The sequence below is a fragment of the Chaetodon trifascialis genome, chromosome 12 (genome assembly GCF_039877785.1).
Source record: "Chaetodon trifascialis isolate fChaTrf1 chromosome 12, fChaTrf1.hap1, whole genome shotgun sequence".
Classification (NCBI taxonomy): domain Eukaryota; kingdom Metazoa; phylum Chordata; class Actinopteri; order Chaetodontiformes; family Chaetodontidae; genus Chaetodon; species Chaetodon trifascialis.
The window spans coordinates 4,792,293-4,906,713 of record NC_092067.1 but is presented as its reverse complement, the minus strand read 5'-3'; the positions used below and the strand labels follow the sequence as shown (position 1 = coordinate 4,906,713).

At 41.4% G+C, this 114,421-nt stretch overlaps 3 protein-coding genes across 5 annotated transcripts; 2 read left to right on the top strand and 1 right to left on the bottom strand.

Annotated features, from left to right (window-relative positions):
* Positions 1–29,217: 29,217 nt before the first annotated feature.
* ndufa10 (NADH:ubiquinone oxidoreductase subunit A10) lies at positions 29,218–36,728 on the bottom strand. The gene is made up of 10 exons (XM_070976636.1): positions 36,572–36,728; positions 34,312–34,480; positions 33,971–34,186; positions 33,641–33,727; positions 33,362–33,483; positions 33,039–33,118; positions 32,866–32,920; positions 32,696–32,781; positions 32,336–32,444; positions 29,218–30,356 (listed from the first exon to the last, which is right to left on the bottom strand). The coding sequence occupies exons 1-10, from the start codon at positions 36,644–36,646 to the stop codon at positions 30,288–30,290; spliced, it is 1,068 nt and encodes a 355-aa protein (XP_070832737.1). The 5' UTR covers positions 36,647–36,728; the 3' UTR covers positions 29,218–30,287.
* Positions 36,729–45,013: 8,285 nt separating this feature from the next.
* On the top strand, positions 45,014–73,246 carry LOC139340107 (aryl hydrocarbon receptor-like). 3 transcript variants are annotated; one of them, XM_070975725.1, is made up of 11 exons: positions 45,014–45,444; positions 52,126–52,316; positions 64,619–64,725; positions 66,029–66,118; positions 66,624–66,738; positions 66,905–67,032; positions 67,238–67,440; positions 67,576–67,685; positions 68,297–68,438; positions 68,643–70,377; positions 71,039–73,246. In XM_070975725.1, the coding sequence occupies exons 1-11, from the start codon at positions 45,386–45,388 to the stop codon at positions 71,039–71,041; spliced, it is 2,883 nt and encodes a 960-aa protein (XP_070831826.1). In that variant the 5' UTR covers positions 45,014–45,385; the 3' UTR covers positions 71,042–73,246. The 3 variants fall into 3 exon arrangements, with proteins under 3 accessions (XP_070831826.1, XP_070831825.1, XP_070831824.1); XM_070975724.1 differs by having other exon boundaries at positions 66,905–67,029; positions 67,235–67,440; positions 71,042–71,264; XM_070975723.1 differs by having other exon boundaries at positions 71,042–71,264.
* A 6,020-nt stretch (positions 73,247–79,266) lies between these two features.
* Positions 79,267–114,202, top strand: LOC139340021 (aryl hydrocarbon receptor-like). The gene is made up of 11 exons (XM_070975573.1): positions 79,267–79,423; positions 82,672–82,859; positions 97,668–97,777; positions 101,382–101,471; positions 103,361–103,493; positions 104,699–104,832; positions 107,795–107,997; positions 108,277–108,386; positions 109,769–109,910; positions 110,291–111,902; positions 113,920–114,202. Exons 1-11 carry the CDS (start codon positions 79,383–79,385, stop codon positions 114,067–114,069), a joined length of 2,913 nt encoding a protein of 970 aa, XP_070831674.1. The 5' UTR covers positions 79,267–79,382; the 3' UTR covers positions 114,070–114,202.
* The last annotated feature ends 219 nt before the right edge of the window (positions 114,203–114,421 follow it).

Genomic DNA, 114,421 nt, shown 5'->3' with positions numbered 1-114,421 from the left:
GACCCTCCTCCTAATGTATTATCATTCATCATCTATGCTCTCCTCCATCCATAATCCATATCAAACCATTCTAAATCTGTATCTTATCGGAACAGAAGTTTTATAACTAACTTTAGGACAAAGACCTTGGCTCGAAACCATCCCACTTCCACACAAGTATTTAAGATCACCTGATTCATTAATTTCCTCTTCCATTCTTGACACCCCTCCCCCCCAACAACTTTTTCTTTCTTCTCTCCCCTGTCTCTCACTTGAAGACAGGAACCACTGTCTAAAAATCCAGGAACATTCGAAGAGACGACCCCACCTTGAGCCTCAACTCCCCCAGTTCCATCCCGTCTCTACAACGGCAACTCACACTGGTCCATCATCACACTTCATCCATCTATGGCCTGGATCTCTCCTTTCATCCTTTCATCTTCTCATCCCTAATCCCTCGCTTCCCATGTCATCAGTCCTTCATCCGTGGACCCTCATCCGTTCATCCCCTCGACCCTCATCCCTTCATCCCCTCATCCCTCACTCCATGCTCTCATCTCTTCATCCCCTCATCCCTCACCCCTTATTCCCTCATCCCTCACCCCTCATCCATTCATCCCCCTCTCTCCTCATCCCTTCATCCCTCCTTCCCAACACCCTGCCTTCCTAATGTATTATCAGTCATCATCTATGCTCTCTTCCATCCATAAAATGCATTAAACCATTGGAAATCTGTATCTCATCGGCCTGTTCTTTGTTAGTGAACTGCTCTTCTTACAATGTAGGCTACTGCTTTGAAGTTGTCTATGTTTCAAGACCGTAGCCTTAAGTTTGTAGGCTGCAGGGTGTGTTTTTATGGCATCCCGAATGGTTTTGACCTGCATTGTTAAATAAGAAAATTGTGACACTCCCACAGACTGAAGATTAAGATCAGCATCATAAATGTAGATGGTCATGGTAAAAGAAAGTAGAACTGCACAGAGCTAATTACTTAATGTTTTTTTATGTTAAAGAGCTGACATGTGAGACCATGGGAGGCTGACGTTGATGAGCCAGATATCTCCAAAGGATCCAAAGAGGTATGTAATTGTCAGAAAAAGCACTCGGAGTTGAATCAATAACGAATGAAGAGAGGATTTAGTGCAGGACTGTCAGACTGCATTAGTTTTATCTTGGTTTACCTAATAAACTGGAAACTGTATATATGCTTATAGCCCTCATAGAGACATGCCAACATTATGTATTTTAAAGAGAAGTGGAGTGCAAATACCATATCCCACCAACAATAACCCAGACAAGCTCGCCTCTACATTTGCAACAAACAACCATTTTGATAATTGGTTAATCTGTTGATTATTACTTTGATTAAACAATTATTATTCATATAAAAAGAAAAAAGCTGCATTTTAATATTTCCAGCATTTCTGAAAATAAAACTAATTTCTTGTCTTATTGTACAATGGTCTTTCAAACAGCTTGGCCAGGCAAGTACAGACAAGGCCACAGTTGCCAACTGTTTGTTGCCAACTGTTTTTAGAATCTATTTGACTGGTTGCAGCCCTAAAGAAGTGTACATGGGACATACAATTAATTTGAGCTGCAGAGGCATTTACACATCCTTACTATCAGCCATCGGTCGACACTTGCATGTGTATGTGTGTCTAGGGACAGTCCTAATGCAGTGGAAGAGATAGAAGTCTTGTCCAAAGCCTGCACAGCCTTGTGTTGGGACCAGGTCTAAGGACTTGTCACTGGAAACGATCAAGGCACATAGAATTGTATTCACTGTCTCCTACGCTCAAAACAGTCTTGTAGTCCATCTGCTTCTACATGCTTATGGTTCCCAGTGATTAAAAATAGTAAAAATGACATTTTTTTCCCAGAAAATATGGCTTCTAGACGTGTGAATGTCACAGAAACAAGAGAAAGATTTCATGCTGATTCCAACTCTCTCTGAAAGAAGCTGCTTAGGAGACATTTTGAACATTCAGAGTCACCAGCATGAGATCTCTCTCTCAGTCGTCAGTCCCTTGTGTGTAAAGAAATGTAGACACCTGAAACTAGAATATCTCTTGGTAAATAGGGCAATTCTACAGTGGAGTTTGGATTGAGGCCCAACTTTGATTAGACTGATGAAAACAATGATGACACAGTTATATATGAACATAAAGATTTTGTCGAGTGTTTGTGGAACTAAAATCTCCTTGGTTTTTGGGGTGACATTTAATTTTACACTTCTGTTCTCCCTCTCTTTTTGGACACACTTGATAGAGACACGTTTAACAGCTCTGCAATTAATTCTTGTTTATGGAGTTGGAAATTTGTTAATTCAATTATATGTTTATCACCGAGCTCATAGTTAATGGTGGTGTTGTGCTGCACTACATTACATTGACAGATGTTTCATTTTTCAGGGGGCAGAATATTAGAAACACCCCTGGATATATTGCAGCTCAGTATGATACCAACACTAACTATGAGCTTGATGCTAAAACACAAAGGCAACATAAAAGTAGAATTTATGGCTGAGCTGGTATATTGGATTACATTAGATTGTACTGTAATCTAATGTAATACAAGTCTACCTAATAAAGTGGCCACTGAGTGCATATCCCTGCACCTCAAGTCAAGGATTCCTCCCTATGCTCCTCCTTCTCTGTTATGTCTTTTGTTAGTAGGGAGACTTCTTGTCACCAGACCCATCTCAATAGTGTTGCCTAGCAGTGTTTGCGTGTGTTGGGCTAGCCTTTAGGTGTTTGGGTGGTTTGGGTTTATGCAGGTAGATCAATATGTATTTGGACAATGACACAATTTTTGGTTATTTTGGCTCTGTCCTTCAGTACATTGGATTTGAAATGAAACAATGATCAGGAGTTTAAAGTGCCGACTATCAGTTCCAGTATGAGGATATTCATTATTTGTTCATTAAATCAAAAAAATCTGAAACCAAGTACTAAACATTTCGTTTGTTTTTGTCAGAACTGTCTAATAACTTGTGTTCCTCAGAAATTAGCAGTCTGTCAAATGACAATTACTACTTCTTGATGCATCTGAAAACACCCACAAATTTAAGATGAGTTCACACTTGAAGTCCGTCGTCATTATTTCATTTCAGATTATGTGCTGGAGAACAGAGCCAAGATAACACAAATCATTCCACTGTCCAAATATGTATGGAGCAAACTGTAGGCGTGCGCTCTCACTTCTGTACTCTTTAACCTCATGAAAATGTTTGAGAAACACTGACTTTCCATGTGTATTTATGTCTTCAGTGAACACTGTTTCATCTCTCTTGACCTCTCCCGGTTCTCTCAGCAGTGACAGGATCAACTTGACTCCTGACTGGTCTCCTCTGCTGTCTATGACATTCATTAATATTTACTCATTATGTACATTTATGTGAATGTCTTAACATTAGAATGTGAGTAATTATGATCACAAAAATATTAATGCATACATACTGTAAATTACTGGTGGAAGAAGTACTCAGATCTTCTTCTTAAGTAAATGTAACAATATCATGGTGTCGAACTACTCTGTGGTAGGGGTGAGTTGTCCAATTTCATCACCATCACCTGTGTGACGTTCAGCCACGATGTGGTTTTCATCGTGTGTGTGTCTGTCAGTGTTTGGCAGTAGTGGCATTATTATTCTAACTACATTTCAGCTCTGAGAATGAATTCCATTTTGTATCATCTTTTCTTTCCTGAGATGTCCTCCATTTAAAGTACAAAAGTATTGGAATCAAAATATACTTACAGTACAAAAACTAAAAGCACTCATGCAGAATGGCCCATTTCACAACAATGCATATTATGTTACTGAATTGTAATTATTGATGTATTAATACATACATTACTGCAGCTGGTAAAGGTGGAGCCATTTTCTTTTACTAGCTATACAGTACTGCTGGGTAACTTTTGAATTTCACCTTGAGGATCATCTTATTCTATCAATAATAATACAACATAGTGTACTTGTTTATTCTATGTTGTATTATTAAAATCAGAATCTGCAAAGTAACTTAAGTTATCAAATAAATGAAGTAGAGAAAAGTATATTATTTGCTTCTGAACTGTAAGGAAAAACTCAAGTAAAGTACAAATACCTGGAAATTGTACTTAAGCACTTGATTAGTTACTTTCCAGGCGGCACGGTGGCGCAGCAGGTAGTGCACGTGCCTCACAGCAAGAAGGTTGCCAGTTCGATCCCCGGATCAGGCAGGGCAGAGTTTGCATGTTCTTCCCATGCATGCGTGGGTTCTCTCCGGGCACTCCGGCTTCCTCCCACAGACCAAAAACATGCTCATTAGGTTAATTGGTGACTCTAAAATTGTCCTTAGGTGTGAGTGTGAGTGTGAATGGTTGTTCGTCTGTATATGTTGCCCTGCGATCAACTGGCGACCAGTCCAGGGTGTACCCCACCTCTCACCCGTTGACAGCTGGGATAGGCTCCAGCCCCCCTGCAACCCCGAAAGGGATAGTCGGGTATAGAAGATGGATGGATGGATAGTTACTTTCCGTCAGTGTTGTAAATTAAATGTATTCTACATTATGAAGCAGTCCTTCTTCCCTCCAAAATTAAAAACAGAAAAACTCTCAGCCACTCCTCAGGAAAAAATGCTATACTGAATGAACATCAACAATACAACAACATGTAGTAATCGATGCAAAATTGACCAAAAATTGCTGCAAATATAGTTGCTGCTGCTGTCCATCCCGCTTGAAACCAGTCAAACAAGTGGACAGCGTGGATTTGTCACCCCACTTGACCAAAGAGTGAGATCAAAGAGTGTTACAACTCTCTTATTTAACAGCTCTGGTTCTGGTAATGGATGGTTTCTTGTCATGGAATGATTTGCTTCTGTTTCCTTGGTGAAATCTACCATAGGCTCAGTAAATCCATTGATGTCATCAGGGAAAATGAGTGGTGTCCCTGACCTCTCGTGTCACCGGACACATGCATCATAGTTTGCTTGCATACTTTGACCTGAGAAAGATGGCCGCATGGCTGCGCTCCCCAAACGGGGGTAGCGATTCCGCTCAGTAGCCATTTTTAAATGGGATGTAGTCATGATCCAGAGTGTTTATTCCCCTTATGACAAAGTCAATATGTTGATGGAAGTCAGAAATAACTTTCTTAAGGTTAGCCTGAGTCTCCATCAACAATGAGCACAGCATCAGAATTCCACGTCTGTGAGCAGTTCTTTGCAAAGTTTCGACGTTGCAGCCTCTGCACTCATGTGTGCTTGGATATAGACCGCTCAGGTAATGGCTGGTGTAAGTTCCCTTGGTAGAAAGTGTGGTTTGCATTTGATTAACAATAACTCCAGAGCAAGTGAGCAGAAACAGGGTAGCATTTTGATATTCCCACTGTGACACCATCCTGATTCACCATAAAACACACCTCCCTCCTTCTCTGTTCGGTCAGATTGGTGGACAGAAAGTCACTTGGTTGGATGGCGCTGTCCAGGATTTAGCCTTCAGCCTACACTGTGACAGGACATAAAATCAGTCAATTTGCCTCATCATAAAAAAGCTTTTCAACTTACTTTACTCCAGCACAATGATGAACAGCACTGTGTCAATCCACATGAACCTGTGCGATCTCAGGCTTCCCTTCTACTGTAAGTAGACCTAATTTACCATGTAGACAGTAAGATATCATCCACAATGTTCCCTTTCCCTGGACCTGTTTGTTCCAAAGTAAAAACAAAAATGTACCCTCTAGTTATTTAGGAAATATGTAGTCTGTCTACCCTCATTATCATCTGTATCCTTTCAGTATAGGTAAGTAGGATATGATAATTTTGAAATAAATTACAGCAGATTTATAAAATGCTACAAAGGACTCTTTATCCCATCTTCTTTTTTCCAATTTGCTATGGATACTTCTTCAAAACACACCACTGCTTTCTGCATTCTCTGGTCAAATGATATTCTGCATACTTGCCGTTTGTGACCAAGTCTTCTGCTTACATCAGAGTTAAACCCAGCACATCCTTTGGTCTGATGTCGTTCCAGTCTGCTACTGCTGCTACATGCGTCTATCAGTACATACTATGGTGGTACACCATAATTACAAAAAATTACCTGCAAAATTGCATGTGATATGAAAGGTACTTTCTTACTAAGCAGAAGTGAAAGCAACTACAAATCCTAGCTTTTCATTTTTATACCATTAGTGCAATATACAGTAGAACCCACCTGTTCCCTCTGAGTGCACATGAGGGACTGACAACTAATCTAATGGCCTTTTTGAAAGCAGCTCCCATAACTATTTCTTACATACTGTACATCTCATGCTGCCACAGGCTGCTAGGGGAATAACATGCAGAATGACACATTTATTTATTTATTGTTGTATGTTGTTGCATGTGTTCTTCTATATGTATATCACTTCAATTTTACACATTTTCCCAAAAACTCTCGACAATTATATTTGGGGATGTCAGTGGTTAACCATTAATCGGTGCATGTCAACCTATAGGTTCATTTGCATACCCACATACAGTGTGACACAAAGGCATCAACCAGTTGGTGTGCAGAATAATTGGACCCATATGCTGCAAATTGGTGTAGGAGAGAGCGAGGGATTCAAAGAGCTAGTTCAGTAACTAGAGCCCAAGCACTGGGCTATCAAGAGGTACTGTCAGGGCAGACAAGCTAGCTCTGAGTCTGACCACTGACTGCTGGACAGCTCTCACAAATGAAAGCTACATCACAACTACTGTTTTGCAATGAGAAAATAGTGTTCTGTAGATGGAGTCTGGTGGTTTTGGCGAGAATGATACAGTGGCTGTTTCTGGTTAAACAACATGAAACTTACTTATGTACAAAAAGGTCTGTTTCTGTAAGGATCTTTTCCATAATGTTGTCAGACACTTAGAATAACAGCCTGAGCCTGTCAGTGGCAAAAGTAAACACTTTCAGTAGATGTACATTGATGATGTGCAAACACACAGAGGGATTACATTGCAACCTGTTCAGTGTCTGACCAGCATCACTTAGTCACAAAACAATGAGAAAATAGGGTCAATAAACACAGATCATTTTTGACAGTAACTGACTGGGAGATGCAGTACAACATGCCAGTTCATAGCTGCCAGGCAATCATAAGCAAAATTAACTGAAAACTGATATCCTTAACTTTTCTTATGTTTAAGTAGTCAGTGGCGGTGCACAGACATTCATTTCTATTGCTGCTAATAGAAATAGAAATACGTTGACGCATAATTCACTGGCTTATAGTGTATATGAGTGTATATCAAGGACAGACAAATACCTGAATGGCCTTTTGATATTAGGCTCATATAACATTTTTACATATCATATTTATTTATTTTTATTTATTTATTTATGGGGGGGGGGGGGCAGCTTTGAAAAGTGTCCCTGTTCCCATCATTGTTTCAGATTTTTTGCGCTCCTGGACCAACCAAACAATGGTTTGCAATAAGATGTGGGTTCACTGGATAAAGTGTGCTGTGTGCATTGCCTACATGACAAAACACTCAAATGTATTACATAAAATATTATGTAAACATTGCATGCACATTCCTGCCACATTATGAATTATTCAGGCTGCAAATGGCAAAACTATGCTCATCATACAATCTTTCAATACTATTTATTGATCCAAGGTCAAGTGTCCTCAGCTTTTTGCCCTCCACACAAGTTAATTCTTCAAGTCTCAAGGCAGTAGAGTCTCAGTCAAGCTGCAAGTCCTAATATTCACAACTCTCAAGTCTCAGCGCTTCAGCTCTTCATCACTGAAATAAAAGGTAAAGGATAACTACTGGACACAATGTTTTTGAAAATACATATATAATGATATCAGACCAGTGCTTTGTGAACCTGCATACAAGTGTGTGCATATAGGCAGACATAACAAGTTCTACATACAAAGACAAAGATGGTAACAATGAAGGTAAGTTCTGTTGTGCAAATATTATAGCACAGATCTGTATGCCAGAGTCAATGCTGTTTGCAGAATGCAGTACATATTCTAAAGTTACTCTGGTGACAAAAAACGTAGCCCATGTGTGGCACTACATAACATGCAATTATACATGTCAAGTCTTTCATTCTATAACAGCTTTTTTTATTAAACAGGCCAGTACACTGTAGGAGTGATTTGCTGCGTGCTTTCAATCTGACCCTCTGCTGTGCTTTTCACCTTATGCACCACACAAGTGTTGATGCCATGGGTGTACCGTCAGGTACCAGTCTCATTGTGCCTATTACAATGCTGTGTGGATACAGAGCACCCTGTTCCCTATGAATTGCACGTGTATGCAGCTATTATGCATAGCATTGTAGGTCATAGTATGCATTAGCAATTATATTCAATGTGGTAACATCTGGCAGTGTGTGAAAGTCTGAGTGAGGAATGGTCACTAAGTGTTTGTGTCCAGCACTGGTGCAGCAGCTTAACATCCAATCACAAAGAGTCACTAATTATCATTTCACCCTGGCCCTCATCTTTCCCTGACCTTGACCAAGAGGTTTAAGTATTCTATCCAAATCAACTATACGTAAGAACATCCAGTTGACCATCTCATTTTCACTTTCATACTTTTATTTTAGATGTCTACTAGAATAGGTTTACATGCTTTAATGTTCGTTTTAGCTCCAGCCTTCCTCAAAGCCTTTGTCATTGCCCTAAATGAGGAGCTGCCTGAACTGAAAAGCACATGTCACAGTGATTGGGGATTGATTAGGGTTAGGAATACCCATCGGTCAGGCATTGGTATCTGACCTATGCACACACACTACTTGGATCAGGCAGCGACTCAGCCGCCCTCCTGAAAAGCTCAGTCTGCTCTGATTGGTCAGCTCACACAGGCTTGAGCATGCAACACTCACCATGTTTTCCATTAGCTCTGCTGGTGTTTTTAGCTTCCAGCTAGCTAATCTTCTACTGTGAATATCACCACAATAACTGCTTCTAAAATAAAAACATAATCACCGCAATTTTGAGCAGGAATCTGATCCATGCTAGCCTCTGCCTCACTGCCCAGGGGGCCACTGATGTTATGATTCGTAACAGTCTTTGTATGGTCTGCAAGTCAGCTGCTAGGTACCAATCAAAGTTCTACAATGTAGGCAAGCAAATTCATTGCTGCGCCATTTCTTTTTCACATGTAGCTATATCAACACCTTCAGGGCACATCTATCAAGTAAATTTACATACAGGAGCAAAATACACACACATACCAGTGAGGGTCCAGGAGCAGAACGGGCTTCATGTAACCGCAAAGCCAATGCTAGCTGAGATTTCATTGCAGTGTAAACACAAATCAACATGAAACAGTTACTGGCATCAAACCTAGCACTCTCCATATTCAGTTGACTTCAAAAGAGGCTTGACATTCACACAGTTTCTCATGTCCCTCAGTATTACAACCAGTGGCGGCTGGCCAATAGAGGGCGCTCGGGCGCCGTGCCCATGGTGTTTTTGATTTTTCATGTGTAAAATAAATATTAATAAATTAATTAATTAATTATTAATATAATAATAAACAATAATCACTTATTTTGAGCAACATGTGTGTTTAAATTCGCAATGACGTCATATACAAAATATAAATTGTAATTTTCGGGGAAAATAGTTTCCTGCTCATCTCTGCTGAGTTGCTGGGGCGATAGAAAAATCTCCCTGCCAGTGCGGCAGAACAGCCAATTACCGACAAGAGATTCGACGTAGCAACAGGAATTTATCCAGTCAGCATCATCGAATCTGATGCCCAAAGGGCGATAAATATATCGGCCCAATCCAAGTGTGCCTGTGAGAGTACGTTGGATATCTGTGATGACAATGACAATGATGGATGACGCGGACAGTGAAAGTATGCAGTCTCTTCTCCTAAATCCATTTGAGAGGAGAGCATTGGTGGAAAAACTCAAAGTAAAACAGCGAGGCTCAGATCAGCCTAACATCAAAATAAGCCAACAAGCCAGCAAGAAAGGTAAAGTTTATACAAGAGGCTTCTCTCATAACTGGTACAGCAGGAAGGCTTGGCTAGCTGGATGCAGTCATGTAAATGCTTTATATTGCTTCCCGTGTTAGCTCTTCAAAACGGCTAGTGTGTGTTTGCTTATATTATTGTATGTGTAATCTGCTCATCATTTTCTGGATTGTTCACTCAAATGTTGAAATTATCAAAATTGTTGCAGATTGTATTTTTCTTGATCTGCTAATTTAAAAAATCATTTAATTGTTGCAGTTCTGATCATATTAGTAACATTTAGCTTTAGCATAAATTACTGTACAGTATTTTTCTATTCCAGTATTAATTTCTTAATATGCGTAAACCATAATACTTGCGTTGTTGATTTACCACTAATGCACTGTTTCATGTGCTCAGCTGTATATAAAAAAGGTAAAAATGTGTCATAAGTAAAGTAATTCATTGCCGAAATTGTGGTTGTGCAATACGTTGTTTATGTTTTGTGCAAAAATGTCTCAAGTTATTAATATTGGCATTTAATAATTATTATTTCACAGAGCACTGATATCCTGCCGTTTCTGTTCAGTTGTATCGGGATGGTTACTGAAACTGACTTGATATGGCACAGCCCCACTGAGAATATTTTTCACCAGCTGCCACTGATTACAACGTTAGTGCAACATCACTCTCAATCTGTGGGAGTAGCTACATTAGTCACAAAACATGCTAACATCAAGTCTGATAGGCCATCTAACAAAATTAACAATGAAACAATATGGAACATTGCAAAACTTAAGCTTCCAAGTTTGAAGTCAGGTCTTGGACAGCCAAAATCAATTCATGCTTTGAGGGAAAACCCCAAAAGCATAATATGGCCTTTAAACAGAAGAGGCAGTTAAAAACGGCTTTTCAGCTGTTGGCCGAAATGACAACCGTCAGATTGAGAGGGACTGGTATATTTCATCAGCTGTAGCTTGGAAGCTACAGTAATTAACATTAATTCTGCATGTTAGTTAAAGCTGTGTCCTGCTAATTTTTTCATGTTCCTGGTTGTTCCTGGTATCAAATTGAGAACCCAGTAAAATGGTCGGTAACATGTATTTGATGGTTACATGCATGGTAATATGATATAATGATGTTTAGTACCATGTTATGATGGAAACAAGAGTGAGGGCTAAAGCATACATCTGATCCATAGAAGCATGGACTGACAGCAGCAGATAGATAGCAGCTGATAATCAGGAAAAAATGTAAGACCACATTTAGTTATTTCTTTTCAACAGCGCTCGTTTGGATGCTTTACGTTCTACATCATGTTTAGATTTGGATGTTCTATTGTTGCAAGGCTTAATGAGGATTTATCAGCGTGTTCTGTAAAGGTTTCTCAGATACAGCTTTCAAATCCAACAACGAGCAGGACAGCATCATTAATGTGACACTGAACTCTGATATAGAATCACAGTGAATGTTCAGGTCCTGAACAAGCCTGACGTGTGACATCACCTAACCAACAAAATAATGCAGTTAGCAGTGGTGGAAAGCAAGTTTTATACTTTATATAGTACATTCATTTAACAGCTTTAGTGATTTTTCAGATTAAGTTTTTACATAAAAACACATATTTATGAAATAGAATTGAATGTTAAAGACTAAACCAATGGTTTCAAGCATTTTTGGCTTGTGAGCCAGAGTCTGGTTAAGGCCTCTTCTGATTTTCTAGATGTCCCAGAAGTTATACCACAGACATTTCCCCTCTAAGCTTCTCAGATGCTTTCATTGAGATGGCTTTAGAAGGCCTAAAGAGTTAAAACTCTCCAATATTTGACCAAAAAAGTAAAGATTAGAGAAAAGTCCAGAAAACAGATCTGCGTGGCAAAAATGTGCCACATAATAAAATGCTACTTGTGCATCGATGCATCAGTATTAACAATCTAATAAAGTCACATGTAATTTCTCAGTCACATATCAGTCTATGAGATTGCTCCATCTGTGTTTATCGAGATTACCATAATTATCCATACCAATCATGCTAAATTGGGCAGAAAATATATAGTACCAGACAGAAGTTGTGATAAGTGAACCTCTATCAGTTTGATGCAATGAAATGATACAAGTAAAGTAATGACTCCATGTTGGTAACAGCCTCACAGCTGGTACTCATTTTATATCACCCCAGATGGATTTACATGTATCCCATTCACCAACTGTTGCCCTCCATGTATTGAATTCCTCCCTCCTTTGTCCCCAAGATGCTCACACACACACACACACACACACACACACACACACACTTGTTATACAACCAGAGAAATGGGATGTGTGGTTAGAATCACCTCCACTGCTTATTCATTAGTTTCAGTAGGCCTACTTTCTGTTTTGACTTCAGGACCACCTACACAAACTCCTGCACAGGTACTGTTTTCAGCATTAAGAAATGTTGGAGACAGAGTTTCTTTCCATCAAACTTCTAAGTTAATGAGCTGCAGTGTATGAGATTCTCTTTTAAGCATACTTTCAATTCTTACCTGAACTTTTAACTGAGTTTGCAGACTCATATTACAATACCCAATGTAAATATGCGTATAATGACAGCAATGCTGCTGTATTTTCATAGCATGAACCTCTCCGTGAACCGACACACATATAATGCAGCAGCGCTGTATATGCAAGAGCCAAGCAGTGTGTCTGCTGTTCAACAATTATTTCAGATACTTATTGTACGTCTAATGACAGCCTGCAGACAGTGAGCCAACAGAATGAGAGTGGGGCAGACATTTGCAACTAATTAGAGTACATTAAAAACACGCCAGAAGAAGTATAGCTAATTCTGTCTTATCTAGGTTTCTAAAACATCAAATACTGGACACAGATAGGTAGAAAACCAAACACATTTATTTCAGCTTTTCAGGAAGAATGACAAAGATACCCTCTATGCGATGATGCAGGCGGAGCTGAGTCGAGTCTAGTGACAGGGTGGGACTTGAGTACTTTTCAACAGAGGCTGCCTGCAGACATCCACTGATGAAATGCTTCCTCTGGATGCTCCATGCTCAGGGTAGAAATACACAGAATGCTGCAAGGCCACCACGAATGTCTGAAAACTCCCACACTTGGCTGCTTGTGGGGAGATCCGTCGAGCTGTCAATCCAAATGCAGCTCACTGCTACCTCCACTGCCGTTTTTTCAGCTCTCGGTGAAAACAGATTAATGCAGGAGATGCATCTGATTGGATTTCTTTCAGGAGCAGAATACTAAGCTGTAAATTACATTTATTTAAATCAAAGTACTGTATATGAGAATCTTTTGCCCTCATTATGTGCGTAGGTGCTAAAGATGAGATACCAACAAGAGTTAGATGAATGATATTGTAAAATTGAATTAGAACATAAACGAGGGAAGTGGATCTTCCAAAAAATATACTAACTGTCAAATTACATGCATTATCCCTCATGCCAAGGAGAAACAAAATATCACCACTAGGGGTGGGTGAATTTTATCACCAAAATCTTATTAGCACAGTATATGTAATTTTCTATCATGGTAACACAATGCAAAGGCATATTTAATGTTTGACTTCATCAGCTTCATCTTCATTTGTAAATATCTGCTTATTCTGAATTTGGAGCAACTAAAGACTGGGAAAGATGTGGAATGCTCCAAAAACACCAGTTTGGAACATTCCACAGGTAAACAGGTTTATTGGTGACAGGTGATAGTATCATGATGGAGTGTGAAAAGGGCATCCTGGGGAGGCTTGCTATCAAGTGCAGTTTTATTTACAAAACGGTGGAGTAAAAAATTGCTGCTGTGCTGAAGAAGTTGGCTGACGAGAATGGGATCTCCATCTTGAATCTGGGAAAGTTTCATAATATCTAATGGTCTGCATGGAGATATGAAACACTGTTAAAAATATCAGGATCATTGCCAACCATTCATATGCAACTGTCCACGAGGGATAACAGTGACCTGCAGCACATCTGCACAGACATGCTTCACAGTGGCAACATTTTGAAGACTGTGACCACTAGGTAAGTTGACCATTAGAGAACGGGGCAGCTGTGGCTCAGGAGGTAGAATGGTCATCCACCAATCAGGAGGTTGGTGGTTCGATGCCTGGCCTTGGCAGTCCACATGCGAAAGCATCCTTGAGAAAGATACTGAACCTGAAAACTGCCCCCGATGCTGAGCCATCTGTGTGGGAATTCATATGTATGTTGCTTTGGATAAAAGCATCTGCCAAATGACTAATTGTAATTGTAATTGTAGAACATAAAGATGCACTCATGATCGTTGGACAGGTCACACTTCTGTTTGATGGTGAGGGCCACAGGACACACACTGTCTTTCACTCTGATGCTGACAGGGACAAGACGCATTTCCTCACGGATTGAATTGAAAGGTTTCAATCAGATATGACTTCCTAAAGTCATGTGATCATTTTTTAGTTTTTGATCCTTCAATTTGGCCTTAGGCAATGCAAGTTCTCTCCTGTCTTTGCACAAAATGAAGTGTGCCATTCTTCAGAGGTATGAGGCCACCTTGCAACTTGACAGAGACTCCACTGTGAGAGAACAGATAAGCTTAAAGAAAGCAGGAAAATGCTCGACAGCATCCTCTGAGTACAACGTGGTCCAAATGTTAAGTACAAGCAATCCAGAATGCTTCTCCAACATCAACAAGGTGGTTAAATTGTCTCTTATGCTGCCTTTGAGCAATAAACACGTGAGAGGGGATCCTCACGTCTCAACATAATGAAACCAATTCCAGATCTCATCTCTCGGCCATGATGCACATTCACCTGTCAATGATGACCACACACACGTTTGACCCAAAGCCAGCTGTTGACCTGTGGATTGAGACAGCTAATCTGAAACTCAACCAGGGCCTGGGAGGAGCATCTTCATCACCTGTCATGCAGGAAGCTGAAGTGGAGGACAGTGAGGGAGACACCAAAAAGGACAGTGATTTTTAGTTTATTAGCACTTTGTATAAGGTGAGGACCAAACACAATCTCCTGGCACTCAGCTGAGTACCTGACTAAAAAAAGTTTCATGCACTGTATAGGGCCTCTAGGACTGTTTATAAAGTCTGATCAAAGGTGTAGGCTGTACTACACATTAATCATGCAAAGTGATTAATAGTAAGAATTACTGAACACCAGAAAAGAAAGGAAGTTGAAATCCAAATTTTATTCATTCTCCTTTAGTGTGTGCACTCCTCCAAGTAAGAATGGGGTGAAACTTTTTTTTGATTCATTTATTGATCTTATTACATGAAAGCCTTTTATGTAACCTCAAATTGTGTTTCTTCAAAAACTGGGAATTAAAGCAGCAATTCAGGGTCAGAGTGGGCTGCAAAGCTAGAACTATAAATGCTTGAGAAGACTGATCATATTTACAATACAATCTGTGAATGGTGTTAATGGTTCTGGCTCTCTAACCTGCCATTCACATCAACCCCTCATCAACTCCATCACCATAATGATAGTGATTACAAGCACAGAGTTCACAACAATAATGAGCATATTCTCAAAGGCAAATGCTAATGACTCTAGTATGCATTTTGTGTGTGTGTGTGTGTGTGTGTGTGTGTGTGTGTGTGTGTGTGTGTGTGTGTGTGTGTGTGTGTGTGTGTGTGTGTGTGTGTGTGTGTGTGTGTTTGGGTGCCCTATCCTTGTCACAAGCCTGCATGTCTCTTTTGCTGGCCAAGGAAAAAAAAATTCCAATTAACCAACAGCTTACAGTCGAGTGGAAGTGAGAGATTGAGAAACTCAGACAAAAGCACAGGCACAGAGCAGACTGGAATAACAATACAGATCACTGAAGAAAAAAACGTAGCAGCTACATCACATTTCTTTAACAACTAACACTGTTTACCTAGGACGAACTAAAAATAACCTAAGCTGTACTTACAATGGTAATGGTTACACGTGCAAACTGAGCAATCATTACAGTCATCAACCTTTATTTTACCTCCAAACACTGTTGAGGAGGTATCCTCATTAACAATGGTGTTAAAATGTGAAACAATGCTTGCAAAGAAAACAGCCAACAATAAAAACAACAATGTATGATAGCTAAATGTTAAAATACAGGATAAGAAAGATGAACCAAATAATAAATTAGTATAATGTAGAAAAAACTAATAAAAAGAAGACTAATAAAAAGACACATTTACAGTATAGTTATAGGCATTTACAATCAAAACAAGATCTGGAATGGGGCATTTGAACAGCTGTAGTGGCAGCAGACTGTCCAAGTTTAAGGCCTTGTGCAGATTATTCCATGGATAATGTGGAAGCATCTGTATTAGAGCTTTATTGATTAATTAATCTATAATTAGATTAGATTATAATCTATAATTAGATTAGAATATAATTCATCTATAAATTGGTGGCACAGTGGAACAAGTGGTAACACTGTCGCCTCACAGCTAGAAGGTCCCGGGTTCGATTCTTGCCTGGAGCGCTGTGGGCGCTGGTGGCGTGTCCTCCACCATGCCATCAGTGCCTGCTGCTCGAGGAAAAGGGGCCTTTCTGTGTGGAGTTTGCATGTTCTCCCTGTGTTCACCCGGGGTATCCTCCATAAAAAAAAATATACCCCCAATAAAAACATGCAAGAAGATCACCACCTGACCAGTGGTGACAAAGAGAGTTGGGTCCCCGGGTGCCAGTTGGCTGGCAGCCCACCATTCCTGGTCTGCCGCAGAGGAAAATGGACCAAGGATGGATTAAATGCGGAGAAAGAATTTCACTTGTATGGCGTGTGCAGTCCTGTCCTGTCTATGTGCTGTGACAAATGAAGGTGATTTCTTCTTCTTCTTCTTCTTCTTCTTCTTCTTCTTCTTCTTCTTCTTCTTCTTCTTCTTCTTCTTCTTAAAAACCAGAGTTGGTCCCAGCTCAGAGCCAAAGACGGCTAGCAGGTCTTTTGGCAAAGATGGCAGTGGTGGGTGCTGAAGGTATCGCCAGTAACAAACATTAGGACTGAGTGAGGGAAAAAACAGGAAAGTCAACAGTGGTCAATACTATCAGATGCTCTAGATAAGGCTATAAACAGAGCAGCAAGGCTAGTTCAATTTCATTTAAAACCATTTAGAAATGGTACTATGTATAGGCCTCAATGCAGACTGATAGGGAATGAGTACAGAAAACAAAGAGAGATAGGACCTGAGCCCATTATTTACCAGGGATTGCAAGATTTTAGCCATGCAATACAGTTTGGAAAGAGGCTGACAATTATTTTAATTTATTTTGTCACCACCTTTATATCAAGGAAGGACATAAGCTGTTTTCCAGGCTGTGGGAATTATTCCAGTGGAAGGTGTCAAGATGAAAATATTGTTATACACTGTGCAATCAGTGGCACTGAGACTTTAAGAAAAAGGGCATCCAAATGATCAACACCATTTGATATCCTCGTATCAATCACAAGAACAGCATCAATAGCTTTCCTAAGACTAAAGGAGGACATGCTGAAGCTTGGTGGAGACAGAGTACCATGTGGTTCAGCCTGTGGTTTGAGGCTATGATTCATTTCACTCATAGTGTTATCAAAAAGATGCCCCCAGGCAGTAAAATGACTGTTACAAGCAGAGCAAATTTCTTTACGGTCTGTTAATAGACTGTGCCCATAGCTAATGTGAGTTGGAAAGGCGCTATTATTGATATCAAAATGATTTAACAACCTTCCAAAATTTACTCAGATCATGAAAGGAGCTGGTGAAAGAGTGGAGGTGGTAGTCAGAGTTGCTTTCTTGCAGTGCAGCAGTGCAGAAGTTCCTAAGTTGAATGAACTCATGAGAATGGTAGGGGGTTTGACCATCTAGTTTGAGCCCATGCGTTGTTTCTAGAATTAAAAAGGGCAGCTAATTCAGCTGAAAACCATGGACTGGCCCTAAATGTAGCTCTCAAATCCAAAGTTTTGAGCTCTACATTGAGGCTGAAGCCTCTCATGTAGACTGAACAGCCTGCTCAAACACCCAGCCTCCCAACCCTGTGTTGGAAGGGGGCCTGAAATGGAAATTTTCATACCAGAGTCTTCAAAAAGATCACAAAGTGCAGTAAAATCCATTTCCACATTTCCATCAGCTCAGATTGTTGCCAGACAGTGTTATTTGTGCCAACATGAACAACAACCTTCTTAACAGAGGGGTGTTCTGTAAGCAGGCTGGAGATGACACACTGTAGGTCAGAGACTTAAGCACCAGACTGACCCCTCCCCCGAACAGCAACTGTCCAATCAGAACTCAGTAACTGTAGCTTGGCAGCAGCAGGCTTGTCAGGCTTTGCATTTCTCTACATGTTGTGATGTGCATGAGGCTCTGAGAAGAGTGATACTGTGTATCTCAAGAATTTGGAGGGGTTTGTTTGTCGTCTTTCACAAACCTAAAACAGCGTGAGGAATGGATGAAACTTTGCTTTTATCTGCTCTAAGGTAAGATACAAATGTTAGCATGTCTGGCTAACTAGCTTCCTGTACAGTAGTAACCCTGTTACCAGAGGAAGGGGGCATGTTATTAGCTCTCTATATTATATTGGTGACTTACAGGTTACAGAAAACAAAAATATCCGTTCAGGACTGACACATCCACTGTCTGCGGATATGTCAGTCTGTGAGCCAAGATGCAACTATATCAGAATTTAGAGTACTGATAGCAGCTCAGTGCTGCTCTTTGTTCGTTATGAAGATGTTCACGCTTAAGCAACTGCAACCAAGCTTGTGTTGGAAACCATTACCATCTCTTATTCCTCATATCCTTATAAAAGTGAAGCACATGGTTTGAAAATGTGAACAATGAAGCAGAGCCTAAATCTAACCACTGTAAGTACACATCCAAACAATTCAGGGAATGCAATTGACAAACAGCGCTGCTGGCTTGTATACATGACATGAATTAACAGCTGCTCAGATGCAGATGTTACGGCTGGGACATGAAGCTTTTATGAACTCTCCCCTTTTGTTGAGCTCTGACATTTAAAGGTCGCTTAAAAAAAACAAATATTGAATAAACAGCAATACTAGATTGCATTTTTTAAGTACTTGTGTCTTTATTCATACACATGTAGTACAGTACACACACACACACACACACACACACACACAGAGAGAGAGAGAGCTGGGTTCTAAGGCTGGATTTGTCATAATTGTGAACATGGTTTTCTTACTTCTGTACCAGAAGTTTAGTTTCACTGCAGCTCTTCATGGTTGTGTCCACAATCACTCCTCCTTACTGTGTCATGCACTGTATGTTCTGCCCACCCCATCTGAATTCTGAGTGTCAAAATGTATTCACCATATAGTGTTCTGAAAAATTCCACAATGTAACAGAAAAGGTTGCGTCCATGGCATATACTGTAGCCTACTTTGTGCTAACAATGGCACCACAGTGCATGCATTGTATGCGATCTGCTGCATTTTACAGATGTGAAAATTATGATTGTGTGACTGCCATTATATCAGCAGTGGTGAATGAGTGAGCAGGGTTTTTTGTTTGTTTGTTTGTTTGTTTGTTTGTTTGTTTGTTTGTTTGTTTGTTTGTTTGTTTGTTTGTTTTCCAGACACAGCCTATGTTTGTAGAAGTGATTTCTACATTCTCACAGAACATTATACCATTGATGGCTTGTCACAGCAGGAAAAGCTCAGGTGTTACTAAGAATGTTTTCAATTGCTCCATTCTATTCAAGTCAGTAAGCCATGACAGTGTGACAGTGAGCCAGCAAGACTATTGGCAACAATACTAAGACTTGGAAACTGAATGATGGCTGAATTCCATTCAGCCATCATTCAGCTTATTACAAATCAAATGAAAAGCCTTTTTATTCATTAGTGTAGTTTGACATCTGTTTCTCATTTATGTAATATGTATTTAGAATGTACACTCTGGATCCAGGATAGGTGAATCATTAATTTGGTTAATTCAGGATATTTTCATTTAATTATTTGTTTGCTTTTATTCTGAGTTAGTATCCATGGTGTTTAGCAGGTAGCTTCATTCCAGCTCCAAGCTGGAGACTTGTAGGTGCAGCAGTTGTTTATTTGTGTGGAATTCCCACAAGAAAGTCATTTTGTTTGCGCAACAAAGTTTCTGACCTGAGATAAGAGAAGAATTATTCTGTGACCAACACAACACGCTGTCCAGCAGTTTTTCCTGATCATGAAATCATCATTTTGTTAACTCAAAGTGAAACCAGACTGTTTTCCTGTGATCATGACACAGCAAGTGGACAGAAGACCACATTACACAACCTGGAGCATGGACAGACTAGAGCTGGGTGACACTGACAAAATAAAAGATTTTTAATGAAAATAACCAGTGCCATCATACAGTCATGCAAATGAATAATAATCAAGTAGGTATCATGGACAAACAGAAACATTACTGTTAATTTCACTTTGCTGGAAGTGTCTTATTTGAGAAAATGAAAGCATGAAGGAACATGAAAAAACACATTTAAAAGAATAGATTGACATTTTGGGGAAAACACCTGTAGGGAAGGCAACTGGCTAGATGGCTGTGGGAGATTGTCAGGATGCAGGCTCAGAGACATTGTCAAACATCCTTCTCTCCTGAAAACTTTAAATATCGCTCATCGTCTGCCAAGGAACAATCATCATCAAAAAAAATATTCTAGTCAACATTTAACCCAATACAGTTCCTCCATATTGATGTCAGCAAGATGGCCTTAAAAGCACCACATTTCAACCCCTGACAGCATGGCAAGCATGAGTAAGTTTGTCTAATTTGGTCTTTCTTTCACTTTGCGATATTTCAAAATGTGCATAAAAACACCTTGATGGAAGCACTTCTATTGTGAGAGTTAGAATAGACGATCAGGACCCCTCATTTGGAAACCTAAGGTAGGTAATCGTCTCCTGGCTGTAGCTTCATACTGTGCAGACATCACAGTGGTGTCAATATTCTCATGTAACTCTCTGCACAAAAGCACAAAAGCAAACTATTCCTTTGATTGTAAAATGTTGAATTTTTCAATCAATGTTGACCGACTTTCATAATTCAAGTTATTTGTTGTGTTTGGGTTCGCTGACTGAAGATGCAGTGTGCTGATCAGCCTCTTTTTTACTCCTTTTACATAGCCAGCAGTTCATTCGTCAGGTCCTCAGGTTTCACATTTGCTTGAAGGCCTCTGCTTTCCACTCCAATCTACCCTCGAAAGCTGTTATCCCTTCCCCTTTACCTAACTTTATTGTCACATTGTGGTTTAAATCGAGATTGAATGAAATTCTAAGTAAATTCAGCCTAACTTTGTTATTTAGACGGATGAGATTTCACCTAAAATTCTTCCCTTGTGCAGTTTAAACAAGATGAAGCACGTCCTTGTGCTGTCTAATTCCCAAACTTGACTTCTCATTCTTAGTGAAAGGGCAGTAGGTCCAGCAAGATAATTCCAGCACTCACAGGGGAACATTAACAACTCCACGGAAGGCTCGGCTGTTGCTTGTCAATCAGGAAACTCACTGCTCCTTTTCACTGCTTTGTTCTTTGAGCTGATGCAAAGGGTACCTTCTCATTTCAGTCACTTGCAACTCCCCCAGAATATCTTTGCTGAAGTGCTCCAAGAAAAAGAATTGAGAATGAAAAAAAAAAAACACCAGCACAATTGTAAGACGAAACAAAAGGATAGTTGTCATTCATCTCATGATCTTAATGCTCCACAAGTATGAGAAGCAATGCTTTAATAAGGGAAAGCAAGCCAAAGATAAGGAAATGGCGTGGAAATACCATTTTCTATACAACCATTTGTACCAGTCACAAGATAACGATGGGAATTTCTATTCACATTATCGTCCTCTGCAGACTTATCAAGAACCAATTGCAAATTTATTCTGCAAGCCTATATCATGCACATTAATTAGCAGAAGATTCCGAGACAGGGAGTACGTGTATAGTATCATTTGTTGCTGTGCAACCAATGTGATTTTCTCCGCTTCAACTGTCAACACCTCTGAAAAATCTTGAGAAAGAGTGAAAGAAAGAATTAAGTCTTCGCTTGAGCCCAGTCTTCTTTGAAAACACCCAGATGACGCATTGTGTTATGTTACGACACAAATGTTGGCGTGTTTGTACAATTAAAAACTGCACATCAGTCAGCGTGCTCCAGTTTCATTTTTTCCATGGATGTTTGCCGTCCTTCAGCTGAGAAGCACCTGATTCAGTTGTATTTTGCTGGAGGATGAGCAGAAAACCTTTCATTATGTGTCAAAAAAGCTTCACAGTGCACTGACTGAAGCAGCTCAGTGACAGACAGCACAAAAGACTGCCGGACAATTACAGTTTGAAAATGGCAGACATGGTGGTGTTTTGCACAAAGAACTCGTAACATTTAGCCCATTCTTCCCATGTACTGTACATCCTGTAGAGCCACTTGGGCGCCCTGCTCCTTTCTTGCCGCTTCATGTTCACTGTTACACACCAGGCAGGAAGTCAACAACAGTGACAGACACAGAAAGAAAAGTGTTGTAACACTTATTAATTTATGGTGTTGGTTTAAATGTGGCTGCACGGTGGCACAGCAGGTAGTGCGCGTGCCTCACAGCAAGAAGGCTGCCAGTTCGATCCCCGGGCAGGGCCTTTCTGTGTGAAGTTTGCGTGTTCTTCACGTGTATGCATGGGTTCTTTCAGGGCACTCCGGCTTCCTCCCACAGATCAAAAACATGCTCATTAGGTTAATTAAAATTGCCTTTAGGTGTGAGTGTGAGCGTGAATAGTTGTTTGTCATGTCTGTTGCCCTGCAATCAGCTGGCGACCGATCCAGCGTGTACCCCGCCTCTCGCCCATTGATAGCTGGGATAGACTCCAGCCCCCCCGCAACCCTGAAAGGGATAGGTGGTATAGAAAATGGATGGATGGATGGATGGATGGATGGATGGATGGTTTAAATGTTTTTACCCAGGAACTGGCAGCAGATGCTCAGAAGGGAAAATATCATTTCATTTCAATATCACTTCGTCAATAGACGCTGCATGTTTTGACATAGAGATAATAAAACCAAGAATATGGAACACAACAGTTTCTTTCTTTTTTGTCAAATTGAAAAGCAAAGAAAGTTGCTTGAAACTAAAAGCTGTTGGCTGTGCATCTTCAGTGCATCCTCCCATAGTCAGTCCATATCTGGTTAAGGTTAAGGTTGCACTTTGCTCCTATTCAACATTTTGTTTATGTTGCCTGACCCTGAGTAGCTGAGTAGCTGGCCTTGTTTTTACATATCAGTAGTAAGCCCACACATCTCTTCAGGCTCGTATATTCTGGAGAAAAATACTGGTAACACTTTGGGGAATCAGCCAGGATCAAAATAGCAGGTCAGATCAATGGTGCGCGGCATCAATAAAGTGTACAGTAGAATGCCGGTGGAAACATGCATTAGTACTAGAGGCCCTTTCACTGAAATATCATACTTGAACCACAGCAACACATAAAGTACCAGAGGCGGCAGGTTATCAATAACTCTGTTACATGACTTGTCAGGAGATATGACAGACAACTCTGCCAAACAGAAGGATCGTGTTCACATATTCACACATATGCGTTAGCTGCCTATGTGAACTTTTAATTAATTAACTGTGCTTTCTGTGATGACAAGGTGCGATGTGAAGGTCTTAACTAGGTGCAGCCACCTTCACACATTTCTCAAAAATGAGCCCAAATAGAGATGTGGAGGGGTGTTATTTGGGGCATCATCTGGAAATAGAAGTTTCATTCATTTTCTGCAGAGATGATGGTCGGTGCCTGACTTGTCAGAGCACTCCCAAGGCTTGGACGAAAATTAAACTCATCAATACAAAAGATAGAGAGACAATGATAGAGAACTTCTTGTATGATAAGATGTCAAAGGCACAGGCCTATGGACAGCAAAATTTACAGGAAAGGCTGGCAAGTGCCTGCAACGTGAGTCAGGCTGATAGAGCTTATTCCTCTGTGTCACAGACCCCATTGTTGTCCAAAAACCATTAAAAACACATCAATAAGTTACACTGTTACTTTGGGTGACACAGTCTTTCATAACCATGAACACGGGCAATGTAATTTATGTTTTAGTCAATCTAACATACACCAACCGGCTGCTCACTAGTGCAACAAATACACATTCTTGTTATATTCTCAAGCTGAAAATAGTCCCCAACAAATACACTATTCACTCTTGTTCGAGTGCTGTAGTTTAGCAAATCACTACAGCGCCCTGCTGTTTTGGGAAAGAACAGCTTGACGTGTAGGTATACCTTTAATCTTTTCCTTAAACATGACACTATATCTTTGTATGGTCTCTTTCTATCTTTGTAACCCTTTTTAAAGATTTACATCTTCAGTGGGAAATAATGGGCACCACAGACAGAGTGGGGAGGTTGGAAAGCACTGACATAGATTTTGTTTTTTGTCTTTTAATGAGATTTTTTGACAATAGGTAAAATATAGAAAAACACCAGCTGCAACCTTTAAGGAGAGAAGTCGGCTTTAACTCCAGGGTGCATTTTGGTGAGAAAGAAAATCACCAATTCAGTTGCGCTAACAGCACGTGGCAGGCTTACTCTTTGTAGAAACCAGATACAGCATTAAGTAGTTTAAATCAATTAACTTTCAGATACTGGGTCAGTTTTGGATGAAGTCAGCAGCTATGGTGCAGTGTTTTGTTACCAACTGAAACAATGAAGCTTACTGAAATGCTGCACCTGAACTCACCAATGACTGGCTATAACAGCAGCTGCTAAGGTCAATGTATTATGATCTAGTATATTTTAGTTGTAGTATGTAATGTATTGCAGTTGAAATGATTTAGCCTGATAACATACACCTATAGTGTTGTTAATAATTCAGGACACCACCTGTGCTTCTGTCTATCCAATCATCCCATTTCTATACCCACTTATCTTGTGTTTCTATGTTGATGAAAACTTTACACTGGGAATATGCAGTGGGGGAAATATATCAGTAGCCAGCGGATACTCTCATTTCGAAGCCCTGCACACCTATCTTGCAGCCAAAGTAAGGAGAGGAAGGCGTTCACACAAATTTCACACTCATGTATCAGAGGCACATATACCCAGGGCTACTGTCAAAACAATACCCTTTCTTAGACGCTGCCTTCTGACTGCAGGGATCCAGATAGCAACACTGCCATCTGCTGTCTCCAGACTCACGTCTAATGGGTTATCATCAGAGTAGCTCCCTTTCACAGTGCCTTTCACAAGCACCCTGAAAAGGACATGAAGGGATGATTTTAATAAGCTGTTATGTCAAGGTGCTTAATGAATGGTAATAAGCCTCGTTGATTACAGCGACCTCCCCTTCCTTTACGCTCCTGCTCTGGTTTTCTGTTCCAGGCTCAGGGGCTCCGCTGATACAGAGCAGCGGCCACAGCTCACTGCAGCTGAGACACCAACTCTAGCACCAATAATCTTCCCTCAGCTTCATCACTGAGTCACTGCAAGGCTTCCCAAGGCATTTCTATGGAACAAAATTTGCTTTTTGGTGCAACGTGTTCAATATCAGTCTGCTGGATAGCGTTAAATTAGTTTTAATCCTGGAAGCTGTGACTTTTAGATGAAAGTTTAAAGTCGGCTTTTAGTGAAGTGCTCTGCAGGGATGTCAATTCACCAAATCCCTAACACATGACAAAGCTTTTTGTATTCATTTGCCTCCAAAATCCAGAAAGCCATTCAGTTTCGTGATTTGTCCTCAGGCTACTGATTAATGACAGGATTTTTAAAATCTCCAAAACACTAATCTTCATTTATATTTAACTGTACGTTACTGAATCTCTAAGGCCAAGGCAGGGTGGGATTAGATGAAGCAGGCCTACAATATGAGTGAATATGTGCAGTTTGGTATTAATTGTCCTGTCAGTGTCCTACAAGGAATGTCTGGCAGCTACGGGTATAGAGTAGATATGGCAACAGCGAGCGAACCAACAGCAATGGCGCCTCCTAAAGAGGTTAGCACAGATGCTGCTGTAGCATCAGTTATATCAGAACTGGAGAGCATCTATTCATTGCACAGCACTGACGGAAAAGATGTTTTCACTCCTCTCCCAACTGGCTTAAGCAAGACTTTTGCTCCCTTACTACATCATATGGTTTGTTGATCTGACTGGTTGACGTTAGCCTGTGATAGACTGTGATAGACAGATGGTTCATCAAATCACCTGCCAAGTATCTTTTCAAAGTGCCTGCTCTTTCCCAAACAGTTTCCATGGACGACTTCCCAGATGGTTCTGTGTAACAAACCATCTGCCGCGTCAGGTCATGGCACACCACCATGATCTGAAAATGAAACCAAAAAATAATCACTGTTCCATTATGTAAATTTTACAGGTTAATCTTACTCTATTACACGTTGCTGGTTGCCTGTCCCCAGGGGTGTAGGATGGGGGGACTGAGTATACAGGGCCCTCAAATATACAGGAATGAATAGCCTTGGATGTGGGGAGGGGCCGATGGAGAACGCCTTTGTACAGGGTGCAGGACTTTATGCTACGCCCCTGCCTGTCCCACTCAGGCCCTCACACAAACTTAAAGTGACGTGCTGCCTTTATTTTCTCTTCAGTCTGTGGGTTTCAATACCAATAAGTGCCAATAAGATGTTTCTGCTTCCAGGTCAGTTCTACTTCTGAAATGTCTCTACAGTTACAGCTCCATTCCACAAAAAATTCCACCGTTCCCCTGCCTGATAAGACCTCTGTGTTACATTATACCAGACAGGACAGTGTGCCAACTTGCCTCCTCTCGAGTTCATGTTTTCCATCCTCCATTAGCTCACTGTGACTGCACTAGGCTGCCGCACTGTCAATTATTCACACTCCTTTTGTCTGAGTAGCCCTGATGCTCTGGCACTGGGAGTGCAAGTAGACAGCCTCTTTTCAGCTCCTGGCAGGCATCTGGCCTCCGTTGTCTGTTGACTGTCCAGGCCAACTAAGGGTGGATTTCTTACTTTGTTACACTTTGAGTGACCTGTGAAGTACTTGCTTTGTTTTGTTCACACTGAACTCGCAACGTTGTTGTTGATGGAACTGTCAGATTGCAAGTGAGAGAACGGTGTTCACACAAATACAATACAGTCATGTGGATTTTTAGATACATGCTGGTTTTGGATATTTTGTAAGTTGGGAAACTTTGTAACTAGCAACTTCTTTGTTTTTCTTCTTCTTCTGCCTTTAGGTTACTTTTCCTTCGCTATGATTTCTTGAGTCGTCAGTTGCAAGGGAAGTGTGAGCTTGTTATAAGAGACGTAACATTCTCCCAGACCGGATCTATTGCAACTGCTCAGCCAGAAATGTCTCCACTGCTCTCAGCAACTTCCCATTCAGCACAGAGTATCTGGATCTGTCCAGGGACCGTCTGACAGTGCTCCCCTGTGACACCTTTGGGGCATTTTGGGGTCTGAAGTGTTGCAGAGAGAATAACATCATTTCTGTGGGAGGCAGAACTTTCATCAACCTCCAAGCTGCACAGAGGCTGAGGGAGCGGTCTGTCCCGGGGAGACTTCTCTCTGGCACTGGACTTCCTCACAGTACTTGTCCTAGCTCAAAACTACTCGACCTCGCTGTTGTGGAAAGCAGAACTTTCAAGAACCTGGGCCATCTTGTGAAGCTGGACTTAAGTGTCTGCGTCATCCAGCATGTCAAGTCCAGGCATGCTGTGATAATAGTGAGCCAGTCACTTATATGACAGGATAATGAAGGGATTGATAATCACCACTTATTTTCACACTCCAAGACTGCCCTTTGATATTTCTAGGCCCATTATTATTATTACAAATAGCAGAACCCTGCTTTATTTTGTTGAGGACTCATTTATGGTGAGATAATAGATCTAATTTTAAATTAAATGTGGGTGACAGAGTTTTCTTTTACACTGCAATCAGCATAGCAGACTGGTCAGGGAGTCCTGTCACTACATTGTGCAGTAATTCAGGGGAATGGGTTGCTTTCAGCACAATACAAATGGGTGACAGCGACAGCAGCTTTAATACCTTCTCTCTTCCCCCAGGCAGCCATGCTGGAGAAAATCTGGGTTCTGGATTCAGACAAGAGCAGCTTGGTTTGGTTCATCAAAGGCTGCAGCATCATGGTCGGGAACACTTTATGTTACATGAATGAATCCATGCCCTTCAAATAAAGTGGTGACCTGAACCATCTTCAATGCTGATAAATAGCACATGATTAATGGGGGCATGAAATTAAATGTATCAAGCATAAATGGAGTGCTTTGGCAAAATGATACTAAGGTCACAGAGTTTACACAAAATGCACTGGAGTTCACAATAGCGAAGAATGGCCAAAAGTAGGATATTTAGTTTAGTCAAAAGTACGACATATAAAAGAAAATCATTAATCATATTTTATTTATGAGTGTTCCAGACAGACATGGTCACCACTTTATTTGACAGGCCACAACCACAACACAGTCTGTAATTTCTGCTGCCAGAGGTCAAAACAATGATTACAATACTTGGAATTCAGCAGAATGCAAGCGCACTGCTGGCGCTGCTGAGTTTTTTTGGCCAGTGCCTGTAACTGCAGTTACCTCTGAAGAAGAACATCATCATAACTCAGAGAAATCATGCTGATTGAAATATCTTAGTTGTTGCATTAATGTATTGCTCTTGCATCAAGTCCTCTGTGCCACACTGTTGATTTATGCTGACTTAATTCATGCTTTTTCATGCATGAAGCCATGATAATTAATGTACCCTTGCAATAAAATATTACCAGCACCCCTGAAAGGCCCAGAGGCCCAGCACAGGATGTTCTTCCTCTGCCAGCTCAGGAAGTTCAACCTGCCTTCGAGGCTGCTGATCCAGTTCTACACTGCAATAATCCAGCCTGTTCTCTGTTCATCCGTCACTGTCTGATTTGGACCGGCCACCAAACAGGACAGGAATAGACTACAGTGGACAGTCAGAGAAAATCATTAGTGCCAACGTGCCCTCCAGTCAAGACTTACGCAGCTCCAGTCAGGAAGCAGGCAGGAAACATCACTGCAGACCCATCACACCCTGAACACAACCTGTTCTGACTTCTCTCCTCTGGTAGATGCTGCAGAGCTTTGTGTGCCAAAACCAAGACACAAGAACACTTTCTTCCCACAGACCATCACTCTGATGACAGTTCAGTCAGTCAGTGTTAATAACCCTGTAACACCACAACATCCACGACAGCCAACAAATTCTACAGCTGCAGTTTAAAATGCACACTGTGCTTTAACAGGTGCACACAGTATGTCCACCACTGCATGCACTGTGTACTGTACAGAGACACATGCACATACTGTACATAATGTGTAAGTAATCTATTAATCAATAATTTAATTTTTATTCCAGCACTCTTTGCACATATTCTTGATTACTTTACAGAAAGCTCCACTTGTACACAGACATTGTTTACTTTTGCTTTTCTTAGTTTTTTTCATTTTCATTTATACACTCACTCATGTCACCCATTTGCATGTATCTAAGATATCTTTGTTATTTTGCATAACAAATACTGTGAAGCAGTCACTGGCAATCACATTTGTTCTCAGGCTCACACTCGAACAATGCTCACACAAAACGCATAAAACTAAAATCATGCGAGTAAAGAAAATGAGTGTAACACTGATGCAAGAATATATTTAAACTAGAATATGAAATAGAATACAATGTGGGGGTGTACCGCAGTGATGAAATGAATGAGCTGTAGACAGGTTGCGTAGTGATGCAGTAAAAGTTGTATATGCGAAGTGAGACGACGTGTCTGGAGCACTTCAGGGTAGCAGATGCACAATTCTTCACACATCTAAGTTGAATTTAACATCGCAACACACATCTGGTGATGTCACGTCATCCTTTGTATGCTGTTGTATTTCTCCTGTTCTGCGTCTGGGCTCCAGAGGTGGGCTCGTCTCTCCAGCTCTACAGGACCGTTGACATGCAGGGTCCTGGATCTGTTCCAGCCTGTTCACTTTCTAATGTAGCTAGACTGTATCAGTCTGGGTGCTGTACTGGACCGTTGTGGTGTGGAGTGTCAAAGTCTTACTTAATTGTGGTCATTTTGGACTTCCTAACTTTTGGCAGATCCAGACAGACATTTCTTACATGTTTTTATCAACAGAGCAGAGTTAGAAGCAAACACTACCTGAAGCACAGTGTTGATCTTAAAAGAACTGATCATGGATCTGTGATTATGGAAGACTTCTCCACCTATCTTTCCATTAAGACACAGACATGTTGTAGATTCAAAATTTATTCTTTTAATACATACATATTATTTAGGATGTACAACAGAAGACAACTGGATCAATAATGGGGGAGTTGTTCAAACTTCCCTCAGAGAGCTGATTAGCCAGTGATGAGAGCTGAATTAATGACTCGTTTACTTCAGCCAGATGTATTTGTCCCCGACGTCTGCATTATAACCAGGGGCGTACTTCTTCCCAGGAAGCTACAAGGACAGAAAAAGGAAAAAAAAATTAAATTTAATTAAAGTAAAAGGAGCACTGAACAGAACCACATACAATCAGCTTAGGCTTAATGGACAGGTTATGGAGAAGTACTGTATTTAAATTCACTTGTTCTAATTGAAAGAGCTGAACCCGTCTAATCAAGGTAACAGAGCTAAACTTGACGCTTTAACAGTATATATAAAGGCAATTATTAATAAGTGTCACAGGAAGGTTATCTGTTTGATCGACGGGAGATCACTACATTCACTTGTTACAACTCGAGATGGAATATCTTCATCTTTTGTCACTGTTAAACGGGATTTTTTCATAAAACGTACAGTGGAAGCTGCAATACATCAGCGATCCAAAAGTCCTTCCATGACTTTACTTTGTCATCTCAAATGTGCTGAGGGAGATTACACCGCCACGTGCCACAGTTCTCATTCTGTCCGCTGAGAGCCGGGCTCAGAGCTAAATGTCAGGTCACAGCCTCCTGTAGCATTACGCAGCCTCATTTTTGCAGCAGGGGGAGACCAAAAAAGTCTCCAGTCAATAAACAGAAAAGGTCACACCCAAATGTTCCGCTGAAAGACTGATGATACCAAAAGTCTTGTAGAATATTCCACATCTGGTATTTGCCTTCTTGTAACTACGAGCCGTTCAATATTTCAGTGGAAGAAAATGAGTTCCACGGCGCTGACAGTGCAGCCCAGGCGTCGCATGGCAAAGGGTAGAGAAATAAAACCAGTCAATATGAAGAGAATTGAGGATTACAAAGGTGGGAGTCCTCCCTATGATTTTGTAACTTCAAATAAGGTGCTCTTCACAAGATAGCGCAACTTATCTTCAGATAATAACAAAGCATGAAGAGGAAAAGGCATCTCTGCTCCTTCAACGCAGCTAATTAATGTTAGCAGCCAACAGCACCCAGCGGCTCATTAGGGCTGTCCCCAGCTGATCTGCAGGATGAGAATAATGATCTCGCCTCACAGGTGTGTGTGCAGCGCTCCGAGCAGAGCGGGGGTGTATCCAAAGTTCAAATGTGTTGAACTTTGAGACTGCTTGATCCAAGCTGCTCTGTCCTTCACTCGATGGGATTAAAAGATTGAATTTGCCAAAGCGTGCAGTCACAGATGAGACCAGATGGAAAAAAAAAAGACACAAATTACAGCATGCATCTTCAGGTACCAAGATGCTGGAGCACACTACTTCTAGCAACATTAGCATACTAGCTATCAAATGTAAAACGTCTGCCTCTGTGCATCCTGGCTGCTTTTTTTATTGATCAACTCCAAAAGGTTCTTGTGGAGATTTCCTGTTCACAAATGCAGCCATGTTTACACTCCAGTCCAAACTGCTCTGCGTGTGTCCCTGAAGCCTGACAAACATGTCGTCTTCCTCAAAGCACAGCCATGTTTGCCACCTCGGTCTTCTTTTTACTCGCCTTTGTGAGCATGTTGCCGTCTTTCTTTGCGCATCGCTGCCACCGGCTGTGCATCAGTGGAACAGCACGAAAGCTGCGTCACTGCGTCAGCTGCGTCACATGCACCTGTGTCCTCCAGTGCATCCCACAAGCTAACGGGGGCTTTGTTCCATGTCATTTTAAAGTAGTGAACATGCACGGGGGTGCACTTTTAACATAAACAGAAAGGGATAAATATTGGCTATATAGATAAATACCAGCATTCACTTTACTTACTGCACTCAATGAAAACACACACACTGTCTCAATGTCAGCATTTCTCAGTTGACCCACGCCGCTAACACGCTAACAGTACAGAACAAACACAGTGTCACTGTGAAAAGCTGTGATGCAGGCCATATTTTCCTGTTCAATGTTTTCCACCTCTTAGAAATACATCCCTCAGTTGGACTGGCTTTAATAACTCTAATACAGGTCAGTCACCCTGTCCGTTGCTGCTCTGCTGCATGTAGCAGCTATCCAACATGAAATATGTGCAACCTCGCCTCTACATACCGATCTATAGGCATAGTAGTTTTCATCGTACTCGTGGGCCCCGATGGTTATCTCGGGCAGAAACTTGGGTATGTGGGTCAGGGTTGCCACTCTGTGTTTGTCTTCCACTCTGTAAAACACAAAGAATAAGCAAAGCGTTAAAAGCCTGCATGTAGAAGCTAGTACGCAAAAGACAAACGTGCATTTTCAGTTCTCCACATGACTCATTTCAGGCACTTTGCATATTTATCTATAACAGCAGGAACAACAGAGGTGGAGGTTGTGATATGTTGGTGTGAATCAGACTCCACCGGCTGGAGATCCTCCTCTGTGTCATTTGCATTTCAATGAGGAAACGTATCACACTAATCAAGAACTCACAGCATCCTCATGTGGTGGTAGGTGATGTCGTCCTGCTCCAGCCAGGGCCCTTTGTCAAACTTCAAATACTCAATGTCTTCTGCCACCTGTGGACGGCACACAACCAATAAGCTGTCTGTCAACGCAAACAGTTTGTGGACTTCAGGTGCTGCTGTCCACTACAGTCTTACCCTTTCAACATCGTGGGCGTGGGCTGCATCATAAACAAGCAGCTCTGATGTTTTGCTAAAAGAAAAACACGGAGAGTAAGAGTAAGAAAGTAATCACAGACTGGCTCGGAGTTCCACAAGAAGCATGTGTGTAAGCTGACAGCAGTAAGAGATTTAGAAGTTCAGCTAGTCACCTGATTTGGGGCAGGAAAGACTTCTTGTAGCCATCCTCGATGCCCTTCAGGTAAGTCAGGGGCACGTTCTGAAGATAGGACTGAGGATACAGAGATTCCATTTAAGGATTAACTTTAACCTGATGAAGTTTCCCGTGTTACGCCATCTTTTCGCAGATCAACATGTTATTCGGGATCAGCTTATCCAACCCTCTGAGGCGTTTTCACTGAAACCGCTGAAGAGGGAAGATCACGCCCTGTGCTCAGAGTGAGCGAGTGAGGCTGAAATGTTTGGACTGGATTCCAGGATCCTGCGGAGGTTTCAGTGAGCGCGTCACACTAACCTTGCCGCTCTGCTTCAGCTTCTTCTGCACCTCCTCAGCTGGCAGGTCGATATAGATGGCGAGGTGTGGAGGCAGGAACTCGCAGATGCTAATGCCTTTGATCTCATGGTAGTGCTCCACACCTGCAAGCCACGGGACACATTCTGTTTACAAAATGTGCAATATGTGGACCATACACACCATAACCAATCTGCATTTAGCAGTTTATCTTACTGAAACCAAATGAGACTGAATCATCAGTGCTTCAGGAGGCTGTCGTTCATGACACTGAATACTCACATTCCTTCCTGATGTATCCCTCTTTGAACATGGCCTCCAGGAAGACCATGTCACTGAAGGGAGAGCGCTCCAGGACCACTCCTTGGCCTTGAACACAGAACAGCAGGATGCAGATGAGTTACTGTTACTAAACTCTCAATAAAAGTCATACACACACACACACACACACATTTCCAAATATTGTTCCTGAAATCAATCAATCACGAGCACTACAGACTTGACTTTATATAACAATCACAAACGCGATATCCAACATATATATGAATCCAGTGCTCGCCATGCAGATGACCTGACAGCAGAGCGCTGTGTGTCTGAAGTCTGACTCCCTACCTGTGCACAGCAGGTGTTCGATGGCGTCAGAATAGTGAAGCAGCCTCATGACATACATCCACAGCTGGAGTCTGTAGCTGTTTCCATCAGCAGCTTTGGGGTCTGTGTAGAACTTCTCCAGGCTGCACATCCCGTTAAAGGCTACAGGAAGTGGCTCCTTCTCCTTGGTCATCTTGTCCAAGTAGAAGGTGTCAGGCTCAGGCATGTAGAGCATCCCTGTACACGTGGAAATAGAAGTTACTGTTTTCAGTCACCTTTTAGTCATCCACTGCATCACGAGAAACGTGAGGGGACCACTGGTTGAGTGTGCGCTGGTGCACACTCGATGGTCAGGTAGTTACCCAGCCTGTCAGCCAGCTTCTGGGCCATTGCTCCTTTCCCTGAGGCCAAGTTGCCATCCACAGAGATGATTTTGCTGTACTGGCTAAACCGTGGCGTCGTCCTCTCACCCAGCGCATAGGTCCACCAGCCGTACCGTAGGCTTCTCACTGAGCTCGTGTGAACGCCTGCCTGGATGACACACACACACACACACACACACACACACACAAAAGTCTATAACTGATAACAGGGTTTAACACAGACCATGAGCCTCAACTGCAGTGGGAATGCTAATTTTTACATCTTATTTTCCCTGAGAAAAAAAAAAAAAAAAAGATGTGTCTGTCTGTTCCAACAAGCACGTTCTCTCACATCTGGTGCGTTTGATTTGTAGGCTGAGGACTCTGCAGCGCCTCAGTGCTTCATTTATATGCTGTGACACGTTTTACCTTTGTTAAAAAAATTGCAGCTCCTGCAATTTGGATATTGCGCTTGGCCATACTGCAATTTCCATAAAATTTAAATTTATTGTTCCGCCCTTGCATATATTGGTTTTGCGACCAAATTTTACATTTTTTGATATCATTTTATCGAACTGAAACCAAATAAATTCAATGAGCAAGACTGAAACAAGGAAGTTAGTTTGTCGACTCTGTTTGAGAATGTGCACGATATTTCAACGGGTGTATTCCAGGTATTACGACTAGAGATCACACAAGACCCCTGTGCAAGACAGGGGCCTCAAGATTAGGTAAACTAAACACACTGGCAATGAATGAGAAATACCACAAAGAAACTGCCACATCAACAGCCTGGACCCTGACGTATGTGCCTACTGCTCAGATGGAAATCCAGCCTGGACAGAGACTATGAAACAGACATTTCAATGTTGTTATTTTACTCTTCCCCCTGTGAACACTGACCTGTAGTAACAACAACGAACCATGCGATAATGCTCAGTCACAACATGAAGAGGAATTACAACAGGTAGAGAGAGCAAATGACCTGTGAGACTCTTATGCCTGGTTCAGATTTGACGATTCGCGCCCGATTTTGAGGCGATTTTGTCGTGGCTGACCAATTACCAGTGTCATGCCGACTGCGAACAACAAAAGGTCATCTGTACCCGTGTAGTGTGATGTGTTAAATGACCGGCTGTGCAGCATCTGGGACGCCCCACAACACCCCAACAAAAAGATCAGCATGTCAGAATCGTCTAGTGTGACATCTCCCACGAAATGTTCCTGAGCACTGACCAATCAGGTGCTCTCTCCGGAGCGCAGTCAGGACAAACATGGCAAAGACGAAGGGAGGAGAGATGCTGAGGTTGCTCATGTCAGGTGGGACAACGAAAGAGAGTCAGAAAAGTCAAATGTTGGTGAGAAATAGTGGAAGCTCTTCATCAGGCCGGCGAGTAGCTGCTGTGCCGTCATCACATTATGCTCAGTCCTAACTGCAGGAATATCCTGATCATGACTAACTCCAGATCAAACGTTAACAGAGTTAAACCTGCTCCCTGTAGAACAAATAACTCTGGAAACAAAATGACTATATGTGAAACTCGTATCTGTCCTAATTGTAATCTGGATGCCGCTCAGTGGATGTAGAAACAATGACTGAATGGGCTGGTTTTCTCCGCCTCTTGCATTTGCTTTTAATGTTAAAGTGCATCCACTGACGTTTTCTCTTCTCTTTTCCAGCATCACACACAACGCTTCTGTCACTTTGATTGACTGTTGCTTCATCTACCTGCAAGATGACATCTAAACCCATGTGCGATCGTGGAATAAGACGTGCTGCGATTGCTCGGGTTGTAAGTTCAGTCTTGTCAGTCACCTGCCCGAGCAAAAGTTTCTGGCACTATTTTCGTTAGATCTGACAAGGTGAACATAGTTTGACACACAAAAAATGCGTGTAGTCTGGTCCAGGTTTTAACTTTTCAATACGCTGTCAAGTTGCTAGTTTCTCAGGTGCATCTAGCTAAACTAATGCAGTGCAACAGCAGTCTGTGAAGCTTGACTATTATATGTTGAGCTATGATGAGCGAGGCGTTTCTACTACTTAGTCCATCATATGTGTACCTAATGAACAGACAACCGAGTGTACACCTGTCTGTGATGATGACTACTATGCCAATAACATCATATACAAACCAGCAGGTAGCGTGTGAACGACCGACTGTGATGCTAGCAGCTAGGAAGCTAGTTAGCAACGTTAGCTTGCCCTTGTAAACTTGAGACGTTTCGCAGGACAGATAAGAGTCCCTGTCCGTGTCTTTACCTTATGCCCAATGTTCACCGATTTAAAAGCAGTTCCTCCCGATGGGATGACCAGCCGGATCACCCTCAGGGCCATGATTAACTGTCCTCCAAAGACCCTCCGATCTGACCCGAAAAATCACCGCAGCCCAGCGCCCTAATAATACGTCAGAGGTAGGAAGGACCTTGGCTCAGGGTTGTCGCATACATTATACGTTTGAGTGTGTCTAACCGTTGCCTGAATATATGGGGGGGGGGGGGTGTTTTGGTTTTTTTTTCGATCAAGCGAATGAAAAAAATATCCACACGCTCAAATTTGTGGAACAATGTTTTTAATTATCGAGCTTTCTGCCGGAGACCTTTTTTCATTACGTTATAATTTTCAGCTTACTGCAGTAGCGCAGAGTCTGACCACAGGTTTCGCTTGCTTTTTTTCTCTCAATTTGTTGTCTATAAAATGTAAGAAAATAGTACAAAAAATTACCCATTACAATTTCCCTCAGCCCTGTGTCACATGAAGTTGCTTTTGTCTGACTGACAGTCCAAAACTCAAACACGTTCATCTTTAAATCCTCTGGCTATCTGGAGAGCTAAAATGCAAATAACTACTCATTCTAGTAATCACCTTTTATCATTACATTTAACAATTTGATGAGTGCTTTCATATACCAATGTGAGGGCCCACAGGGACCACAACATTAGCCTATATCCATGCTTGGTGTGTATCTTTGTTTTTTGACCAGCAGGTAGCAGTATTGATTTGTTGTAAACAGCCCTGCCTCACCATTGTTGTCAGAAACTGTTAAAGCTGTTTATTCATATGCAATGGAAAAAGGTGGGAACACACATTGGCCCCTTCTTTGACAGGACCAGGAACAGCATTTTCTTGTACCAAACTCATGAGACAAATGGGATTTAGAAAAAAAATCTGTGATGTTTTGTATGTGATGCAGTGACCAGCAGGATTTAACCCACATCCCCACAGTTTGTATCTGAGGGAGGTGTTGCCCCCACACCCCCACCCCCCTTTGTGCAACCTGGAGCGACATGATCTCAGTTTCGTCTTTCACTTCCGCAGCCCTGAATTCATTATTTTACAAATGTTATTTTTACAACTGTTGTTGTTCTGATCCAGTGTTAGGAATTGTCATGATCTGGACTGGAATTTACATAATGTCAGTTGAAAAAATGTTTGACATCTCAACACGTCTTTGTAGTACAGTCATGACTCACCAATGGGGCAGGTGCAGTGAAAGAGGTGTGGCAGAGATGCAGTTGATTAGACTGCCATAAGCAAGCTGTCATTGTAACATTGGTTTACAGACAGTGATACCAAAAAAATATTAAAAATCATTCTGTTCTCTTAGTATTCTCACTGGCTTCACAGTGATAGTACTGACTATACTCATCAATATGCAGTCGCCTTCTGTTTCAGTTACACTCATCTCCTCCTGCCCTTGCATTTCCCCCTACAGCTACAGGCTCGCTACATTCACACGAGTTCTCAAGATTTTATGTAACACCTCCAGCCTGTCAGCGTACAAGTGTGACTCACTGGCTGTTTCCTCTGTAGGCAAGGAAACCACCAATGTAAACAAGGCTGACGGTCAGCTACACCACTTCAGATTTCATAGACTGTTCAGTGTGAGCACCAAAGTGTTTCATCTTTGCATGGTTAAGTCTGTTCAGACACAAGATTTCAGTTCCATTCAGTTGATGCTGACACTAATAATAACTTTCTATTGTTCGCATCTATTTGCCAGCTTTTATTCTAAGCCCTCTTCCTCCAAAGATTTTGTCAAATGCATACCTTGCACGATGCATCATGTTTTAGTTGCCAGCAATTTCCACAATGCAGACAAATTGTACAAGTAATTGGAACAAGTCTAAAGCCTCAGTAGTGACCCCTATAGGCAGCAATGTTTGTTACATCCTGCAGCATTAAAGTGTTAATTGAAGATTACAGTATTTAGCTACCTTTGAGTGTTAACATCAGTGAGGTTACGTTGTTTCTGTAGCTGCAAAACATTCCCTTGCAGCGTATTTTGCTTATTTTATGCACTTATTAAAGCACCATTCACTTTTTTAAGGTTATGCTTTGGAAAGTCAAAGCGCTTGGTCAAGGTTTTGGAAACGTTTGTGGTCTTGTTTGGACAGCATGTGTTTTCTTTTTAAATATTTAACCATAACCACAAATTTCCTCAACCTTAACCAAAGTGTCTCCACTGTCGAAGCCCAGCACTTTGTACCAACCATCTCTGTGACTTCTGTGCAGCACAAGAGCGTAGCTGTTTGTGGGCTGGAAAAACAGTGTCATTGAACATAATCCACCCAGGAACTCTGTTTTACACAAAACATTATTAAGCAAATATACTAGTTAGTAGAGTCTAAACAGGTTTAGGAGACAGGGTTCCATTGGGGTCATCATAAGAAACTATTTATCTTGAGATGTAGCAGAGGTTTCAACCTGACACTAGGGGAAAGGTCACCACGAACACTGGGGATTAGATTGACAGCTGATTTTTGTCAACAGAGTATGAATGTCTTTCTTTAATCCCAATTCCACTGCTGAAAAGAATCAGCAATAGTTTACTCCAACATGTGTATGTGTGTGGTGTTGGGGGGGGGGGGGGGGGGGGTGTTATAGTGAGGCAAAAGTCTGCAAGCAATAGATCTTTGCAGCCAGCATTGAGAGATGAATTCATTCAACACACAGTTACAGTACAGTACCAACACTGCACACACATCCTGCCACACAAAGACACACACACACACCCACAGGAACCAGCGTAATTAGTCAACAGTAAAACAACAATACTCCACATTCAGGTCTCACGGCTGCAGCCCTGTGAGGCCAGCTGAGGGGTTTGGCAAACCTATCTCTGCCAAATTTCCCTGGTTTTACAGCAGGTTTTATTTCACTCCTCTGCAGTTTGGACTGCCGTTAACAGCGCCAGCAGGGAGGAGGCTCGCCTGCATTGTTTACCATTAAAACAACTGAAAAGCATGGCAACCAAAACAGTAGAGTGCATTTTTTGCTGTACTCTACACCCGCCTTAAAACACACAAAGAAGCCTTCAGCAGCAGTACTGTGCTTCATCTGGACTTTACAGACAGTTCACAACACAGTATTTGGACAGTAAATGCATCACTGTTATTTTTTACACCTTTACCACAGCCTGCTTCATTTTTCTCCATGTGGCAGCCTGCACTCCAGTGGTTCTTACTGTCTATGTATCTGCCTCTCACAACTGGAAAACAATGACCAACTGGCACAAACATGTCAGCACGCTGACTGCACTCTCTGTAGTGGCTTTGCAGCTCGGTGCTTTGGACACAAAATAATACAATAACAATTCTTTGACATACATTCTACTGAACATATGAGGATTTGAGATTGGCAGCAGTGTTTCAAAGTCACCTCTTGACTGACATCTGCTGGCTCAAGCCTTGGACCGTTTCCTGTTGGATCGTTTCTTGTGTACTGACTGCCAAAATGCTACTGTCAACATCAGAACATGCGATATTACATAAAGTCTTTTCTTTGAAAGTGAACAACACAGAGAAACCACCGCAGGCGAGGTGCTCAGTATGAAACCATTGAGCAGAGTTTTGCAATTTACCTTGTCGAACAACATGTTGTTGTTTTTTTCACATTTTGCAGGTCTCTGAGGTATATTGACTGAAGCTGAAACGATCAGCTGATTGTGTTAATCCACTAACAGGAAATAACCAATTGACTTGAGTAACAACTGTTTGTGTCATTGATCAAGCAGAAACGTCAAACTAGCTTCTCACTTTCATATTTTCGTTTCTATTTTCATTTCAGCAAATTGAGTATTTTTACGTTTTGAAGTGCAGTTTGATGACATCGTCTTGGATTTTTTATTTGCTGGAAGGGCGTGGTTGTCTAAAAATATCCAACCCTGATTCCAAAAAGGATGGAACACTGTGTAAAGAGAAACAGAATGCAATCATCTGCAAATGAACCATGTTTATTGACAACAGTTTTCCAAAGTGTTCCTGAGTCCATGCAGTAATATCCTTCATCCAGTCATGTGTTCACAAAGCAGTGAACCTCTCTCCATCCTCACTTGTGATCGACTGAGTCTTTCCAGGATGCCCCTTTCATAGCCAATCATGATACTATCACCTGTTACCAATCAACCTGTTTACCTGTGGAACGATCCAAACAGGTGTTTTTGGAGCATTCCACATCTTTACCGGTCTGTTGTTGCTCCTGTCCCAACTTGCTTGAAACATATTGCTGCATCAAATTCAGATTAAGCAGATATTTACAAAAATCACTGAAGCTGATGAGCTCAAACATTGAATATATTCATACTGTTTTAAGTATATGTCGTAAATGATCACATTCTGTTTTATTTATGTTTTAAACAGCATCTCAGTGTTTTCGGAATCAGGGCAAACAACTAATTTGTACTGGCTAATACATTTCAGATTAGGTGTGATGGCGCTTTGATTTTTTATCATCACAATGAAATGTGTGTCAGTGTTTACTGTCACTGCAAAACATTTACACTGAAGATACAGTATCTGGAACTGTGAAGCTGCATTTTAAAAATCCGCTTCTGATTAATAAAGCACATCATCGATCTGTATCCTGCAGTTTACAGTACAGCATGTAGTTAAAATTAAGGGAGGATTGAGTTCTTGGTAACACAGTACCAGTATCCAGGATCATGATCTTCCCATAATGTTAGCTAAAATTTTAAGCAGCCAAAGTCAAACCACATATGGGACGTAGGATGAACCCTTGATTCTATGTGTACTTGTGTTATGTACGTCCTGTGAAGGGTACTTTATTCTGACAGTGTGGTCTCGCCCTCTGGCTGCCCACCAAACACACAGTAACTTCCATACCTAACTAATAGCGTCACACTTGAAACTATCTGACCACACAAGTGCAAATGAACAGAAATCCTGACACTCACAGGATGCTTTATACGACCTGGTGTTCGTTTTAATTGAGCTGCGGTCGAGGGTATAATGGATCTCAGTTACATCTCACTGTGTTAAAAACTGCCCTCCTGTCCTTCACACGCGATTCTTCCCTTCCCAGAGGGCAGCAGTCCTGCTTCTTGTCAAGCCTCCGCCTGTTTGAAAAGGACTCCACAGTTGAGAGTTAGCCGATGGCCGACAGAATATCAGAACTGTCTGCTTTCCCACCGGTTACTTCAACTGCAGCATCCAGTCTTATGGAAACACACTCCCACCACCCAAAACAAATACACTGATGAAATTCAGAAACGAAACTCATGTGTTACAGTAAATCAGAATTAAGACTTCAATATCATTAAGTCCCAGAGCATTTTCATCTAAATTGACAATTACTCTCAAACTATGAGAATGGGCAGGTTTGCTGTGGGTGATATTAAACAATTCCCTGCTCACAATTGTCATCAGATGGTTTCCAATAGTTACTTCCTAGTAAGACTCTGTATCTTAAAGGTATGATGAGTAAATCATGACTGTGATTTATGCCATGTTTGTTGGATAGTTTTAACTATGTGACAAGAAGTCATGCATTTGATTTTCATAGCAAGTCATGTTATGTGTTTATTCACATAAATCTTGCACAGAGCAAAGGAAGGACTCAATCGCAGAATATTTTTAAAACATATCTGAAAGTGTCCAAGGCTTAGTCCTTCAGATTCAAATACTCACCTCAGTGTGCTTATTTGAACAGACTGAAGTCTTCAGATAATGAAATCAAAACAGTAAAAAAAAACACGCTCTAATACATTTTGAGCAGAGTGAGTGGAGCACAGTGAAAGGCAGTGTGGTAGCTGACTGTCCCAAATGAAAACCACTGCTGCACTGAATAAAGCATTACTCTAAAGTTGGTGTGAGATAAAGACTTTGAGCCTGGGGTTGATGGCCGTTCACTGGCGGCTGTCACACAGGAATGCACCAGGGCCAAATAAACAAGCACACAAAGTGGCTGAAATGCATGGGAACTGTTGCACGGCGCTCACCAGCAACCACATGCCAGATTCTGTGGTACGGCAGCTGCCAAACTCACATTGGCCATTCCCCTCAGTGCTTGGCTGCTTGTTATCCTGCTCATCGTGGGGGTCTCTGTCACTACACGCAGCCAGGTTCACCATAACTGGTCTGAATTCATCTGTCGCAAAGCTGTCTGGTTCCTAAGTATCTTAAACTGCACTCATTTGAATTCAGGGTAAGGTCGGACTTCTTTCACAAACAATACTAAACAAAGTCATGACAAAAACGACTGGCGATCGATGTCCTGCCTGCTGCTCCTCCACCAGGTCTCTGCCGCCTGTTGAAACTCCTTTCTTTCTCATTACTCAGTCCACAACATGGTGAGAAAACCACAAATTAAGAGCCATGTTTTGTCATTTGGTGCCACCGATTGTTACCATTGAAGCATGGCTCTTAGGCCTGAGCTTGCGGGGTGGCAAACCTTTTAGGTTTGTGGAGTTTGCAGCTGTGGACAGATTGTTACAGTTACCTTTAACAATATTAAATTATATTGGATGCAGATATTCTGTTCTGTGTTTTCCCTCTCTGCTGTTTTGTACTTCATAAACCTTGAAGTAAATGCCTCTCTTGTGCAGAGGCTACAACGAGCAAGACAAAAGTCATATGATTCCATACAGATTTCCACAACACTGGTGATGAATGTGTGAATGATTAGTGGCATACAAAGTGTGATAATGAAGACACTTTGACCCACCAACAAACAAACAAACAAACAAATAACATTTCCTTCAAGTCAAGTCATGCACCAGACTGCTCTTATCTTTTTTGTAATGTTTTGCCTTTAGAGTTTGCTGCTTTGTGTCTGTGCTGCAGTTTTTCAGTTTATTCAGATGCAAATGTATACATCAGTAACAACAGTGCATGTTTTGACAATAGTGACACAATCGACCGTGCCTGCAAAAACGCCCGCTCGCAAAGACAACAAAACAGAACAAAAGCCTCCTTTTTCACAACAGCACATCAAATCATACATTTAGAGCTGAAATAACCCAACTCTGAAACAAAAGCAAAATCCAAACTACATGTTGTCATTGCAGAAATAATGTGCGTGCAGTCAGGATGTTCGACAATGTCAGCCTGTGGTGGATAGCAGTGTTTTCTTTAGCGCCATCAAGGAAACAGAACCGGTGACAAATGTCAAGCAGGGAATGTGAACATGACAGACAGCTGTTATGAGGAAGTGTGGAGCGTGCCCAAGATAAACAATGCTGTTTACAGAGGAGGACAGGGAAAGCTGAGGGTGTGAATGGTCTCCTTGGGAACTGTTGAGAACGTAGCTGTCACTGATGTGCGGTGAGGTGAGGTGATATAAATCACCTGTGCAACAAGCAGTGTTGAATGTCAGAAATCCAAACATCAATTAAACAGAGACATCCTTCATTAATCAGAGGGAGCCAAGTTCGATTCCCGGCTCCAGTCTGCGTCATGTCTTCTTAATCATTCATCAAATATATGTGGACACATCTACATTTGAATACTTTCGCTCCTTAGTTCCAAGAAGACTCAAAGCAGCAGCCTACAGTGGTCACTTAGACAGTCGTGTGCTATCAATGTTGTTGCAGCAGTTTGGGAAAAGCCCTTTTCCTGTTTCAACATGACAGTGGCCCTTTGCACAAAGCCTGCTCCAAAAAGAAACGATTTTCCAGTTTTCTGTGGAGGAAATTCGAGCATGTTTGAAGACCCTGGAGAGGAAACATCGACCAACATCAGTGGCCGATCACACAAATGCTCCAGCGTCTGAATGGGAGAAAATCAAGCAGAAGGCCTTCTCAGAAGAGTCGAGACTGACAGCAGCATATTAATGCCCGCTGTTTTGGAATGAGATGCTGAATGACATATGGGATAATGTTTGTGTAACATGGTTTTGGCCATGTACCCCACACAAGGGCACACTTTGCTGCTTCTCCTAATCTTGAAGTTTGAAGTAGCTTTTGCAGTGATCATACTTGTATGGTTGAATGCTCTGTGCCAGCCAGTACTTATTAATTAACATGCCAAGAAAGGCTTTTAAACGTATACTAATAAGAGTTCCTTGGATTTTATTTGTGTTCATTGATTAGTTTAGATAAATCAGATATCACTGATGTGTAAACATTAGCTCATGTTCAACAGAGATAAAGTGCATGGGCTCTGTACAGTATGAGATTAAGCATGATAACAACAGCATACGGAAAAACAGGCTAATGGAGGGTTACAAAAACAAGATAAGGGTGCATCTTACATTATAGAAGATATTAGGGAGAACTCATTTATTATATTTCCTGCTGTGGTCAAAAAACTTTTCCCAATGGAGTCAAAAATCGCAACACTAAATATTGCGAACACAGAAACCAGAAAGTCCAGTCCACCTTAAAAGAGCTCTGGCAGACTGTACATGCATGTTTCCTGAAAACGCCCCGTACAAGAGAAAAGAACAAAACCGAAGTGACTGAACAGTAATAAGGCTGCGTTGTTTATTCAGAGGTGAAGGGTTGGACACAGGCTGAATTCTGCGCCAGACTTTTCTAAGTTTCCCTGTCCTCCCACCTCACAAAACTTAACAGCAGTATTCAGTGGTGCCTCAGTCTCTCCCTCTCTGCAGCGCCGGTCAAGGTCAGTGACAGTGACCGCCCACGGCTGTTGTCAACGCGGCACCAAACCTGCGCGGACCCCGGCAGCTTTCTAACATGGGAATTTGACTCACTGGCCGAATAAACAACGGACCACCCACTGTCGCCGTATGGATGGGAGAAGCCTCGGAGGAGTGAAAGAGCCACACGAACAGTAGCCTAACGTCAAGTTTGTGAGCATTAAACGAAGTGACACCATGTTGGGAAACGCAGGGTGTTATGCTAACAAGAAGAGGAAGAAGCCTGTTCTCAAACAGTAAGACTTGTCAGAGACTGTTGGGCTGAACACGGTTGTCTGACTTAAGAGCTTTTCTTTTTACTTAATGCATTCAGACTGCAGTTTTTGAGGTTATTCTAATTATACTTGAAATTGTATCCTTTTCGAGTTAAATATTGGAGTTAGTTATGTAGTTAACATTTCACATAGACCAGTAAATGCATCAATTGCGAGAGCTTAAATTTGGGTTCACTGAAGTGCTGTAAATTTAGATTATGGTGGGCAGTAAAATCAATATGTAAGTCATGAAGTCAAATTCACGTCAGAGATTCTTGGCAAAACGATAATAAATCGACTGATGTCAACTTTGTATCGTCGGTGTTAAAGCAACAGATGACAGAATGAGCCCCAATCCCAGATAGTGTGGTGCTGTGTCCTGCGTTCACGATTATGATCTTTACTGGTTTTTTGTTTCCACTTTTGTGGACTACCTTAAGAATGTGTCTAGCTTGAATCTGGCATGGATATCTTGCCCTCGCGCATTAATCACAATCAAGTCGGAGAGTCGGCTGCTGCTCTCACGCGATGCTCCGAGGAGGGCGGAGGGCGGGAGAGGCGAGGGCCCGCGGGTTCAGAGTATGTTATTGTAATACGATACGGCCTCGAGCTTCATGGTTCTCGGATAATGGCTGGCTGTGTGGTGTGTGCGCCGTAGTGCCTGTTCATGTCTTTATCTTTCTCTTTTTTCGTCATATGTTTGTAATGTTTATTTCACCACAAACCGTTGCATACCATTTAGCTAGAAGTACATAAATACCGTAATGTGGTAAAAGTAAAAATACCACAACAGTGCAGTGCCTGCAGTACAAATCAGAGTTCGCTTTTAGTTTCTTTACGTTATTTAATCAAAATAAATAATCAGTTGAAAGCGTCTTTTCAGTGTTGACTGATGCAGTAACAAACAACAACAACAAACATTAAAGTTGGAGCTTGTCCAGGGTCAGTCTGACTGCTGCATTACAGTATCTTGTGGGACTCTAAAATGCATTATGTGTCGGGTCGCCCAAAACGCGAATTAATCAGTGGTCTGCTTTATGAAATGGCAGAAAAAAGAGAAAATGGCCATCACATTTGAAAACATGTTGATGTCTTCAAATATCCAGTGAATCCACTGTTGGATACCTGCCCAGCACCAAATGACAGACAATGAAGCAATCAGCTGATGAACACAGTGGAGCATTTAGATACTGAAAAGCCACAGATTTTTCTGAGTTGGTGGAGACCACAATAGAGCTAAATGCAGAGTGAATGTTGGACATTCATCAGTTAACCCAAAGTTTCATACTTAAGAAGGAAGCTTCATACTGGAAGTTTGAGATTCATACTTTAATATGAAATTTTACTAATAGTATATAGTTACAGTCGACTACTGTCAATTAAAGGCACATTTTCTTTCAAAGGTAACCCAAAGACCTCACCCTCAATCACAATCCAGAATACAGGAATGGGTCCTGCTATTACTTTTGGATTGATTGACATTTCTTTTAATACAGGGATTAACTATAGACAACAAACCAAATCCAAGTAAGGTTTGTTTACATAAGTAATGTAAACATGCAGCAGTTATCAGTTGATAACAGTACTACTATACAGTGATTTTAAATCATATTGTTAAACACACATCTACTGAGTCAACAGAGTGTAGTACTGTAAATGCCCTGCTTATAGTGATCTGGCAAAGAGATTGTTCCCAGTGTAAATCCCAAAATAAAAAGGTGGGCTGTGTGCAGACGTCTGTGTTTCTGGTGATGTGGGACTGCAGTGAGGACTGATGTTTCCTGGATGGCCAGCTGGGCTCAGCTGCACAAAGGCACCATTGAGCCTGACTGTAAAAAGCTGTGGTCACTACACAGGGGCATTCCATGGCAGAGCTGGCCATCCAAATTCTCTGTTTTATTACTCGAACGCCTTCTGTGTATGTTGCCAATTTCCTTTGCCCTGCATCGCACTATGTTATTAAAAGTACACATTTAATGTTTTCTGCATACTAGTTTTTAGAAGAGCTCACATCTTCCACTCTCACAGCAACAATTTTTAGTCAGTTTGTAAGCAAAGTTGTTCTCATGCATTTTCTACTGAAACACTGAAGTTCCAGTGTCAAAAATGCACACTGACATCCCAAATGGGTGTCCATCATCCCGTCACAGCCCACAGTCTCCCAAATTCACAACAAATTCACAAGAAGAGCTAGCAGTGATCTATTGCATTGCTTTTGCTACATCATCTTTGTGTACCTGCAGTGCAGCACTGCTGAATACACAGTAATGGCACGGAAAATTAATTTGGAACCTTCTTTTTTATCCTTTCTTACGTCCTTTCTTATTCATGTACTGTGCTGTTTTTCAACAGCAGCAGCATTTGTACAGATTAGTGTGAAAGTATCGGTTAATTATAGTGTATAGAGCACATTAAAGGTCCCCCTCCCCACCAATAGAGTACAGTGGTAATACATGTGAATGTGTACTTAACAGTAAGTGGATTAGTTACACGCTTTACAGTGTGACTGTGCATTTGTATTAGTAAGCAATGGTTTTCTTAATAAGAAGGGACAATATGTTTCACTGGCTGAAGTATTTCTTGCGCAGTAATCTAAAGGGATTGTGAGACACTATCACAGACAGACGTGCTGATAAGAGGTTTGGCAGAACACCAAAACACTCCCATTGAACAAAGTTGCCCTTTGTTCTTTGCCCTTTGTTTCATTTTCAAATGTGAGTCCTTACAAACATTACATTAAGACTTTTTTATCATTGCCCTACACTCATATAGGAAAAATGTCTCCATTTATGACATACAGTATACATGAAATATAACCTAAATGATGAGTGTGTTTAGCCAACAGCTGACAATAGAATCATTAATGTTGTCGTTTGTTGTGTATGTTAAAGCTGTGTTTGAACATCATAGTTAATGTAGCTGAAAGTAAAACTGGTTTTATTATTGTTGTACTGTATCATCGTGATTATCCCATTAACATTTGAAATTGAAATGTTTCTCAATCAATTTAATATATCATCGTGTCTATCTACATGGCGGAGCAGGGTAAAACAAATGAGGCAGCTGTTGCTCAGGTGGTAGAGATGGTAGGTCATTAAAAGTGTGATTGGAGGCTTGATCCCTGGCTATTCTTATTCTCACATTGAAGAGCCCTGAAGGAAGACACTAAACCCCTATTTGCTCCTGATGTGAACGAGTACAGGGAAAAAGTTGTTGCTTTGTTCAGACGGGTCTGCCAAATGAATGTAATGTAAACAGTGGCTGAGGCTGGGTGCTTGTGATTTTTACTCCTTCTAACAGATGTGATTTTTCTTGACAACAACATAAAAGCAACCAGTGTGCCATGCAAGAGTTTGGCTTCCAAGAGTTTGTGGCTTCCTCCCCCTCAGAGGATGATACTTTAAATGGACTTCTCACTTCTCACAGAAATGTCTGCATCCAATTCTCCACTGTGTATCCGCATGTTTCAAACACTCTTCCACAGCCATAGTCTCTCCAGAATACACTACTTCCGTGTCACGCTATTGCCTCTGCATAGCTCTAAAGTTCCTATGGATGCAGCAGATTTACCAATTTATTGGCAAAATGATGCCTCAGATTGTATCTGTTCTTGATTTTTGTGTTCAATCGTGATGCATTTTCATTTTCTTTTGTGCCTTATGATGCAGCTCGAGAGCAGCATTCAGTATCTTTTCTGCGGAGTGACCGTGAGTGTTTTTCTCTGAGCATGAGCATAAAGTAAGAGAAAACCAAAAGTTTGGATTGATTGCAGAATGCTTTGAGTGGTCTTCTCTGTAGGATATTGTTGAATACAGCTGCTTTTGTTGAAAGCCATTCATCATCTCTGTTCGTGTACATTTATGTACAACATATGTTATTGAGTTCTCAATCCCCCTCTGTGTGGAAAGCTCTTTGTAGACTTGAGCCCGCTTTTGTAAACTGTCCTACTTCCACTCTGTGTTCGTCAGCAGCCAAACATGTGTATGAAAAGCACGCCTTTCATACTTCTGAGCCACTGAGGCATCATTGTGGATCTGGCAAATACTTCACCTACTTTGAACCAACAAATGTGGCTCAGTGTCACTACAGCAGACTGAATGCAACATGGGCTGGCTTGACTCTGAGACAAGGGGTGTTTGGGTTCCAGTTCTCTACTCTTTTGCCCTTGAGATAAGGAATCCAAACAGGAATTGAGAAACAAGTGTCCTGATGTCTGCTGCTCAACCCCGTGATCCATAGCAAATTAAGGTAGAAAAAACAGTTCTGAATGCTGGCTTTTGTCTACTATAGGGATTTCTTGAGCGTGAGATCAGTCCTGTTCAGCACAGCTTGGGTCTGAAGCCAGCAATCAAGTTTAGGCTGCATTCCCTGCAGACTATTCTGTGGCAGAGGAGAAAATTTTATAACCTGTCATTTACCAAAGTTTCAGGAAAGAGAGAAATTTAAGGAAAGGTACAGAATTTGCAGCCTGAAACTGCAGATATGCTTTGGTGATAATTGACTTAGCTGACGCTAAGGATACTCTGGTGCCTTTTAAGGCTGAAACCAACTGATATAATATGATTAGAATGGCCCGTTTGATAAAGATCACTGATTGGCTCCTCTTACTAAATATTTACAGACAAAACTTCAGCTTAAGAACATCTAAAAGAGACACTGCCTTTGTCTTATGTTAAGAGTTATCCATAAAATGTTTAAATACATTGATAGGAATCGTGTCTTGTCTACTATTGCAACAATATCATGGCTGATTTTTCTTAATTCCTGTTTCTCTTCATGCCATGTGATAATCTTCAGTTCATAAGCAGAGCATATACATAATATTCATGTCTTTAACAGTGTACACATCAAAGTTTTTGCCAGTATGTAGATTAAAGACACGTTTTTGACACTTTGAGGATTTGTTGTTTTAAATGTGGTTAAACAACAGACATGGATCAGACTGGCTCATGCTTTTTAAAATCGCAATTATCTCAAATCCTTCTGACTTTGTTATACTGCCCACACATGCGAAATGTGATTTCACCTGTGTATAAAAGAGAAGCTGGTCTGGTAGAGGGAAGAGTTGATAACTCAGCTGGTGCTTTTGCAGAGATACTGAATTGTTTAAGAGGGAGTTTTGATGCGTCATAGGATCATTTTCCCACCTGTTTTTAGGATGTAAGCATTTTGACATTCACCCAGCTGAATATACGTATAAAGTAAATATATATATTGGTTTACTGTGTCGTAATTGTAAGATACTTACACTCAGGAGACATATCATTCCTTGTTCTTAAATGTATATTTTAAAAAAGGTTCTTTTCAGCAAAAGTCAAGTGTAGTCTATATGAATATAAAGGCTTTTTCAGACCCCAAAGCTGTAAGCTGTCTTTAAGTGTGTGTCTTTCTCAGCAGGTGTGTAGTGGAGGAATGTCAACAGTGGAGTTGTGTGTCACCCCCATTGTTCTTTTTCATTGACACTTGGTTTCACTCCCAGTGTAGCATGTGTGTCTGATTTGTGAGTAATGACATGTATTTCCAGCAAGCCTTGTGAGTTTGTATTTTGCACTGGAGTACGGGTGGTCTTGAACCCTTTTGCCCCTAAAGTGAAAGTCAAGCAAAGCAAATAAATCTGCTGTCATGGTAGAAACTGGTTTCCATTTTGACAAACTGCACGAGTAGCCAATGGAATGACTTGTGGTAAAGTTGTATATTTTGCATGTTGGTGTCTGTACTGTTTATTCTGGGCCAAAGAGTGTTTCCATGAAAAACAAGCCCCACTCTGTATTGATTTCATGCTTTAAAAGATAGAGAGTGGGTCTTCTTGCTGTTCAGAACGAACTGACTGGTTCATCTTTCTCTAGATGAACAGCTGCGATGATGGCAGGACTTTATTTTCACACAGGTATTTAGTTGCTGGCTGCTTTATTTAGGTAGTTGTCGAGTGCAAGTAATAGACAGTCCACCCTGAGAAAATTTAAGAAGCATATTTATTTGTTTTACGCTCATCACCTTAATAGCTCTTAATTGAGACTTCAAGGATCAGCTGTTAAGTATCTCATTCTGTTTGTGATGCTATTGGTAGCTCAAGCAGATAAATTGCAGAGGTGTCAATGACATTATTAGGGCTAATGTATCAGATATAAAGCTTCTGCATTGTACAGGTAACTTACCAGAATTTTACTTTAGTTTGTCATTTTTGTGTTTGCTACATAGTGTGTCAGCATCATGTTATATGATTGTTTCTGTTCTTTTCATGTAAAACCAAGATGTGTGATGCTTGTTACATTTCTATTGTGTATTTCCGCTACTGTTCCGAGCTGAATGATGATTGTTGTGTTGGCACAACTGTGTGCTCTCATGAGGCTTTGACAGCATTCCTCTATCTAACGCTCATCACGAAATCTGATGTACTGTTGACTCACCTAACCTGCAGTATTTATTAGTCACGTTTATGGCTGCCTCATTCCTCCTTGAGTAAGTTTGAGCCTGCTTGCAACATTGCTAAAAGTTAATATGGCTCATAGTTAATTGGCATGTATCACACTGCACCCCACAACAGATGGCATGCTGTGGCAGGGCCGGTTAACCAGGCCTGAGCTGATTCAGTCGTGGTCCACAGTCTTAATTACAACATATTTAACACTTGAATAACCATATTTCTTTCTTTTTGCTCAACAGAAAAAAGCCCTCTGCAGGCAATGATATCGTTAAATCAAACCCTTCAAAACGCCATCGGGATCGGCTGAATGGGGAGCTGGACCGGCTGACGGATCTCCTGCCCTTTCCTGAGGAGACTTGCTCTCGTCTGGACAAACTGTCAGTCCTACGCCTCAGTGTGGGATACCTACGGGTCAAGAGCTATTTCAAAGGTGAGAAGCAGCCAATTCTGTAATTGTATTTCCTAAAATTTTCGACATGAAACCAGGTCAGAAAAATGTCAACATTGACAGCCAGTGAGTCAGGACATGAACCTGAAACACCAGTTTTTAAGGCACCTCCTGATAAGCCCATCCATTCCCATGCCTCTACTTGTAACACTGTTATATGAACATCACACTTCTGTTAAGATTGACACAACACAACTGCTCGTTGTTCATGCTTGCCTTTTGTTCTGTTGGGACAGAAGATTAGTTTTAAGGCGTGTGCATTGTTTCATAGTCTTCTTATATCCCATCTGACAACCGAGGAATTAGGACAAAATGGATTATAGTATGGATGCAAGCTTGAGGAGAGTGAGTCAGGAAGAATTAAAGCTTGATAAATCGGCAAAGCAAAATTAGGGAAAGTAGGCCAGCAGTTACATCGTTGGAATAGGAACTGATTTGACAGGTATGAGTAGCATGTTGGAATCTGGTTTTAGGAAACAACACATCCTTAATACTTGTAATACTTACTCCACCCTGTCTTTAAGCAACACCGACTGCAGTCACTTTGAAAACAAAATATGAAACCTCTCCTTCAAGATTAAGTCTTTACTGCAGGCACTCTGCCTTTGAAAACCTGATGAGTTGTGTGTGTGTCAGTTATATATGAGTCAGGCATATGATATCTCTACAACCTGCAGATGATCATTTTCTTTGAGTTAAACAGACATTTTAGCTGAGGTGCTAGCAGACAGCCTGGTTGGCTCTTGCTTCACTGAGGTTGTTACAGTTTATGTATCTTGTCTCTGTTGCTTCTTCTTGTAGTTAAACTCGACATGTTGCACTAAATCTGTGCTTTCTCCGTCAATAAAAATCCTCTGAATCTCTGATGAATTATCGCTCAACTTGCTAGCCAGTGAAATACTAATGAAATGACTTCGACATTGGCATTGGTTGACTACTATGCTAGCAAGGATTTTTTTTTAATCAAAGTATAGAGATGCACTGAAGTAGGGCCATGTTTATAGTCATAGTATTTTCATTTTGTGTTAATTTACACTTATTTGTGTAAGAGGGTTCTAATACATTGTCGCAGTCATCCTTCTTTAGTGCAACCTAATAAGCTCCTGTTATTACACAGCTAGTTTGTACATTGCTCGCAATTTCACATTGTACATTGCAGACTGTAATACCCTTGTTAGCCAAGTTGTTTGCAGTGTGAACATCCAGTATGAATGGACGTGTTACGTGCAGTCAGAGGAGTTGTGACATTCCAGTGCTCCTTGTTCTCACACCCTTTTGCCTCCTTTTTTGCTCTGTTGGTGAGATAAGCTGAACACACTGTACATGTACCATCATTTTAGATAGTAGTTTCCATAAACGTAACACACCTGCATTTACAACTTGACATTTCTAATTTATGATAAACTCTCCCCCAGCTTTGCTGACCCACTTCAAGTAATTTCGCTTTGTGATATGTCTGTTTGTGTACTGACAGACCGTTGGGATAAATATATGGATAGCTCTTTTCTATGGATGTGTCCTAGATGTCTCAGACATTGCTTTTAATTAACATGCCGTTGGTGGATACCAGGGAAAAAATGCAAAGTTGTTTTGATTTCTACAGTTACAGCAATCCATGTATGGTATGTGTTTTACAGATTGGCCAAAAATGACATTCGATTGTTCGGAAAAAAAAAAACAAAAAAACATTGGTTCGAAACACCCAAATACTATATTTGCGCATTGTGTCCAATTGGTGCCAGTCCACATATATTTTTTGATTATGGACCCTATTTTGCCATGTTTTTATGCCCAAGTGACTCATGGAGAGAACAGTTTTTTAATTTTTCCAGTGTTTAGCCAAAGCATTGCAGCCATGAGCCATGAAACGTACTACAATGTAATCCATTTTTGCACACTGTCAATGTACGTCCATGTTTGTTTTTACCACTGACAGGCTCAGACTGTTATTCTAAGTGCCTGGCAACATTATGGAAAGGATCCCTACAGAGACGGACCTTTTTGTGAAAGAGTAAGATCTCGTTTGTGTAACCAAAAACAGCAGCTGTATTGCTCTCGCCAAAGCCACCAGACTCCATTCACAGAAACAGTAATTTTATCATCATGAAACACACTTCATTCAAATGCTACAGAAACAAAATAAAACTCACCAAAACTTTCTTTGTTCGTTTTTTCACTGTTACGACAATAATTACTAACTCTGGTTTGGCTGAAATAAACTCTTAATTCACTGAACTGGGAGGGGAACGAGAAAGAGGGCGGACATCAGAGAAGCAGCGCAGGAAAACAGCATGTAGAGCCAGAATATTTTCACATCTGACTTGGAATTGTTTTTCAGCAGACATTATGACTGGAGGGACTTAAATATGTAAGACTTCAACAGATCTCCCCCCCCCCCCCCCCCAAAAAAAAGTGTTGTGACTATGATGTACAGTGCTGTTTTTTTCTTTTCCACAATCAAATGTTTGAATGCCTAGATTTTTTTCCCAATTGGAACATGTATATGAGAATATTCATTGTAATTGATTGCAATTGTTGAGTTTTAGTCTAAAACTTAATCCATTTATTCATGCGGTGTCCGACTGTCCTACAGTGCTCTAGTCAAAGGTCAGCCTTGCACCAAAGTGACATTTTGCCCACACAAACATCCACAGAGAAAAGAGAAAATAAACTTTTTCTCTGCACCACTGGATTGGTCAGCTACCTGTGTTTCCAATATCAGGCTGCCTTTCCAAAATTACCCCCACCCAAAAATATTTCTTTAGATTTCACATGGAGAACATGAAATTTGTGTTTAAGTTACTGATTAAACTATGCATTCAAGTGCCCCGTGGACAGTGTTGCTCATGAGTCTGGTGTGAGATATCCAGTAGTCTTTGTACAATATCGATTTCTTTTGTAATGATTTATAAAACTTGAAATATGAATTTTGAATTTTAATAATTCAGTCATGTAAAATTCCATGGGTTTCCTGTTAGTGTAGCTTTATACATTGCAGATATCTTCCTGCACTTTCTCAATGTTTGTGCCACTGCTCGTCTCACCGACACTCACTCGATTACTCTCTGCTACTATTACTCCTCATCAGCCGTATTTGACATCTGCGGTAATTAGGTACGCTCGAAAGACAGTCTGTGCCCTGTAGCAGTGGAGGGCAGGATCAGAATCACATGTCACATCACACTGTTCATGTGCAGCCCATCACCCCATCAATACTGCTGCTTTGTCACTGTGCCTGCGCTGCCTGTAGACCATTTCAAGTTTATTTCAGTCACTCATCACCAGCAACCACTCAGTAACTAGCTGTCAGCAGGCTGCTAGCTGGAAGAACAGGAACTATGTTGTATCCTCAAGAGCATTAATAAATGAGAAAAGAATGGATGAGACCGGTTGAAATATCTCAATAACAGAATCTACTTGGTGTGTTTTATCCAGCAGTTTAGACTGCTGTGAAACTGATAGAGTCATGCTTGATTCAGTGTGCTCACCGGCCCTTTCATGACACTGACATTGAGTTATTATGAGCATAATCACATTAATATATTCAGAATGTGGGCTGCATGTTACTCACATTACTGCCTTGCAGATTGTACACATGGGTCAGTTTATGAGCCATTAGGAGTGCTACACAGCCTTTGAAAACAGTTGTCTGATGCCTTCTGTGGCTCTGGAGTTTGTCAAGTCTCCTGATGGAATATTCAGACCGACACAGTGATTTGGGTCAAGTCTGGGTCAACACACTTCAGCTAGTGCTTCTGCGTGACACTCGGACGTGTGTTGGAAACTCTATGCCTTACATTAACACTCAGCTTGGACTTCTTTCTGAAAAAACAGACTGTGGTTCTGGAAAAAAACAAAACAAAACAGACTTGTATGTATATTTATATTGTTATGTTTTTTACTTCTTTAATAGCTTATTTTTTAGTAGCTTTGTCATGCACCAACTTCACCAAAACAAATTCCTCGTATGTGTAAAATCGTACTTGGCAATAAAGTTTTTTTTCTGATTCTGAAACACACTGGCTGTGGAGACCAGGGTTTTTTTTAATTAGGGATGTAATCTTAATTCAATAATGATAATGTTAAAAGTCACATTGAATTTCTGTTTGTGGGCAAAAGAAGAAAACTTAACTGGTGGTAATGTAAAGTTATTAGTTAAAGTGCATAATTCTATGATTTAGGGGTAAACTGTAGCTAACTACACTGCAAACCTGAGTCTCTACAAACAGTAACAGGTTAACCCCCGACTGTAATATTACTGTTGCACCTATTTTTATGAACAGTAGAAGGAGCATTGTCAGATTATATATTATTATTGAATATTATTACTCAATAATAATAGTTATTATTGAGTATAGATTGTGAATAAAGCCCTAATGACATGGGACTTAGTGTTTGCTACAGTTCATAACAATCATAGTAATCATTAATCAGTGCAAATCTGGCATGCACATTATCTGTTGAGTATAAAGGTCATTTGTAATGATATGATATGATGATAGTAGTCCTGTCTAAAGGCAGCTGCAGAAATGATTACTGGGAGCTCTGTTAGCATTTTGGCCACAAACTGCTAGAACCACTCAGTATGGAGAACCATTTAAGCAAGCATTCATCCGAAGAGTGAATTTTGGATAGACAGTGAGATGAATATGGCATGTGGTGTGGAAAATACTTATGGTTGAACTTCTTATGCTGCTTTTGGCTGTGGTACAGGTGGTCACATACTGGTATGTGCCATGATGTGGATTTTGACATGCCATTTGTTCCATAATAGGGTGAATCAATGCAATGAATGAATGAAGACAGACAGCGCTGCAGAGGCAGGATCTGTTGATGAGGAAACCTTGGAGGAATGTTTGAGAACGCTCTGACTTAATGTGTCACTGTATGATGAACTTCAGCTAAAACCCCACTTTCAGCTGTATCGTTTGATAGGATGAATTTGCACAATGTTAAGACAGATGATGGTTGTATAAAGCAATGGATTTTCAAACATAGAGTCTTTGCTCTGTGTCTGCTGTCAGGGGTTATCTCAGTCAAAACATAGGCCAGTGAGTGTGTGTTCAAGTGAGAACATGCCTAGAGTTTAAGATAAGGATCCCGTAAATCATTAGGAAAAGAAAAGGCTTTGGAAAAAAGAGCAAACCTAAGCAATTTCAGATGGAATGAATGAGATTTAAAGACGTGATAATGAAACAGGTTATTTATGGCTACCAGCAAGCTAGCGGGTTTGCCTCATAGCGTGACTATATGAGGCAGTATTGGATATTTTGAAAGGCTTGTGGCTCACTGCTGCTGACTATTTGTGTGATGCTGTTCGAAACTTGAGAAAAATGTGGACTGGCCTTCCATGCTCATCGAAAACATCCAGGGCCTGTTAGTAATAATAGCTGATGTGGTAACACCATATCGTGTGCTATAATTTGACATAATTTGGTATTTGGGATATCTGAACACAGAGGGAGTTAAGAGGCAAAAACAATGTTCTATCCTGGCAAACATGTGCAGCTCAGAGGAGAGAGCGTGTGCATGGGGCAGCCTGGTCTTGTTTGTTATTGAGTATAATAGTGATGATGGGCTCATTATGAGGATACTCTTTGAAGGATGTGTGTTTTACTTACATGTGCCCTAAAAACCTCAGCATAATTCACCTGTCATCTCAGCATCATACTACTGTATGGAGGAGAGGACATCTTACTGGAGTAACAGAAGTTGCCTGTTGGCTCTTGATTCCCGACTCGTCTTTCAGCATATCGTGAGAATGCAACAAACCGCTGGGAGATTTAATCAGCTTTTCATTTTTCCAATTTCCATTCTCTGTAAGGTTTGTCTCTCCAGCTTTAAACCACAGCGTTACATCTCCCTTTATACCCAGACTTTTTTCTGGTTCCCTGTAGGCCAGGGCCAAACTCGCCCACCGAGGCTTTCCGTGACATTTCGAGTCTTCCAGAAATGCTGTTGTTTGTTTATGTGCTGAACCAAAATCAGCTGCCGTCCCACTCAAGTTTGGTTCGGCATCAGAAACACAGAATATGTATTATTACACTCATGTAAGGACAATGGTTCAAATCTGCCGGGGTTCAGAAGGAATTTGAAAATATAAACAGTGATTTGTGTTCAGGACAGTAAATAAGCTTTTAGTTCTGATTAGATTTCCATTTATTTCTTTAAACATTTGTATTCATCTTCATCCAATAACAGCTTCAACAACAAGTACACCGTATCTGTTGTTTCCAGGGCTAAATTTAGACATGTTGTTGGAGGCAAAGTTCATATTTCTGTCTCTATCTGACGGCTTTGACTGACCGCCTGCAGACTGATGAGAATCATTTTAGCGACGCACGTCTGACACAGAAAGCTGTGCCTAATCCAAAACTGTTGATGTTACATTTCAGTTAGATAAAAAGAGCCCAGACAGCCAAAAATGGCTCAGCGTTAATTAAAAAAACAAACAAACAAAAACAACACATGCCCCCAGACTGTACCACCACCAAAACAAACATTGTGTCTTGAATAGCATATAATCACTGTTTATTTTGATCATCAAGGTCTGCTCAGGGCTTTTGTGTAGCAGCACACAGACCTTTTCAAACCTACAGGCCAGGCTCAAGGCTTTTTTGGGGCCCTAAACAAGGCGCAATAATAAACACAGCAACAACTACCCATAATTGCTGAAAATAGAATTAAATGAGAGGAAAAAACACGTGGTATAACTGAAACTGTTCTACAATATAATTGTAAATGGAAAATGAACATAAAAGTAGGATTTTGTATCTTGTTAATTTAACATATTTTGTTGAAATCCATCAGCTTGCCACTGTGCAATAGCCCTTGTATATGCATAATAAGCCTTGGGCTGGCTGTGTAAACCTCTGTTTTCCATCCAAAGCTGCTCTTTCCATCTTTTCCTTTACATGCCTAGTTGACACTCTTGTCTGATCATGAACAAACTCAGGCTGTTTCCTTCCCCTAAAGTCATGGAAGTAACCAGGGACATTAATCAAAAGACTAATGGGAGGTTGAACCTATGGACTGTGACCCAGTTCATTGGCTGTTTTTTGTTGCAAACTCTGCCCTTTCCTGTACATCTGCGTGAGAACAGAGATCTCTCTACAGGATCTACTGGAACTAAATGTTTTCAAATCAAGATAGTATTCCCCTATGCATTGCTGGCATGCTTTATACTCTCTGAATCTGGAAGACTTCCAACCCGTGACAGCATTTCCTTTTTCTCTCCTTAGTTTCAGTGTGTCCCAGCTCCATACCACATGCTAATACTTTGAAGTAGATGCTGTGTACATACATATTATTTTAGTAATTCTTTTTTCTTTTCTTCTTTTTCTTTTTTTGGTTCAACTTCATTTTCATTGTTTGTAATATACTTTTCTATCATTTTGCTACACCAAACACTGCCCAAAATAAGGCTTAAGTCAGTTATATCTGCATTTTATGCTCACTATTCAGTGCTCCTTTAAGCCGCAACTACTCTTGTTTTTCTTTACTTGTTTCGGTGAATAGACTGGATTGCATGTGGACAAACTCCCGCCCCTCATACTTCTGTGGATTTCACTTAATTACCCCATGATGAAAAGACGTCAAATCCTTTAAATGCTACCTCATTCCCTGACTGACAGGACTGTTGCCTGGAGTGAATCTTGCATCAGAAGCATGCTCTGTGTTGAACCAGTCCTATAATGGCCTATTTTCTGAAACAGGAGGCCACAGTTTGATGCTGGAAAGTGGCCTCTCTTGGTGTCACATTACACCATGGCTTGAAAAGGACTTGAAAGGATTGAAAGAATCTTTTAGCGCTGCTGAAAAATGTTTTGCTTGAGTGTGTGTCTTTACTGTTGAATATGTTATGTGGGCAGTTTTAGCCATCAGTTAAGAGATATAAATTGTAGTTCTTCCTTTTGCTCTTTGTTTAATAGTAAACAGATGTCAAAGGCAAACCTTACTACTGTCTAGGGGTTCATGGGTGTCGCAGGTTAATCTCTGTTAAATACCACAGAGACCTGGGGTTTCTCCATAATTCATAGTATATCCTGCATAAACTGATTATTGTCCAGCTCCTTCCTCTCTGCTTGAGGACCCACCATCAAGCCGCACGGCCTCCAGACTGACTATTCCCTGGAGTCTACAGCAGCGCACTGGCCAGACTACAAGATGTTATGCCAGAGTTGTCAGAGAATCACTAAACTTGTCTGTTAGACACCAGAGGTGTCACTTCATTGTTCATTCATATGATTATTTTCATTGGCCAACTGTTCTTGTGAGTCCCAATTGAGAAAAAGAGGAACTGCAGTCAGTGACTAAGACTCTTTGAATTGAACTGAGTGAGAAGAGTGTAATATCCACCTCTAAAGCAAGCGGATGCTTCCTTCTCAAGCTGTCGACTTGTACTGTTCACATAGCAAGTCAGAGGTCTCACCATAGCAGACTGCAGCTACACAAAAGTATGTATGTATCAGGAATGAGTGCAGACCTGTAATTGTGTCGACTTTGGTTTATTAATTTTTTATATTTGTATTTGTTTATTGCTACGTTTCTGGAGTTAGTTGTTTGTGTTCTGTTTGTGTTGACAACACCGAGAAATGAAGGCTCAGTGGTGCTAGACAGATGTGAGTTTTGTGATCTTTCAAATATTTTCCCACTGCAAACTTCCCCTCTCTGTGACTGTCGCCCTGTATCAGGAGTGAATAAAATAATGTGAACTCAAGTCCTTCAGCAGTATAATTAATTTAAATGTCTAGGGCTGCATATGTGTTTTCCCCTAAATCTCCCATATTTCTTAGCCTTTCTAGAAAAGAAAAAAAACGCTGGCTGTAAGGTTTCTAAAGGCCTATTTTATGTGTTTACTACATTCCCACCAGTACAGCAGGTGGCAGTGTGTAGAGCATTAGCTAAAACATCTAGTAACAAGAAATCACTAAAGAGGCTAAGTTTGTGCACGTATCTCAGCAAATGGAAGGAGGCTTCAGTCAAAGTCATGCGTTTTGTAAAATATGCCACATGGACCTTAATGTATCACAGAGAAAGGCGACATGAGCCAGCATGACAAATCTGCTGAGTATAAACACGCCCAAGAGGCGCAGAGACATGCTCTGCCAATGACTGTTTATACTATCTCTGCCATCCATTTTCGTAATCACCCTCTCTTACCAAATGTGTCTCTAGCCAGTAGCTTTTCTCTAAATCACAACTGAAGCCTTGTATTACTTGTATTATTATATATATATGTATTATATTATATTGTATTAGTATACTTGGATTATTGTATTACTTGAAGCCTCCTTCAAGTAATACAAAATAAATTTAGTGGTGAATTTATGTAATTTCATCTACTGTATATAATTCAGGGATGTTTGCCACATTTCACTTTTAACCAGGTATCTGACCTGACCTGATACACTAAGCCACTTGCATATCCACACTTTGTTTCTTCTGCCTGGCCAGTCTTTGATGCAGATACAATCATGTGAAATAACTCAAAAACATTGTGCTACAACATTTTGGTCATATGTGAACACGCCTCTCCTGCTATATGAAGATATGAAGATGGTGTGTATGTTTGATGTCGGTGGGAATCTCTGTTTTTCTTCCTTTGCTGCCTCCCATAAACTTACATGAACGTATTTCCAACCTCTGGTCAAGCTCTGGCCAAGTATAATTAAACATATTTCTCATGCAGCCACACTGACAACTGTTAAGTGCTCACGAACAACTCTGCAGTGCCATAAACTGTTATGCTGTTAGTAGTTGGAAGAGAGGGGGAGGGAGAAAACGATGCAGTGTTCACCACTGGGGAAGAAATCTAGCATGAAAACAAACAGATGGCCACAAAGAGGTCCTATTATGCATGCAAACAGCGAAGAGAGAAAAAAATACAACAGGAATGTGGTGGATTATCCAGATTTGGCCTTGAAGTGGCATGGTCTACGTTTGCCTGTGCATGTTTGGCAGAGGCAGCAAGAGTTAATTGCGTATGTATGTTTGATTTTAATTTTCATCTGTCATGGTTTATTTGTGAGGACTGCCAATGACTGATCCTGTAGTGGCTGCACATGTAACTCACATTTTATGATAATAGTGTTTGTTTGCGTGGATTACATTGTGTGTTAGGCCTGCAGCTTTGTTGGGTCTAGATGTGCAATAGTCAGGCTGTACAGGTGTGGGTATTTGTGTAAAAACTGTCTGAATAGTAGCAGTGGCATAGAGTGGCAGTAAGTATGTACGTATGCGTCTGGGTTTGATTGGGAGTGTTCAGGGGCCCCTTCCCTCCTTAAAGAAATTGCGTGACAGGACTGGTTGGACGGGTTGGGAGAGGCCATATCCTGGGATTTTCCTGTAGTGGCCGTCAAGATAAGGGAAGCGCTCTTGTTGGCTATTGCTTACCAAAACCCCCCAGGGGCAGATGCACGAGGACAGAGTGTGTTTGTGTGTGTTATTTTTGTGTATGTATTGTGTGTGTGCAGATACGCAGACTGCCAGATCAGTTCTCTTCTGGTGGGGAACAACGGTTGAAGCTTGACTCAAACTTTGCTTTTTTCTGCTGCACACTCATGATCTACAATTCAGATTATGAATGTAGATCGATAATCTTGTCCTGTATGACCACCAGTTTCAAAATGAACTAAAAGCCAAAAACAGGCTAGCAGCGTGTTACCCACAGCCAACATATACTTTTATGTTAGCTGTGGCTTATTCAGGCTTAAAGCTTGCAACGCAACCATGTTCAACCAAAAACAGGGAAAATAATTCCAATGTTAACCTCTCTTTGGATAATAGCGTAATTCTTCTCAGTTTGAGAAGCAATCCAAACCTGACATGACAAATAATGACGAACAATGAGATTGAGAGCACTGGCAGGAGATGCCAAGGTAAAGCCAAAACAAACAGTGCAACTGAATAGTTGTATTTGGTGCAGGCTGTCATTCAGTTTGGACATGCCAAGCAATGCCTGAGTAATATCAGCAAAGTGATGCAACTTCTGCCTACGCTGGAGTTTGGTTATCATTTTGCAACAAAGGTATCTTACACGCCTTAGTCTAAGTAAAATCCCTTACCTGGAAGTGGTTGTTTAAACTGCTTTTGTTCTCTCTGCAGCTCAAATGAATGCTAGTGGCGTCCTGTTACTTCAGGTTCTTTAAGTCACAGGACTGCTCAAATGGTACAAATAAAGGTTAGGACTCACTAAAAAAGTTAGAGTACAGACATTTATGTGATTGGTGGGCAGGCCTTGTTAGTGGCCTAATTATATTAACAAAATCAGAGTGTCAATCGCCCTTAGAGATTAAACCTGCTGTGCTCAGACTTAAACATATTGAAGCACATGAAATACACATGAAAGTTCTCAGCCATCTAATAGTTTATTACACTTTTTACTTCTACATTAATAAGCAGGCAAGCTACATACTGTACTTTGAATGTGGACTGTTTAAAAGAGACTACATAAATAATATGACTAAAGGCAAGATTTGATGCGACTGTCATGGGACAAGTAAAGTGTATTAAAGACCCATTGCTGCATATACAGTACAGTACAGTACTGACAGTTATGAACCCAGAGACCACTCATTCATTACATTGAGTGGCTAATTAATGCTTTGTCATGTAGAATGTCCACAATGTAGTTTATAATTAAAAAATGCCAAGGCATAATTTATTTCAGTGAAAATGACTATAAAGCCACATTTCAGACATGATTGTTTATCTTACTCAGTACTGTCTGAATGTGAGGGAGTAGAGGAGATAAAAATTGTATTGTAACTACATTGCAAAATGTCCATTAGGGCTGCAAGACGAGAAGACAAATGAGTTTAAGTACTTTATAAACCACATTTTTTAAATCAAATTAAAGGGAATCTTAATTCTGTTGCAAGTCTCAGATTTTGTACAGCTAACACCTGCTTTAGCTTTGACAGAAGGTACTACGGTTGTGTGCAGTCTTTCAGGTAATGTTGTAAAGGGGTGGATTTGTGTGTTTGTGTCATCGGTCTCCAGCACAATTCTGTTGTGTTGAAGTTTGAAAGGACTCGGCTCCGGTGATGATGGAGCATCCGCAGGTCTCAAAAATGTCTCTTGGTTAAAGAGATATAACTACAGTATAACTGAAAATATTACGTTTCCCTGTAACGCCTACAGAAAAGGGGTGTGATGTCCCCTACCTAAGCCTTTCATCAGTTGAAGTCCTGATCACATCGCAGCTATAAATGCTTCAAACCTTAAAAGAATTGAATGTAACGTCTGCTGACCCCTCTTCTGTTTTGTCACCGTCTGTGCAGCAACTGTGAAGAACAGTAACAGCAGTCTGACGTTTCCCAGCGTGAACGGGCAGAATGGGAACAACATGCACACCGCAGGCTTCTCTGAGGGGGACCTCCTGCTCCAGGTATGAGACAAGTCAAATTTAATGTTATTGTTGAGGTCACCTTAGTTCAAACTGAGAATTAGCCACATTAATCACACAACAGCATGTTTTGGTGTTACACCCTTGTTATAATGTGCAAGTGCCAACCAAAACCACAGAGTGCCAATCCCATGAGTCCAGCTATTCAGGTGAAGCTACCTTTAATCCTTTCATGAGAGCCGTGAATGACGGGTTGTTGCAAATGCACATTTGATCTACGCACGTACAATAAGGCTGCTGTCAGTGTTCACTGACACTCCAGTCTGCCACTTCAGGTCCATAAACACTTCCAAACCTCAATATTTCACAGAATTGCATTAGATAAAATTGTTCTAATTAAAGATTAATAAAATGAAGTACTAAAGTAAGTTTCAAATAAAATCAAGTTTCCCTTTTGGTTTGGTATCTATCTCTAACATGCTTTGTCATTTAGTCTTTAGTCGGCACACAGACTAAATGTGATTTAAATGTGAATAGCAAAGCTAGGCAGTGTCACAAAGCAGGTCATGTGATGTGCATTTACCCACTCAGATGGACCTCCAACGCTGTATAACTGCGTGAGCCTGAAAACAGCACTAGAGAGCTCACACAAAGATCTCAGCAGGAGCACAAACACATTAAAGCTAAGCACTCTAAAAATGGTCTAAATTCACCTTTTAACAGCTTCAGTGAATGCTACTGCTGTACATTGAAGAAAACGTCCCATGGTTGATTGATGACTGAACAGCCTGAGGCTAGCAGACTTTATTTATTTGTGCGCTAGTCGTGTTGTGTACAGTTAATCCAGGTCTTTTCCATTTAGGAGGAAGTTTTGACAGGTGAGGCAGCTTTTCTTCGTGCTTCTTGCCAAAACTCAGCCACGCTTGTCAAATGCCCTGCACCTTATTGATTTACTCTCACCCGTCAGGGACATTTTCACACTTTGTCCTGCATTATGATTACGGCGGGTAGGGATTACGTAATACAAAGGGCCATTGATAAGCAGCAGCTGTCGACATTAACAATGTGCAATAAAGACATCGATAGACTTTCACCATTTTGATCGTTGTGGTCATTTTCAAAAAGAACAACCTGTTGCATTAAACTTTAAAAATATTATTTTAATGAAACAAAGGTAAAAAACAAAGAGTAGCTTTTCCCTTCTTGTTACATAATGATTTATTTTGCAGTGTGTTTGTCCTTTAACACTATATGCATGCCTCCTCAGTCTGTGTGTCAGTAACATACCTGACCTGCATGTACTCTAAAGCTACTTTAAGAAACTGACTGTCTGTTCCCTGTGCAGGCATTGAATGGGTTTGTGATAGTGGTTACGTCAGAAGGAACTGTCTTTTATGTCTCTCCCACGATCGAGGACTACCTGGGCTTTCATCAGGTGAGAAGCTGGCCTTCAAGGCCATCTTAAAGTAATATTAGATACAACATTCTTTTTGTGTCAGACACTCATTCTTAGACCAACTGAAAGGTTTCTGCTATCTGGTATTTTCTTCCTTGAATACATATTATTTAAAGTCAACAGAGGGCTGTTTAACATAGATGTGCGTTTAGTTTGGAATGAAAGCTGCAGCTTATGATTCATACCATTTTGATATGACAAACAATTCAGTGACCCCTCGTGCCCTGTATGGAAGTGTATGCATCAGTAACAAGTTTTCAGTAGCTCGTTGTACCGCTCCCACAGTATGAACCACTCTTGAGCTGTCATTTCATATGGTCACTATGCTCTCAACAGTCACGGTTTAGATAATAAATGGCTAAATACTTTGCTTCTATTTCACCACCAATATTTTGATAAGAGGTCGAGCCTGAATTGGTAAATACCTCATGTCCAAACGTCTTGAACTGTTGATGAACTGTTGTGTTCTCTCCTCTGCCGACAGTCGGATGTGATTCATCAGAGTGTGTTTGATCTCATCCATACTGATGACAGGGCCATGTTCAGACAGCAGCTTCACTTTGCTCTAAATCCCACAACTGTTGGCACAAGTGGAGATGGTAAGAACTGTGAGTGAAAAATCAGTTCAGGATTTTAACCCTGAGGTTTGGACTTGAGGTCTGTCTCCACCCCTCTGTTTGAGTAAGACGTGAGTTTGACATCAGCGGTTCATGGTTCAGTTAAATGGTCCTGATATGCACTGTCTGATCCGACCTGCGTTCTCAGGCCTGCAGAGTTGTGGTACTGCAGTGATGTACAATCCTGAGCAGCTTCCCCCGGAGAACTCATGCTTCCTGGAGAGGAACTTTGTGTGTCGCTTCCGCTGCCTTCTGGACAATTCCTCTGGATTTCTGGCAAGTACATTTTAGAATGTCAAAATTTGCCAAAATGTAGGACAATGTGGCTTTGCTTGAATTGAAAAACTCATCTCATAGACAACATTTCATGCAGTGCTTATGAAAAATTGGGAGTCATTTTAATAAACGTGTTATCCTTGTTAAACTGTTTCCATGCCAAGCCCATCAATATCTCAGCCTCGTGTTTTCTCACCTGAACCAGGCTCTGAAGTTCCAGGGGCGACTGAAGTACCTCCATGGCCAGAAGGTTTTGAGTGACAACGTGGCCCCTGACAAACCTCAGCTGGCACTGTTCAGCATTGCAGTGCCTGTCCAGCCTTCAGCCATTGTGGAGATCAGAGCTAAAATGCTCCTCTTTCAAAGCAAGCACAAGATGGACTTCACGCCCTTGGGCATTGATAGCAGGTAGAAAATAATTATTAAATAAACATCTTCCAGTTTTCCCAGAACACTTAACTCTGACTCATTCTTTTAACTGTTGCTGGGAAGTTTATAACTGCAGAGCAAACTTGAATGTCTTTCTCTTTGGTGTCTCTGCAGGGGGAAAGTTATTCTGGGATATTCAGAGACTGAACTGTGTCTGAAAGGTTCTGGCTACCAGTTCATCCATGCAGCCGATATGATGTACTGTGCCGACAACCACATCCGCAGTATGTTTGCAATTTCGACATGAATTCTACATCAAATGTTAATATTATTTGGCATTTGATGGTGATGCAACAACATCAGCATCAGTATCTACAGTTGCTTCTAAGTTGAAATGTAGAAAAATCAGTTTTTAGAAAATACATATGCTTTGTTATTGTAGCTAATAGCAGCACTTGTTTTACATGATAGAGCATATTTAGATGATAGTTTCCAGTGTGAAAACCTTTGACTGTTATAAGGATGGAGGGATTGTCAACTCCTCAAAAGAGATGCCAAAACCTCTTGATTGCCCCCTGGTGGCTGGCTGCAGTATCGGTCATAAACCCCCACCCCCAGGGGTATGGGCCAAACTAAATAATCAAAGTGCACGTCAGACAAATTTTTCCCAACGATGGCTTCTTTCATTATAGGTAGTTCTTGTCATGCTAGAAAGTCCAAGTGTTAATTTTTCTGTTAAGTTTGGAATAATTATTTGTATTATTTGTTATTTGTAAATGAAGACGCTTCTGGTAAAGCAGTAAGAACTGTCCATTAAAGTACAAGGTGAATAAACCATTTTTAAGAATAGCATAGTGATAACCTCTCATTGTATTGTTTTTGCCTTATATCAAAGTGATTAAAACAGGAGAGAGCGGTCTGACTGTTTTCCGGCTCCTGAGTAAGTCGGGCGGCTGGGTGTGGGTGAAGGCCAATGCCAAGCTGATCTACAAAGGAGGAAGACCCGAATTTATCATTGCATATCAGAAAGCTTTAGCGTGAGTGTTTGATCCTTAATAACTTCACTGTTTGTGGCTCAATTGCTTGCTAAAATTATATAATTAGATAGCCACTGCACACTGTCAATCAGGACGAAACAATAGCACAGAATAACATCTGCTCAACAATGTCTCTTACTAAGCTTAATAAGACTCTGATCTTGGTGGCAGTAATGTAACGTTTGCAAATTTGGCCTGTTTCAGAAATGCTGAGGGTGAGGAACATCTGCGTCAGAGGAGGCTGCAGCTTCCTTTCAGCTGCACCACAGGAGAGGCTGTCCTGTACGACACCGGCCCCACAGTGGACATCACACAGTTTCAGTTCAATAAAATGTTCAGTAACAATGACATGTACAGGGATGTGACCCCCGGCTCTCTGTTGGACTCCTTCCTGAAACAGGATGAAACAGCCTACACCCAGACAATTGACACCCCTCTACCTGTGGATCAAGTGTTCATGGACAGCCGGGCCCTCGTCAGCATTCCCAGTGAAAGTGGGACGTCAGTCACAACAGGTGACGCTGCTGTAGTGAAAGACGAGGCCAAACACTCTGTGATGACTATGATTGACAACCTGGAAAAAATGGCTCAAAATGGTGACCTCTGTTCAGTGTTGCAGAATCTTGACGTCGCTGATACAGAGCTGATGGAGTGGGAAAACACCCTCAAGAGATTAAGTCAGAATGAGGATCAGCAGAACAATGTCAGTTCTGAGCTGGACAGCATTCTCACGAATGACTTATTTGACTACATTGATACTGTTTTGTTCAAGGAGACGGGCGAAGGCTGTCTCAGTGACAGCCGGCTGCCTCCCGCCTGCCTCGCAGCAGTCAACAATAATCAGCAGGACGGCTTCATTCAGGCTGCCCAGCTCTCGGCCACTGGACTCTGTGAGCCACAGCTGTTTCAGACACCGAGCCCTGACCGTACTTACTCTCCAATGAATGGTATCCACTTTGACCAACAGGAGTCTGCTCAGATATTCAGCAGCACCCAGAAACTCCCCCACCATGCTCCCCTGACTCCAGCTGAGGCTAACCAGCCCCACCTTCAACATCTGCAGCTCCAGGACATTTTCAGCCTTTCTATAGAGATCCCACAGCTCACTGTTCCTGATGCCTCAGCTGATGATGCCTCAGCCCTTTTTCAGTCTTGTGATCAGGCATCTATCAGCCACATGGTTTGCCCTCAGGGGATTTCTGGACAGACACAGTCCAGCCAACTTCTGTTATGTCCTCAGAACAACTTCCAAGCTCCTGCAATGGCAGCAAATGGGCAGCTGCTGCAGAGCTCTGTTAAACAACCAAACAATGTAGGACCTGGTGTAATGGACATTTTGCCACCCCTGATTCCTTGCAATGACTTCAGTTCCTCTAACACGCCTAATATTCCCATTCCCTTTGCCACAACATGTCTGCAAGGAAGTCCCTCTTTGGAAACGCACAACCACCAAGTTCAGCAGTGGCCGCAGAGCCAGCAACAGAAGCTGCCTCATGCTGGCATCATGCAGAACGGACATGAGCTGAGACCAGCATGCCACAGCCAAACTTCAGAACGCCAAACATTCCCACGTGCTGGCCTTTGGCCAAGGAGTGTCCCTGGACTGAACCACACTCAGCAGGGAGGGCTGGCATGCGGCCAGGACGCTACTCACAGCAGCTGCATGTTCAATCAGCACTTTTCTTCCAGTCCAGTAGGAGGCGACGTCCTTGCTTTCTCAAGGTCTTCGGGCCTGAGGGGGGCTGACGCGTCTCTGGATCAGAGTCCTCCTCAAGGTTCCTGCTACTTCCAGTTGAGCCACAGTGAGCCTGTGGTGGGCTCATCAGCCATCAACCAGGAGAACGCCACCATCAGTCCTGTGACCGCCCTGCCCAGCATGTCCTCCACGGAGCACACATTCAACATTCAGCACTACCTGGAATGCAACAGGCAGACACAAGTAAGCACGACCCCCTGTGTTCTGGATGATTTCACCCAACAAGAAAAGTAGAAAAGGAAAAATTGAAGGACAAAATAAATGAGAAATACTTATCGTCAGACCATAATTAGCTGGAATCACAAAATAGTTTCCAATCAGCCAAATAATAGCTACATTTCCTGTCATCAAGGCTACGTTTGGTTACTTGACTAATTGTCAGAATCAGAAAAAGCTTTATTGCCAAGTATGATTTTACACATACAAGGAATTTGTTTTGGTGATGTTGGTGCATGACAAATCTTCTAAAAATAAACTATTAAAAAGTGAAAAATATAGCAATATAAATATATATATATATACACTGTCTGTTGTTCCAGTGCTAATTTAATGTGATAAAGAAAAGGAGTGAAAAACCAAAACAGAAATCTGATTTTGAAGAGGCAGTTGAACATGATAATTGCATCAGTGATTAATATCAATATATGTTTATCAATTTGCATTTTTCTTTATATTTTCCTTGGATTTCCTTTTAGCATTAAATTGACAAAACTCTCACTAGTCAAAAACAATTATTTTACATCTTCTGTGTTTTATATTTCCATTTACTGTTTCATTTTTGTTTGTTTGCAAGAAACAGAAACAAAAGCCCGCTTCCTTTAACCATCCTCTTTTCTTTATTCAGTAGGATCAGAGAGTCTCTGCTGAATGCAATGGAATATTTGCCGCTCCTGCTCGTGATGTAACCATGAACCTCTCAGAGTAGAACCAAGCCATGCTGTCATTTCTCTTGCAACAAATCCAGGGGGAGGGCAAAATACAGTAAAGTTTGCCTGTATCAGTGCTTATCCAAGATTCGCATACTGTATGTTTTGTATCACTCTGTATCCTATGTACGTTGTCCAGTCTGTAATGTTTAAAAGTTGTTTCCTGTCTGTTTTCAGTGAAGATACATAATAATAATAATAATAATAATAATAATAATGAAGTATAAAGCCACAAGTGCGTTTCAGGGGATAGAGCTTGAGCCAGCTAGGAGGAGGATTGGTCAAGTAAATCCAAATAGCCAAAGAAATATATTTTATAAGGGAAACCAGATGTCATCACTTCCTTGTTTTCAGCCAGGAATACTCATATATTTCCCAAGTCTAAACACCTAAAAAAAAATGGACAGGGTTTTTTTAATATGATCCTTCTAACCTTGATGTTGGTAAAGTGGAGACTTTTTCAAAAAGAATCACTCAAAGTAAAAACACAGCTGTCCCCTCAAATTCTTATTACGGATAAAACAACGTGTTTTTGTTCAAAGACACTTTTAATGTGGTTTCTGTATGTTTTCACTGTACTAGCTGTATTTGTATCACCAGCTGCTTTGGCTCTCTAGAATCGTACATCAGCCTGTGGCTCGTGCTCATCTGTGTGCAGTATAAATGTGCTTTAATGGAGAATGCTTTCCACTTGGGATGCAGAGATATCTCAGATCCCAGAATATGAGACCAATAGTTAACATGTCAGGAATAAGCAGAAGAAATCGCAATCAGGAAACAGCCTGTCTTAGGTTAGATTTACTCTGCTGGCAGGTTAAATATATTCCTAGAACTTGTTGAGCTTCCATTTATTTACATCCTGCAGTGGTAAATGCAACGTGCAATCAACTGACTTTACAAGTTACTGAAGGTAGCCTGAGTCCACTATGCTTGATGGACTTCTTCAAACCTTTGAAATGAATTCATTTGGAGGCAGCAGAAGAATAGAAATGGCCTCCAACAAGTCTGCTGCAGATTTTACACCTGCTGTAAAACTATGACCTTCACTCACAGGCTCAAGTCAGTCTGCAGCAGTCCTCACCCATAGGAACACCCTAAAATATATATTGCCTTATAAAGTTTCCTGTGCCTTCACGTCAAATTGACAGCTGAAAAGTGTCTCCATATATATCCAGTTGTGCCCTCTTGTATGAAGCGTCTTAAAAGAAGATTTTCATCAATCCTTTAGAGCTGCACAACTTTAAGGGAAGCCATGTCCTCGCAGTGTCCTCGCTGCAAATTAGCACGGTTTTATCTGTAAGTGCATTTCAGGGCTCTGATGAAGTTCTTCAAGTCTATTTTCCTTTACACAGACGTCCTGAACAATGGAAATAAGGGAAACACTTAACTTCAGCTGTTACCTGTCTCTTGAGAGATGGTTTCTTTCATCGTTGAACAGGATGAAAATGTACCAAGCAGAGGATTTATAATCAAGAATGTGGAGATTTTAACATCCAGATGTTTACTCTGCTGTGTCTGTGTCCTGTTTGTGCTCTTCAGTCTGTTTTGGCTGCATTTATCTCATGTTAAAATATTCACACTACAAAAACAGCATTAACGGTTTGGATTAACACGAGCAAGGACAGCATTAACATGGCAGCTTTATGGTGTTCCTGCTGCACTGCGGGGAATCACTCAGTATTTTACTTTCCTTAAGAATCTATTGTGTATGTTTTTACAAGCACCTTTCAGTGCAGTGCTTAAAAATGGAAAAATGATCATCTTAAGTGAATCTTACAAAAAAAGCATCTTAGGGCACTGATTAATCCGGCCTCCTTTCTGTATCATGGTTGCTCATTGTTCTTTGTTGAGTGGACAGACGTGATACAGACTTGTCATGAGAAAACACCTGGAGCCAAACGTGTAATTCACCGCGGTGTTGATGTTTTGAAGCTAACGTGCCTTGATGGTTGCCATATTTCTGTTAACTTGTAAAAAAAAAAAAAAAAAATCACAGCTGTTCAGTTCAATGTAATCCATTTATATTTCACCATGTAATTATAATATCTGTATCAAGCCATATGTTAAACAAATAACCACCCTTTGTCTGCCGTTCAGTGCTTTTTCATAAATACATGTGTGCAATGATTCAAACTGTGTTTGGCTCTTTCTTTATGAAATGGATGTTAAAGATCAGATGACACTTACTGGACCGTGAAGGGACATCTGGGGACAGCCCTCAGCATTAAGTATGGGACAGCAAGGACAGTCAGTGACAGACCAGCCACAAATCAATGACGGACCTAAATGAAAGAGCAAGAGGTACAAAATGAGGGAGACGAGGAAGCGCATTAGCCAAAAAGAAAACTCCCAAATATGTAGGAAGTCAAAGGCAAGTTAAAGAAGGGAAAATGTGGAGAGGAGCTCACACACAGCAGTGGTCATGTGATGAAGAAGGGCTCCAAGACTGAGTTGGCTGTTTGAGAAAGAAATGATGGTCTGTCCACCAGAGGGCTCACTCTGCCTGTCCTCAGCCTCCAGTGTCTCATCAGCTCCACACTGTGCCTGAGCTGGAGGTGAGGCCGGAAGTCTGTCAATGTCTCTGAGGTCACACGTCTGATAGAAATAAACAATTACAGCAGCTGCTTCTTTTAACATACATATTTTATACAATAGGCGACGTTCAATAATAATAATAATGATAAAAATAGAAACAAAGACACATTAAAACAAGTGAAATGATCGCCTGACCCTCGCCACATAAAAAAGAACACTCATCCACCTTCAGGTGTGGACAGCGCTCCTAAAGGACGCAGCGGGTAATGCGCTCTGCGGGCTGGACTCACCTCGCGCTGCCTCAGCGGCAGAAAGACTACACGAGGAAGTGGAGGAGCTCTGGTTTCCGTTCCGTCACTGCTTCGCTCCGACCATTCCGCTTACAACACGTTGGTTCCTACCCAGCTATGGTCGCGGTTTGTACAGAAATGCCATGTGAGAGAAATGTTAAACTGGGCCTGTCATTCCAGGCAGCTTTCTGACTGTCATAACCGACCTGAAAGCATTTCCAAACATGCGTTTAAAACATTAGCGGCTCAGTGCCTGAGTCAATAATCCTGTTCATCAATTTGAGAATGAAAGCAGAGTTAATTCAAACTAGAGGATTTTATTAAAAAAAAGGAAAAAAAAAAAAAAAGAATAATGAAGTAATTTTCAATACTAAATGTAGGTGTGCTGTCTGGGGGACATTCGAGCTTAGCTGAGAACACTTTCAGCTGCATATCTCATTCATGACTGCAGCCATTTTACTTTTTTGTGTGTGTTATTTATTTCAGGTAAAGAATGTTTTTGTTGTTTTATGTTTATATTTCTTTACATAGTTCCACATGAATGTCGGTCTTGATCACTGTTGATAACTGATGTGAAGAATCCTTTATCAGCTTTTATTTGCCCAAAGAACTGAAAAACAAAGAAAAAAAAAGAGTAAAACTATATGGCTGCAATATAAAAGAAAGTGAGTCAAGTTTTACTCAGAATAAAAGGGGGGAAAGAAATGCTTGTGGCCTGCACTCATTGAGTCGACATATAATTATACTTTTGGAAAGTGAGATGGTCACAATTAACCAACTTTCCTAAGTTATTACTTTGTATTTTGTTTGCTGTAAAAAAGATGTATCCAAAACAGAAGTGGGCCCAAGCCACAGTATAAATGATCACAAAGCCAAGCCTAATAAATTTTTTCCACTGCAAAAACACATTCTAGGGTTTGAGGACAAAGAGCCTGTGTGCTAATGTGATATTAACTACAGCTGATCGTATGACTTCATTTTCCAGTTCTCTTTGATTGTCTGTTCCTTTCATGTAACACTGCAGACTGTGTTTCCATAATGAGTCTGGGTAACATGCTTGAGTGAGGCTGAAAATGTTTGTATTTTCTAATTTGTAGTATTAATAAATACTGTACAGTGGGCTGTACTATTTATCCACTTTTGACATCATTAATAGATTATCAGTGTTCCATGCAACCTTTTTGTATCTTGCATTGAATATTTTGAGCAATGATGAAAAAGAAGAACACAAATTCATGAAAAAAAAAAAAAAAGATAATAGTATTAACAACAATGTCATATTACAGTCAAAACTGTAAAATCCTAATGTGGGTTAGGGTTAGAATAACCCATCGGTCATCGTTACGACCTGACCTACACACATGCACACAACAAATCATGTGTCCAGCATGCATCTGACACTGACAGTTGTTCCATGCACACTTTGAGCAACAAATAGGTAATATGTCAGGTTGTGGGTTCATCAGCTTATCAGTGCTTCACGCCTCAAGTCGCAAAAAAATCTAATCTCTATATCAGGCTGACGAGTAAATATCAGGAACCACTAACCACACGCATCAATGTGTTAAGTCATGCTTGTACAGCCGTGTGTATAGATCCACCTAAAACTTGACTTGAACATTTAAGTATTTGCTTTACAAAAAAAACTCAAAAATTGTTTGTACTTAATTATCCATCATATTATTTTACAAAAAGTGAAAAATAGTACACTTGCAAGCAACTATACTGTGGTCCAAGCACCCTGTGAAGCCGAGAGGTCACCGACCTGAAGAGACCAGGGAGCCAAGAACATCACTTTTTAAGGCGTTAACAGGTGGAATGACATGCCGCATGTTACATGCGTGTTGGTTTCAGCTGAATCAGCTGAGCTCTCTGCTGAGTGCATGTCTGCCCTGCAGGCCGGCAGGATGACCTTGACTAGCAGACAGACCAAAGAGACCACAGCTCTCTTTCTTCCTTGTTCTGTTGGGCTCAGAGCATGAAAAACACATTTACAGCTGTGGTGGAGTCTGTCCTGTGGGACAGAAACACTCCACTGCATGCTGGTAGCTGCAAAGCCAGCTGTAGCACAAACTCAGTGCTGCTTTCATGGGCCAGACCATATTTACCTCTGGCATCTGTTTGGCAATTTATTTCCTGCAGAACAACACACACCCTCACAATACTTCATGAGGTCCATCAAAGATGTTCTGAATTTTTTTCTTTCTTTTATCAAAATCCCAAACATCATTGTTTTTAATTAAGTAAATAATCTTTTTGTTTTGACACAGGTATTACTGTAAGCTTTCAGTTTTGCTCCTGACACCTGATTTTCAATATTTTGATGAGAGGATGAAGCCGAACGCAGAAACATCATCCTGAAAAGGAGGAATGGTATGCTTTACGAGTGAAACACTAATGGAGTCGACAACAACCTGTCAGCATGTTGGCCTAGCTTTCGTTGTACATGTGTTATGCAGGTCTTCAGCACCATAGGGGATCTGATCTGGTCATGTGACTCAGTGTATGTGTTTCCATTGCTGAACTTCTGGACATATCTGTCTGTGTCTGCATCTCTGTTTTCACACAATCTGATAAGATACTGTACATGCTCATAGTGCTCAGCTCAGAAACAAAGCCAGGATTTTAGTACAGTCAAGTCATGACTCCATGTCCCCCTTAAGAATTCCTTAATTTAAAAAATATGTATTTGAATAATTCATGTTTGATTTCTCTATACCTCTTAAGTTATATTGCCTATCATTATTATTTCCCAACATTATGGTGTAAATGTTGTTTTGGATTCAGTGTATAAAGTTGGTGGTTAATCAAATTCGTGGCTTGTTAATTTATTTACATTAATATTATCATTGACAGGATTTTCTGTGTCCTGCTTTAAATCACTAAATTGTTGTAACTTTAGACTGTATTTCACTGAAAGTCCAAATGAAAACACCTCTTGGCTGTCAAATATAATACCAATGTGTTTTTTAAATGTCTCATTAATCGCGTTATAATCTTAAAAAGAAGAAAAATGTATTTCATCTCAGGGGTTGGTGTGTCGGTGTCTGTGTTTGACTGACAGCAGCTGGCAGGCTGAGCTTCAGCATGGGAACGTGAGCCAAATAAACAAACTTGAACTGCAGCTGACATGTAATGGGCAGACGTGGGCTGCTGGCCTGCTGTCAGTGTTCTGCCTCTGATAGAACAGTGATGTTTTTGCTTTGTGCCAGGGGTGGGGAACCTTTTTCCTGTCAAAGGCCATTTCAATTTTCATAACATCCTCTGAGGGCCATACTAAATTATTGAACACATATAGCCCACTGACCTCTAATGCGATGGCTGGAACTGCTCCCCCTCCTATCAAACTCAGCAGTATTCCCACACACAAAACGGCTTGTTTAGCAGAATTAGTTCTGTCTGTTGTTTCATCAGAAGAAATGATGAAGGAAATGTGCCATATCAGAGACCAGCGATTTGACTGTGTCTGGTTCTAGCAGCTCCACAGCAGCAACAAGGCACACCTTCACAAATCCTCCTTCTGAATGAGCTATTACCTCGCAGATCATAATAATAATTATATTCTCTGTGAGCTATATATATTTTCAGCTGAGGGAACATGTTATATATGCAAACTCTGTGTAACTGGATGAAGCCGTGTGATTACAGTTGTGCAGACTGAATGCATTGTGTTGTGGTTTTCTTGCCACAGGAGCCCACATGCAGTCAGTTGGTGAGTCATATTTTCCCCTTTGCTTCAGGTAATATTAACACTTTAACAGCAGTTCATCCAGACACTGAAAGAATGATAAAGGCACAATAGCTACAGAGCACTTTGGATTGTGTTTGTATGCTCAGCCCTGATTTGCTTGTATTGCAGCTAATAGAATGCCATTTAGAAAACTGATTAGTCTATTTGTATTTATCACAGATAATATTCAGTAAATAAAAAGTATTTCACATTGATTTGGCAAAAACCTAAAGTGATTTCCAAGTGTCCTTCAGTATGGGACAGTGTTAGACACCTACATACTGCTCCTGAGTATAATGTTTAAATTAAAGAGCTTGAAAATGTGCATCAAATACTTCTCTTACCTACAGCTCCAAATGGCTGAACCCAGCCCTGCGCTTATCCTTGACAAATGTGTCAAGTGCATTTCATTCTTCAAAACCATTTTCATAGTTCATTTAGATTTATTCCTGCACTGTTTACACCCACATTTTCCTTCTAGTATAGCCTTCTTCTGCCCTGCCTTTGCTGGCAGTGGATTTCAGAGCTCTTCCTCAGAAAACAGCTGCCTGCAGTGATCAAAAATGGCACGATGAAAGCAGTGAGAGTGAACCAAAGCAACGAACAATGAGCTGAACCTGTTTACCCTGTCACATTGTTTCCACATTCTCACTTGATGCATTGGAATTACAAACAGATGGATTATAATTGCTTTAAATGATCCTTTAATTAAGACTACTGCTGTTTTTTCCACTCCTCGTTGTTTTTTGCCTCATGATCATTACTGCCTGCAGCTTCTTCTCCTTTCCCACCTCATCAACCGGCTGAGATGCAGGTAAACACCCACAGAGCTCTTTCCAATGCAAAAATGAATTCACTTACATTATTTAGAAGTCTAACCCCTGACCCACATTCAGCACGGGCCACTGCAGGCTCAACATAAACCTCCATCTCGCATCTGCGCGCTGATTGGACGGCGGGACTCGCTCGGGAACGCGCCGCCGTGCACACGCTCGGTCTGTGTTTCCAGGAGACTCTCCCACGGGCGCGCGCGTGCCTCTTGCCCCGTGCTGTCATTTATAAATGACCGTTTGAGCGCGCGCCCGTCAAAAAAAAAATCTGTGTCGGGCGTGCCCGCCAATGGAATGCGCGCACCCGCGGAGCCCTTTGCAGCCTGTGTCCGGCGCTAATTGGAGAGCAGCTCTGATGTAGATGTTAAGATGTAGATACTTGAAGCTTTTGCTGCTTTATTTGAAGTTGTCTGCTTGTATTTCTGACCTGGAGACATGAGGAGGAGGATTTGTCTGCAGAAAGCTTCTTCTCTGATAATCTCATCCTTTTTTTCTTCATGAGGATGAAAACTCAGCATCGCCTTTTTACTTGGAAGTTCATCTTTCCGTAAAGCTGGTGGGTCAGCTGTTCGGTTATTTTTCTCAGCGGGTCGGATTCTGCTGCGTCACTTGTTTTTTTTGGTACAGATTTAGATTGAAACTCCATAAAAAAAACGAGGATAAAGACGTCTGGTCCACCCAACTCATTTCATTGGGCGGCTGGTGGTTGTTTTTTGGGTTTTGTATTTGATTTTCCAGATTTTTTTTATTTTATTTTTTTTACAGCCTTGATCTGGAGGATTATAGCAGAATATTGTTGGTGGCTTACATGTAGCGGAGAAAGAGGCTCTGTCTATTTCTGTGGGATTCATCAGAGGCTTATATAAGAAGAGCCGTCATGTATGCAGGACGCAAGAGGAGAAAACCAGTCCAGAGAGCGTAAGTTCGTTTGATTTAGATTTTTTTATTCTGTCAACTCCAAGATCATTCACTGAAAATGGCCTCTTAAAGTAAACCTGGCGAGCTTCTATGAACTTTCTAAATGCACAAACCTGCGACAAGCGCGAGCAGCTCCGTACAACATTTAAGAAACCAGTTTCTGAATCGATGTGCAAAGATTTTTCTTCAACATTTCCCTTTCTTCCTTATTCAAATTTATTTCAACGCACCTGCCAGATGACTCATAGGATATTTGATGAGGTTCTGCTCTGACATATCCATGATGGAAATGCGTAAAAGTGCGCTGGAAATGTGCAGGCTCGCCTTAATGCCTGCGGATTACTGCAGGCCTGAAACTGCGGCCTCATTTTAACCTTCAGCACTCTTTCGTTTTTATTAGAGAGATATTTTGGCACAGTTCTGGAAATAAACCATAAGAAGTGCAATTAAATTTTATTACTCCCCATTTTTTTTATTTCTTATTTCACTGACTCACTGGGACTCATTCAGGGTGTTGCGCCATTTTCTGTCAAAACGCCCTTCAGAGGATCAGAGGAACCGTTTTTTTTTTCTAGTTCGGTCGTTTTGATTGTTTAGGATATCTAATGTTTACGTTTTGTTAATAAAATAATGGATTTATTAGACCTTTATTGTTTATTAAATCTTAAAATTAATAAACGTTTCAGTTTCTGTCCTTAATGGCTCTTTTTTTAATTATTATCAAATCGATATTTTTAAGGCTGAATGACTCCTACGATTTAATTTAAAAACACAAACATTTGATTTAATCCTCCGCAGCAGTGATGAGAGGGTCCAAATGGAGTGATGTGGTAAACAGTGAGCAGCTGCAGCAGGATAACTGTTTTGGTGTCACATCAGTCATGCAGCGTCAAACTGACGCCATTTCTCTGCCAATGGAAAACACAAAGTCAAACACTGAAGAAAAAAGCAGACAAATGCAGTCCGATCGTCTTTGTCCTGTGATGGGATCCCATGTGAGTGACTTCAGAATACTGTGCAGTGCTAGTGCTCGTCAAGAAATGGTGTCTCTGCTGCAGGTTCGGCTTCACTCATGAAGTCATATTCGATCATCATAATTCATGGATCAACCTGTGTGTGAAACATGTTATAGGCTGTGAGACTGCTCCACTTCAAATGCTTTAATCTGGGAGAATTTTAAGGCCCAAGCAGATCTGATAATTCCTAAAAAGGAGACTGAGCGTCTGCAAACAGAATTTAGTAAAATCCCCATAATCCTTTGTGATGAGGCAGATTCAGGAGAGACTAACTATAGGTGACATACTTCTGCTCACAGAGATGCTCAGATGTGAGTGAGTGGATGAGGAGGCAGAGCAGGAACGGCATGAAGGTGCAGGCCATGGCAGGTTTTTCATGGAGACACATGTTATTATGACGCTTTGATAGTTACTGTATTGATTGCTTGGTTGCAGTTTTCCCGATCCAAAGAGTTCCTGCTGCTCTGCTCACTGTGTTTCCCTAGCATTGTAAATCATGGCTCTGTTTATTTATTTCTATTCATAAACACATAGAAATGACGATGATCCCATCCTAATCAATCAACAGTGATTCCATTATGAGCATGGTGAGAGCTCTCTGCCAGTTTCCAGTTTCCAGTCTGATCTCTGAAATATCCAGAATGACCAATGTTGGGCTCTAATAAGCAGGCTGTGGACTCCTCACTTATCACACATAGTTTATATGACTTCACGCCATCATAGAGACTGAACAGTTCATAGACAAAACAGAAAATCTGTGCATTTATTATCATGAAATTAATTGTTTAATAAAGCAGTATAGAGGTATGCATCCACACACACACACACACACACACACACACACACACCTCTCAGGTTATTCCTGATGTGACTCTGGTTTGTTGGTTTAAACCCAACAAGTAAAGACAAGAGAGGAAGAGGTAAAGACAAGCAGAGGAGAAAATCTGCAGCAGGAATGGTTTTTTATTTGTGGGTTTTTTTTTTTTTTGCTTATCTTACTAATCATCAAATGTATGTTGAGATCTCTTGCAGGGTCCCAGACTCCATGCAGTGAGCTGGCATAGCCTGTGCATAGTCAGCAACATAACAGCTAATTAAAGGTGAAGAACCTTTACAAAGCAACCTGTGACAATCATTCAACTGAATATGCATGTAACAGGATGAATGAATGGAGAATAGGTATCAAACACCAATAATGACAACAGGTGGGTTAAAAAATAGCAAAGTAAGAATAAATGCCACAGTCTGTACAGACAGACCGGACTCTCTGTATGGAATGCTGCGGTTTCCTGAGCAGTTTTGTGTGTTGGCCTGCAGAAATGTGGCCACTTCCATCAACACTGCAGTCTGAACAGAGCAAAGTTCAGGGTTTGACGACAGAAAGTCATTGTTTCTGCCGTTGCTGCCGCTTCATAAATGTTCCTTTAATAGTTTGTTTTTATTTTTCCTCCATTTTCAAACACATTTAACTACCAATAGTATATCATCCAAAATATCAGTAAAAATATGCACTTTTCATCATTTGAAATTATTTGGATTCTGTTTTGATCAATTTAATTCTCATATTTATGTGTCATATTTATGTGTAATGTGTATGTGTGTGTGTATACGGTATATATATCGTATACACACACACACACACATATATATATATATGAAATTGAAATATGAATATGAAATTGTTGTGCATCACTGTCAGTCATTTCCTGCTAAGTTGCAGTTTATACAATACTGGTCCTTTGATGACGCAGTTCTTATAAAATTTGTCAGAATAATTTCACAAAGGGCAAATGAATTTTGAGCCAAAATCAACAGGCTGTCAAGTAAAGATGATGTTGGTTAAAAAAACAAATACATGAAAAATAACACACACACACACACACACACACACACAAAGAATAAAAAAAAAGAAAAAAAAATGCTGTTATCATTTGCAGTACTACAGAGTTATTTATAACAAAATTTTGCAAAATGCTTGTTAAAAATTTAACATTCCCTTTCTAACTTTGTTTTACACACACACACACACACACACACACACACACACACACACACAAAACAGGTGTATCATCCCAAGAAATTGTTGTTAAAACCCCTAAATGTGGAGTATCAGATTGAAAAATGTATTTGCTCAAACATCTGTGGTGGTGGGGGGGCCCTCCAGGTGGTGGTCTCTGAACGAAAGCTGATGAATTTGTCGTGAGCTCTTTCTCCATCTATCATGTTCATCAGGGTGAAGCAGCCACCAGCTGAAGGAGCCAAGTCCAACCCGTCCAAACGGCATCGAGACAGGTTGAACGGGGAGCTGGAGCGGCTGGCCAGCCTGCTGCCGTTCCCTGAGGAGGTCACCGCCAGTCTGGACAAACTCTCCATCCTCCGCCTGAGCGTCAGCTACCTGCGAGCCAAGAACTTCTTCTCTGGTAAGTTTACGAGTCAAGAGAAGTGAATCATTACTGCTTGGTTGGTGCTTTGAATGACTCTCAAATGCCCCACACATGGCTTTTGTTCTGTGTTGTGACAAACCTGCGACTCTGCTCGTTCATCATATCTAACATGATGCATTTGTTTGCTACTAGGTTGACTTTTGCATAAGAACAGCTCCATGGACACATTGATCACGTCTGTCACATAAACCTGTTTCCAATTAGTGCGACAGTTATGGGAAATCATCTCGTTTGCTATGAAACTCAGTGAAGATCGATATCAAATTAATGAACCCCAGCAGACAGAGGCTGAGCGCAGGGTGGAAGTGCCAGCCCGGCTCCATCACGAGCAGCATCAATCCCACAGTGCTCTTCACATTCTCAATCAGTGCAGCTTACAGTGAACAGCAGTGGAAGAGGGAGTGAGTGTAGTAGTTCTTTCTTGGTCACAGTCACTGCATGCAGCTGTGATTCAAAGTGCTGCTAGAGAGAACCAGAACTTACAGGTTCAGGTCCCCAAGTGAGAAAACATCTTTCAAAAACACCCTGACATTGACTGTGATAAGGCAGTTCCCAAAAATCCAGCCCTACAACATACGTGACAGCAGGCCTGCCCGGGCTTCACTTCATTTGTCTAGACAGGCTGATAAATTGATGCATGGTAATAACATTGTCCTCCAATTTTTAGTGGCCTTCAACAAAAAACATTTTTCAACAGCCCAAGACTGTTACTGAGGGTGAGACGTCAGTGCTTTCAGCAGAGTTAGGCTGGAAGGGCTGGACAGCATACACACACATATGTGCACAGCAGAGATTACAGTACAAATAAAAATGATAATGGAATTAATGACATTAATGGACTAGATGTATTGTGTAACATGAGCTCTGCCATGCTCGAAAACTTTCATGGGATCTTTAGCTTTTTGATTGTGAACAAATGAATTGTCGTTTGGCTTTGAAAGACTTTGAAAGTGCTGCAATGGAAAAACTCATTGATCACAGGATGTGAACCTTTGACTGTTTCCCTCTCTTGTTTTATTTTATTTTTGTTGTGCTCCTTTGAGGAAGTTAAGCCAGCAGTGTCCTCCTGATTCCACAGTTTAAATCAGCCAACTGAACACGCATGAAAGTGACACTCATTCATCATCACTTAACTTTGTAAATGACGATTGTTCTTTTAAAGCTCCAGTGTGTAAGATTTATGGGGATCTACTGACAGATCATGGAAGAAGTGGAATATAATATTCCTAAATGTGTTTTTCTTAGTGTATATTCACCTGAAAATAATGCTCTTTGTGTTTTTGTTATCTTAGAATGAGCTCTCTTGGTCTTTATGTTTATATGGCATTTTTTGCCAGCTTCTCAGCCACTGTAGGTTTCCCTCCATGCTTGGAAAGGGAGTGAGGTGAGGGGTGTTCTGTTGGTTGTAATCTGCAACATTTCTGCTAGGTGCCTCTAAATCTTACACACTGGTCCTTGTAGCAATAGTGATACCCAAAATGAGCGCAGCTCTTTAGCGCTAGGCTGCCTTAAGTAGGGCCCATGGACCAAAGTTTGGGACTTATGGTTCGATGGATTCTGCCAGATATTTCCTTATTCATTGTTTTTCATAATCTTAGCATAGCAGGCAGAGTTACACTTTGCACATAATTCAGCTAGTTAATGGAACTAGATTAGGGGTAGTATCATTTTGCATCTTACCAGTACATCTCAGTGGGTGTTTGTTCTTGGCCTGTGGCCCACCATTAAGCTGCAGTTTTGGCCCTCTAAGGGATAAAAAAAAATTGTTTCGTGTATGAAAGACAAGTGAGTGACGAATTTAAAGTTTAAAGTGGATGGCTGTTTGCAAATGCCCTCGATTTTTGCTTTGGTCCCTCCAACCATTAGCAGAATGTCACAACAGTCGAGTTGCTCACTCTGTATTTGTGCTGGATGTGTTTGCCCACATCTCAAGGCTCATCTCATCAACCACACATGTGGAGACCACCACACCAAGAGGAGAGCAACCAGCCGCTGGCTTATTCAGATGATTTCCTCTGAGGGAAAGGCCCTCAATATTTCATTGAAACCCATTGTATGTGTGTGTGACATCACTTATTCGAGGATTAGGAGATGGAGCTTTGCCTGGTGTCCATTAAAACTGAACGCCAAAGCGTCGCAAAGCGTCGCACACCAACGGATGGATGTGTATGCTCTTCTCAACCATACAGAGTGGAGACATTGTTATTTTAGGCGCTGATCTTTCAAAGAGAATGCTGCAATGCGGCCATCAGATGCTCTTGAAGCATGAATAATTGAGAGAAACCCTGGAGTTTAAAGAATTTATGAAATGGAGGCAGAGCAATGTTTGTTTAAGGCAGCGGCTCTGAGATGGCTGTTTGGGGTGAGACGGACAGGATACAGCACGGGTGATCTGCGTTTCAGACGGGTGGAGACAATGCATTTCATGTTTTTATTTTGTGTGTGTGTGTGTGTGTGACTGCTTGCTTCATATGTTGTGTATATGTAGAGGCCCTGAAGTCACAAAGTGAAGCCCACACTTCGTCTGAAGCCATTTTTTCCTGCTGACAAATGTCAATTATCACCATTTTATCAGTAGATGTTATGTTCATTGTTCCCATTCAACAACATATGGAAGTATTCGCTGGCTATTCGGCCTGTCAGAGTGAATTATTGATAGTGGATTTCAGTACCAATAGGTCAAAGTGTAGCCAGTGAACAAACCCTGCTGTCCAACTGCATTAGCCTACTTCCTGGACAGTCTCTAAGTAATTAACGAGCTCAGGGCTCTTACATTAAGGAAGCAGCTCCACAGAGAGAAAGCTCTGTGGACCCTGGGGGCCCATCTCCCCAGGCTGCCCCTGTGGTCAGCCATAAATTGTTGTTTGTAAACACAGCAAATCCTGCTTGTCAAAGGCATCTGTAAGTGGGTGGTCTGTGGAGCGATGACTTAGCTCCAGTGCACTCTGGGAACGCTGCTGTTGCTTTAACGCTCGGCTGTTTGCAGCTCCGCTCGGATGTGTTTAGACGTCACCTGCATGAAATATTAAAATGCCTTACAGTTGGACTGTGCTGTGGAGCATGCCTTGCTGATACTGTATCTCTTTTAAAAAAGTCATTTCAGTGAGGTTTGCTGTTTGGAGTGAGTTGTACTCAAACACTCGTGGTCATGACTGTGCGTCTAATTGAATATGTCGACAGATCTGAACAAAGCTCAGACACAGCGAGGTTAATCTGGCTGACAGTATTATCCAGCCCAGCTGCCATCTTTGTTATTGTCAAGAGCTACAATTGGCTCGTCCCTGTCAGCCAGTCTGAAGAGAGGGGCGTTAACTCTCTTAAAACCAATAACACTGGGATCACCCTTCTCTGGGCGTGAGGCAGCTCTCAGCCCTAACAGCCATCTCCACAGCTGCTGTCTGCCTCTTGGATCATTTATGACAACAGAGCACTGCTAGATGATGAAGTAAATGTAGAATCAAATCTTGTCCCTGGAAGTGCTGTAGCCCCAGGTTGTAAGGTGACAGATGTGATGCCAACATATTCTGCAAGATTTACACCATGTTCCCAGCCTTTTTCTAACCTCTGCAGCGGGCCACAGCAGTGCTGTCACAGATAATGTGGTGCGGAGAATCAGTGATACGCCTGTTAGTACTCGTTTGCTCTCCCCTCTTTTTCCATGTGTGGGGTGAGTTTTCCAGTCGGTGTGTCAAATGTTGGTCCAGAGAGACATATCTCAGCAACAGATTGCCATAAAATTTGCTATTGAAATGTCTAATTCTCTAATCATCTTGCCAACTTCAGTCTCAAACTTTCCATTGACAAACGTTTTGTTCCGTGAAGTAACTAATGTCCTGATGGACATAGGTGTCAGTGAAAGCCAATATCTTCTCCTAAACAGTCCCTAAACCTCATGACATTTTCCATTGCGGTCAAGGAAAGCTGTGAAAGAGAACTCATCTGGAGTTAAGAAAAGATGCCGCAAAGAGATTCCAGCTGCTCTTACACCAGTGTAGTTATGTCACAGCAGATGTTGAATGGCGCATCGCTTTAAATGTTGCTGCCACGAGGAATGTGTGACGACATTATCTTCATTCCCAAACTAATGGACAGTGCAGTGTGCCCAATGCTGAAGGAAATAATAAAGAAACTGGAGAAACGCCTTCCCCTGACAGGGAATCATGGCTGACTGATCTGGGTCATTTCACTCAGTTAGGAATCTTCCAAAGTGAAAAACACTATTCTACCACAGCCATGGATTTGCTGAGCACGATCATGCTCTGCAGAGGATGAACGGCTCTTGTCCTCTTGTTCCACACCCAGGACAAACTTAAAGTTACATCTGCAAGGCACTTAATAGCCTTGATTTTGACATTTGTATACGTAGAAAAGCAGCTGCGATGTGAACAGCATTGTTCAAGTACCTGCGGCTCACAGCGCTCTGGAGGTGGTTGTTTTATTCTAAATGTTAAAGGTACACTTTGGAGGTTTTGACCACACATGGCTTCCCTCAACACTCACTGAAAGTGCAAGTTAACCTTTCCTCTTCTCTCTGGCCTATCCTGCTGACAGCTGCTCCAGCAGGTCAAGGTTTACTTCATTTTTCCTGAATTTGTGCATTTCCTGTAAGACATTCCATTCCAAAGGAAAGTAAAAGAAACTGGGGCAAAATTCAATAAATATCACACAGCATTCAATATTATCTCATGGGCTGCAGTATGTAGGACAGAATAGCCATTATGCTTTCTTTTAGTTGTTTGTTCCAGCAGATGAGCAATGGTCAGTGAGGATTGGTCCTGTGTGGACGCTGTGACGCCGTTTACGGTGGAGAGAATCCTGACAAGATCCTGGATGACACAACTAAGTCAATAAGGCTTCTCCTGGGTTTCTTGGGAGAGTCACGGTTGCCTTCAGCCAAATGGCTTGGTTGTCCTTTTCATTTTTCCTGCCCCCCTTCATTCACACCCTGTCCCCAGTGGTTCCCTCGTTTTTCTGAAAGGTCCCCTGAGTTTCAGAGGCAGAGAGCAAAAACCAAACCTGCCATCACGTGACTGCTGTTGCATAACCAGTGCCCTCGCAGATGCATGTCAGATGGTCGTTATTGTGTCCGTGGCTTCGGATAACGCCGTAGTTCACAGATCACAGTTTAAACCTGGAGTGGACAGGATATGAAATTATGATTAATCCTGTGATTTCATCATAGCAACATGCCTGCTGTTAAAGTGAACCGCAGCTCTTTCAGACACACTCTATTGTAAATATAGCTGGAGATTAGGAGGCATAATCCCTGTGACTGCAGAGGGATTCACTGTACTGTGGTTCGCTGTGCATTGCTGGACATAACACTGCTTCTCAAACAAGTTTGATGCACTTTACTTTTGATGCACATTATTTCAGAAAAATACCTGGAATATTTTAATAGGAGCGTGACTTTTTACCTTATTTCTACCAGCTTTTGATGTTTACATACATCATGAGCTTGGTCTGTACCAGCTCTATATGGAAAGTGTCCTGAGACAACTTCTGTTGTGATTTGGCGCTATACAAATAAATAAAATTGAATTGAAATTGAATCATGAGGTTGTAATGTTTCCTCCGGCCAGAGGACAAAATTCCACACAGTTTACTTTAAAGCTGCACTAATCAATATCTCTGTGTGAAGAATGTGCCATGAAAATGATCACCTGTCTCTGCAAAAAAATGACTCCAAATGAATGTGGCTCCGTGTCTGCTGGGTGTGTAAATTGGCAACAACTCACAAACCCTTAATGAAGTGGTCATATATAATTGTTATATTTATTTCCTGTTTGCACTGGCCAAAATACCAGTTATTGCATCTTTAAGTAAAGGCTTTTCATGGTCCTTTTATCACTAAACAGAACAGTGCACAGCTTGATAGTGTTTTAGGTTTAGGTTACTCAGAATGCTGTTGCTGTTAAACTGCTTTTTGACTCATATAACTGAATGTCGTGAACAGCGCGAAGCTGTAGTGTCTCCTGCTGACAGCGGACAGCCTTCAGCACAGATTACAATAAACATGGGCCCTTCTTGGTGAGGTGAGAACACAAGGGGGGAAAACAAGATTTGTGAGTATGCTCTCAACAGGTCTATGGTAATTAGATTAGATTCAGTTTTATTGTCATTGCACAGAGTACAGGTACAACAGAGACAACATAGCATTTAACTAGAATTTTTACAGAAACACTTCACCCAATTGTCTCTTGCTTTTGATAAGTTAGATTTATTTATTAGATGGACTTTATGGGTGAAACACTTTTGATTCTTTTGCTTTGCACAGCCTTTTAGTTCACATTTCGCCTTGATCTGCAAATCACAAGGAACAAAAGAACAACATGACGGGAGAGGACAAATTAATTTTTCACAAGTTTCCATATGGTAGACCATCATATCTATTATAAAAGCACCGGCTTAAAATGTCTTCCATTAATAGAGAGATGGCAAACATGGACCAGCACAGCACACACATTATGCAACTCCCCCCGGATCAGGACATGGATATAGAAAATGAATTATGTAAAACACGACTCCGACTCAAGTAGAATGTAGCTTTGTTGTACGCATGAAGTTAGTGCGTACACTGACAGTCGACTTATTTCATAGAAATTCGGGTAAAGTAGCATCTCTTGTCTTCCTTCAAAACGTCACTTAGCTGTTTTGTTTTGCAGCTGAATTAACATCATTAACATTAATAAATTCTAATTAGTTGTAATTGGTTCATCTGCAGAACATGTTGCTGTGTGCCTGAAAGAAAATGGAATTAATTCCCCCACATCACTGCATGACATGGCACGCATAGAACTGGCACACAGCTGGAGATATCTGTCAGAGCTGCAGTCGGACAATGTTTCTATAGCCTGCCGCCACCGCCGCCGCCGCTGCTGCTGCTCCAGGATTGGTTATGTAAGCTGTGTGGCTGTTGTGAAAATCTTGTGACATATCATGATACACATCACTGTTTCGCTTAGAATGGGAGCGATGATTTGTGATGTGAAATACCGCCTCCCCTCCCCCTCCTTCCTGTAGGTCACGTATCTGCACACCAATGAGAGGCAGAGCTATCTGGGCTACGTGGTCAGCAGTGGGTCATCCCTTCATGACGACCCTGCCTCCCCTCCCTCTGCCCGTCCTTCCCTCCGTCCTTCCCCTACAGGGCTTAACCCCATCCCCCTGCCCCGCTGATCACGATACAGCACAGCGAGGAATGCAGGCCACCAAAAGGAAAACCTGGTAATCAGTAATGACCCCTCCCCACTCTACTCCGCCCAAATCCTATCACTCCTCACCTCCTCCTCCCACCTCTCTGGATCGCTTCTCATAAGCAAATATGCACCATGTGATCTAGAAACCTCGGGAGACACGAAAGCAGCACAGGGTGCGTGCTTTCACCCTGCATTAGTGGCCGCGTGTTCATGTTCAGCCGCTCTATGTGTGCCTGCATGTGTGTGTTGCGTGCATCCATGTGTATGTTAGTGGATGTGGGGGTGGTATGTATGCATCGCGTGTTCATTTACTGCAGTGTTGGGGGGTGAAGGAGTTGAAACGTTCTATATTTACTCACTGCCATTCACTCTCTGGCAGAATAATTAACACACAAACACACTCACACACATACTATATGCATGCACTGGACTGTGTGTGGCTGCATGTGCACATGCTGACACACACGTTCAGTTTCCTGCTCTCAGTCCTGCACAGTGAGGGGACGGGAATATAAGCGGTGCTGCGCAGAAGTGAAATGTGGCTGGTTAACTTTCAGAGGTTGAAAGCTTTGTTCTGTCTTTGTCTTCTATGCGCTCAAGTACTGAACAACAGTACAGAACAACAGAACGTGACAATGTTTGCAGTTCATATCAACACAAAACCCTAAAATACGAAAGCTGTATTAGAAATTTCATATGTTTTTCCTTACTAAGACTGAATCATAGCACAGCAGCTGTAAATATAACAACTGGAAAAACAACTGTAGCAGCAGTAAATGTTGTCCAATGCACCAATAGCAAGTGAAAAGATAAATTCAAGTTACATTGTGATGAAAACAAATAGAAAAAAAAAAAAAAAAAAAGAGATGCAGTTCTATTTTGATTTACACAGCAGAAAACAGGAGTTGAATGTTCCATAGTCTCCCTTAAAACATAAGACTTCTTAAAGGACCAGTGTGTAGGATTTAGTGGTGAGGTTGCAGATTGCAACCAACTGAATACCCCCTGCCTTGATCTGCCTAAATCATACATAGTGGACTTTTAAGTGGTGAATTTAAGCTGCATGGCCTTCTCCTCATTTCAAGCTGACTCAGAAGCTGATTGTTGTGAAGAGTTATGGAGCCATAACAGATCAGAAAGTAACCCGTTAATCTTAATTTTGTTAATAATTCTTAATATTCTATTGAAATGACTAATTTGTCTAATATATTGATGCATTTTTACAAAGTCAAATGAAGCTATATCCTTCCAGAGAGGAACCTGGATACAGTGGTGCTTTAACACCTGATCCAGTTGTCTGACCGCTGTCTACTTTGCATTCTTGGCTCGAGTCACATAGTGGTTCGATATAACAACCAAAAATAAGAGAAAGAAAGAATGCACACGATGATCTGCATGTCAAATGTGGAGGATGAGCTCAGTATCTTTGAGTGACAAAGATAAAAGCCAGCAGACAGTCTTAACCTGCAGCAGTGTGCAACCAGACACCAGAACTGCTTCATCCTTAACTGTTAACCTGATTGGTTATATCTCACGGAGGAGGAGGAGTCAAACACAAACCAGGACAGAAGTCACAATGCAAGAATCAGTAAACAAGGAGGTGAATAATCAGGTTAGATCAAAAACAGGACAAGGTGTACATCCATGAAAACACTCTCTGAGGTAATGTGTTGGTGGGTGGCTGCTCTCTCAGCCCTCACAGTAAAAGTAGTTCTTTATGTTGCTCTCGCTCTCGCTGCCTGCAGCCTGACTGGGTGCTGGCATGGATCCAAAGTAAACTGCAACGCCACCACCTCCCTCCTGTACGAGCTGTGTGGGTGGGGCACGCCCACTAATCGTCAGCATTAATGCAGCGGCTGAGGATGTCCGACACCACGGGTCTCTGTCACCGCGGCCCGACACCACCCCCACCCCCCTCACCAGGCTTAATATGCTGGGTTAATGCTGTCCAAATATAGCACCGTTTCATGATTCAGATTCCTGCTATTGTTATCCCATGTGACCTGTCAGCACAGACACGCAATATGTGGTGTAAACAAACAAGTTAATTCTGACTTCCCTATGTGCTGCTCAGTGAAACACAAACAGTGGGTTATTATGCACTATTTTGATTGTTTTTAAGCTGATAACTTAATGAATCTATAAATAAAGATATTGCAATCCAGGACTACTACTACTAACACTACACACTGTGACACTGCAGCTTGTGTTCGTCAGTCATGGCAAAGCTTACTAAAGTCTGCACAACTTTGTCTAAAAATAACTCGGTAATGACCGATGAACTGGTGTCAGTTTTAACAGCAGCTCTGTGGTGTTAAGCAACATTTTATCCCAAATCTATCCTGTGATTAGATGCAAACACTTTGTTAAGTCTCTTTTGGCAGTGCCATGTGTGTGGGTTTTTTTTGTTATCAAGGGTATGCGGTGGCCTGTAACTGACTCAGGAAAGATGCCAGGATGGCATGTAGGGATTGGGCAGGAAATTAGAGCACAGAACATCGCCGCTAATCCTGTTGTAAATAGCATGATGAGACAAATCAAAAGTGGTCAACTATATGAGAAATATTTGCAGCGGGCTAAATGTTTTTGGGTAATTCCCTCTGTGAGGTAAAGCACAGCATACCCAGCCCAGGTCTGGCTCTCTGTGGAGCAGTGTCAGTCAGCTTTATGCTGGAGCCTCCATGATGAAGGCCAGGACCAGAGCCAAGCTAGCGTCTGGGTCACTGTGCCAGGACAGAAACTTTTGTCCTCTCAAAGTGTCAACAACTGGACCTCATTTGGTTTGGCGGGTCTGTGCAGTTCTTAAACTCTGTCGGCAAAGAACTGTATTTATGCTCTTGGAGGAAATGACAAAGCTGCCTGAATTATGTTTACTGGCAAAGTTTTTTCCAGGCCAAGAGGCACTTCTTGAAAACCTCTTGGTTTCAGCTGCATCACAGCCTTTAAGAGACAACATGCAATAAGAAAAATGCCTCCAAAGAGCAGCTGAAGTATGACAAACTGATTTTCAGGGTCACTGCTTTTTTGTCAGGTTTGATCTATCAAAAACGGGGCAGATACGTTAGCCCAGGGCCAACGTGGGGCCCAGGGACAGGAATTGGAATTGCAATTTGAATTCAGTCAACAACATCTGCAAGACTCAACTCTTTTCCTGAATCATGATGCAGATATGCAGAAAATATTCACCATCTCCAGAGACACGACACGGTGATCAAGTTTGTTATCCACTGCATAGTAATGAAAGGTCTTGAAAGCTGAATGTATTTGAATTCCTTCTATTTATGAGGTTAGATCAATGTACTAGTATTTAGAAAATTACTAAAAAGAATCTGAAAAGGGGCTGATTTTTATTTGAAACGTGACTAGATTTGTAATGATGATTTCACATCTTTTGGTTTAGTACTGAAAGATTCTTTCACATTCTGTTGTTTCTTTGATGTTTGATGTTTGATGAATGGTGTGATGCATTTCCATACAGGATTGACCGAATGTCTCCAAAATAGAAACCATTACACGTTAAGGTGGAGATTCTGCTGTAACCTTTACAAAAGCTCAGTATGCAGTAGGTCTAACCAGATTTTTCAAGACGTTTTCCTCAGGAGATGGTGGGGACCTAAAGCAGAGCTGAAGGAGAATGTGACTATGAATGAATATTTGACTCAGGTTGACCAGGGGGCCACTCCAAATGAATGATAATGTTACTCCAGAACTGCTGGATGTGTAAATAAGCAGCTGTTTGCTAACAGGTTCACCATGTCAGCTTTGTTTGAACTGCTTCCAATCATTGTATTGTTTGAAATGAGAACCTGTCAGCTTTAGTTTCAGCATTAAAGAGTTGTAGCAAAGATATGTTTGCCCTCCAAACCCACATGTGAAACCTGAACTCTGCTTTTAAGTTAATTTCAACCTTTATAGCCAACCAATGTAGGTGGAAAGATCTGGACACAGAAGTTATTGGGGCCCGTCTGTTCGTGTCGTATCGGGTCCCTTCAGTGCTTGGATGTATACTGTTTGTTGTCAAATAACTTTAGCCTCATTATGCAGAGCTAAGCATGTTTGGGAAAGCCAAGCTGTTCTATTCAGTTCACTGGAAACGCCTCTGGGTGGTTGCTGGAGCGCTATTATGCCACATGTATGTGATGGCAGTGGGAATGTAAATTTTTCATTATGTACACTTGTGCCCACTGAAGCTTGATAACAAGATCTGTTCTTTGTCCTCCTCTGGCCATTCAAGAGGCTTTGTGTTGGCCCACTTTTTCTGGCTGGATGATGCTACGCTGCTGTGTACCTGTGGTTTCTGATGTGTAACACAGTGCAGCTGCAACACACAAACACAGCTGCTGACAAAAGGTGACAAATCTTTGTTACAGCCCTTGTTTTCTCATTATTAGGAAACAATAGTCAAAAGAGTTTGATCTTGACATGAGCCACTGTCACTGGATGAAATCATGCAGGATTCCATCATGTTGTCATCTTAAAGCAGCAGGCATCACTGCCAGAGACTGACCTTTAGTCATTGTAGCTGCACCTGCAGCCAAACTGAACAGCTCATAATATTCCTGTTGCACAAGTGATTGGTAAATAAATAATAATAATAATAATGATCACCAAATAATAATTTGGGGATTTGACTTTGGTATCACAAGTGAGGAAACTGAGCTGCTCCGTGACTTCTTCAGTCTGTGACATAAAGGCAGCGTAACTGCCAATGAGTACTTTACTTGTCTTTTTCTTTTTTGGCATTATAGATGTCCTCTGAAATCTGTGTCCCCTTTCATAGAATATGTTACTGCTATAAACTACACAGTCTGGACATGTTTAAAATGCACTTCCGGCAGTTGGTATCCAAAAATGTATAAATAAATAAATGATTTAAATCTAAAATATACTGCCCAGTTTTCTGCTAATATTAATGCATGCGTGTGAGACTATACATAAATTCAACAGTAACTGTGGAAGAGCAGCTAAAGCGGATTTTGGAGTCAGTTAATATTTATGTATGTGTTTTTTTTTTGTTACTTTTAAGAAGGACCTTTTTACAGTACATGCTTTCTATTCTTTTTGTTAGCATTTGGGCTGTAAATGAATGAAAATGGCCCATTGCAATGTCCCAGAGCCCAAGGTTACCATCAGATTACCTATTTAATCTGAGCTATGGTGCAAAACTCCAGAATATATACGGATCGTTTTCTGTTTCTGTTGATTCATTCATCTTACATTTGTCTTCTTTATGTGTGAAAGCTGATCATGGAGACAGACAGCAAACAAAGAGAGACCTCACTCATGACGCCATGTGTTTACAAGCTGTCCACTCACCAATTAGCGTTTTTTTTTTTTTTTCCACCTGTGAGCTGCTCCTGCATTTCTATGTGGGGCAAGAACGCCACACTCTATCACATCTAGCATCTGTGATGCATTGCGAGCGCCATTTCCTCACCAGTATGTTGGATTATGTCACACATTGTTCTCAGCGGCCCTCGTAAATCCGGTCCATGATGTCCGCATGGGAATAAGGTCAGGGGTGTCCCACCAAAGCACCGTCTCGTGTGAAGTACAAGCTACATCAGACTCCCCACACAAAGCCCATATGGTATCCAGTGTCTGCTCTGACACTCCTAGCTCTGCCCCACCCCTCAGATGGACTCCTTATTAACCTCCTTTGCAGACAACAAAAGACCTGACCCAGAACCCAGTCACCCAATCATGTCATACATCACCTACAGGGTCAGAGGTCATCACGGGTCACAGCACGATGCTCCTGCAGGGGTCAGAGATTAATGTGCTTGACCACTGCTCTCTTTCTTGCAACATCACCGCAGCTCATCATCTCACATTATAGAAATAACACATGATTATGATAATGTGAGCTGCAATGAACAATTTATCTTATTAGCAGCAATTAACTGATAATCTCTTGACAGCTGTTGATGTTTTCAGACAGTCTATCCAAAAGTTACCAAAGCAATGTTTCAAACAGCCTTCAGACTGACCAACAGTCCAAATACTACAAATACTCAGTGTCATCAGGAAAGGTTGATGGGATGATTATCTTATTATTATTATCATAGCTTGCTGTATACATATGCACTTTTTACTTGTGATCATGACTTTAATATCTCACTTTATCAAGGTTCATTTGGAACAGTTTGTACATAATTATGATTAGTGGAGCCCCTCATATTTGTATATTGGGCCCCTTGCTTTGCTTTTCTCAATACCATGATCAAACTCATCCACCAATCACAGTTTTGGGTGCAAAGAGAAATTCAGTGGATATGAAGCTGCTATATGAAATGCAATAAAATGAAGTATTATGCTCAAATCTCTGATGAATCAAGATGTCTCTGTGATGTCTGTGGTCGTGCCCATTTGCTTCAGATGTGCAAATTCTATCCAAAGCTTAATCTACAAGTTCACCAGTGAACATTTTTGTCGTCTGATCCTTTGAATGTGACATAAAACTCTGGAAAACATATACCATAAATCGAAATCTAATTTTTTTCTACTCGAGCAGTGGCCCCTCCGCTTACTCAGGCCATCAGCCCCTCACACGCCTTGGACACCTGAGCTGGATGGATGGCAGGAAAAAAGTTATGATGTCATGCTGGGAAAAAGGAAAATCCCATTAGGATGAGAACAGCTGGGGCCACCAGCCAATGAGCTGGGACGCAAAGGGGACAGGGGGAGGACAGGGGGAGGAGCAGGGGGAGCTCTGATGCCGTATCGGAGAGGAGCAGGAGGGGCAGTAAAGTGTAAATATAGTGATGTCTGAAGGAGCTATGGTCTCATCTCTACAGCATTATGTTTGGCACACATGTGAAACCTGGACACACAAAGTACTCATTGTTTGACTATGCATGAACAAGTGTGTTTGTTTGCCAAACAGTCAGGAATATGTAACTTTACAGAGTGGTGTTGCCTATGTTCAGGGTCAGTCCTCGTATGAACAAACTGAGCATAACACTCTAATAACAGTTATCTAAATGGACTTGGAATGGAATATATGCGGTTACTGTCAGATCGGGCAAAGAAAAGCAGGAGATACTCACATTTGAGAAGCTGAAACTAGGTCAAAGTCTACAGTTATGCCTAGAAAAATGATTCATTGATTATCATCAAAATGATGTAGTTTGTGAAATGATACAATGGTGTTGAGGATGTCAGACACTAATCTGCATTCACTTCAGTCAATCTAAGTATCTACAGTATATCAAACAGTATACAGTACATTAAAGTGTGCAGTGTTGTACAGCTTGAAGACTGCAGAGCTTCTTAGGAAACAACAACAAATTTTCTGTTCTGATGTTTATCACTGTGCTGATGTCATAAAAATCATGATATAAACAGGTTAGACAAAATAAAAGGTCTGGATTTGTTTGAATTAGACTTTCAGATTGCATATGATGAATGTTTAATGAGCTGGGATCGGGTGTGCATGCAGCATCTAGTGTTCTAAACATACTGTAAGGCAATCTGACAGTCACAGCAGTGCTTTGCAAACATTACCACAGGAGTAAACCCCTCTGCCTCTCCCCACCTCCACCTCCACCTCCACCTCCCTCCCGCTCCACCTCTCTCTCTACAGTCACCCTGAAAAGTCAGAACGGAGTGACTCCAGCAGGCGTGAATGATGACGACAGCAAAACAGCAGGCGCGGTGGAGACCAAGATTCCTGAAGGTGATCTTTTGCTGCAGGTCAGTATTGAAGCTGCATTGACTGGTATTTTCTTTCTGTTTGTCTCCATGCACAATATGTTTTATCTGTACTCAAACCCTCCAGTTTCCAAACAGTCACCCAGATCAATATGTTCAGTATGTTTTTAGGGAAAACTGTTGATGTGCAGCTGCACTGATTTAATTTGTGTGTCTGGACCATTCTTGTTGTTGTTGTTGTTGTTGTTGTTGTTGTTGTTGTTGTTGTTGTTGTTGTTGTTGTTGTTTTCTTCCTGGCAAGTGCCCAGAATCTCTTTAGGCCAATGACAGAGGCCCAGGGCAGCTTACGACTAAATACTCCGACCGGCACAGCCTCGTGAAACATTAGTCTACTTTTTTTAGTGGAGGTAGTCCACTGCTCACCTGGTGGATGAAACGCGTGGCTGGGACTAATCTGAATGTAACCTAAAGAGTTATATGTATGTATTATATGTAGATCAAATTTGAAGAAATGATCATCACTGTCATCCAAGAGGAAGTTTTTGTTTGTGTGGGGCTTTTTTTTACAACTTGGATCATATTTCTGTCAGTCTGGAAATCATTCCTGTCACATTTAAAGGAGTAGTTCAACACTGTGGGAAATTGGATATCCAGATATCCAATTGTTCGTTAGCTTGTCACGGAGCAGCTCAGTTTCAGCATAAAAACTGAAAGCATGCAAAAAAGGTGCCTATTTGTTTTGTTACCTTAAGTTCTGTCCAGAGGAACCAAATGATGCAGGACTCCAGGATGTCCTTGTTGTCAGGTGTGTTTTTGCCTTTGGACAGTCAGGTTAGCTTTTTCTTTCCTCTCTCCAACTTTTATGCTAAACTAAGCTAAATGGCTGCTAGCTGTGAGGGTGATATCAATCGTTTCATTTAGTCCAACATGAGAGTGAATGAGCATAGCTCTCCGAATGTTGAACTTTTTTCTTTAACACACCAATTTAATTGAGTCCAGCAGTTTGGAAGGCCATTGCTCTTTCAACCTGACAGTAACCCAGTACAGAAGTCGAGCCTGTAAAGAAATGGTTTTGCCAGCTTGGTGTTGAAGAACTAGACTGGCACAGAGCCCAGACCTAAACCCAGCCAACATCTTTGGGCAACAAGTTGTCCAAACGAAATGACAAAATATGTTGTTTGTCTATGGCCGAGAGGACGATGTGTTTTCTGATCTGATGCCCCAGTCAGCAGGACAGTATTGTTTTTCTGCATCTGCCAAACTATTACACATCACTGCTGAAGAATAAACGTGTTTTATGACATGACAGTGCTGTGGTTAATGTTTGGTTAGGTTTTAGTACTAAATTGACTGCTTGAATGTGAAAAATACTTAACTTTGGGATAAGGTTAGGGAGCGATTGTTGGCTGGAAACAGGAAACTCTACAACTCTACAAAATTTCTATGGCCACTAGAGGGCGGTGTCACTTGAACATAAACATTTGTCATTTAGGGGCACTTGATACAATAACTGGAGCTGTGGATCTGAACTGAAACGCCGACTGTGAGCGAGGCTTTAACACCCAACATCAGTGCTGAGCTTCATTAAAGCTGTTGTGGCTGAATGGGAATGAATCCCTGCAGCCAGGTTTTCAAATCTAGTGCAAAGCCTGAAACAGGAGGAGTGGCGGCTGTTGCACCAGATTAATGGCCATGGTTCTGGAATGAAATGAAATCACATGCAGATGTAACGTTCAGGTGCCCACTTACTGTTGATCATGGAGCGAAACTGGTGAATCTCTGAATGTTTCTTCTCATGCTACGGCTCGACTGTGCTCTGTTGTAGTGTTGTTTATGTTAACCATGAATACTGTGTCTAGCCTTTTCTAAGTGACTGTGAAGAGCACTATCAGCTTCATGACAACCAACATTCAGACTGAATAAAGTCCAAATAATCCTCACTGATAAACCACATCTCTGTAAAACCTTTGTCTCTTCGAAAATGCTGGTGGTCATTGTTTAACTTTTAAAGAAAAGGCAATCAACATGTTTTCCATTCCGGTGAAAAAAGCACTCCTGGTCCACGGCGGTCTTGTGCCCTCTGTACTGTATGTGTGATTGAGGGGAGAGCGAGCTCACTGGCTGCCAGATCTTTTTGGGATCTGCTGGAATCATTGATTTTCCAGTCCAGTTCCTCCCAATGTGCATTGCACTGGCATTCCAGGAGAAGAGAGGAAACAGCATGCCCGCCATACCCCGACCCTACCCGTGAGCTTTCATTATTATGATAAGCCTACATTTCCAAAGCCTGTTAGTAATGAGAAATGAAAGCTCATTTAGAGAAAAAGAGGGTGAATGTTCCACAGGGGACCTCTTGCTCCTCTTCTTAATCGTCAGGAAGAGAAGGACGGCGAGTGGCTCACAGGCTGAGGAATGTGAGGTTTATTTCTGAACCCAAGTCTGAGCTGGTTTCTGTGCTGTTCTGCACATCAGACAGTGGTGAATTATAGAGGAGCTGTGATCAATTATTTAGATTCAGAAAATGGAGGAAACATGGCAGTCTTAATTGTGCTTTTACTTTGTAGTCATTACTGAAAACAAACACAAGCAGATTTGGTCATTTCTGACAATACCTGACAACAGACAGCTCTAAACATGCAGTCTGGCCTCTTCATTTATTCCTTTTTCTAATTTAATGCAAAATTTGTAAACCACTGCTCTTCTTTGCTCATACTCATGACTGAATCAAATCATTTGCAGCTGGCAGGTTACTGAGTACTCATGAGCAGACTATCTGTTATTAAAAGATATGGCCTCATTTCTGACAGTTGCACAGATGTTCACATCGTATTGGGTTCATATTTGGGCTTGAATAGGCTTTGTGAGAAATTACATTAGAGGTTCAATTAGCAACCAGAAAGCTGAAAGCTTCATGTGATGGTTGGTGGCTGTTTACATGGAACACTCAGCCATGACATTTGGAGGTTTATGTTTACTGTGGAGGAAGTGTGGCAGATAACTGTGGTGAATCACAGGTGTGTTATCAAGAAGAATAACATGGCGTCTCCAGCATTAGTCATCCCTGCACCCTGTGGGCTGCTTGGGAGAAGAGACGACTGTGCTTGTACAGATGGCCGTGGCTGTGTGAGGACAGATGTGTGTGTGTGTGTGTGTGTGTGTGTGTGTGTGTGTGTGTGTGTGTGTGTGTGTGTGTGTGTGTGTGTGTGTGTGTGTGTGTGTGTGTGTGTGTGTGTGTGTGTTGGTACATGTCTGTTTGTGTGTTTGTTTATGAAAACCTTCCTGTACCAGGGGATGGCACGTGTGCCGCTTAGTGAGGTGGAAATGTTGGACCAGCTGTTCTTCTTTGAAGAGTGTATTCCATTTCACTCAACATGCTTCCTCACTCCTTTCCTTGCCAAGATCTTCCTTTCCTCCCTTACTTCCCTTATTTGACTGTCGTGCTGGCATCTAGTGGCATCTATCACAAACCTGAATGTCCACGCTGCCAGCTGCAGCTGTGACTAACAAATAGAGGAAACTTTATATATATATGCTTTCTTTTACAGAAATAGAAGAAATTGAATAATTCATGTCAATAAAGCAGTTCTTTAAAAAAGTGGTTGACAGTGTCTCTGCTAACTGTCTGCTTGTCTTGTTTGACCCATAGGCTCTCAATGGTTTTGTCCTGGTTATCACTGCCAGTGGGACCATCTTCTACTCCTCTCACACCATCCAGGATTACTTAGGCTTCCACCAGGTACTCTAAAACTAACCAGTCTATACTCTGACTTCTAATCACCCTCCAATAATAGTCCCAACACAATCAGAAAGGGTTAAGAGGAACTTCCTCTCATTCTAAAGTGAGAAAGTCTGACACAGAAATTCCAGCTGTGATCTGAATCTGCAGAGCTCATACACCACCAACACCTGTGGCTAGACCGACAGTATTTATTAGCTCACTCTCCAAGGAAGGCTGAGTTGTCTCTAAAATCAGGAGACTGTTCAGGGATGCTGTGATGGCTCCTTTTTGGTAGGTAAATAGAGCAGCATTCAGACTGAGCAGTGGCGAAGCAGACAGAACTGTCACCGTTCGTCAGGAGAAAACGACTGATCATTTTTCCTCATGGTAATGAGCTGACTGCAGGCAAGCTGCTGTGGCAGTTTAAATTTGCAGGGAGGGGTCCCTCCCCTGCTAGCTTTCCTTTCATTAAGTAGACACACACACAAAAACACACGCGCAGTTGATGCCTATATCTGAGACTGTAATTGGAAACAGATCAATTGCGTGTGACACACTTTAAATTTGAGTGTAGTAATTTACATTTAAATTCATCTAACCTAGGTATGATTTAACTCAATCATTCTTATTCCTGCATACATTCTCAGGCACATACTGTAGGTAGACACACATATAAAAACACATACTATGTTGTTGCATTAAACATTTTGAGGCTCTGTTTTAGCAATTGCTAGATGGGTCTGGATGGATGGCTTGCGTGCAACATCTGCTGGGAGCGGCTCAGGGGTCTTGTTTGATCCATTGGTCTTCTCCCTGCATGGTGCAGAGTCAGAGGCTCAAACAACAGCAAAAAGACCTGACCTATTTATAGCTTGGCCTTTTTACAAAACACCAGGCACAGCAGTGGGCTGCAGTGAGCAACACACCCCAGCCTCACAGAACAACTGAGCAGCACACACTGAGGCTCTTTGGACAGCTTAGTGCACCTGTGCCATGGCTTTTACAGTAGGAACCCTCCAAAAGTAAGATTTACTTTTGAACACAATGTTTTCAAGAAAACATTTTCTCACTGGACTGCTGGAGCCACACACTGATGGGCCTGTGTGACTACTGCTACTAATGCTGTGGCTGCTCCCTCTGTGTGTTTAAAAACATGAGAGTAGCACACCTATGAAAGCTAATAAGGGGCATTGATATTTTGAGCTTGTGAAATGGTGTTAACAACTAATGGTGAAAAAATTGTATTGTATCTGAAGATATGAATTTGTAAAAGAGAATTAAAAAAAGTTGAATGTGAATGTTTACTGCAAAAGGTGAAATGCAACTGCAGGTTGGGAAATTATTGTGAACACCATTTCAAAATATTGATGACCCTTATTTACCTCCATACACACCCAGGTAACTTAGTAACTATTTCAAAGCAACCACCCAGAATCTGTATATCATGCAGCCCCTAAAACACCCTAGAAACCACCAAACAACACAATGGGAACATCCAGAAAAACTCTTACAACCACTTAGTAATGCTTTTAGCAACATCTCAGCAGCCACATGGCTACACAGTCACCTACTGAAGAGACAGTCCCCACAAACCCTGCTTCAACTCTTAGCAATAATGCTAAACATGCTAAAAATCATGTCTAAAACCATCTAACAATGCCATAGAAGCCATGCAGCAACACCGTTGTGACATCTATGAAACATTTGCAACGAGGAAACTAAAACTTACGTCCGACTATTAGGTACCGTATGACTGACTTTTGCCTACAATGATGAGTCATGGTATAAATCTACACCTTAGTTGTGGTTCAGATGTGGAATTGTTTCTACATTCTGTATGCCTCCACTTGCATGCCACTTATTTGTTTTGACATAAGCAAATTCTTCCTCTCGTCTTTTTCTCTCAGACGGATGTCATGCACCAGAGTGTGTATGAACTGGTCCATACGGAGGACCAGCAGGAGCTCAGGAGAAACTTGCACTGGGCTTTGAATCCTCCCCCTGCCACTGCATCTGCCATTACCCAGGACTCCCCCCAAGGTGATGACTCTCGCATCTACATGAGTCTATTGTCAAAATCACAGCAAAACTGAGAGACCCTGGTGGGACTGATGTAGCATTGTGGTTATTATTATATTTGCAAGGAAGTTGTTGAGATGAAGGTTCAGTTTTATTTGACCTTAGTTCCAACCAGTGACTCCAAAATGTATTGTCCTCCAAATAAAGTGCAGTTAAATCTGTAAATATTGTAAGAATTAATTTGATTTTATCAGCATTTGGAGAAAGTTTGTGGAAATTGGGCGTATGTGTAAATGTTGGCAGGTAATGGAAGCATTGGCTGGATATGCATTGACTCGTCTTTTTGCAAGTTCCTACAACTAACTGTATATCTGACATATTTAAACTGTGAGGCTTTAGTAAAATCCCTCTCCGCAGCTATTTCCTGCTTGGTCTGGGAGCTATACATCCCAAGGATGTACCTAAGTTAAGCACTGCTTTGAACAGGTGTCTGCGTTTATCTGTACACAAAATGTGTGTCTGCAAAACCGCACTAATGCTTAATGCGCTGCCCACCACTGCAGCCCACAGTCTGTGTGAACGTACATTTGGACATCAATATCAGATGGTTAAGTACACACACTTCAGGCATTAAGCCTTAAGACTGTCCTCAGGTCAGGTCACGTGACCCTGTAATCTTCACTGTGGCTTATGAGGTGAAGTGGTCCCAGATCTGTATTTGGGTTTTAAGATGCTTATGTCTGTGCGCTTTGGTTGTGAGCAGTGTGTTTAAGCTAAGATAACTTATCCACTCCTGTGCCGAACTGTTTACAGTCTCGCCTTTAACCCCAACACATGCTGTCTCTGGGTGTGTTAAGATAGAGTTACTGGAGCTCCAGGCCTCATTACATAAGTGCATTTCTACAATGGAGGGCAGCTGTTGACATTAGACAACATTAAATCCAGCTCAAGAATAAATACAGAGGATGGCATGATGCTGGGCCATTATTTACTCTGAAAATGTGCTCTTAATTTTCACATTTTTCCAAATGAAACTCAGTATGTTGGTGGGTTTGACAGCTGGGCGTCATTTTGAGAGGAATCTGATCAAAGGCTTTTTTGATTGATCACCTCATTCAAAGGTGGACGTGATGTCACAAATCCCGAGTGCTACGAAGCTGTGGGGGACTGTGACTTCCCTGGGCTTTTCACACAGAATTCTCAAATCAAATTGTTTGTAACTACAGAGACGGAACCGGACAGCAGCTCGTCTTTGGTCACCTACAACCCTGATCAGCTTCCCCCAGAGAATTCATCCTTCCTGGAGAGGAGCTTTGTGTGTCGCTTCCGCTGCCTACTGGACAACTCCTCCGGCTTTCTGGTATGTTAAACTTGTGACTTGACTTGTATCTGTTCACTGCAAGTAGAGTCCACACCCATTATTTCCACCTGCTCCCCCAGATGTACTTTCCCACTCATGTCCCCAAGACTGGGTCACACCGAGTTCCTGAACTTTAAATACTCATCTTCAGTTTATGTAGTGGTCTCAATATTTGTTCATAAAGAGCACTGAATATCACATGACATGGTTGAGCTGTGTTTGAGTGAAAACATTTAGGTAAATGTAGCTGAACAATACTTTTCACTCACATCTGAAAATGTGATTTGAAGGAGATTTTATAGTGAAACTATAGGACAGTATAGTGATCTTATTAATTAGTCAGTATACTGTACAGTTTTAACAAGGTGAAATGTATGACCATGACAGACAGAAGGTGAAGTGGATTATGTGTATTAAAAGAATACATGATACAACTGGTGTGTGACAATACATACATCAATGGTAGCAGGATTAATAATGATGTAGGTTAATGGCAGAGATTAAAGAAGACATATCTTAACCTCCTGTGTCATTGGAGACATGTGGTGTCCATACTTTCCCTCAGTAGGTTCTGATTTATCCTATCGACTGGAAAAACCCTCACATCCTGTCAGTGAAGGCTGCCCTGTGCAGAGCTACATCACACACCCCAGTGCTCACAGACACGTCTCGCGGTGGGGAGGAACATGCTGAGTGCAGGTTGTTGGGGACAGTGACTGGTGCACGTCTCTGCACATAAACATGCTGGAACTACAGTCATGGAAAAAATTGTTAGACCACCCTTGTTTTCTTCAATTTCTTGTTCATTTTAATGCCTGATACCACTAAAGGTGTATTACCTGAAGAATACAATGAACACAACAAAAAAATGCAGCTGATTCCATAAAACTTTATGTCCTATTTGACATGCTTCAGCTTAATTGTATTCCCAGAGTATAAGAGGCCATTTCATGACATAAGCAGCACTGCACATGCAAAGGCCCAGAGTGTTTTCCTGCTTACATTCAAGCTGTAGCACAACTCAAAGCTGTCAGCTCTCACATAATGCCTGAAACAAAAGAATTATGTGAAGCCACAAAGGCAGCCATCTTGGCGCTGCTGGAAATTGGCATTAATGAGAGACAGGTAGCCAAAAAACTGAAGATCTCCAAGACAGCCATTCATTACACCAGGAAAAAGCAAGCACTGGGCACTGTCGAGAAATGTGACTTGTTCAGTAAGGACAGTTCGAAACTAACTTCTTGAAGTTGGTCTGAAGTCACACAGGGCACGGAAGAAGCCCTTCATCAACGAAAGGCAGAGCAAGGCCCGGTTACTCTTTGCTAGGGATCACAAGGATTGGACTGTTGATGATTGGGCTAAGGTTCTCTTCAGTGATGAATCCAATTTTGAGTTGATGCCCACTCCAGCCAACTTACTGGTTAGGAGGAAGCCTGGAGAAGCCTACAAACCAGACTGTCTTGCCCCTACAGCAAAACATGGGGGTGGATCAGTGATGATCTGGGGTTGTTTCAGTATGGGTGGAACAGGGCAAATGCAATTGTGTGAAGGGCGAATGAACCAGGTCACGTACAGGGCTACTCCTGAAAACAGTCTTCTTCCATCAGCTGATAAACTCTTTCCTGACTCGAATGACTGGATTTTCCAACAAGACAATGCCTCTTGCCACACGGCAAGGTCAGTTAAAGCCTGGATGGAGAACCAGAACAATGGAACCATGCCTTGGCCTGCTCAATCACCAGATCTAAATCCAACTGAAAACCTGTAGAACATCATCAAACTCAAACTGAAGAACCACAAGCCCAAAAACAAAGCAAATTTGTTTGAATTTTTGCAACAGGAATGGGCTGCTGTGTTAGCAGAACAATGTCAGAAGCTGGTGGAGAGCATGCTGAGACGCATGGCTGCAGTCATCAAAAACAATGGTTATGCAATCAGGTACTAACTCCTGTGTGTATCATGTGACTAAGAGACAGGAAGAAAACATGGAATGCCTAAAAGCACTGTTTTTGGCAGTACAATGCCATAGCTATTGATGTAAGAACTTAAGTGATTTTGGTTATTATCAAGAAAACCACGGAAAATGGCTAGATATCAGCTCTTGAATTAAACTCTTATGAGCTATTTTTATTGTTATCATTATATTTGTCCAAACAAATGTTTCTTTAGTTGTACCAGGCATTAAAATGAACAAGAAATTGAAGAAAACAAGGGTGGTCTAATAATTTTTTCCATGACTGTATATGGAAGGTGATTCAACATTTCACCCTACTGCTGGAGAATAATCATGTTTTGATTCGTAGAGACAACAAAACAGCAGCAGATTACATAAAGCGCTGGGCAGAGTGCACTCAGCTAGACTGCTATTGCACTGGGTGCACACACACACACACACACACACACACACACACACACACACACACACTTAATCTCTATCATGGTGGTGTACATTTCCCAGTGAATTGAACACAGCAGCCTCTCGGCACATGTAGAGCTGTTCCCTTTCCAACTCTGCTCTATGCTACACTGTTAAAGTGCGTAACCATCGCCTCCACTTCTCACAGCAGTAGACTTCATGTTTTTCCCCAATGTCATCCTCTCTGAGTGAATATATTGAAGTCTTTCTGTGCCACCTGTCGGGATTCATATTTTTCTGGAAAATTGGACATTTTCTATCCCAGAAACAGAAGCACACTATCCTGGGAATCCCAGGAATGGCACTTGTTTTAAGGTATAACTACAGTCAACGCGATTAGTCATAATTCAAGCAACACTAAATACAAGAAAGAGAAACATGCATAAACCTACGGGTTCCATGTGTTTGTGCTTGTGGGTACTCAGTGGGGCATGGACCACATCCTGCTTCACCATTATTCTACTAGAGATAACCTTCGAGGGTGAAGGCAGTATGAAATAGAACGCTAGAACATTCAAAGGAAAATGATTATTCTTTTCTTTCCAGGCTTTGAACATCCAGGGCAGACTCAAGTTTCTGCATGGACAGAACCAGCGGCAAGAAAATGGCGGAAAGGTCCCGGCTCAGCTTGCCCTTTTTGCCATTGCGACTCCACTGCAGCCTCCTTCCATTCTAGAGATCAGGACCAAGAACATGATCTTCAGAACCAAACACAAGCTGGACTTCACACCCTTGGCCTGTGATGCAAAGTAATGACACTGCATAGCCACACACACATACATAAAAATTTCTTTGTTCTCATTCCTTTGTATCTCAGAATATAGCCTTGATTTTTGTCAGGATAAAGCAACAGAACCATGAATCAATGTTATATTCATGTGGAAGAGATGTCAAAATTCAGCTGATTAAAATAGAATGTGTGGTTTGAATTTCCTTTTTTTGCTGCAATACTTCACAAAAAGATCATTCACTAGATATGCATGTAAGTCTAGTGTGGCATGAACAATGTTTTGTCTTTTAATGTACAGGGGGAAGATAGTGCTGGGGTACACAGAGGCTGAACTGCGGGTACGAGGGTCTGGCTATCAGTTCATCCATGCAGCAGATATGTTGTACTGCGCAGAGAACCATGTCAGAAGTAAGTTCTATTGGTGCGCTCCACAGGCTTCCCTTGTTTCCTGCCATCACTCCACTGTCTTATAAAGGTCTGTTAAAATCTCAAAAAAATAGATAAGGTCAGTTATTATAGTGTATTTTATTTTACAGAAGCCAACCCCCAAGTCAGGAAAGACTTAGAATACACACTAAAGTGATGTTGACCATGCAATTCTCTCCACTTACACTTTGGGTGGGGCACTTTGGGTAAAGCAGGGCACCATAAACCTGCAGACCACAAGCTGAATAATCACATTTAAGGACACTTAAAAGCCAAATCCAATTACTTTTCACAGGTGGATACACTTTTTCACAAGTAGCAGTTTAGGAGATTTTTTTACCATTCTGTTTTAAGACTTCATGAGCAACAATATATTCCTCTATACAGTAGCCTGAACATAAAGTTGACTTCATGTGTGTTTTAAGATGACCTAAAAGAGATTTGCTATGTAGGCTGAAGCTGTTTTGTAATGAAGAGTTTATAGTATGAAACCATCCATCTTTGATGGTGATTTGCCAGATTTTAGACTTAGTCAAAAAAGTTTAGGGGATCTGGTCCAACCTGGTCAGAGAGTTCAGACAGCTTTTGCAAGTAATCCTGCTGGATTACGGCACAGATTGAGCAAAGCTGCAGAACTGCCAGAGGAGATGATGGGGCCCATAAATCCACTGCATGAGCAAAGCATCAGAGATGATCCATACAGCAGCACCAACATTCCAGAGCCCAGATATGTTACTGAGCGCTCTCTCCTTACTGTAGCGCAGGAGTCAGCGTAGTTCAAACAAGAGGTCAAAGCAAGTAGAACATCCACATGGAAGAACCAACTGATCTCCAATGAGCATCGCATCATACTATGTTGAAGAAGGAATTTGTGACTGTGGTCACTTCTCTTTGAAAAGAGAACACATTTTTATGGGCTCTGTCATTTTGCTTAATCAATGAAGCAAGATCAAGGATCAGGATGCATCAGGATGTTTAGTGTTGTGCTCATGATCAAAGAAGTCAACTTTTTCACGCTCAGTAATTTGTAATGTAAAGCAGTGAAAGCACATTACTGAATATGTGTAATTAATAACTTGCTGGAGGATGTCAGTCAGTCCAATACTTTGGTCTACCTCTCCTCCATAAGTTTCTCAGCAACTATTGGCCAGATTTCAACGAAGGTTTCTGTTGATATTCATGGCAAGGAATGATTGGATTTTTCTTGATTGAATCTCCTTTTGATAAAAATAAGTAATTCCATTTGGAGCCACCAATATGCAAAAATTCTAGTAGATCTTTGAACTGAAGCGCTGTCAGAAGGTTAATATTAGTTTTGTAGTACAGCTACTGATTCTAACTCTGTTTGCATTCCATATTTGCAGTGATGAAGACTGGGGAGAGTGGTCTGACTGTGTTCAGGCTCCTCACGAAGGAGAATCGCTGGAAATGGGTTCAGGCCAATGCTAGGCTGGTGTACAAGAATGGCAAACCAGACTACATCATCGCCACCCAAAGGCCTCTCTTGTATGTCTCTCTTTATGTTGTGTTGTAAAGCAATAAAGCGTATCAGTTGTAGACAAAACAAACTCAGACCAACAGAACCTTGATATAATATACTGTATGTACATATGTGTACATATACAGACAAATGATGGTTTCCTCTGTGTTTTAATCTGATTCACACAGAGAGTTTAAGAATTTATCTCAAGAGGGAAGCATGTACTGTTGTCAGTTATGACATGACTCCCATTTTTACATCTAAGACACTTATAAGACTCATTCAATGATGGAAAAGTGTGTAAGAACCAAACTCTGCCAGTAACCAAGCGAGCAAAGAACTTTGATCCCCTGTGAATTGCCATGGTGAGGTCTGCAGACAGTGACCATGTTTTCCGTCTTTATAGGGATGAGGAGGGAGGAGAACACTTGCGCAAGCGCTCCATGCATCTACCCTTTACATATGCTACAGGAGAGGCCCTGCTCTACCAGTCCAACCATCCCATAGCAGGCTTTGGAGATGGAAGCAATGAGAAAAATGGCAGTAAGTCAAAGAAGAGCCGGACTGACAGGCTGGTGAGGGATGGTCTGGACCCTGGCTCTCTTCTGGGGGCACTCATGAGTCAGGATGAGTCGGTGTATGTTTGCCAGCCCGCCCTAGAGCCCAAAATGTCCTTCCATAGCAGTTTCTTTGGAGACCAAATGGGCTTCTCTGACTCGGAGCCCTCCAGCCTGCACAAGAGCTGGGACAAGCCGAGCAATGATGTGCTGCATCCAGACATGACACAGGCAGGCACCAGCTTTGATCCACTGCTGGCCACTCTGGACTCCCTCTCCTTGGAAAGCCAAGGGGTTGTGGATTCGGAAGAGGGAGGTTGTTCAAACGGTGAGCTGTTTGGGGCTCTGGAAGGGCTGGGGCTGAGTGCAGAGGATCTAGAGCTGCTGCTGTTGGATGAGCGGATGATCAGAGTTGAGATGGACCCTGAACGAGTGCCCACCTTGGATGACCTGTTGACAAATGATGAGATCCTTTCTTATATCTATGACTCTATAGAGGGAAAGGTTGATTCCGCAGAGCAGGTGCCTCCTGGTACTGCCTCAACAAAAACTACAACAGCGTCACTACCTGAAAGTAATCTCACCTCTGACACTAATATGCAAATGCAGTTTCCTCACCATAAGCCTCCCCTGGTGGAGCAGGCTCCCATTGTCCAGCTATCTCAGCAGATGCAACAGCACCTGAATATGCGACCCAGTAAAGTGGTGCATGACTGGGGCCAGCAGAGTGACCAGTTGACTAACACGATGGTTAACGGAGACCTGCTGGGACAAAATCAATCTATTCCCAATAGACAATGGACAGCGCAAGACATTCTAGTCAGTGCAGGGATACAACTGGAACATTATAACACACAACAGACTATTTTCAATGGCAAGGCCTCAGAGCTGGATGGCAAGCTTCATCAGCAGCAAACACATCAACACTACCTTCAGCAACAGCAGCAGCGACCCAGGATGCAGAACCACCTCTCACAGCAGTGCCATGCCAAACAGAAGGCAGCCAACCTCAACGGACTGTGTGGTGTCCCCTGCACAGAGCATTCAGCAGGAAAATCCCAGTGGCAGGACTATGGATTCAGTCAGAGTCTGGGCAGCAACCCCAGCCTTGATAACAGCCAAAAACCTCTAACAAACACCTCACTAGATTCTTGCATGGATTATAGCATGCCTGATATTGACAATGCAGAATCGGATTACTCTATTAATGGAGGTTTGTTTGGGGGGAGTGGACAACAGCATGGGGCCGAGTCCATGGTTTCGTCATTCCAGGGAATGAACCATAAACAGCAACAGGAGCAGATCCCAGTTCCTTTGGCTCAGGTCATCTCCAGCCTGTCACAGTGCCCACCTCCCAACGCCTCCTTGGAGCAGATCCTAGGTGTAGCCAAGCCCTGCCGGCAGCTGGACCACTATGGCATTGTGACCTCTGAAATCCCTCGTGACCTCAGTCCCAATAAGGTGAGGTTGCTGAAACACTGACATGCTGTTATTGTGCTGAAATCATAACTAGCTAAAAGAGATTGGGCCTGGAAGTTGACTCTTGAATTTTGGGAACGGTATGTTTAAAAAAGCATTGTAAGCTCAAAAGGTATACTTCCGAGATATTTGCTATCTATCTATCTATCTATCTATCTATCTATCTATCTATCTATCTATCTATCTATCTATCTATCTATCTATCTATCTATCTATCTATCTATCTAGAGTTACAGTTATCCTTCAAATGTAAACATCAGTCACTACTGGTGGGTAACTGTGGTCATTTTATTTGGCTTACAGATGAATGTTTCCTCTTGAATGATGATAAATTGGTTAGAATGTAGCTTGATTTTTGCCAGCAGAGTATGAGGTTTGTGATTCAAGTCTGGCTAGGAGCAGAGGTTTCAAATGTGTGCTGGGTATAGTTGATAGGGTTGGATAATAATGAATGGGAAGCCAGTGTGAAAACAATTAACCCTAATTAATCATTCAAGTCATTTTTCAAGTAAAAATGACAAACATTTGCAGGTTCCAGGTTATCAAATGTGAGAATTTGTTGCTTTTCTTCATTATAACATTAAACACCATCAAATCAAATATTCTGTGGATATTTATGACATGCAGAGGATGGCTCTGAATGAGTTTGGTCACACTCTGACCTTTTCTTTTCAGTGGTGAGCCTCAGATTTACAACTGTGTCCCCTGCAGGGTAATCGGTCAACATTTCATTCATGATATCTCAAATTGTAATGGGCAGACTGCCATGACCTTTGCAGAGAAAATGTACTACCAACACACTTACACCAATATGATGAGACTTTTACATCTGATGTGAGGGAGAGTTGAATCCTCAATTCATTTAATGTTTGAAAACTGCTCTGCCTTTTATCAGTTCATCAGTTTTCCAATTTATGGTGTTTAACATTTGAATGACCGCTCATGTACAGTATCTGCATCTGTGCATCTTGATTTAAAATAAAAGTTTGGAAAAGTACTTGAATAAATATTTGACAAATTCATATTTTTAAAGGTAGTTATGCAGATTTGGTGAGGTATGCTACCTTTGTATTACAACATATGAAGCATTATATCACCTCTATTCAGTGTCATCATGGGAAAGGCATAGGGTCAGTATCATATTGTGATTCCTAACAAACCCTGGCAGGTGTCAGGGTAAAATTATGTAATGCTTGTGTACCCAAATTAATAGGATATCTTTATATCTCTCAAAACATGCATGTACTGTAGTGTATGCCACACTATGGTCGCGGCAGGCCTAACATGTCTACTGTAAATGCCAGAGTATTAACATGGTTGACAGTCCATGGCAGAAGCCTAAGACGAGGCGCAGAGCTATCTTTTTCTATGTGTCTTGATTGTTTTGTTCATTATAGGTCATCTCTCAGAAACTTGAAGGTTGAAAGACATACTGTAATCTGCTGGCACAGTTAGATTTTCCTCTCTGTCTCTGTGACCTACAAAACATGGAAGGGCTGTGCTGTTTTTGTTTGCTGCACAGACTGAAAGTGTTTGCAGAAGCTGAGAAGACATGTTTAAAGTTTGGCTAATGTAGTGCAGTGTTTCCAACATGGGCCTCAGAACTCTCTGATAGGCAAACTATGGCAGCAAAGATTCTCAAGATTCTCACACTGATGAAAGATGTGTGCAACAAATATCAGTTTATTGAACAGAAAGTATGGAATAGAGTAGTATTATATGCTGGAGAATGCAACATAACATACTCAAATGTAGTGCTGAAATTCTGGTGGTTTATTTGTCCATGATAGGAAAACAATGACAGTTCAGATGCTGAACTGCTGATTTTTGTAATTTATTTTGTAAACATAACATATTTATATAATATAATACATAGACACAATATTTTTCCCTAATTCACATCATTGTATGCTCGATTAAAAAAAAAAAAAAAAGGTTTCTATTGTTTGAGCATTTCTTCCAGCTGTCTTTATTTGTGGTGTCCTCTTGTCATGTGCAGATGGAGAATGGATGCATCCTGAAAAGTACTTACCCAGGAGGCTGTGCTCTGCCTAATAGGAATGGAGCAGCGCCCCCTACTGTCCAGATGCCCGGCCCTGAGACTTTGTCTAGCCTCCCTGACCCACCGGCCACCGGATTCTACCTCTGACCAGCTGACCAGGAACAGTCATTCAAGCAGGACACTGTTAATGGCAGAAACACACAATGACTGGACCAGCCTTATACATATAGATAACACCACAAACCAAGCTGAATAAACGTAGGCCTACATGTCTTTCATTCGTTTGGAATTTGTAATATTTCTTTTTTTTGGGGGGGGGATCATTGTGTTGTATTTCAAGTTATATTATCATATGAGTCCTTTGTTTACAATAATGCAGTGAAGAGCGCTCGGTTGACTTTCTAATGAGTAATACAGAGAGGTAGATGTGAGTTTTTAAAGCTGAGTTTTACAAATCTGCGTTCAGATACAACACATTTTTTGATGTTTTATTGAAGAA

What these genes read in the sequence shown, in the direction of transcription:
- LOC139340021 (XM_070975573.1), top strand. Translation starts at nt 79,383, where the DNA reads ATGTATGCAGGACGCAAGAGGAGAAAACCAGTCCAGAGAGC. An exon ending in AGCCAAGAACTTCTTCTCTG is followed by an intron (nt 82,860 to 97,667) that starts GTAAGTTTACGA and finishes CTCTCTCTACAG; the next exon opens with TCACCCTGAAAAGTCAGAAC. An exon ending in GTGACCTCAGTCCCAATAAG is followed by an intron (nt 111,903 to 113,919) that starts GTGAGGTTGCTG and finishes TGTCATGTGCAG; the next exon opens with ATGGAGAATGGATGCATCCT.
- ndufa10 (XM_070976636.1), bottom strand. Translation starts at nt 36,646, where the DNA reads ATGGCCCTGAGGGTGATCCGGCTGGTCATCCCATCGGGAGGAACTGCT. An exon ending in CGGTGAACATTGGGCATAAG is followed by an intron (nt 34,481 to 36,571) that starts GTAAAGACACGG and finishes TGTGTCATCCAG; the next exon opens with GCAGGCGTTCACACGAGCTC. An exon ending in GAAGCTGGCTGACAGGCTGG is followed by an intron (nt 34,187 to 34,311) that starts GTAACTACCTGA and finishes CCACGTGTACAG; the next exon opens with GGATGCTCTACATGCCTGAG.
- LOC139340107 (XM_070975724.1), top strand. Translation starts at nt 45,386, where the DNA reads ATGTTGGGAAACGCAGGGTGTTATGCTAACAAGAAGAGGAAGAAGCCT. An exon ending in TGGACAATTCCTCTGGATTT is followed by an intron (nt 67,030 to 67,234) that starts CTGGCAAGTACA and finishes TCTCACCTGAAC; the next exon opens with CAGGCTCTGAAGTTCCAGGG. An exon ending in CCCTTGGGCATTGATAGCAG is followed by an intron (nt 67,441 to 67,575) that starts GTAGAAAATAAT and finishes GTGTCTCTGCAG; the next exon opens with GGGGAAAGTTATTCTGGGAT.